Source organism: Carassius auratus, chromosome 31 (assembly GCF_003368295.1).
Source record: "Carassius auratus strain Wakin chromosome 31, ASM336829v1, whole genome shotgun sequence".
Lineage (NCBI taxonomy): Eukaryota > Metazoa > Chordata > Actinopteri > Cypriniformes > Cyprinidae > Carassius > Carassius auratus.
Window position 1 is genome coordinate 27,778,693 of NC_039273.1, and position 117,156 is coordinate 27,895,848.

Below are 117,156 nucleotides of genomic sequence, written 5' to 3' on the forward strand. Positions count from 1 at the left end.
AGAGAGCGCAATATAGATCTTTTGGTTGTATATTTTGTTAAAACCTGCTAATCATATATTATTATATGATTAATTTATTTTTATATTAATATTAAATATTGAAAGTGGGAATGTAAGTTCATATAACCACTTTTAAATATTTTATATTAACATAAAAATATATACACATGTATTTCTATAAATGTAAATACATAAATAAAGAAAACATAAAAGTACATTCATATAATTATAATAAAATAATCATGTAAAACATTATTTTGAATTATTTTCACATGAATATATATATATATATATATATATATATATATATATATATATATATATATATATATGTGTGTGTGTGTGTGTGTGTGTGTGTGTGTGTGTGTGTGTATATATGTGTGTGTGTATATATATATATATATATATATATATATATATATGTGTGTGTGTGTGTGTGTGTGTATATATATATATATATATATATATATATATATATATATATGTATATTAATAAAATATAAAAATACATACATAAAAATACATTAGTGTAATAATAATACTACAATAACCAAATATTAATTACATTTATATTTGCATTAGCCTATATATGTTCCTTGAATATATATATATACGAAGTTTTAGACATCAAGCCTCGTTCTTCCCCTTGTGCTCAATGCGCGAAAGAGCTCAGGGAGGCTCTGCCTGTTCCGTTGATTTCAGACTCACTGTCATTTTAACTTCCTTCCTGCCTTTTGTACATTAAACAAACATACGGCTCTGACGCGGGGTGTCGAACAGCTCGTGATACACAGAAACACAGTTACATTGCTTTAAATCGGCGAAAGAACTCTTGGAATGTAACAGCAGCGGAGCAGCTCAAGTTATTCTGCTCCGGGTCTCTCCTTCACGAATCCGCGCCTCAGAGACAATTTAAACAACAGCGTCTGCAACAAGGAGACTTGTTGGTAAGCATCCGACTTCAGTGACTTCAGTGTGCATGCTGTAAAAGTTCACTTTTTAGAAACATCTGCATGAAGACAGTCAGACTCAATTATTTGACTTAACGAAGTGTATTGAAAGTGTATTAGAGATCTGTTTAGTGTATGGCACTGTAATAATGCAAGCGTTTTCTATTCGGGGTTTATTTTTAAGGGGTTGTTGAGACATCTTAAGTAGTGATGACAATAGAAAGTGTATGTTTTATGTACCGCTGTTCTAAAAACTGATTAAAATACTATGAAAATATAGAAAAACTGCATAATATTCACTAAGTTTTAGGTGTGATTTTATACGAATGTGTTCTGCCTCTGCAAGAACTGTGATTAAGATTGAGTGTATCCCTGAAAAAAAAATTTCAGCACTATCTATTTGTGTTTTTATTATTTATGTGTTTCTTATACATAATAATCCCAATTGAATATAATTATTCTTGGAATGAGAATGTGGAAAATGCCTTTACTGAGTTCACAAGAGAGTCAGCACGTGTTTTTCAGCTCATTCAAATTCAGTGAATGCCAAAGAGTGGGCAGCTTGGTGAAGGGCTTTTATTGAGATGCTTTAAAGCCTCTTGAGAGTCATTTATTTGCATCATATTAGTTCATATTAGCCCTCTGTTGCTTTATGATCCTCTGTGATGATGAACGGCTTTTAGACATCACACATGTTGTGAAACACAAACAGTGTGGCACACCAGTGACGTGGGATGCCTGAAGATGCATTTGAATTGTCAGTGCAATAATGGACCGTTAAAATCACTTAAAAGGGTGGTGGTTGGGTTAAGAGAGAGGAGGTGCTTTCCAACTTTGACCTCCCCTCTTCAAGTTAAAATGCAGGGCACAGTGTGTTCGTCCCACCTGACTTCTTAGTCAAAGCATGTGATGTTTATCTTGGCTCTACGAAAGGCATCGCTATTTCATCGAACAACCAAATTCATCTTGAAGAGGTGGATGTTTTAATTCGCATGTGGTTGCTGGAAGGTGAGCATCTTGACAGAGTGTTTAGGAAAATTATATATTTGCAACTAAACAGTTTCTATACAGATATATTTTGCTGCTTTCTTTGGGTGTGTTGATCCGCGGATCATTTGCCTCAACTGCAAAAAATAATTAGTACCACTTGGAAAACTTGCAGGAAATTGTTCTGGTTCATTATGAAATCATTTGCCTCAGTCTTTGAGTTAATCAAATTTCAATGCACCAGTTAAACTAAACTTTTTCCCATGTCGTAGCTTTTGCTATAAATAAGGCAGCTAACAGATACCTCACTGACCGATTTTCCTTAACATCAGCAGGGTTGAGGTCTCAAAAAACATCGCTGTTAGTAAAAAGACACAGGCACTTTTTTTGGTATGTGAGAATTAATGTACATCGTAACCTTTTAGTGTACAGACTTGCTAGACAAATTAAATGTGATATAAGCGTTATGGTTTGGAATTTATTATTTATTTAATTTGTATGAAGTTGTATTGTTCTATTACACCTTCAGTCATTCTCTTTTCCAGGTGAAGATATAAAAGTTTATATTACTGTATGTATGTTGAAAAGTTATCTCTGATCAGCTCTGTGCATGTTTCTGCAAAATGGAAAAAGGTATTTTGTCTGACACACTTCAAACTGTGGGTTCATAATATGTAGACTCCCCTAACTGTGTGATTTAGTAAAGATTATTCAGAAAAACAAATGAGTAAGTATTAGTCAGAAGGACAAGCAAAACTTGCAGTGTCTCACTAAAGAAACCAACGGAAATATCTTGATAGCAATCAAAACCAACACAATTATAAAAATCTTTGCTGATCAGCATAAGGGATTTACATGAGACAAATTTATTGTTTGTAATTCAGTAGAAGTGGTTAATGCAAATGAATATAATTACAGTGACCACAATAAGGCACTTTTGCCTTCTGAAATGCCCTCACGTTTACTGAATTTATTCAGGCAGTCTTGTTATCATAGCCATCAACATTCAGTGTTTTGCACAACCATTACAACTTGATATTCTCTTTTTACACCATCTCTTGTGCTTTGTTTCAGCACTCTGCTAAAGTATAAACCAGTAGTGGATATAATTTGTGAATGAGGAAAGGAGTCTGGGATTGTAGTTTATTCTACGTGTCAGCTTTCCTTGGTTACTATTAACAATGGTTGGCTCAAAAGGCCAATGGACTTTGGATGAGTAGACCTAAATGGGAGCAAAAACGGACAGAGTCAGTCTGCCACTATGGCAGCTTGTGCTCTGAACAGCCTGATAATGATGAACCCCAACAACCTGACCAATAAGGGCAGCCCTCGGACAGCAAGGCCTGTGCTCCCAGTGCCCAGTCATTCTACATTTAGCCCGGTGCTGGGGGGCAATGGAGGTCCCTTTAGCCCTGGCAACCTGAGCCCTGGGTCAACAGGAAAATGCTTTGGTTTCCCAACAGGTAGCGGTTCCAGTTGCCAAAGGACACATTCACCATGTCGACGGCCAGAATTGCTGGGCGTGCATGTGGGAAGTCGTGTACGAAGACTGAGTGGGTCCGGCCTGGAGGACGAGCAGGAGAATGAAGAACGGCGTGCCGCTCATCAACTTGAGCGTCACATAGAACTGCAGGACGTGGAGGTGAACAAGAAGGTGGACCTGTTTGAGGCCCAAATATCGGCTCATAGAAGCCCACAGATTTCTAGGAAAACTCCCCTGAATTCTGTCCCTGTCCAACGTGCCAATCTCTCCTTAAACCCAGAGGAAACACTTGTGACGCAGTACAAGGATCACTCAACAGGGATCCCCAAAGAAGTGCAAAATGGAAAGCGCTTCTCCGGCATGGAGGAGGGGCTGCAGGTCAGCGGTGAAGAGAAGGACAGGGCTGACCCAAATACAGAAGAGGGTGGCTCACTTGAGAGCACATCAGCAGGAACTAAGAGCATAGCTGACAGACCTACTTCCAATCACTCAAGGACTTCATCAGAGGCCAATAAGTGCTCAGCATTTTGGACTGAGACATGTTTGACAAAGGTGGTAGTTGAGCCAAAAGAAACCCAGGCAGAGCCTGACAGGGTCAGTCCTGAGGTGGGCTGCATCCCTGCTGTCATTATTACGGACCACGGCATGGAGGTCAGCGGGGAGGGCAAGGAGCCCCAGGTTAGTCCTCAACCTTACAGAGCCTTGAGGAAGCTCTCCTCTTCTTCAGCCTCGTCAACGGGATTCTCCTCTTCCTGGGAGGAATCAGAGGATGACATTTCCAGCGACACAGAGCGGTCCCCAGCCTTCCTGCAGACACAACAGAAAGCGGTAAGACCACCTGTTACACTCTGTTCTCTTTTATACGTAATATGTTGGCTTTTGTAGACAGGACAGTGGATAATTGACAGGAAAATACAGTGTCAGAAAATAAATGTGCAAATATTGCACCTTTATTGGCACAACAGCTTATCTTTGGGACAGTACCTTTAAGGGACAACTTTATATATTTTTTACTCCTTAATGGTGCATCTTAGTACCTTAAATTAGTAATAAGTACCCTAAAAGAGCTAATAAGCTCCTTTAAAGGAGGAAAGAAAAATAAAAGTTGTCCTTTTAAAGGGTGCTTCCCCAAGGTACAATTTTTTCTGGGAGTGTACAGGAAGCCAGACAGGATTGGGACTTGAACCAGGTTCCTCATGATCACATATATCTGTTGCAACGCCATACCTTCCATTTCCTGGGAACTGAACCGTTGACCTGGGTGTTGGTAGAGCCATGCTTCACTGTTTGAGCTACAGGAATGCTTACGAAATGTGATGTTGTTGCTATCAAACACAAATGCTTTTTAGATGTCTACAGTTTCTCTGTTTGGCCGAACTACTTTCAGGGCTGTAGGTTTTATCTTAGAAGTGTCAGTCCCACAAGTTATGTATTCTCAACTTCCTCCATTGCATTCACACTGTCCTTACGCTCTCTAGCTCAGGGCTCGTCTGTATTCACCCTGAGTAACTGTTGACATTCTCACATACAAAGGTACTTCTGTGTCCTGCTGTCAGATGGTCTTTTTTCTCTGACTTTACTTGGCCGCCTTTTAAACAAAGTACAAAAGCAGAGTGAGGAACAAACAGCAGTGTATAAAGTTAGCGACAGCAACTTTTGCATGGGCTCATACTCTAAATTTTATTCATGATTTGTCATGAAGTGGTTCCATGGAAATAAATTCTTTAGTTATAAGTTATGTGTTTTATGTGTTATGTGTTACGTGTGACGCACTTTCTAGGGGATTGCGCTTGTATCTGCGACATGTTTGCCCTGGTAAGAATGTGTGGGCCCGCCTATTTAGGCATGTCATGCTTGCAGGCGCATCAAGAGACCCTGCAGCTAGCGTGCTGTTACAGAGAAACTCATTGTTTAGACATGGATGTCACACAGTCCTCCAGCCTCACACTAAGTTGTAGAATAATGTGGCTCTGCTTGCCACACAGGCTCTACACCGCAGGTCCCTTTGTGTGACGTCTATTTCTTATAAATACAGTGGAGGATTGTATGTGTACCATCTGGAGGAATGATAGCACTCATGAAAGATTGTTTAACTATTCAAGTGATCACAAGGGCAAGATTACTTGATAGCCTTGAACTTCTGAGATGTAATCTTTGCTGTTCCCGGACATGTGCATTTACAGTGGAATGGCTTTGGTTTTGGAGGGCAGAACGTAATGTTACTATCAGAGCCACATGTTGTTGGGATTCAGGAACAGTCAATTAAAGGTTACTGGTCTGAATAATGTACTACAGTAGTTAATGACCTTTAATTAAAAAGATGCATGACAAGTATTTGTGAAAAACTTTATTTTAATTAGCTTTGCCAAAAGTGACTGGTCGATTAGCATGCCATTAATGCGGCTAAAAATAACTCTAGTTTTTAGTTTGTTGGTTGTGACATTTTAGTGGCACGGCCGCTTTAATTTGCATGGTGGGAACAAGACCAAGAAAATCCAAGACTAGCGATTTGTGTTGCCCAAGATATATGTAATAAATGTCGAAGTGTTGCCCAGAAGGTCAATTTTTCAGTTTTATGGCAGTCTGTAAAGTTAAAAATTGTTTTATTTTTTTTTTAAACACAAGTCTTGAGAACGTTACACTCTATTCTATTCTGTTTTGCTCTATGTAGCCGCTTTTGAACACAATAACACTGTATGTGAAATGTGCCTGATTGGTGACAGTTAAACTTGAAACAAAGATAATAAAGATGATAAAACAAGGGGGTTTTCTTACAAAGGATTAGTCGATTGTGCCGTGACAGAGAGACTCAGGATCAAGTCAGTCCAAGGTCATATACTAGTACTATTCTCCCTCTGTATCTCTCCTTTTACTTTCCAGTTGCTTCTAAATTGGACTGTGTAATATAAAAATAAGTAGTTCTGCAAATCTCTAGATTATGTTCACACACAAATATATTCTATTTATACATTTATATTTTTGTGCATAATATATATTCAAGAAATATAAGTGGCTGGGTTTTCTTTTCTTAATCTAGCACTGTAGGACAGCCTTTTGACTCACATTGTGTACTTACCGTCAATTCGGTTTATATTCGCTTGGTTGTTTCCAGGTTCTGACGGATCACGAGAGTATCACAAGGACACGTTTCAACTAAAAATCATTAAACAGATGCTTTCAGTGATCTAGTTTTCCCCCTCTAAAACAGGTTACTATAACATTTTGTGGTTCTGCTTAGCCTCTCACCACACACGGTAACATGGTTTGGGATGAAATTCATGAGCAGTAAACATATCTGTGTTCATTTTACTCTACAAACACTTGCAGCATGGTTTCTGTTTTGTGAGCGGCACCAGCCCTTCGGAAAATTTAATGGTGATAAAAACCACAAACTTGTTATCAGTGCTTTCGGTCGAACATGTGACCCAGAAAAGTTTCCAGTGGGCTTGCCTTTTTAGTGCTAATGGCGGTGTGTTGCGGTTTAGTACTGCTAATTACGTCCCATGTGCTCAGCAGAGGGGATCCCTCAAACACGGTTCCTTTGACAGCTGTTGCACATTTCACTTCATTGAGACTGCAAACTCATACTTTTTTGGATCTCCAAATGTTTCAGAATAGCACAGAAAGTGAAACTATACCGCGGATGAGTTTCTCAAGATTAAATTTTCCCTGCTCTACCAGTTTAAAGGTGTGTCGCCAGGATGTGTTTAGGGAATGCACCTGGACTGGTTAAGTGTGTAAAATGCACCAGTTGTTCTGCTTTGCTCTACTATTAAGAATAATTATCGTTGTGTATCTGTAAAAATGTTCTTCCTGCTGCTTTGACACGCTTGCAATACACTGTTGTTGTTAATGTGACAAGTTTTTATTTTTATAAAGATAATCATATATGCAGGATAACACTGTCCCAGTCTAAGTCAGAGGTGTAGTTCAATTTTCTGCATGCTCAGTAACTCCCCTGATCTGGTGTCTCCTTTTCCTGTGTCAATCAGATGAGGGAAGAACCCTTTTCTCTGTGTTTATCTGTCTCTGCACAGAGGCTTGTGGTTACTTGCTTTAGCAAACCCAACAGCAAGTGTAGCCTAACCAAGCCTGCTGTGAGCAAAGCAGTGAGCATTTATATTACAAGTCTTTGTCACATGCATTTTATTGCATGATTCATACAAGCTGTGTTACAATCAGTGGTTCAAATCTGGTATGTTGCGGGTCTGTTCTAATGGAAACAGAAGATAAAAAAACAATGTTAAATGCAAATAACTAACCAAATAAGAATGTATAGCAAAATAAATAGGAATAATGAACTTCTATTAACATTATTTCACTCCACACAATATAATACAAAAACCTAATTCCCCATATAATAACAATAAAATAATGTAAATATAATATGCAAACAATTATATAATCATATGATTGAGTAGCAAAATAAATTTGATTAATTAATTCTTAGAGGAAAAAGAATTCCCCCTACACAATATAATATAAAAATAGAAATAAAACAAACATGATGTTGACTGTATTAGGTCAATATTGAAATTATTTGTGCATTACATGTGCATTATTACATGTATTATGCATTACATTAAAATGATTGGCAGTTTAAATGGCTCTGGTATGTTGATGATTTGTGAATGTTTTAACTCTAATATAATCCCAGCAGGTTTTAAAGTTTATGAGATAATTTGAATAAGGTACGATGAAACACGTTTAGGCCTGTAGGCTGCAGGCTACAGCAAGTGGGCGGACAGCTTTCTAGAGATAGTGTGTGTGGCACACATGTTCATGTAGAAAAAAAAAAAAGATTTTTTGCGAACTTAAACAGACTCATATGCTGTATATAATTGGCAAATGTTGTCGTTCTTAAAGCAATATCATGAACAGCATTCAGTTATTTAATTACAGCAAATAAATCACCACTTTAGAGATCATGAATTGACTGGATAGTAAAAAGTGAGTGTTATAAACTAAAAGGGAGTGTTTGCAGTGAATGGGAGCTATCAGAATGAGAGTTCAAACAGCTTATAAGACATCAGAATAATCCAAAAGTAATCCACATGGACTTCAGTCCATTAATAAATATCTTGTGAAGTAAAAAAAAAAGCTGCATTTCTGTAAGATACAAAACCATCAACATGTTTTAAATTCAAAATATTGCTTCCAGATAAAATACTGTCCTCCATCCATAACATGGCTTTCTCCAGTGAAAAAGTCATCTAAATCAGGAGAGAAATATACACAGATCAAAAACAATTTACGTGTGAAAACAATCCAAAACATTTATAAACAATACTTTACATTGGTGGACTTTGATGTGAGAGGAAAACAATCAGCTGTTTGAAATCTCATTCTGATGGCACCCATTCATTACAGAGGATCCATTGGTGAGCAAGTGAAGTAATGCTAAATTTCTCCAAAATAAACAACCTAAATAAATAAACCTAAACAAACTACAGGAGTGGGTATGTGCACTAAAAAATAAACAGGTCGGCTTCATATTATAGATGTAATTTACATATAACTACCTGTAATTTATTTTTAAATCTACTAGTGGCACCAAACGGAACTGCAAAATAGTCATAGTTTAAAATATGTTTAGCAAATACTGTACTTTCATCCCGCTCCCCATCATCCGTTAGTCTAACAGTCCTGCCCCAAACACCAATGGTTGAACCAGAAAGTCCAAAAAGTATTTTTAAGCCAAAAACGAAATGTACTAAAAGTGTGCATTGTTCAAATAAAGTATAAATGTTCAGCAACCAGATAAAGACTTACAAAACAAGCCCTGTGTATTTGTTCAATCTTAGCATAGCTTACACTCCTGCAGCGGCGTGCGAGCCAACCCAGCACAAACAGTTTTTGTGTGAGGTTGATTCTATCACCCCAACTGTGAGCATACAAGTGCTGTAGCATGATACACTGGAGGATCTGAAGGCTACGAGCAGTGGAAAATGTAACACCCCTGTGGTTGACGGTTGCCTGGAGACCAGCTGACGTCAAGACATGCCTGGTTCAAACAGCTGGGGTTCTTTGCTGCAGCAGTGCTGCTGGAGGGAGCCGTTTCATATGCAACAGACAGGAAGTGCACCGGCCCCTTTTCTTGTTGTGCCGGCCACTTTTTTTAAAAACAGGATCCACTTGTACGCATCGTAGAACACTTCAGTGAGGGGAAACCACCCTAATACTACTTGTGTGTGGTTGTTTACACTTAAAATGGGAGGGAATAGCTCTAGCTTTTTTTTCTAGTTTTGCATGTTTTTCCATTTACCCCCTACTAATTCTGCAAAAAGAAGAAGAAGAGCCACAGAATGACACGAGCCATTCTTAGCTGGCTGCGATAAGGAATGTTATTGTGATGGTCTTTCTGAGAAACAGATGAGTGTAATGGTTTACTTCTGGAAATGAGCAGTGAGCTACTTCTTTGATGCGCCCTGCACTTCGCTACACTTTCTTGTAGTGGTGACTTTGATGTACAGGCGTAACCCACGGCTTGCATGCCTATCCTTATAACATAGCTTGCTGCTGGAATACATGATTCCGATTGGTCAGTTGTGGCATTTTGCACCACTAAACTTTTTAACTGACCACTGATTCATCGAACTGATTTGATGTTCTTTTTCTTCTCTATAAAATAACCTTGAATCAAGTCAATATTTCATGCAGTTGTATAATTCATAAAATAATGTATAGTCAGTAGGCATTTGCTCTGATTCAAAACCATGTGAGCTGCCTAAAACAACTTAAAATAAAACCCATATCAGGGGTTTATTAGTACTTATAAAACACATATATTGCATGACCATTTTCTACATACTTAATCCTACCCAATACCTAAACTTAACAAAATGTTCTGTGAACCTAATCAATTTGAGAAATAAACAAAATGAATATATAAGAATGCATGCATTAGGGAAGGCAACAAACGTCCTGAAAAATGAATTCGAGTTGAGAGATTTGTTTTTATTATACTGTACTCAAAAATATTTAATTTAATAAAAAGTATAAAAACATTAATGTATTATGTAAAAAATATAACACTGTATAATAAAATATAGATTGTATATTATGTTAAAACAGCAGAATTGAATTTAGTTTTCATTATTGAAAAACTATTTTCCTGTTTAACACTGTACAGTTTCTTTGACAAGCTGTATTGTATGAAGCTCTGTATAAGTAAAGGTAAAAAAACATTAATGGTTTTAATCAAAATATGTTTGCTTTTATGCTTATTGGAGAATCATAGCATTAGCTTAGCAACCTTCTAATGTGTTGATTCTCTTGTATTGCTATTTGAGTAGTTGCTGCATTTGTAGTGTTTCAAATCATTCACGTGAGGTTTGGATGACAGTTAGAACTCTGTCTATGTAAACAGCTCCCTATGTAGGCAGTAGACAGCTCACTATGTTTTGAAGCAGAGCTATTATGTTGAGCACATTATCCCTTACACAGATCAAACCCACCCCTTCACAACTCCATCATACAGTACGTCATCTTCAAACTAGGAACTATAGAACTATATATTTGTATACCTACAAATCCCATAAGGAGTATGAGATACAGCTTTCTGCTTAGCGTCTTATAGCAGCTTTACTCCTTTGTGTACATTTAGGTGCAGTAAAGCAGCAGTTTAATGGGAGGTCTTGCTTCTGGGAAAGAGCTTTCCTGTCACCGATGGGAATAGACCAGTTTCAGGACAAGCAGGAACAGCTATGACATGCTTTAAAAGGGCAGGAGTGTCAAGAAATGTGACAATTTAGTTCTCAACTGTCAAAGGGGAATTCATGCTAAATAATACTGTTCTGATTTCTGACATGTGTTGAGTTGTATATCCTCCTACTGTGAATACTCTAGCTGAACCTGATTTCACCTTTTTGCATACAATTTTTTTTCTCTTTTCTAAACAGACATGGTCTGATGCGATTTAGACATGTACCTGCCTTGCTGATGCATTGAAACTTGTACCTCAGGATTTTCAAGAGACAGATTCTGATCTGAAATGCCTTACCTTTTCCTGTGAAAATGCCCGAGCATATCACATCATGTAAAGTGTCATTTAGTCAAAAAGAATGAACAGTATGTACAAATACACACCTGAAGATCATCTTTGTAACCTAAAGCAAAACAACAAACCCCGACCTCATGCCTTCGACAGGCTCAGGCCACAATGCTATTTGTTTCCTGATAAAATCTCTCTGATATATATTTTTTTAAATTGAGTAATTAAAATAAAAAAATGGAATAATACAATTTGCAATGTAACTGTACTTAATTTGCATTGTATAAAGATTTGCATCTTTATATTCAGACTTAAAACTATATATTCTGATTTACATTTATATATTCAGACCTATAAATATATATTCAGAGTTATTAATATTCACAATTTATATTTATATATTCCAATTTTATATAATTACTACCTCTTTGGCGCTTCATAATATATATATATATATATATATATATATATATATATATATATATATATATATATATATATATATATATATATATATATATATATATATATATATATATATATATATATATATATATATATTATTGCCTAATTAAATGACAATTTTTCATTTATGCCTCATTATTATCTAACTGAAATGAAACTGTTTTTTATTCTTGATCCATTTTACCAAACAGAGCAAAGGTCACAGCTTTGGGTCTTTGATAACTCATTGATAATTTGCTATGTTTTGGTCTTTTCTAGTGAAAACATGTCCGTGTTGTTGGTAAGAACGGCTGCACTGACTGCGGGTGCGTTTTGGTTCTTGAGGGGCTTATGGTGGCTGTCTAGCCTCCAGAAAATAACACCCAGTCTTTGGCCATGTTGCTGAGTAGTGCTTGCAGATGTGGAAAATACTGTCTCAGAGCCCTCTGTGCTTTCCTGTCTCACGGAGTGGTTCCTCTCGAGGGGTTAAAAGCCACTTCCTCCCTCAGTGCTCAGTGGAAACTTTAACAACACCCGTGAGGTCAAGGAGATGCTGTAAAGAGCGGCATCCCTTTCCTTGTGCTGCATATATCTCACACTGCCCTTATCAGAACAATGGCACGACCCAGCGACACGGAGTGCTCCCCTTGTGATAAAGCACTGCCTCTTCCGCTCCCCAATTTAACAAAACCCTGAGCTATTGATAGCTGCTTTATACAATAGCAAAGAGAGAGGAGTTTAAGAAGGGAAGGTGGCCTAAATGAGTAATGGAGAGATCTGGTTGCTTTTACGTCCTTTACGGGACAGTTTATTTTTCTGGCATTCCAAAGGGATGGCAGCTCAAATCCAAGACTGCCAGTGTCTCGTTATTAGACTCTTTTGTGTGACTCAGGCAGGATTACATCTTCTTTGAACCGAGGCTTTGCTTTGATTGTTATTGCGGGCTGATGCTTACAGAGGTACACTCTGTGGTCTTCAGCAAAATAAGCACCACTTGATAGTCTTAGTCTTCGGGCCTTGCTGCAAACATCAACTCGAACTCATAGGTGCCTGGTGTTTGCCAGGGTGCACTGCCGTCGGAAACTTTTGTGGTTTTGATATGATGTTGCACTTATCATAAGAGGGGAGGTCGCTCACCTTTAGTTCTCCTTTTGACCCTGTTGGGTGTGCCATCAAAAACTATGAAAGATGTCAGTTCTAACCATACAAACTTAAAATAGTTTTTTGTTCATTTTATGTTTTAAATATCTAGGGTTTGCACGCTTATGATTAAATCAGCAAAGCCAATCCAGGAAATGATCAGCAGTACATTCAGAATGCAATATAAAATAGAGTTGCATTTGCAAAAGAGTTGCAATTTACTTGTGCAACTGGGAAAATTGATATAGATTGCAAACACAGTACTGTGCAAAAGCAGTTTGTATACTAAAATACTTTCCATTTGAAAAACATAAGCTCCAAAAAAAAAAAGTAATTTTTAACCTCTCTCCTCGTGTCATTAATTTCCCATCTGTTTCACAAACTGGATTGGATTTTAATGTTCTTATTGGAACAACAACAGAACAGTTGACCCAGAAAATTGTAGGCCTAATTTATGTCATCATTTACTCACTCTCATGTCATCCCCGAATTGTATGGCTTTCTTTCTTCTGTGGAATAGAAAAGGAAATCTGTATGTAGTAAGTTGCACTTACATGTACAGTAAATGTAAATGTTTTTATGCAAATACAAAAAAGGAGGAGATATTATTCTTCAAAACACTGCAAAAGCAGCATAAATGTATCATAAAAATAATCTTTTAAACTATATGATAGCGTTGTACGACAGCTTTGTGTGAAATTTAAATAAATATTCACAGAAAATCACAGTGCATCTCATTCTCTGCACTCATAAAAATGTATGTGATGTAGTAGTAATGTCAAATTTATGAATGATTCGTTCTTTTAAATTGGATCATTTCAATAAATCAGTTCATATGGTTAAAAAAAACTAGTCTGAAAATTTCATTCAGGAATCAGACTGATCCAGTTCTGATGATTCAGAGATTAAAAGGAACTGCTATCATGTCTCAAAAAAGAATAGAATGTATGTAACACATACGTCAATGTGCTTCCTGTGCTTCTGCATTCTTTCCATGCTTGAAAGTTCTGGTCTTCATTTATTGTTATTGCACAGAAAAAGGTGACCAAAGAGGAACCAAAAATGACAGATTGTAATTTTTGGGGTGAACTAACCTTTTAAGTATTGGTCCAACCACAAACCAAGTCATGCAAATGTGTTTCTACATGTAAATATGGTCCCCTGAGTAATCTGAATGCAAGCTACCCTGGTAGAGAGGCTTGTTTAATGTCAGTGTTTTTATAATTTGCATGGAACTTTAGCATAATTAATAAAACCACTTAGCAGTAAAATGATACATAATGATTGATGAAATTCTGAAGTTATGAAATAAGTTATACATTTTTACACTTAAACTTATGTCTTAGGAACACTCAAAAAAAAAAAAAAAAAGTCTGTCATAATTTTCATTGTTCCAAACCTGAAGAATGTTATTTGTTCTGTGGAAAATGAAAATATATTTTTTTCAATTATTATTATTATCATAATTTTAATTATTTTTAAATGATGACAGAATGCTTATTCACATGTTTTATTAATATTTTGAACTAGTTTTTTATTTTTATTTACTTGTTTTCATTTTAGTTTAAGTAATTTTGTTGTTTGTGTTCTTAGTCATTTTATTATTAGAAAAAAAAATTGTCTATATAATTTTATGGTTTTAGTCTAAATTACTAATCCCGGTTTGGCTAACTATTCCTTTAAAATTATGAATAGATTTCTGTTGTTTCCAGCAAAAACTCAAATACAATGAAAGACGAACTTTGAAAATCTTTCTCATCTTCGGTCTGCAACAGTCATAGAAATATTCCATTCATCATCACGTTTCGGGAAAGGAAGTCAGTTTCTTACAAATCATCTCGGTGATGTCAAAAAAAAGGTGCTGACCTCATCTTAGTCTGAAAACCATGGTGAGACTGCCCTTTAGTTATTTAAACATTCAGATGGCTGATCCTCTTGACTAACAGACTGCAGACACCTACGCACGAAACACATTTAGTCACACAGACAAAGAGAAGAGCAGTTACTGCATCAAGAATGAATTTTACTCAAAACATTTATTTAAAAATAAAGGCGGCAACTTTATTATATTAAGTGCTATTTTTTTTACAATGCAGATGTGACTTTGAGGTTTTCAGATATAATCTTTAGACCAAAATCATGAGCAGGTGTTATATAAGCTGTTCGTTTTGCTATTTCAAACTCTCAGAATTACAGGTGAGTTTGAAGAACACTGAACATTTGCATTGCTCGTGGCCCTCGCAGGCATGCAATAGAGTTTCACTGTGGTGTCTGCACATTGAGCTTGGCCTACCAGCATATTTGCATTGGCCAATTGTGCTTTTGAATGCTTTGTATGGAAACAAATGAGAAATTCACATTGCCCTGCACTCTCCTTCACTCAAATCCCTGCTTACGATGTGATTGCACGCAGCACACTAGAGCACGATCTTACAGATTTTTACCATGTCATTTTTCATCACGCACATGTGGAATTTCATCGCCCCCGTGTTGGGTTTTTTCGCCAAGTCAATCATCCTGATGGTCAAAGATTTACAGGTAACAGATTTTGGTTTGCTTCAATTTCTCCATAGTTGGGTTGTAACATTGTATCCCCACTTTTTGCGTGTTCATTTATTAAATATTTTTGCCTAATTTGATTTAGCTTCCAGGTGCAGTACACTTAGCTCAGTTTATCACCTTTTTAGCATGTTCTCTCCAAGAATCAGAGCAGAAAATTTATAAATAAATAAATAAATAAAAAAGAGCTGTTTTTTTACACAATGGGCAACAGTCATTTTGACCTGACCTTGGCTTTCTGAAAGAGTCTACAACTTCCATCTCTTCCTGCGAGTTTTCCATTCGTTTTGTTTTCCCACATCCTGAACATTTCCTGAACACTATAGAAATCTCTCTCAGATCCACTTTGTCTTTCCACTGAACTATAATATGTGAAGTCATCGGGAGGTGGGATCCTGCGGTCTTCAGATCGTAATATCCATCCTAAAGTGGCCCAAACCACAGCACACTGACAACAAACACCTGTTTCACGTCAAATGCTTGAATATTAATAATACCTCTGCGTACTGTGGGTATTTGTTTAATTTAACCAATCAGACCTTAATCTTAATCTGTAATCTTAGCTAACCTGCTGAAACAAGTGCTTTAAATAAGTTATGTAAGTGTATCACTTGTGTTATCTGTATTATTATTACTATTTTAAATGTATCTAAAATACAAAAGCAAAAAAGTAGAGGGAGGATAAGGGGACATTGAGGGGGCACGCCACTGCTCCCAGCCCCTCTTTAACTGCATCTTAAGGGGGGAGAGGAACTGTTTTCCTCCACTGGAGCAGAACAGGACAACCTTCATGTGACAGATACAACTCATGCTGCTCTCAGATGATGGTTCATACCTTTTATGGGCCTCTTTCCAGACTAAATCAGACCAAAATCAGACATTTCGGCAGAGACGTTTCTGGGAGTAATGTCCAGCTTACAGAAATAGTTCATCCAAAAATGAAAATCCTGCCATCATTTATTCACCGTCAAGTCGTCCAAAACCTGTATGGGTGTTAAAAAAGTGACATGATCATTCACCATTCATTTAGTCAAATCTTTTCAATGAATCATTTGATCGACTTCACAAAACTGGTATGAATGATTTGTTCAAAGGTTCAACTCACTGATTTAGTCTCAGCAGTTATAGGTTTACTCGAGAGATGGATTTTCAGTGAATAATGACTATTTAGACACAAAGCAATCATATGGCCTCGGATGACTTTAAATATAATGCACAAGTCATATGGACAAGTGCCATTATTGTCATTTTTGAAGCCTGTCAACAGCAGTTTTTTTCACTTTTATATGAAAAAAATGGCAAGACATTCTTCAAAAGTTCTGTTCTGTGTTCTGTGAAAGAAAAAAAAGTCAGGATTCTATTTTTGCCAATTATTCTATTAACAACAAAAAAAATGTGCCATTTAATCAAAATGCATGACAAAGCGTCTCTGACCAGAGTTTGAATGCTCTTTGTTGCTTGTGTTTGTCGGCCAGACGGGTTCTTCAGATTTGGAAAGGGGCTGATTTGTGGTCATAGTGTTGTCCGGGGATCAACTGCTTTTTCTTGGACAGCTGGCTCAAACTGTGCTGGGGGTGAAGGGGGGGGGGGGGGGGGTATTCCCATGTCACCCGAGGAAACCCCCCATCTAACACTGAGAGCAGACTAAAGATTGTTCACCATGCCAACATGGAGAGCTAAAGAGATCACACTCAAGGACATTTAGTGAAGTGGAAGAACAGCGTAATGGCTCAGTAGAGCAGCTCCTCTCAAACAGGAAAACAGCCTGTTTTCTGTATTCTGTCAGTATGTCCAAATAGAGCAAGAGGTGAAATGGTTCACCTTGGCAAGAAAACATGCTTAAACATGCCCAGATTCCCTATTCATGTGCAGGGTTTATGTGCTATAGTGAATCTTGATGTATGTTTGTAAATAAATCCTTCACATAAAGTGCTTTACTGTGCTGTCTGTGTAAACAATGATATCAGCACTGACTGCTGTAGGAGCGCCAGCAAATGTATGTAAACACATGCAAAAGACTGGCCTTTTTTTTTTGTTTTTTGTTTTTGTAGGACAATGAACCTGCCAAATCTCATTATATTAGTAATTAGTCATCCTCCACCAGGGAAGTTTTTTTTCTTTCTTTTTTTTTCAAAGTAACATGTACAAGAAGTAGAAAACTTAAGATTATTAATGATCAATTTAATGCATCCTTGCTGAATAAGTATTACTTTTCATTTATTTTTGTTTAAATATATATATATTATAAAAACTGCATGCATGATATTTTGAAACTTGAAAATGCTGAGTGCTGTTTAAAATTTACTGCTTAAAATTCACTGTTGTAGCACTTGTATTTAAATGGGGACTCATCTTGCTCACTTTTTGTCATTGAACAGCATAAATCATGGAAGAAGATCAAGAATATGGTGCATTGGTCACCATTTGTGATGTCCTTCAAGAAGAAGTACCCTTGGATCCAGCTGGCAGGCCATGCAGGTAGGCATTAAAAGGGAGGTGTAGATGCTACTTTTCATGAATCACAGACAGTTAATAAACTCATTAATCATTTGAGTATTGTGAATTTATTTGAATCCAAATGAGAAAAAAAAAACTATAGTAAGTTAGTTTATGCTAATGCTCACTATAGCACCCCTTGTGGTAATGCTGAGAATGCAATTCTGCCATTTGTCTTTGCTCTATACAGGCAATTTCAAGGCAGGGGCCAATGGTCGCATCCTGAAGAAACACTGTGAGTGTGAGCAGCAATGTCTCGATAGGCTTATGAAAGATGTGCTAAAGCCCTACGTTCCTGCTTACCACGGAGATGTAGAAAAGGATGGAGAGCGTTACAATCAGATGGAGGACTTACTGGCAGACTTTGACCTACCCTGTGTCATGGACTGCAAGATGGGCGTCAGGTCGGTTGCTGAGATTGTGAGGCTACACTGCCTCAACTGATCCTTTACTATAGAAGAATCTGAACAGTATACCACTAAGAATACCCTAGAAAGATCCAAAAAACCCTTTATACAACCCACAGCTCACATAAAACACCCTAGAAATGACACAGACCAGCCTAAAAAACAGAGCAAGACTCTACAAACCCAGATCACCACTGTAAGACCCTAGAAACCTCCCATAACACTCCAAGCACCACCCAGAATACACCTTAGTAACCACTTATTAATGCTTTAGACTGCACATTCTTGTAACTTTGGAGTTTCAACTTTAACCTCTAGCTTAGCTTTAATGTAAACCTATACAATTATAACTATACCTTTTTTCCATTAACTGAAATAGGATGACAAAAATATATATATTACATGAAAAAAACGAACCTAAATCTAACTTAAATTAAAACATGAAATACATTTAAATACTAAAATTAACACTGAAGCTTAGAATTCAATCTATTATGTTTTATAAATTTTATATCCAGTTTAAAAAGTTCAAACTGAAAACAGTTTCTTTCTCTTGTGTATAATGAAAGAAATAGAAAGAAGGGAAATTAATAAATCACTAATAAAAGAGATAGAAAATAAAAGTACCCCAGAAAGAATCCCTGCTAAGAATGTTCATCTTTTCTTATCTTACACTTATGCAACAGCCTGTCCACTGCTGAAAATCAAGTATGCTTTTTTAAAACGAATAGATCCATTTACCCATTATTTGTACAGATGTTATACATTCCAAGCACACAGAACATGTTGGAGAACATCCCTCCCCAGAGGCTCTGTGCCCTTTAATCTGCTGAAAGATAGTTGTGTTTGTGTGTGGCTGCTGCAGGGAGACCTTGCTACACATCGGCCCTCGCTCATCCCTTTTTTTCTCCTCTCTCATGGCTCTGTTATTCCTGAGACTACTCTGTTTGCTGTTGCGGACCTGACTGAATCCCAGCAGCAGCCATGGACAAATATAGAGATAACCAGATGGTCAGGATATTAACAGAACCTCTGCTGGCCTGTCCAAACAAAACAATGTGACACTTTCAAATTCACGCACATTCAGTGCACTTTTCAGTTTCTGCGGCAGCGTTTTCCTAAACAACTCAAGTTGGACAATAAAAGGATAATAAATATTTAGTTATAATGCCTTTAGCTAAAAAAAAAAAAAAACAGAATTTTATTGCGCATTTCGAATTTCAACAGAATTTGGCTGATGATGCAACACGTGCAACAAGTTAAGTGAAAGAAACTGAGCCATTGGGTCATTTTTCTCCTCTCTTGCAGGACATATTTGGAAGAAGAACTGACGAAAGCCAGGAAGAAGCCCAGCTTGAGAGCTGACATGTACCAAAAGATGATCGAGGTGGACCCCGATGCACCCACGGCACTGGAGCATGACCAGAAAGCAGTCACTAAGCCACGCTACATGCAGTGGAGGGAAACCATCAGCTCCACCGCCACGCTAGGCTTCCGGATCGAGGGCATCAAGGTGAGACGTTCAATCATAAAACTTTTTCACAATTTCTCTTGAAACCTGTGGAGACAAATGAGGTGAAATTGCAACATCCCGAATGGTGTTACTTCAAACTAATTTCTCAACTACATTGTATTTTACAACTAAAAGGTTGAAATAAAATAGTGAGATTTCCTGATGTTCAGGGTTTACATATTATTAAGTATTTGGCTTTTAAGGAATATTTTCGATTTAAAACAAGCTGAATATCGATGGCCACAAAAATTACTTTCAACCTCAATTTCCTAAAAATAAAATCTGGGGTTATAGTGAGGCAACGGCAATGGACGTGAATTGGGCCCATTTGTAAATGTTAAAATACCAACTGTTTTAAAAATCCATCCACGAGACAAAAAATATTTTAACATTACTTTGGTGATTAAAAAATGCTTACTAACCTTTTCTGTGTAACGTTATATTCAATTTTACCTAAATGCTATGACAACGAAACACCATAAACCCTAAAATAAAATGTCTGAAAATTTTTAATTAAATAATAATAATAAAAAAAGAATACCAAAGCTTCACACAATACTTAGTTTTGCTTATTAACCATTTCTCTGTATATTTTATTCAGTTTTACTTCATTGCCATGGCATCGAAACACCATAAACCCTAAAACATCTGTAAAAATGATGAAACGTATAAATTTGAATACTCTACAGGTCAAATAATAGCCAAGCCTTCAAAAAAAGAGTTCAAATGGTTTACTAAACTTTTCTGTGTAATAACTTTTCTGTCATATTCGTTTTACTTCATTGCCATGGCAATAAAATATCATAATCCCTAAAACATAAAAATGATTTACATGACGTATGATGTAGCTGAAGTTGAACACGCATGTGTCATGTTACCAGATGGTAACTCAAGGAGAATCATTTTTAAATAAAGTCATTATTTTTGTTTTTTTTGTGAACAAAAAGTATTATCATGGCTTCATAAAATCACAGTTGAAACCACTTTTGTCACGTGTTCCATTTTGTCAATGTTCTTAGTACCTTTATGTGCCTTGAACGTTGTAATTCCCTTGCTGTCTATGGAGGGTTAGAAAGCTCTCGGATTTCATCAAAAATATCTTAAATTGTGTTCCCAAGTTGAACAAAGGTCTTATAGGTTTGAAACGACATGTGGGTGAGTAATTAATGACAGAATTTTCTTTTTTGGGTGAACTATCCCTTTAAACAACTTTACAGCTCAAATAACAGACAAGCTTTTACACATGAATTAATATAAGAATTAACATAAAAAGAATACCAAAGCTTCACACAATACTTAGTTTTGCTTATTAACCATTTCTCTGTATATTTTATTCAGTTTTACTTCATTGCCATGGCATCGAAACACCATAAACCCTAAAACATCTGTAAAAATGATGAAACGTATAAATTTGAATACTCTACAGGTCAAATAATAGCCAAGCCTTCAAAAAAAGAGTTCAAATGGTTTACTAAACTTTTCTGTGTAATAACTTTTCTGTCATATTCGTTTTACTTCATTGCCATGGCAATAAAATATCATAATCCCTAAAACATAAAAATGATTTACATGACGTATGATGTAGCTGAAGTTGAACACGCATGTGTCATGTTACCAGATGGTAACTCAAGGAGAATCATTTTTAAATAAAGTCATTATTTTTGTTTTTTTTGTGAACAAAAAGTATTATCATGGCTTCATAAAATCACAGTTGAAACCACTTTTGTCACGTGTTCCATTTTGTCAATGTTCTTAGTACCTTTATGTGCCTTGAACGTTGTAATTCCCTTGCTGTCTATGGAGGGTTAGAAAGCTCTCGGATTTCATCAAAAATATCTTAAATTGTGTTCCCAAGTTGAACAAAGGTCTTATAGGTTTGAAACGACATGTGGGTGAGTAATTAATGACAGAATTTTCTTTTTTGGGTGAACTATCCCTTTAAACAACTTTACAGCTCAAATAACAGACAAGCTTTTACACATGAATTAATATAAGAATTAACATAAGTCCTTTTTTATAAAATCGCAAGCTTCACATTTCTGCTTTTAAAACTTTCAAAAATTGTCCCCATTCACCAGCATTATAAGTGCCTCAATGTAACCTTAATTTATATTTAAGGCAATATATATATTTTTTTTTCTGAGCGTAAACATTTTGGCAAAAACAAATGCTGTTCTTTGAGCCTAACTTGAATCATGAGTTGATGAAAGGGATCTTTTTTTATCTGGGGAATCAAGACATTCTTGAACCCACGTGTCTTTTAATTAGATCCCGGATTTCAGACTGAGGTGAAGGGGCAGGATTGGCCTTTTTCAAGAGGTTGATTGTGTCTGAATGTTCCTGTCATACACACGGCCTGTTTGTGGCACGTCCTTTGAGCTCAACATCAGTCAGTGACAGGCCATGGCTCTCACAACATGATTTCAGTTCTGTAATTCCGGCCTACCGCACACGGCCCTAATAACGTAAATACACCCTCATGGAAAAGGTCAAAAAGACATAAGAGAAGCTCGACAAACGTTCAGCTAATTAATTCAAACCAGGCAGCCACAATTCCATTGACATGTGGGAGAGGAGATTGGAAAGCTTATGTTTGGTCTCTGTCATGATTTTCCAAAATACATTTTGTTAACAAGAGATCTGTAGATGTCTTGCATGAATAGGGAAAGACTGGTTCCCCTTTTGCTCTTCCATTAGCACAAAGGCCAGGTTCTCCCCATCTTTCTCTTTTTTTTGCAGAAGGGGGATGCCCTGCGTGGCTCTTAATAAAGTCTTTACTGAATAATAGGCAGACTTCTGTTATGTCTGTGGCTGAGCTGCCTGTTGTTTATTATGTCTGTGTCTGTTGTGACTACTGTCTTAACTTAAAAAGTACACTTCTTTTTATTACTTATTTAGAATTGATTGTGCATTTTTTCCTATGCAAGCCCGAGTAAAGTCTGAATTGATGGATACAAACTCCCAATTGTGAGAAAAAAAAAAGAAATTGAGATAAGAACTCAAAATTGCAAGAAAAAAGTCAGAATTGCGAGCTTTTATCCCTTCTTTTCTCAAAATTGTGTGATATAATCTTGCGATTAAAAGTGGTAGAGTCCAATTCTGAGAAAGAAGACTTGCAAGAATTGCAAGTTTATATCTTGACAATTCTGAGTTTTGCAAGAGGTAAACGTGCAATTGCAAGAAAACTTTTTTATTTTTTATTCAGTGGAAGAATCAGGCATCCATATGGTTTCCATAACGTACTCATTTTTCATATGAAAACATGACTGTTTTTTGACCGGCACAATTAATTCTTCTTCCCTTTCCCTTCTACAGAATGAGGATGGAACAGTAAACAGGGACTTTAAAAAGACTAAGACCCGAGAACAAGTGACTGAGGCCTTCCAAGACTTCGTCAAAGGAAACAAAAACATTCTGGTAAGTGTGTGCTCAAGTGTTTATGTGCGTTAGGGCCTCGTGCCAATTATTAAGTCCCCCGTGGCACACTCTCATTTACCCCCCAGGGTGGTTTGTGAAACTAAGGGATTTCCTTTGTTTGGTGCAGCCCCTTCAGCTCGGCCCCTTCGAGTTGCACACAAACCTGATTATATTACAGAGAAATACACACATGCAAACACAAAGTGCTTTGCATAATGCTGTAGTTGACACATGACTGTCATGTGTATTCTTGTGACATCAAAGTACTGTTAATGTAATCTTAATTGGTTTAAATATTAAAAAGCTGTTTACACCTAGCACAAATACATTTTATTGCATGGCCGGATTCCCATGTTGTAACAGGGGTGTTTCCTTAAAGTTCAGCCTTGTAGACAAACAGTTCCAAAGAACCTGTCCTTGGCTTCTTATGGAGCATTTATTTAACCCTATGTATGTCCACAGCAGGGGCGTAAAATTAGGGGTGGACACAAGAGACATGACCCTACCAATATCCAGCGAGTGCCAAACTGTCCCTAGCAATAGTTTTGATCAAACATATATTTATATGTTTTTGTCATTTTGGACTCATCTGAAATATCATGCTATTGATATTAACTAAGAAGTTAAATTAAAGTTTTATTTAGAAAACAGTGTGCTTTCAAGGATGCACATTCAATTAATGCAGCGCTGCGATCAGAACAACTCTCAGAATTTTACCCAATTCAAGACAGAAGTCCAAAAATGTTAATATAGAAGTTCACTTCAGGAATTAACAAAGCTGCAATGAATCTATGGCTATTATAAGCTCACTATATAAATCATACAGACATAAAAAGGTAAATAAAAAGGAAATCGGTGATACACCAAAAATTGCCTTAAATATTTTTTTCATTTATTGCATATATAAACACATTTTTTTTTTGTATAATGTATAAATCTATGTTCATTTTAATGAATAAAAACTGTTCATGCTACATACTTTGAATAATGTTAGTTGAGAAATTGAAAATGTTAAAAATGTATTAGAATGTGTAGAAATTAACATTAATCAAGATAAATAAATGCTGAATGTAATATTTCATTTTAGCAATTAACTAATGTTAACATATGGAACATTACTGTAAATTGATAACGCATTTTTAAATGTATTTTAAATGGGATGTCTCCTCTTTGACCCGTTAATAGATTTAATGGGGAAAAAAAAGTATTTTTGTAATTACATACAGACAATATAATTCTGATTTAATACTTGTCACACTAATTTGTATTTTTATAGTTTTATAGTCACTTACACTTTGTCTCTTTTCCCTCAGCATTCCTATCTGAACCGACTAAAAGAGATCAGGGACACTTTGGAAATTTCACGGTTTTTCAAAACGCACGAGGTAAACGTTCACTCTTTTGTTTATCATCTTAAGACACATTAGCTACACTTACAAATGCAACCTTTTACCCACCCAAGTGATAAACCCATGTGAAAATGTAGAAAAATAATAATAGAAAACAGCATTCACAGTATGCAAAGACCAGCTCTGAAATAATTATCTGATTACACTGGATGCTGAAAGCCAGAATAGCAACTTAGTTGCATGCAAAGCATTACACAACCTCTTTTTATGAGGTTTAAAGACAAATATGTTAGATACACTAAATATATCGTCAGTGTCAGAACTTTGTTTTAAAACAAGGAGGTAGAACAGGCAATGCAAACACAGATTGTTTATTCTCATTAAGAGATAACAAAAACAAACTGAATGGGGGAAAAACTGGGAACAGTTATAGCCATTTAATAAGTGAGCGTATGTTTGCTGCACAAATATAATGGAAACATTTGTGCATATTGTGTCACGTTTCCACATGTATTTGTGATGAACCATTTAAAGTCTTGTAACGATGCGACACACAAGGAACAGACTCTGACATTTAATGCATTTCCAATACATTTAAACTTTTCCATCTCTCATGTTCAGGTGATTGGCAGTTCTCTGCTTTTCGTCCATGACCAACGGGAGCAGGCAAAAGTGTGGATGATAGACTTTGGGAAGACTACTCCATTGCCAGAGGGGGAGGAGCTGAGCCACAGTGCCACCTGGGTGGAGGGTAACAGAGAAGATGGCTACCTCTACGGCCTAGACCACCTCATAGACATTATTTCTAATATGCTAGCTCCTAAATCTCCACTAGAGTAAAAGGATTCCATCTTCTACACTACAGTTCAAGACCCAATCCTAACTGATCGCCCTGTCTCGCCAAAAAAGAAAACTGTTCAAACAAAGTTAAAACAAAAATGCCAGCCGCGATGGCCTTTAAAACGAGTGTGCACGTTTGTAAACTTGTAGATGCTGTATATATAGTGTAAATGCCAGTGTTTTAGTTCAGAACATGTGTGAATAGGATTTTTGCAGCTGGCGCTTTAACAGACATGTGAATCTTAAAGCCACACTCTCTTAACGTGCGTTCTTTTCAACATGCTAGTGTTACGGAAACTGTAACTTACAGCTATGTTTTACTCAATGTGTTTGGTTTAATATTTAGGTTTCTTTTTATTTTAGTCTACACAAATACCATTTTTATTTGAAACAAAAATTTAATTAAAAATTACAAACGTTAAAAACTATAACAATCCAATTGACCTCTAGATATTCATATTTGCAGGATTAACAATATCTGTTTTTTTTTACCCTGTTAAGATATAATGTAAGTAGTGTTCAAATACATAATTTATACTGAGTGCCTTTAGTAGAACAAATGATCCCATTTGGTGATTGGTCTTATGTTGTGCTTTATACTTACATTCTTCATTTTGACATTCCTTGAATTCAGTAGCAATTTTTTTGCCTAGGGCTGGGTATCGACACAGATTTTCCAAATAAGATTCAGATTGATTTGGGTATACATAATTTCGGTTTTATTGTCTATTCTCTCTGTTAAAGCTGTAAAACATTCAGGGGAGCATTTTAGACTAATTTAAACTAGTGACTCACCTTTTGAGCTATTAATTAAAACAAGTCATTTGTTTCAGGAATCTCTCTACACTAGGTGCGCCACAAGTTTTTTGATTTGCTAGAAGGAAGTGACTCATTAGCGTCATTCATTTTGGGAGTCAAGCTAGAAGTTTGCGATTCATTTTTTCATTTACTCCCACAGGATTCTGTGTCACTCCTGTTAAAAGTAAGAATTAGCCCTACCAGTCACGCTATGTGTTTCTGTTAAGTCGCTAAGATTCACTAATAAGACTTCGATTCATGGATAAGATTCTGATTCGCGGCTCATAAGAACCATTTCTTTGTGAATCTCACTACACTGGTAAAATGAGAAATTGAGAAAAACTCAATAGAAAGACGTTTCCCGACATCATTTCATAATACAAAGTCATTTTTATTGCATCATTCTCAAAACAGACTGCAAACTCACTTTATCAACTATGACACACTGGAAAATATGATTACTTTTGCCATGTCCCTGCTGTTGAATCTGTAATGAGTAAAATCGAAAAGTAAAGGCCTGTTCACACCAGAAACAATAACTATAACGATCTGTTTATTGTTAGCATGCACTGCAGGTTTGCCATCTGCTGTTTTAAATGATTGAGCTCTTTAGAGCATGATGGATTCTGATTGGCTCTCAATTGTTTTTATCATTCATCAGCTGGAAAAATGATTTCTGAAAGAGATTCCAATGCTATTGTTCCTCTGTGTCATTATCATTTTAGTTTTGCTGTCGACTCTGCTATTCTTAAATTTACAACGATTTAAAAATATATATCTATATTTCTTATAGTCCTTGGTATGACTTCATCATCACTTCAGCAGAACAATGTCACATCTTTAGGATGGGAAGTGTGGTGCAATTTGAATAACTGAAATCTGAATTGTTCAAATCAACATTAATTGGAGAATGTGTATTTTTACCCAGCCCTATGCCCAAAATAATCAACTGAGCGCCAAGGTTTTTCTCAGGAAGTGGCTCCCATTCAAGAAGACTATTAATCTGTCATCTCTGGTATGTTTTCAAGTTCTCTTTCAAAACAAAGACTCAACGAACTTTTGTCTTTGAAATTACTGTAAGGGCTGTAAGCTCCAACTAACCCTGGAGTCACTATGGTGACCTTGTCTATTCGGTTAAAATAAGAACTTTTTTATGAAGTAAAAAAAAAATATATATATTTATATATATATATATATATATATATATATATATATAAATTTTTTTTTTTTTTTTCTACACTGACTGTCACCTTAACTCGCACATCTGTTGACCAAAAATTTCAACCATTCCATGCATGTTCAAACATTGCGAATGCTCACAAGAGCCTTAAGGAACGTTGTTCTTCCTTTGAAAAGTGCTCGATGCAATGCCTCAGAATGCTGAGTCGCCACTCTTCAGAGCGTATCATGTTTGAGAGAGATGATTGTTGTTTGCATGAGTATTTGCCATGCAAATTAACTATCCCTGCATAGCCCCAAACAATGAGATAATACTCCAAGCAAAACATGGCTGGAGATAAAATCTAATTTGTTGGTCAGTATGGAAACCATGTGCTGACACCAGCATAAACGCAATCAGTGATTAGTGGTTGTTGATTTAGCCCGAGGCGAGGAACACCTAGGGCAGACCCACACGTCGGGACGTCAACACGACGCACTCCAGTCACAGTAAAGGCAGAGGGGTTATCGAGAGGCCTCCAACCAAATGTCACCACGTGTTTTTACCCATCATTTATTTATGACGAGATTTTGCTGTTGTTATAAATGACCTTTTACGAATGCAAAAGGAATAGAGAGGACAGAAGGTTAATGGAGGGGGTGGTGTGGAAACATTTCTCAGATCCCTGTCCCATAGCCACAGTTCCCTAAACATGCTTAAAATGGGTAGGCAAAATGAAATAGATCAAATCATAGCTGCTGTTAGTGTTTTTTTATTAGGCTTACCGTACATTAACTGTCCTCACAACCTGACCATGGGAGAAATAATACTTCTCTTCTGGTTCTGTAATCAGCAACAAATATTGCTGTTAGTTAGCCAAGAGAGAAAAAAAAACTAATAATAAGATCCCTTAAGAAATGTGACTCACTTAAAACATAAATAATTGTACAATTAAACACTTGTGAGGAGAAATAACGCTTCTCTCTTCTGGCAGCCAAAACAGCCAAAAAACTGCAGTTAGCCAAGAGAGAGAAACATATTGGAGATGGCTAAACATGGCTACTTTAAAGAAACATACTTCTTGCCATAATAATAGTGTAGGAATGACATCTATTACAAGATGTGTATCACAAACCTGAAAATGAAAGAAAAAGGTGACTAGTTTGGAAACCAACAATATTTTAGCTTTTAGAGGTGTAATTAAAAATGCTTACAGCAGCTTTAATCAGGTCTAAGAGGTTTCAGATTTGATAATGCTCCCCAAATTACTTTTATTTTAATTTTTATTTACTAAATCTTAAAGTAAGATGTACTTTCTCCCTACAGAAGTTGAAAAAATGGAAGTAGGGCTTCCCCTGCTGTTTATGGTGCTGTATTACAGAGAACAAAACAAAACTGACCAAGTCCTTCATCTTGCCCTTGATGTTTTACATGTCATGCCATATTTGTGAGATGTCAAAAACGGTGGGAATTTCTAGTGGTGTCATACGCATACTTTTATTTATATTTTGCACAAGAACACTAAATGTAGCTGCATTGTTTTACTCTTCTTGTTTGTTTGGCTTGGTGATATAGCAGTTCACACTAATGTAAGCTAAGCTCATTGCTGTGTAAATATGCAAATGTCTTCAGAGTGTGCTCTGTCTCTTTAAGGAAATAAATCTCTGAAACCAGTGACATTTGACCCTGTTGCATTATGTTGGTCAAGGCCTTGCTGCACAAGAAACATGTACACAACAGATATGTCTACTATCCATCAGCCACCCTGCTGTATGTTTGCCGTATCAATGTGGCAATTAATTATTTTTAGGATTGGTTGTACAGTTTTACAGGAAAAATGATCAATTTGTCATAAATATGCATGGTTTGGCTTTTTCTTAGGGATGTCTATAGGGATTTCTGGTGATATTACAGATTAAAAAAACTTTTATAATTAATGTCATTTTTTACAAATCTTAAAATGAATACATTTTTTATTTAATTTAAATCGTAACACTGATTCACTGTGAATTTTAGTTGTTAATGTTTTCTTTTTAGACAATATAGTATGCAATTATAATATTGACCATTTTCTGGTTGTCAGTCATAAAATAATAATATTATAATAAATATAATTTTCTCTGATTATTTGTGTAAAAACAGGCTGCCAAAGGGACTCCCGGATGTCATCAACTCTGTTTTAAAGTAAATATGAGTTCTGTACAGAGTTTGTCATCTTCCTTTTTATTTTACTTTTTACATGGACCTGAACAATGCACCAATTTCTTCTAATTGAACATTTAATTTCAAAACCATAAGAATTAAAGGCATAGTTCAGACTGGAGTAAGAAATGTTATGGATAGAGGACTTGTACTGTATTAGCCAGAAGCAAAACATTTGAAGTTAAAAACTTCATTAAACTTACATTTATTAAATTTTAATTTAGAAGTTTTTTTATTTTTATTAAAGATCATCTTTTCACTTCTTTCACATCTTTTCACTTCCCAAGATGTAACCTGATGGACTGGAGTCATGTGGATTACTTGTAGATGATTGTGTTGTTTTTATGAGCTGTTTGAACCCTTATTCTGATGGCACCCATTCACTGAAGAGGATCCACTGATGAGCAAGTCATGTAATGCTGAATTTCTCTAAGAACTACCCTCATAAGATACATTTTGGGAAATAAATGCTTTCTATGCTGTGCAGGAAATAAATAAATGGTCAATGAATGCATGTTCAAACAGACATCTGAATTATTAATGCCAACATTGGTGTAAATAAAAAAAGATAAACGCCAAAAAGTAACTTACATGATGACATACGAACACCTCAAAGGTTTTAATCAAACTGAAATGCTGGAAAATGATAAAAGCAAGTTCTGTTCCTTTAAAGTGAATAGCTGCCACCTAGTGTCTCTCTTGTTAATAATAATAATAAAAAAACAATTTCAAATTATTTCCTCTTTACATTAATGATGTTTAATGTAGATAAAGGTTTAGTCAGTAATCCAGACCAGTAGTCTGTGCAGTGATTACATATTTTTGGCATCCATCTATCCTGACCAGATCAGATGTACTGTAGGCTATTAGCTTATGGTGCAGCAGAGGGTGAGCAAATAAAACTATTTTTATCTGATGGCCAAAATAGTGGAGGTTAAGCTGCTTATTTTTCATTTTCTGCTCTTGAATAAGCTGGACTTCCTTATTTAGTCAAACTTGGACTCAGTCACACCGCTGGCAATGAGCCTCAGAAATATTAGCCTGGGGAGCAGGGAGCTTGGAGGGAGGCCATTTACAAGAGTCAAGAAACCAACCGCCCACCAACCTCACACACACAACTATACTAATAAAAATGGACCATACAGTAAAAAACATTCAAAATGTATGAAGCCCTTGACCCACAGCAATATTCTACCCACAAAGAACTGGCATCAGAAAGCACAGTGCTAAAATACACGTTCAGTCATGAGACAAACTTACGGCAGAGCTCAGGAGAGACAAAGATAATAAGACACTAGAATTTTGCCAACTCTTTAGTCAAAATTCACAAAGAATATTGCCTATTCTCTAGAAGAAAGAAGAGAATACTGTCTTACTGTTAGGCCTTTAGGTAAATCATTAATGAAATAAATACAGCTTTTAATCTATAGGTAAAAATTGCATTCATCTCACATTTAATCATGACTGATACACTGAAAATGAGGCAAATCAATAAAAGAGCTTTCATTAATTCTACTCCTTGGACTTATCAATAGAATGTGACAAACACACACAAACACACATAGAGAGAGAGAGAGAGAGAGAGAGAGAGAGAGAGACGGGCCGTACAGAAAATAATTATAAACATATGTAAACACCGTCTACATCTGAAATATAACTATGATATCGCCACAAGACATAAACGGAGCAATATCACATATATTATATGATTAATATGCAATCCAAATGACGTCATCCTCTGTTAACTTCTCTCATATCGAGCTGTTTGTTTGTCTTACCTGTCCTTTTTTATTTGATGTTTTCGTTGCCTTGAGAACGACTTTAGAAATGTCTATGGTGGAAAACTATCCAATGCTATGTATAATGTATATTTATTTTGGTTTAGTTCCCTTTGGACCCGTGGAATGCTCTGAAGAGAAGCAAATGGTACCGCTTGTTTACGTTTGTGATCTCATATACAGACAGCATGGGAAATGGCATCTCCTGCATTCATCGGCAGCCAAGACAGTCTGGGAATGGAAGAGATATTTCAGTAGTTTCTGCAAACATACATCCAGACCGTGACGTCCCTATGACGTCATACGTTTTTTGTTTTCTTTTTCTTTTCTTTTTCCCGTCTTGAGCAAATAACAAAAAATAGATGGGACAATATGAAATACATAAACAGCATATTTTATAAAATGTGGCATTCAAATTTTTATTTGGCTGACTTGTGCGGTAGGCTACTCAGTTGATGATTGAACGTATTTTTGGCATATGTGCAGGTGCATTCTGTGGATAGGAAGAAACTGGAAGACATGATCAATGTTATACTTTAATATAAAATATAACGTTAATTATTATACATATTATGTAACTAAAGCTGTTATGAGACTTTACTTTTTGTTTTTATGTAGTGAGCGACTCATATAGTTTATGTAAGCGACTATAGAATGAGCGCTAATCTAAGTGCGCCATCTGCTGGCTGTTCAAGGGAAGATATATATTGCATTATAACACATTAGGTCAATTAAACGTGCAACACTTCATAATTTTGTGAAAGTATGAATTGAAATCTGCAAACAGTGTTTTTCAGACTGGTGGCAACAAGTGGAATGAAAACTGCTCACTTTAGCAAGTTGCACTGTAAAGTTGCACTTCTGACAGGTGGAAACCAGTTTATGCTATTGTCATGACATTTTCTGGCAATGAGAGATGTTAAAATGTTAAAACTTGTTTTCTGGCAGTGAGAAATGTTGAGAAAGGGTAATAGAGCAGTGAGGTATTCAGCCCCATATGTTTGGGTGATGCAGGAAGTATTCCTCCCCCGACTGCAACCACCCACTCTTGGTCTAATACGTGAGGAGCTTGACATCTAAAATGAGCCTAGTCTTAGTGCAGCTGGTTGCTTCTTCAGGCTTGACACATTGTTTTTTTGGGAGGGATGGTGGATGTGGACAGGGAGTGATTAAAGATGTCTTATAGATAGGGGCCACATTAGTCTAAACCTCAGAATCTTTTCATTTTACCCATCTCTCTTCAGCTGTAAACCAGTTCAGTATGGTTCATAAGAGTCTTCACGGTAGAGAACAGTTTGTCTGGCATGTAGATCATGAAAGTGTTTGGTTTTACAAGCACGGCTATACACACGACATTCAATTGTTAACTGAAACTATTCGTAGTGCTTTTGGTTGGTTTTATCACGAGAGGCGAGAAAAACCAGCGAGACTAGAGGAATGCAGGGAAAAAGCATATGAAGACAGAATACATGCCCAACTGCATGAGGAACAGCTTTATTTGGAGGCAAATGATTATGCTTTTGGAAACAGAGTCTGAGATAACTCTAGAGCCAGAAACACTATAAGAGGGAGAAAAACAGCAGAAAAATATGATAGTAGGTTTTATCTATGTTATGTAGACAAATAACATATGTGCACAAAGATAAATCTACACATTTTTCTAAAACCAAATTGGGATTACAAACAAATTTCTTATAAAATTTCAAATAAATAATTCACAATATGACTGTTTTTTTATCCAATACATAAAGCTTGTTTCAAAATAATTTGAAAATGATTACAGATAAATATAGATGATAGACTATGCCATGTTGCTTTTAATTGTTTTTACAGTATTTTTCATTGGAAATGAATGCAAAAATAATTAAGTATTTTACGAATTCTAAGATGCATTCTCAGATGATTTTGTCTGAACTACACTCAGATTTAGAGAAACTGTTATGAAAACTGAATCAGTCAAAACAATCGCAATTCTTTTGAAAATTTTAAAAAAGCAATTTTTTGTTTATTTTGCCAGTAGTCAATAGTATTGGCATATGTATGTAGATAGTACAATAGATAAGAATCATTAATCTACTACTGTTCATCATTGGCATGATAAGCATCAAACATTTAGCATTTAAAGCAGGTTCAATGAAGAGCAGCTTTTATGACAAGACAACCTGGCATTTGGAAAGTCAGGATTCTTTCCCATTGTTTTCTTTTTTCTGAGAGGTTCATCAATTTCTGAGCAGCTTGTAGACAACTTAAAATGCAGCTCACTTGATGCAATTTAAAGTATTGTGGACAGAAGTACTAAACCCCAGTCTTTCACAGCTATCATTAAAACCATCCCTCAAGCCAGGAAGTAATAGTGCACTCAGTCATATGCAGCCAATGCAAAGCATGAAATGAAGCCAGGCAAACAAATATTGGGTTACAACTAGTTGGTTCTGATGCTCTGTGGTAATTAAAAGATGACTATATGATGAGATAAATAAAACACAATTTCACAATACATATCTCTTAGATTATAATTAGGAAACAAAACAAGACACCAAAATGACACTTATTAAAAGCAGAATTTATTAGATATGGTACTTCTGACACTTATCATTGTGTTAAGTGTGTTTAACATATGTTTGGCTGTACTATATATATGCTTTTGGACTTGGATTATGTTGTTTGTATTTGAAAGGCAGCACGAACCATAACAGCACACAACTTTACACAGCTAATTCACTTTCTGTCCATATTTACAACAAATCCTCAAACACATTCACAGCATACATTCACACCAGAGACCAGCTAATATCTATTAATAACATCCAAAAAAGAGACTCAATGAAATATGATACTCTTCAGTGCGAGTATTAGATTACACACCAGTTCAGAGTACCTCATTTTTGGGGCTTACATTTTTTTCCGAATATATCACACACTTAGCAAGAGCACAAATTCTGCTTGCTCACTTGCTGCAGTCATTTTAAATTGTTGTTTAATTTGTCAATGTCAGACTTAAATCACAATGGTTTGACTATTTCAATTTGTGCCGTGCCTTTCTCTTAGGTTGGTCACATAAAAATAACTTGCACTAAATTACATTATTTTATACACTACGCATGGGTTGATTACAGTGGCCGGTCACTATGACAACAGGCCTACCATGATTCACCAATACTTGGCTGTTTTACTCAACAACAGATAATTACTGGACAAAAAGGTTATGTTTTTGGCTGATGGTCTCTGGGTATTTAAGACTAATAGACTGACAATAACAAGTGATGTATTTGTGCAGAATATAATACACACTTTCTGATTTATAAGGCTTAATTTGAGTAATAAAAACACAGCACACTATAAAGAAATACTGGAGACACTGTAATGCACATGACATATAAATATTCAGTGTAATTTGTTTTCATAGTGCTCTGTAGGAAGCAAAATATTAAAAGGATAGTTCACCCAAAAATGTTTTCATTTTTATTTTATATGAACAGTAATAACAGTTTTTCATTTTTGGGTGAACTGTTCCTTTAAGATTCTTTCAGCTACTTCATTAGATACCTCAAAGCATTTTAACAAATATTTAGTTTACAAACTGCAAATGTCCATAGTGTATATTGGTCAATTTAATACATACATTAAGACTAAAGAGTACGATTAAGATCGGTTTTCCCTGACAGGTAACGGATGTGTTCGGCACATAGATGTTTTTTTTAGAGATATTCACAAATGGTCATGCTCTTCTGCTGTCCCTCAGCAGTCAGGTGCCCTTAACGCAGTACCTGACAGGAAGTAGCAGGAGTTGGGGTGAGAATCTGCATGTGATCAACCCCTGGATCTCCCAGGCCATGTGGGGGCTGTCTCAAAGCTCCCATTCGTGTTGGCCGGACAGCACAGGAGAATGGTGCACATTCAAGATTAGGTTTGGAGGACAGCAATCAGAGCTGCTGAGGGGTGGCCTGCTCCCTGTAGCCTGAAAGTACAAGGGCATCAGAGTTCACAAGACAGCTAGTACTGTATATATACACTACTTGGGTCGGCAATATGTTTGAATGTTTTTGAAAGTCTCTTATGCTTACCAAGGCTGCATTAATTTGATAAAAACACAGTATAAACAGTAATATTGTGAAATAGTATTACAGTTCAAAATATATTTAATATATTTAAAAATGTAACTTATTCCTGTGAGTGCAAAGCTGAATTTTCAGTATAATTACTCTAGTTTCTGTGTCACACAATCCTTCAGAAATCATTCTAATATGATTTGGTGCTCAAACATTTCTTATTATTATCCAGTACTGAAATCAGTTGCGCTGCTAAATCTTTTTGTGCAAACCATAATTTATTTGAAACTTTTGAAACATTTTAAATGTCTTTACTGTCACTTTTGTGTCAATTTAATGCATACTATCTGAATAAAAGTAAATTGAAAAAGAAAAAGAAAAGAATTGTGTTCCAAACTTTTGAATGGTATTGTGTACAAGGGCAACTTGAATAGTTGAAATGAATAAATATGGATTGCTTGGCCTAATGGTTAAATATCTGCCATTGTAACTGATCGCTTTTAGGTACTGTAGTTGTATAATATAAATTATACAATATAAATTATACAATACATATTAGATGAAAAAAAAAATAGATATGTTACTTTGGCAACTAACTAAAATAAAATAAGTTCAAGAAAAAAATACTAAAACTTAAATAAATATAAATATGAATGATAAATAGAAATATTTACAAAATCTCAAAATCAACATCATGAAATTACTGAAACTTATATAAAAAAATATGTAAAAATAAAGGTTCATTCAAAATAATAAATAGTATATAGATAATACTAAAATAAATATTCTTTATTTTATTAATGTTCTTTATTATATATATATATATATATATATATATATATATATATATATATATATATATATATATATAAACTGTTTTATTTCTTACAGAAAGCCTAAAGAAAATTTGAAAGCATACTGTACCTAGCATCTGGAGGGGTGACTCAGTTCGGTTTTCATATATATATCGCCTTGAAAACGCCTAGTGGTGTTGACAAAGCAGTCTTATCTGTGCACTAAAATATCACCCTTTACTTTATCTTCCAGTATTTATAATGAGATATAGAATGGGAATAGATTAATGAGTCATGACCTTCTTAAAGCATTGCATTATAACGCAGATGACTCAATGCATTAAAGCTTTGAAATGATCCAGACCCACGCTTCAAATAACAAGCCAATTCTTTTTCGCATGCAAGCCATTTAGTAAACTGTACTGCACACTTTAAGTTAAATATAATTAAAGGGATGAACAACTTTGTTATTTGTTAATATTCATTCCAAACCCAAATGACTTTCTTTCTTAAAGAAAATTATTTTCAGTACAATGAAAAATTTATTCAAATCTCTTCATTTAATCAGACTCTCACTAACTCAATTATTCAGGTTATTAACAGTCCATAATGCTACTGTATGACTTAAAATGATTGTATACTTTTTTATATTTCCACTGTTCCTTATTTAATCTTATTATATTAGCCTCATTGTTCATTTCTCAGATCCTTTCATCCCAACATTGTTCAAAATACACCTTTTGTGTTTCATGAAAAGAAAGAAAATCATACAGGTTTGGATTATGCTTTCTGAGGTGAACTATTACTTTAAAAGCTGCTGTGCCACAAAGCCAAGGCTGCTGAAAGATCCGGTCAGAGGTCTCGTGCGACTGAAGGAGTCTCTGTATGAAGTCGCACTTTTGCAAAGCTTCTTTTTTAATGAGCACTATGGTTCTACTGGCATTTAATGGACAAAAAGTGGATCAAACAGACTGAGAGGAGACTGGCAGATGGCAAGTGGTGGGAGGCACATTATCCGAGATGGATCAGAATAAACAGAATGAGAGAAGCCGAGCTTGCAGCAATGGTAGTGATAAAGGGCTGAGACGAGTGACCAAACTGTGAGGACAGCAGACCTGTGTCAAATATATTATTGTGTTATGCTATTTTAGGATTTTACCATGTTTTTATTGCATTTAGATTGGTTGTCCTTAGTAACATTCATTACTTTCACTAGTAATATTTTTAAGGGTTAGATACACCCTGCAGATTTGACTATTATTAGATATTTAAATGCAAGAATGAATCCCCTTAATGATCATTCTGTAAAAAAATCAGCATAGTTTGGCATAATGATAACTATAGAGATGTTTTGGCATCTCATTTCTATGAATAGTTATATATTTATATATCATTAAATGTGTATAAAAGTATGAAACTTAATTATGCTTAATTACTTTGCTTTAGCGATATTGCATATTGCATATTGGCAAACTCATAATGCACTGCAACAAGTTCAGTAAAATAAATAAAAACAGTTTGTAAGAGATTTTTTACAGATTTATTTAATTCAAAAGAACTAATGTAACACAACTCTTGAACCTTTTGTCACAATTCATTTTCTGTGGCCATAACCAGATATATAGAAATTTAGATCCAGAATAAGAAGCTAATTCAGATGAATTTATGTTAGCACAAAAAATAAAATAAACCTCTCGCGGCTGGAGACGGTAATGTTTTCTATTGGTTAATTTCTCTTAGTTCATTTCTCTCGGGTTCATGTCAAATAAATTTTATAAATAAGTCGCACCTGACTATAAGTCGCAGGACCAGCCAAACTATGAAAAAAAGTGTGACCTATAGTCCGGAAAATACAGTATATTATATCTAACATTTGCTGCCTCCAAACATTTACATTTGTAATATTTAATGATAATTAATGATAAAGGCCTTACATTCCTAGACAATATTGAGGTTGCAAACGTTGCAAACAAAGAAACATTGCGTTTATAACAAAACAATTTTTTTTTTGCAGTGTATCTGCAGTATGTATGTGGCCAATGCTATGTTTTATAATATTTGAGACAGGTCTGACTATAAGTTGCGACAAGACAAAAGTCAAATATTAGGTTCACCTACCTTCAGAGACTTCCAATCCAAAAGGTTGCAGCAAAATAATTGAATAATAGATTAGAATTTTGAATCATATGTGTTTAAACATTTAATGATGCTACAAACGTTCCACAGGAAAAACACGACAAAGTTCTGTGAGTTGCTTCGTCCGCCTCCACAGAACAATTACTGCAGAGCTTTCAATCCACTCCTACCAGCAGACCGCTCTAATAGTCATTGTTCAAAGGATTCTGGCACCTTCTACAGCCCTGGAAGGCGGAGGTGATATTATATTAGAAGGAGTGAGAAAGATGTGAGGTTGAACATGAACGGAGCTCACTATGGCCCACAGCAGGGTGTCTACTGAAATCCTGTCATTTTTTTTACACTTACTACACATGTGAAAGGGAAAGTTCACCCAAAAAGGAAATTTCTGTCATCATTCATTCACCCTCATGTCGTTCCAAAGCTCCGCACATGGCATACAGGAAACAAGTACGCTAAATCATGTGCACGATTTACTAATTCGTTCTCTCGATTTATAAATTTTCCGCATGTTTACTAATTCGTTCTCTCAATTTTCCTAAATTTGGGGAAGTCATGGCTTAGCGGTTAGAGAGTATAACTCCTAACCCTAAGGTTTTGGGTTCGAGTCTCGGGCCTGCAATACCATGACTGAGGTGCCCTTTAGCAAGGCACCGAACCCCCAACTGCTTTTTGGAACAACGAGGGTAAGTAATGACAGAATATAAATTTTTGGGTGAATTATCCTTTTCTTTAAAATTTACTATGTTCTAGTTTTGCTGGAGATCATTAAAAAGAGGTCTGTGAAATCATGAGCGTTGATTTCCTAAAGTGCATATAGTGTGATTTAAATTCATATTTATTAATTATTTTTAGACATTATTATTATTATTATTTTTATTGGAACACGAAAGGAGAATTATTTTAAGAATTGAATTTATTAAATGTATTTATTTGGTTTAACAACAGTTTATAATTGCTAAAAACGTCCAGCAAAGGCCTATAAAATAATAAATAAACACTATAAAAGTATTAAAGTGGTTAATACTCTTGGGTTCCACAAGAAAACATATGTATGTGATAATATATATTATCTTCCATGACAACCAAAAAATAAATAAATAAATAAATAAATAAATGAATATATATATATATATATATATATTAGTGCTGTCAAAATTAGCGCGTTAACGCATTCGATTAATTTGAAATATTTAACGCGTTAAAAAAAAATAACGCAATTAACGCGGTTGCAGTTTTTTTTTATTTCCAGTTGTGGCCTATGTGTGTTCAACGTGCAAAGAAATATGGATAAGACCCAGGAAGGACTTTTAGACGGAAAGTTTCAGTATAAAACTCTGCCGGATTACTCTTCAGTCTGCCATCAGACCTTTCTGTAACGCTAATAAGTATTTTTTGTACACAGTGCCGCGAACTGTCAATCACTCCTGTACGCGTGCATCACTCGCAGCTGCAGCAACTTGCGCTCTCTCTCTTCATCACGCTTTAAAACAAAAAGGGGACAAAAAGATCATATTGTCTTTGTGCATAGGCTATAGATTAATTAGATAAATGAATATCTAAATTTGCACCTTGCCGTCTACGGTATTTTTTTAGAATTTAGAAAAAAGATGCTGCAGCCAATGAGCAGCCAGCGGGGGCTGCAGGACGACTCAACCTCCGCAGACAGTTTTTAATGTTTATCAGACAATAAATACTCGAGATTTTGCTTTAGTATAACTCACAACGAGTTTCACACACCTTCTCCGGCCACGTTGAGTTGTTGACACTTAACAGTGGGAAAAGCGACACATGCGCTATTCACTTGTATAACTTAAGGGTGAATGGGTAATGTAGTTTCTGCTCTGGGTGGGATGAATTAGGAAGCTTGCATTGTGAAGGGCGCTCTGAAAATCGGCAGTGCAGGTAAAAGATTAAAACCTCTATTAAAACAGATGTCCAAATGAGCGAACCGGTACGCTACAAGCACGTTCTGGGCGCACGGAGAGGTGGCGGTACGCTCAAGAGCTATATTTGGAAGTGGCTGTACTGAGTACCAGTGCGTACCGGCCCACTTAAAGCACTGGCAATGACTATACTTTGGAATTTTTTTGCAGTCCACTTAGAATTCAACATGGAAATCATTTTTGTTTTTTATTGGCATCGATTGTTTTGAAATTCAAATTGTACTTACATGCCTGTGTTTTTATTTCTGTAATAAATATGGCTTTCAAGCCAACAGTTAATTTGGAGGATATTGATGATTTATTGCAGGTATGTTGTTTACATGAGAAAATCTGTGTTACAAGTTAAACAAAAATTCCAATAAACAATCATATTTTGAATTTAAATAGTTTCTTTGTCTTGAGTTTACATGAATTATTGACATTTTACATTTACATATCCCAAAAGTTTCAGTCTTTTAATTGCGATTAATCGCGATTAATCGCGATTAATTTTAAAAAATTGTGCGATTAATTAGTTAATTTTTTTTAATCGATTGACAGCACTAATATATATATATATATATATATATATATATATATATATATATATATATATATATATATATATATATATATACACACAGTATATAAAAAAGTGCTTGTAGTGGTATTATTGAGGAATACTCACTTGCCAGAATGACCATGTCCATTCCCCAAAATATGCTCATGATCCAGCCCACCATGACAATGGCTGTGATGATCTGGATGAAGGCGGCTGCGATGTTCAGCCAGAAAACACAGCACATGTGCCTGTCAGGAAGATCTGTCCTCGCTCCGCACAGAACCGTGAAGGCTGAGACGAATGTACCTGTCACAAAAATACAGTGAAATTCTGTGAGCATGGGACGATACAGTATGATCCTCTTCTGTGGTTAAAATGGTTAACACATGCAATATGACCTCAGTCTTGATCTCAGCTTAAAACCACCTGCTGTAATGATATCATTCATCATGGTGTGAATTATATAGTACATTACAGAAAGATCAAGACATAAATATGGCATAAAATATTAACAGAGGAGCTTGAAAATAAATTAACGTGATGATTTTAATAACAGTCAATGTCAGATATGCCTGTAGCTTTTCTTACATCTGTGGTCTGGATGAAATCAATGTTTGTACTGTGTTTAAAATATTGTACATTTTGGTCTATCATCACACTTCTGATAACTTACAATACTGCACAAGTCATATGGAATACAAGTATGTTTCTTTTTTGTTGCTGTGTGAACAATATCTCAAAAATATCATTAATCTTTAAAATTTCTAGAACAATATGAATGTGAATAATAACATGATTTTCATTTTTGCTTGATTAAGGTGAACTTAAAGTTTATTATTATTTTTGTATTATTTAAATGTATTTACAAGTAAAAAAAGGAAATTTAACAATAATAAATGAAGGGCAGGGACTGGTTTTAACTTTTAATTGACTGGAAGATTAAAATTGGTTTGTTATGAATGACATCAAAAAAAAAATTTAATATGCTTTTCTGATCTTCCACAGATCTGTCTGAAGAAGAGTCTTTGGGAACTCTTGGGAACTTTAACCAACATGGTACTGTAACCTACCAAGACAATTTTTGTCAGATACATTTTTCATTCCTTTTAGCAATTAGGTTATGAATAGCTTTCCATATTTGTAAGTCCGATGAGCATAATTCACACTGAAGGAGTCTGAGCGAGCAAGCACTAGTGTTATCACAATACTAGATTCTAATGGCGAGGACAGCGGCTGAATATAAGCATATCCCACAAAACTGATGAGTCTCCTTAAATGTTCTTTATTCAGCCCGGATACAGCCTGTTCTTTAGTTAACGGTCTGCTGCTATGAAATGTTTAGCTGTTATTGAGAAGAACTGGGACAGAACCTCTTTTGGAAGGGGCTTTCCAAGTAGAGAAGTGTAAAAAAATAATAATTTTTTTACAGTGTTTTATTCCCACGGCTGACATACAAACAATACATTTACAGAACTGCGCCCAAAAGCAGACAGCTAACAATAAACACCAAGGAATTAAAGAACAAATGTAGGAAGTGGAAAAAGGCATAATTTTCTAAGTCCCTTGACTTGAGGAGGAGATATGTGTAAGCGTTCTCATTCTTCTCCAAGGCAGTTGCTTGACTGGTGAATGCAGCCCTTGAAGTAAGTCTAGATTAAATAATACATCTAAAAATGTAATTTATTCCTGTTCATTTTAAGCTTTTCAATTTTCAAAAGCCACAAACAAATGAATGAATGCTCCAGTCTTTAGTCTTACATGGCCCTTCAGAAATCATTGTAATATACTGATTAGGTGCTCAAGAAACATTTATTATCATCATCATGTTGTGCTCCTTAATACTTTTGTGGAAACTGATATTTTTTTCAGGCTTTGATTAACAGAATGTTCAAAAGAGCAGCAATTATTTGAAATGGTAATCTTTTATAACATTATAAATGTCTTTTTTGTCATTGTTGAATATAAGTATAAATTGTTTCAGCAAACTTTACTGACACCAAACTTTTTAATGGTAGTGAATACAGTATATAAACTGAAATCAAATTGAAATATGTTGAATATAAATTGATAAATGTACAGACGGATGGACAGGCAGACAAACAGATGACCAGAAAAACAGACGGTCAGACAGATCAACTTTGGACCAGGATGAAAGAACATCATTTACCAGAATGCACCACATGTGTTATTTTCATTACTCTTTGAAATATATATATTTTTAATTCATCTTCCTATCATTTAAATTTCAATTCAGCTTACTCTAGGGTTCATAAATTCACAATGAATCGAAAGGGAGCCAGTTCTTCTGTCCCGAATCTTGCTCTGCCACCCATCCGTTGCTATTTCCGTCAGCATGGTTGAGTGAACACTGCTCAGGTCAAGCCAAACAGATCCTTGGGTGTTTGTAGCAGCCTAATTAAAGTGAATGAGGCAAGGACCCCAACTCCACCATATTATCTCACACACACACACACACACACGTGCACGACAAATCAACTGCACGATCACATCAGGGTGTCAACTATGCTTTCTTCCTGTCAAACTGCTTAAAGCACTGGAAACCAAGGCCAATGTCTGCTTGCATATGCCACACATATAATTTAGAGGCCACATCACATGAACACACTCACACTTTTTTTTTCTCTATGAAGAAGGGATGCTTGAAGATAAGATACAGTAGGGTGGTGAGGGGTCCTAGTCCCTGCACATTAGGCTCACAATCACTATAATTTTCCTCAGCCTTCCTTATATGCGCCCCATTGCCAGTGTGGGAGGTTAATTATCCCATTCAGTTCCTTTTCTTCTGAAAGAGACAAATGTTGCTAGGAGAGTGTGTGTGGAGGTTCTTGGGTGCCAATGTATTTTTTAGCACTCTAGGGTGTTTTAAACCTATGCACTGTAGGCACATAATTGTGTAGACCCTTGAGGCTGCAAGGAATGGAATTCAGTTTTCTTCTCTCCCATTGTTCACCGTCTTCAGACTGGATACTAGTGGATGCACCATTCAGTATTTTTCAGGAAGTCATTCACAAGACTCCTCACTTGTTGATTGCACATTACTAATAATAAAAAAAAATTCTTTAAGCAACAAATCAGCATTTTAGAATGATTTCTGAAGGATCCCGTGACACTGAAGACTGGAGTAATGATGCTGAAAATTCAGCTTTGCTACCACAGGAATAAATTACATGTATTTAATATTTTATAATATTACTGTTTTGGTGTATTTTGATTAAATAAGCAAGTAGCATATGATTGTGTGTATTTTTTGAGGGAATCCATGGCTCGAAAATGTTAATGGAAACAGGAATCAAGGAAATGTGAGTTTTTGTAAGCTAGTGGAACTGTATGTCTTATTTTTTGAAATGCATATGGAGAAAATCAAACACTGTGTACACAGCACCTCTCTAACATTAACCATGCACGCCGTGTTTGGACCACAGGTGGCAACTTAAGGCCCGAGAGCTTCATGTATAACAGAGTCATTTCGAAAGCTAGGTGAAGGATTGGCCTCAAGGTAGGCCTAGAGAATATGCACAGCGACCATTTCGGAAATTGAAAATTCCACAACAGCTCTGCAGCCTCTATTTAAAACAGCTCAAGGATCAGAGCCAAGACAGCTTGCGAGGAGACGCAAAAAAAGTCAGTCTGACTGCCTGCAGCCATCGCAGTTTTCAGCCTTTCTGCGAGGAGCTGATTACTCATCAGTCATTTACTGGCTGTTCAATCCATTCCGCAGAGAGAGTCATTTGGGTAAACACTGTCTTTTATCAGGCTCACAGCCTTTAAAGGGACAATTTCACGTGGAGTGACTGAGCCTTGAGAAGATCAAAATGATTAAAAAGCATGCTAGAACATTTTGTTACATGAAAAACCCCATAAGGGGAACAACTTGAGTCATTTTCATTTCCCCAAAAGTTACAATTTGAAATGAACTTGTGCCTTATTGCCAAACCTTACAATCAAATTTTTCTGTTTACTGTTTATTGCTAATGTAGACTTGGTCATTAATCACACTGCAAATCTTATGTAATCTGAAGCAAGAGCATTAGTGTAATTCGTTATCGGGTGTCTCTGCTGATTGCCACAGTGCAGCTGTATTAAAAATGAGACCAATAACAGTCTCTGAATGATGTCATCTCGTTTTAAAGAGACCGTCTGTATAAAACTAGAGGTAACAGTGCTCAGTGGTCTTCTATCTGTTGCCACAAACATAAATACATTCGCACGGAACATCATCAAAAGCTGAGAGGAAAGTTCTTCATTGAACTTCGTACATACTTGAAAGCATTTGATTTCAGACTCCTCTTAAATTTGCATTGCAAAGCTTTGAATATGTTAACACAATGAAAAGAGTAAAGTAAAGACACCAAATTAGAGCACCACTACACTGTTAACCACTGTAGTCCATTTTTAGCTTGAATCCACAAGAGAGTTAAGGTCCCATTCAATAGTCCTCTGCCTGACAGTCACAGGCTCCTCTGAGCGTCTGTTTTTTTCTCTGGAATTCCGTTTGAATATTATTCAATATGACCATACTTAATTGTTTTGCCTGTTTATGTGCACTTTGAAGGACACTCGTGGAATGAATTCATTTGCATTACAGTGTCTACCTCTTTCAATCTTAGCGGAGAGAGGCAGGCAGGCTTCTGCTAGTATCTGCTGTCATGGAAACTAGAAGAGCACCAGGGCTAAAGCGATAGGTTTAGTTCAAAGAGTGATGGGATAGCATCGGCATGAGCAACACAAATAGTTTAAACCATCCTGATCTGCACCTAAGCCAGCTGGCCGACCAGCTAAACCAGTAGAAGACCATGAACCAACTGTTTTTATCACCAGGGTTATCAGTAAAAAGACTTCTGTCAAAACTCTGGTTATTGTGATTTACTGTACATTCCTGGCTGGGTAAAAATATCTTGTGGAAATGTTTCTGTAAAACTGTTTCTGAATGCATAAATGCATCTGAAGTGGTCGACTTTTGTCTTTTCTTTGCACTTCAAACACTCACATTTCAAATGATACTCCATTTCAAACAAGGGTTTTGTATGATGTTCACTACATATTTCCCTCTATTTTTGAACTTAAAATGGAAAGCTTAGAAGAATATTTTATTACTTTATTAATCTTCCTTTGTATGTATTAAATGCCAGAAATCTGCATGCTCACCACAAAATGTTCCCCTTGTGAAAAAACCTTCTATTCATACCAGGGCAAGATGGAAAATCATCAGTTTTCCACTTTTAGACCTTGAGAAACAAATTTCTTCGGATTAAATATAAAAAAATCTATATCCGATTACATCTAAACCAAATATGTTTTTGAAAAGGTTACATTTTGTTCCACACAAAGCCTGAAATAAAAAAGATTTTTCTAGTATGCCTGAACAAATGAGCATACAAGCCTAATGCAATGCAATCTGGGATATGAAGTTCTTCCACCCTGGTCCACAAAAGATAATTTATTAAATATAATATGATATTTAGCCATCCATCCATCCAACAGCAAAATTCAAAGTTTGCCCTGATAAACTTTGCTGTTTTAGATCAAATTTATAGTTACAAATTTATTTTTTGCTTCATTCAAATTCCAAATTGTCCGAAGAAAACATTTTAAGGTTTGTTTAGTTGCAGCATCTGAAGCAACTTATTTAAAAGTATGCTTATTGCATTATTAGTGTAAAGCACCCAGATGCCCAGCTCCGTCATTGTTTGGACATGAAATCTATTAATAACACCCTCACTGTTTGCACATGCAAATTAGCATGGTTTGATGATTTTAATCTAAATTCATCTGGCACCCAACACATGCCCTGCAAAGTATCTGCAATTAAAGTTGAGGAGAGCATGTTGTCAAGCATGACTCACTAACTAGAGTGGTAATGGTCTCTGACAACACAAGTGCAGACAGTGTGCTCAAGAGAGCCCCATTTGGCTACTGGCATTTTCCCTTCATCATCGTCATCCAAACATGGGCTCTCTTGTCATAATATTCCACTTTAGTTTAAGTATGAGCAACTGCACAGCAGACAGGAGCTCAGTAAACCATACCACTGCGCAGAGATGATACGAGACAGGCACATAACTGCCTGCAGAATGCATGTTCATTTTATAAGTATTTATGCAGCATATGCACTGTTTCATTCTGAACGCTTGCGTCCTCCAAAAGCACTCCGTGTCCTCCAGACTCCAGAGGGACTGGTCGAAACTTGAGGAGGAAAGGCTATGCTAAAGTGGACTGCAAGATGAGATGACTTGAGGCACAGGTCCAATAGGGGTATCCTGATGGATGAAACCAATATTGACACAAATACTAGAGGGCCACAAGTGACTGAGTGATGCAGTCACCAGGTTGAATACTGTATGTTCAGTCTAACTGCAACTGTCAGAGATTGATCTAAGCTCTGCAAATGTCCCGGATGCATAAGTCTGGGCAAAGATCCCATAAAGGAGCCAGATATTTCCCATGCCCTGGTATCAACACACAAAAAGTAGGGCTGGGTTGACAATATTGACTACCAGATCTTAAAAGTGCAGTAAGTAATTTCTAAGAAAACGCTGTTGTTATATGAAATCACCAGTACAAGCACGCCCCACCAAAGGATCATACCCCTTGATAGGTCTTGATAGGTCCGCCCCAAAATGTACAAACATGCTATGTACTTACTGGTGATTACAAGTGTGTTTTGGTGCTTTGTCCAATTCACTTTCAAGAGTGTTTTTCTCAGAAATCAATGCACCTTTAATTGATTCACATTTTCACGAACCAATATCAAATCAATGTGACATGACAGATTGCAGTAGCTCCGCAGTTCAAATCGCACTGTAGAGACGAACAAATCATTTCTTTCTTTTTCTACTAGTTATAGTACAAAATAAACATGAATGATCATCAGAATGCCTGTAAAAAACTGTTTTATGTATGTTTTAAACTATTTAAATGTATCACGTCTCATTTAATCCGTCAATGTGTTACGTAACATTATATTTACCTCAGAAAAGACACTCAATACACAAACCTGTTATTCATGTCTCATTTATTGGATGTTTGAATATTTTTTTTCATGAAAATAAATTATGACAACCACAGTGTAAATGTTTATTTTTTAACAATGAATTGGAGTACTAAATATCATTTAAAAATTTAATTAAAAAAAAACTGTCTTAGTTATATGTCAAATATTTGTACACATCTAAATAAACCGAATAAATACATCTAAAATATCTAAATATGTCTCCAAAAAATTGTAATCTGAATCAAATAGATAATCTGTGTCTGTGTAAGTATCCATAACTGTGGGGTTAAAAGGAAGAGATATCTGATGTACTGCATGATCCATAAAAGACGAGGGAGCCTATCACCTATCAAGACGATACACTTGGCACAGATTAAAAGTGTTCAGAGTAAGGTTTCAGCAAAATGCTTTTGAATTGAAAGACTTTGGTGCAAAATAACAAGGAGTATTCTTTTGTTACTATTTCTAGCATATTTCAAAGACATTCCCTGAGGTCATGCTTCCCAGCCTAACTAGACATAAGGGAGATCAATATTCTTCTGCCATGTGTGCTTTTATGCTTTGAAAATTGCAAGCTACAAAGTGATGCTTTAAATGTGTAGTGGTACTAGAATTCTTAAAGAGAACTATTCCAAACGATCAATTTGGTCTTTGAAGATTGACATCATTGCATAATCTATTGGCAATTAAGAAGAGAGGCATGTTAGATGAAAGAAGAAAGTCACACAAGTTGATCACATACATGACCAAATACCAGAGATGAACAGTTACTTAGACACTGAACTAACATGATCGAGAATCAAGTTGGAAATGACAATATCAAGTTGGACAAATGGACGGGCTAGGAAGGAGAAAAGGTCAAGTTATTAATCAGGGTAATGGAGTATGAGTGGATGCAATTTATTTATGATCTTCTTGATTAACTGTTCTGGTATGAATCTGGTGATGGATCTGTTACTTCACTTCAAAAACTGGACATGAGCTGAAAAAAAAAATTGTATTGAATCTTGACCTAATCTGTTCCTGTTAACGTCCAGATAATCCAAGTGTGTTTTTGTGCTTTGTGGCTCAATAAGAAATAAGGTCGTTTATGATCATAAAAAAATTATCATGTTTAAAACACATATGTCAGGGTGTTGGAATTAGAAATATAATACTTTAATTAACATTGATTTTATTAATTTTTGAAAAGCAATTTAACATAAATTAGGTAATAACATATATTTCTTACACTTTGACTACAGTGTAAGCATATTAATCATTATATCATGCATTTTTAAATCACCAGCCGAAATATTATAGCATTTTCTTTGGGTTTTACCATTTGACAACTTGAACTAACCATGATATAATTTCCTGTTTATGATATAATTTCCCGATTCATTATATAATTTCACATGACAAAAATGGCTTTCTGCATGTTGCTTCATGTCACTTTTATCCATTTTCCTAAACAATAATAACACCATTAGCCAACCTACTCAAAGGTCATCCTGTTGAGGTTTTCAGCCTTTTGATGAGTCTTTTTCATCATTATACCACCCACATGTTTGACTTCATGCCCCACAAACACATAAAAATAGATTGTAATTCGGAAATTGAAAACATTTTCAATGAAGGTGAATCCATTTGTTTGTATGAACTGCATTTTTTGTTTTGTTGTGGAAAGTAATAGACACTGAAATTAAGTCATGTCACTGACCCATATACAAAAATATCACCCAAAAAATAGAAACACATGAAGGAATGCATGAATGAAACAAATAAAATAAGCCTTGCTCAAAGTAGTATTTAGACATTCCAATCGCAAATGGAAAGCATAAACAAAAAGTATAAGTAATATATTATATCTATGTATTACTTAAACTGTATAAGAATGCAATATTTTAAGGAAATTTAAATGACTTAAGCGCGCACCCAAAGAACTTGTTGATGGAATGCAGTTCGTTTCGGGTGTAGTGTTATATCTCGCAGGTGGTTGTGTGTATATCAGCGAATCTCCTCCTCGTACTCACCCAGTCCGGGCACAAATGTGTTGAGGAAAAGGCAGATGACAGCTACAGGGAAAGGCATATAGGGGATGGCAGCCCGTAAAGCTCCTTTCTTCTCCCTGACTTGAACAACAACTCCGCTGGTAGAAGAAGAAACTCCTTTTTCGTTCATTTCTGTGTCTTTCTGGTCCATTTCCCGATTTTCTAAACTACTTACAAAGCTTGAAATCCTTGTTTTGGTTTGTACTGGACACTATCAGGCGCAGCTCCAGCGCGAGCGCAAGCTTTGTGTTGATATGAGTGCGCGCAGTGAACGGTAGGCGTCACACTTACTACTGTCTTTGCAACTGTGTCAGTGAGCGATAGTAGATCGTTACACAATAGATTTAAAGGCACAGTGGTGAATTTGACAGATTTGATCGACAGATTATAACTGGATTATACCGATTGCTCGAAATATTACTGGTATCCAGTAAATGTTTATGCTTCACTGTCAGAATTTTACATCACCTACTTCTTCTGAAACTGCTGGTAGTGCTCTTGGACAATTATTAGCCTACTAAAAAAATGAAGCAATTATTAGATCATTAAAAAAATATAAATTGTTAATTTTTTTGTCCTGTTGATATTATTTTCCCCTTTTAAACCACATTTTCCCTTTGCCTCCTCTGGGAAAATTAACTTGCTGTTTATACAGAAGAATAGTCTTTGGTGAGCCATGGCCTGTCACTGACAGTTTCTGAAAATGGCGATGTGTTGCACCTTGACTAAAAAGGCCATCAGAAGCCAGAGCCATCACAATGAACCAAACGACAAATCAAAACCATCTGGACCTGTTGTGTCAGCAGCTGTGGGTCTGAAGCTGTGGCACGTATTAAGGAACATTTGTCACGTCCCAGCCTGCAGACCGGCAGCAGTCTGCATAATACGCTATTACAGTGGATTTTTCTTCTTGTGCCATTATTTGAACATGCACATACTTAATGGTTTAGCATGGAAATAGTGAGAAAATTATCAAGCAATATAATTGATATAATAAGGATATTTTGATCATTGTAACCCTCTGGTGCTCCACATGATGGTCAAAATGACCCTTCTTGTTTCACAGAAATGAATGTACAGTACTATGTTTTAGATTTATGTTTTTCTATGCTTTGAAGCACATATTTTTTTGGTTTCTTTTAAAAAAATAGGTCACACGTGGAAGTGAAAAAAGTGAAATTTTGAAAAAGTAAAGAAGTTTAAGTTTATTGATATGTAAAATGCATAAACATAGTATTTCCACATTTTATGTGAAATATATTTTCCATAACATGATTTGGTCTATAACTGTGAGAAAAATCTAAGCCCTAAATATAAACAAGTTGTGTTCCAAATTTGAAGTTGATATTTTAAAATAATACGGTTTCAGTACGATTTTATTTAGATGTACAGTAGTACCAAATGTTTTCACTAGATTAAATTTGTTTCCTATTTGTTTCCAGTGCTGTTAATTTTTGACCATGAGGAATGTAACTATATTTTTTAAACTGTGTTTTTATATATATATTTTTTTAACTATTAAACCTTTTCAATTTATGTACCGTATTTTTCGGACCTGAGTATAATTCACATCAGTCCAAAAATACGTCATGATGAGGAAAAAAAACATATAAGTCGCGCTGGACTATAAGTCGCATTTATTTAGAACCAAGAACCAAGACAAAACATTACCGTCTCCAGCCGCGAGAGGGCGCTCTATGTCTTCAGTGTAGACTACAGCAGCACTGAGCAGCATAGAGCGCCCTCTGGCGGCTGTAGACTGTAATGTTTTCTCTTAGTTTATTTCTCTCGGTTCATGTCAAATTAATTTTGATAAATAAGTCGCACCTGACTATAAGTCGCTGGACCAGCCAAACTAAGAAAATAAGTGTGACTTATAGTCCGGAAAATATGGTACATGATTTTTAGTAGTGTGTGTTCACACAGCAAGTGCAAAAACCTTTATAAAGTTTCATACCATTCCGATGAAGTAAAACATTCTAAAAACAAAACAAAACGTAAAAATTGCCAATCATAAAATGATGAAAGAGCACCAGAGGGTAAAATTTTACTTCATGCAGTATTGATGTTATCATTGGTACAGTCTTAAACAGGTTCCAAAAGGGAACCTGCTGTGATTCCATAAAGAACTATTTTGGGTTCCACAAAGAACCTTTCAGTGGACAGCTGTTATGTTCTAAAGAAAATTTTGTTCAAAAGCAATGTTCCATGGATCCTAACGGTTCTTCATGGAACCATAGATGACAATAAATAACCTTTTTAAGAGTTTAAGTCATTGCATATACTTATTAAATCTTCATATTCTCCAGATTTCATCTCCAAATCACTCCATATATAGAGGAATTAAGCTACTCCAAAGTGAAAGGACTTTGTTGTTATTTTTACCCTGAAGGAATCCATCTAAAAGTGCTGCTAAGACTCTTTTATTTGCAGTATAATTATATCAGAATTTTCATGACAGCTCAACTGTTGAAGTATAATGAAGTCTGAAGGGTTGTGAAGTGCACAAGCTAATGTTTAGCCTACACTGTGGATATTTGTTTCTGCTTTATTTCCCTGCCCTTGGGAAAAACAGCCATATGAAAACAAACAATCGATTTCAGTTCAGGCTGTTTTGACATTTTAAGTACATGCATGCACTCTTTGTGTAATGAAGTCAGTCTATGGAGGCTGAAGCAATTCCACTAGTGAGATTTAGATGCTCCATTCTTAAGCTTAACAAACAGGAACCAGTCATCAGACAATTCGCTATAAATATTCATGAAGGTGACCCGCCCCCACCCCACACACCATCCCAAAATCAGTCATTTTATTGTCAGGTCACCTAGCAACAGGGTATTCTAGGCAGACGTGGTTAATATACAATCTTTCTTGTATGACCTCAGCTGAAAGAGTGTAATATGAAATGCCAAAAAGTCATTCTAGCCTTTCTTCATGCTGCATGCAATTTTTTATTCTGCATGGTTTTAAAAACTAGGACACCAAAGAAATATCAAATGCAATGTAATAATACAACAACATGTTACAGTCTTCCATCTGGAGGGACAGGAGTAGTTATTGGCTTAATATGAATCATTACCTAATATCTCGATTTTAATATTTCTTTGGCCCTTCAGGCAAGAGGAGGGGGGAGTGGAGATGCATGCACAAAATATATTGTGGCTAGCTTTCATCCACCAAAGGATGTAGAATAAACAACTGCTTATGTATTTAGAATGTGATAGGCGGTCATTTTGTCATAATGTCTGTTTTAAAGCCAGCTGATCCACTATCCACTCACTGCTTTTCTTTTAACTGATTTTCAATTTTATCGCCATAGTGCAAATATATATCCTGGATGAATAAAAGGTCATCTTTGCATTTTGATTGTCAGGTCTGAATACAAGATATTGAATTCTGAATTCAAATCATTTGTCCACAATCTGTGATTAAAAAACAAACAAACACACACACACACACACACACACACTAGCTGGCATCAGTACTTGCGACCACCTGTCTAGTCTCATATCTAATCTGCTACATCAAAATTGTCTGGTTCAGTTGGACACTTGCTTGCAGTATTCTGCTCTGCTCTGCTCAGCTCTTGGCTGCTGATCATTTTGGAATGAAATATTCAATTTGCAGCCCCATGTCAGACAAATAAAAAGCACATGTCTCATTTCAGTTGCTCTTTATGTAAAAAATATTGATATATATACACACACACACACATACACACAAAATTCTTAAACAATTATTAAACATGTTAAAGCATGAACTTATAAATTAACATACAAATAAGTGCACATATGTTTATAACCATGATATATATTAAGAGGCTGATAATAATGCTAGTTAAAACTTGACACTGCATTAGACTAGTAATGGCGGCCACTAGTGGTCAGAGAGGTAACTGACAGGCTCCAATGAAATTTATTATTTCAAATTTATGTATGAAATTTTGCATTAAAAGGCTGTCAAGAGAAAAAGATGTATGTATGTATGAATTTATTTATTATTATTATTGTGAGGTTATAGCTTCTAACAACAGGGTCAAACGGGACCATGCTAACCAACATTATTTAACATTATTTATTATTATTATTGTGAGGTTATAGCTTCTAACAACAGGGTCAAACGGGACCATGCTAACCAACATTAAATTATAGTAGTCCATGTGGCTATAAAGATTGAGGAATAAAGAAATTTATTGAATAGAAAGAGAGTTTCATGAAAAAGAAAATCAGATTTTTTCTTGAACAGCAACTCCTGAAGGAAAGACAAAATAAAATGGGAGGGTTAACGTGCCAAACTCCCACAGATTCACACAGTGACAATCAACCTCACAAATGTTGCTGACAGCCTCAGCGTGCTACTGAATTAGCTATCATTAGTCAATCAAAAGAGCCATTTAGTAATGTTTCTTTGTGTGATGCATAGTGCTGGATTTAGTAAAGAAAAAAAGAAAAAGGACAAAGTTTTCAGAAATAAAGATGCAAAATAAGGAAGGAAAAAGAACAGCTGTCAGCAGTGTAATAAACCAAACATTACACACACACACACACACATATATATATATATATTATACATTATTACACAGCAAAATATTACACATACCTTTATTTATTTCTGCTACATTTTCTTTCCTATACTCACCCTGTTTGTACTGTATGTTTAAAAAAGCAAGTGGCATTGTACTGTAAATTGTAATGTATTTCGTTTTGCACTGTGCTGAACATTAACATATAGTAGACTGAACTGTATGGGGGGGGGGGGCGAACAGGCAAGTATCATGTAACAAAAAAATAAACTTTGTATTTTTGAAAGTTTAAAGAAGTTAGATAAGCCATCTTGTAGACGTTATTTTTTTATTTTTTTATTTCACGTTAGTTACGTTTAAAATGATTGGGATAAACAAGTGCTAGATGCTGAATTTGGAATAGCATATTACTGTTACTAGTCCTTTTTATATTTTATATATAAAGCATGGAGGGTAATGCGCATCTGGAAGCTCTGTCACAGTGCCATCTTGTGGTTGGTGGTATTTACAGCAGCCATAAAGACATAGGCTACCACACTTTATTGAAAGACATCAGCTGACAATGGAACTTCTTGCCATATATATTTTTAAATATATAATGTTTTGTAAAAATAACAACCTGATAAGCAAATATTTTTTAAACCATTCATTATTGCTCCTTATTGATTATTGAAAACATTCACTGCTCAGAATTGAAACAACCTGATTGTGCCAGCTAAAGTCTAGACTATTGATCATGTGATTCTGTAAAAACTGCTAGACCCAGGGCTTCATTGAAAGCATGATATCACCACTATCATGATATTCCTAATTCAGCCTGTAAACAAACTTGAGTGTAGTCTCTGCAGGTCGGAGTAGTGGGTGTCTCGACAGGCAGAGATTGGCATAAAGAGATTTTGGTTACACAAAAATTGTTATAAAATTGCTATATTTGTGCATGAATTCATAAGAGGGAAGTGACAAAAGCATAAATGATGCCTTTGCATGGCACTTTGTAGGGAGAGAAATAATGTTTGCTGGAGTGGTGCTGTTTGTGCTACGCAGATGGACTTTTGATGGTTTTCTTTCAGAAGATAAGAGAGATGTCATGTTTACAACACTCGCTAATGTTCTGGATAATTTAAGGTGCTCAAATAACATTTGCAACAAACCTTCTTTCCTCCCCTCCCCTGTACCGCTGCTGACATCAGACATGCTAACTTTCCACAGGGATTAAAACATCAAGTCCTATTAGCTCTACTACACCATTTATGACCACATAATTCAGTCAGTCAATTAAAAGCATTCACAAGGTACTATCAGTTTTAGGGAGAAAATTAAAGGCTGAGATGGAATCCTTTAATAGCGAAGAGGCATATGCTTTAAAATACAGTGTGTGATCATATTAATTGCTCAATCAATTAAAATTTGGATTGCAAATGGCCAAAACTTGTATTTTGTTTACATACGCCGACCTTTGTTTTATTCTTTTGAGAGGTGATCTAAATATGTGCAACTGTGAAACAGATGGAAAATTGATAGTGCTGCAGTTTTATGGATGTTTTGCCCGCCCAGGTCTTCGAGCTGGTCATGTGACTGAAAGCTATCAATAGCTGCAGTCCGATGAGAAACAGGTGTAAGGATGAAAGAACCTCAGATACTTTGATCTCCTGAGAAACAGACAATACAAACATATACGAGCATCATCGAGACACCCCACAGAGTAAAGGTGCAGGAAACACCTCTCTCATGTATGTTATCAATTTCTTCTCATCCCCTTCCTTAACCATTGGTATCATTCGAATAGTCTCAGGGCGAGTAGTACAATGGTCTCAATCTTACAAAAGTAAATTAAAAGACAGTACAGATCGTAAGAGTTAAGATATTTTTTGCTTACTGTAATGAGAGTGCCCTTTCCCAGGGTCTTCCATGTAAATTATCTTCTGTTCTGGGACCTGGCTTAATGCAAATTCTAATTGTTTGTACGTGCCTCCATTTGGGGGATGTTTTATCTTGGTGCTGTATATAAAAGATTGCAGCAAAAGTGTCGGGGCACTTCTGCAACCAGATGAACCCATAGTATGGAGTATGTCCACACTCTCTATATTGTATATTTTTTCTAAAAGTCAGGTATGCATGTTACTCCTAGATCCATCTTTGAAAATTTTATGTCTTGTATTGATAACTTTGAGTTGGCTATGTAATTGGCATTATACATATTTACCTGTTAATAAATTGTTTCATTTGATTCTATTCTGTTTTACTCTGTAATGAATGACTCCGTAGATTACGCATCCTTGTTACCGCATTTCCTGCATCAGGTTAGTAATGGAATAAAATTCAGTTGAGATGGAGCATAGGGCACATCAACTGTATCTTTAGAGATTCAGCTGACGCTTGGTATTAGTTCAAGTGTACTTAGATCAGGGTTATCCAAATCTTGCCCTGGAGGGCCAGTGCACTGCAGAGTTTAGCTCCAACCCTGATCAAACACATCTACCTGTGATTTTCTAATGATCCCAAAGACATTGATTAACAGGCTCAGGTGTGTTTGATCAGGATTGGAGCTAAACTCTGCAGTGCACTGGCCTTCCAGGGCAAGATTTGGATAACCCTGACTTAGATTGTAATGGCTTATAGGGAATTTCCATTTAGGTCAACTGGATGTTGTTCGACCAACCTAAATAGGGTGAGCCTAACCTCAGTTTATTGTTATATTACTCTAGCTAAGTGTACAGTGGAAACCATGGCATGACCATACCAAAACTACTATAAGGGAAAGTAATGTTGGTCAGCTTATAGTAGTTGTCCCTGACCTCTGACTAGAAAAATGTTTACTTTATTCAAGTGTGTACAAATCTATGGGGTTAATTAAAAGTAATTTTAGAATAAGCAATCGTAGGAGCGTCCGTCTAAAGTATTAGCCAATTACCTCTGTCTAATAATCAAGACTGACAAGAATGTGACCTTAAGATACAGTAAGGCCAAAGTGATTTTTTTGAGCGACATGAGCACCCGAATGAACGAGTGCAATAATATAAAAAAATAAATAGAATAATCAAATGTCAGAATAATAATAATTAGAAATTGTCCAGCAACCAATTAATATGATTTAAATTTCAGGTCATATTAAAATAGAGTCCGATTAGAATTAAACTTCAATTGAATAACTTTGCGTGCTGAAAAGACCGAACATACAAGAAACTTTCAGCCACCACTGGATACTTACCTTGGGCCAAGTGTGTGGACCTTACACAGGTGATACCACAAAGAAGAGAAAAACTTAATGTGGTCTACAATGGTAGAAGTACTTCCTCTTGTACCGTTTCCTAATTCTGTGAACCTAGCCCTAATTGCTGACAAGTGTAACCTGATAAATGAAGACAATTTGATATTTTCCTGTTTCCCAATTTTCTCCTTCTTTATTTTTCACCCATATTCCATTTCCATACATCTTTCAATAAAAAAGGAAGGAGAAGGACACTTACATTTGTCTTACATTTGTCAGATGCGTTTATACACTGTGACTTAAATTACAATCAAGGCCCCCATGTTATGAGTTTTTGCCACAGGAAGCTTCTTTGCAGTAACCAATATGAGACATATGAGATATACCATCATGAACAGAAATCAAATGCAAAAAAACTTTATAAAGAAAAAGACTAACTGAAACAGAAACCATAACACATGAAACTAGAAAAGAAAAATCAAAGAAACAATAAGATGAGAGAAATGAAGAGAAAGAGACAGAAGAAAACAAAGAACAGAAGAGTAACACAGCCTCAGCTTGGGAAAATAATGCATGATGGAGAAGGTACCAAAACAGAAAAAAGGATATGATTTCAAAAACCTGCCAGTGAGTAAGAAATTATAATAGAGTAAGATTTAAAAACCTTGGTCATTTTATATGGATATAAAGGACAACAATATGATTGATAATAAGTGAATCAGTAAAATAAGGAAAATAGTTGATGCTCGAGCAACAATGTCAAATGCCTGAATATAAAAAGAACACAAAAAAGTCCCACCCACAGTTTCACACAGTGGTAACAACCAACCACACAAATTCTTCTGACAGCCTCAGTAACAGTGTGCCCAAGAATTAGTATTCGACTGAAAGATTCATGATTGGATGATGGCAGGTGTCATCATTCTCAAGTGTCGTGATCAGCACTGCTGCTGTTGTATCAGTCAGTGGCTGGATCAGTGTGGCATTCAGTAAACAGGACAAGGGAGGTCTCGTACTGGACAAATCAATTAGGCCCAATATACGGAAAGTCCTGGCTAATACAGGACAGTTTGCAAGCCTAGATAATAGACTACCTTCACACTTACACATATTGTGTGTCTATTATATATCTTACATATTACATATCGCCCATATACTGCAACTTACTGATGCATTTGTATAAGATATAGTTAATAATAATAATAATAATAATAGGCATCAGATAATTTTAGCATCCTAGATTTGCCTGTAAAAGATACTGTAATTGTACAATAACATGAAGCCTGTGAAATCTGACAGCGACGTTGTCCTGTGCAAGTTTAACAGTTAAACAGGGGAATAATCTACCCTCATAATTCTTTTGTCTTTCCATTTACAACAGTAAAGCTTCATTTAAGTAATATTTAAGGATTAGATAAGGGAGAATTAGGGTCTGCATGTTACCACATTTTCCCCAAGTAAATGTAATATAATAAAGTCAGCTATTGTTATTATTATTAGTAGTATTATATTGCGGTTATTATTAAATTAAGATGTTTTTATTGCATTTTATTTTCAAATAATGTTCAAAATCCACTTTTGGTTCACCATATTTTATTGTATGGATTTGTTAAAATTTAAACAGGTTTTCATTAAACTCAACAATGTTAGTTTAGATATACTTTGAATACATATATATAACATAAATAATTGATTAACAGCATTGTGCAGGTGCATATGTTTTTATTTATTTTTCACAATGAAAGCTTAAAATCAGTTTGAAAACTTTAATCAATAGTCTGAAAAGAGAAGAGCTGTTCATATCTTATTCGCTGTCCTCAGAGCTGCTGAGTGACATCTCCTTCATGTTTTGATTATCCACGAAGTTGATCAGTCTCTGAACCCATCTCTCTGTCGGGTCAACACAGATCTCTCTTTGGGCTTTTGTGATGACACTGAAAATTCAAAAGAGAAGAGGGTTCATGATTTCACATAATTAATCAACAATTCATTTTAATTAAGACATTACAAAAAAACTTACATGACACCATTCCTGTTGCACTCAAGATGTGTAGTATGATGACTCTCAACCTGCTTTACTGGGATTCTTACATTGGAAAAAGAAAAGCAGCACTTATCGGGACCTTGGCTGACTGCAAGAAGAAAAAAAAAGGGTTAAAAACACTAAATATAAATCAATATTTGAATAGGATGCATTTAGAAATCAAGAAAGCGCCTAACAAATATAGATTCAATTATTAATGGTCTAATGTTTAACTAAAAATAAAGAAATAAAGTAAAAGACGCACATTCACTGCGTGCCAGTGAGCAGAAAGCGAAGAGCACAAGGCAGGTGATGAAGATGCAGTAGGGCTTCATGTTTGGGTCTGCAGTTGCTCGTAGATCAGATCTTGATGTGTTGGTTGCTTTATCGAAGGCTGATCGTCTCGAAGATGATCGTCTCGAAGGTGATCGCCTCACTGATGCGGTCCGCTTTATAAAGGGGTGAGGCTGTACTTTCCACAATACAGACCTATAGGGGTTCAGTCCGACAAGAAACAAGTGACATCACACGCATGGGGAAAACCGTGATGTGGCCTGCAGAGGTAGTACTTCCTGTTGTACCCTTCCCCAATTCTTTGAATCTCGACTAAATTGCTGACACAGGTAACCAGAGACACGTGGTCGATTTGAGTTTGCCATATTTTGTTTCTTACTTCTTTTTCTTTCATATTCCATAGAAAACATCTTTGCATTTATGATGGACCCTCCTTAGGACCCCCATTTACCAATTACCTGTCTAAAATCTACACTTTCAGGTTTCATCTTCTCAAGAAGGTACCCAAAGCTCAAAGGTGCTGTGCACTGCAAGAAAAGTCCCTTTCTGCAAATGCATGGTGGAAAATGAGTCTGGGGCTCAATGCAGGAAATGGTGAGCTCTACTTTTCGGTGAAGGTGGAAAAGTGGTTGGACTGAAAGTGTTTTGTGTGGTTAACAGATTTGCACACAGTGTGATCCGAATGCAGATAATATCAGCAGTTACTCAAAGAGTTTATACCACATAAATAATGCTTTATCACGATTCTTTATCATGTTTAAAATCAATTCAACCACAGAGATATGAAAACAACAATTTACTGAGTAACTCTTATGATTTTTCTTTCCTTTGATTCCTTGGTACTTATTAAATAGCTCATTTCACACCTTTTGTTTTACCACATATCCTACTTTGGGCTGCACATGTCAGGACATTGATCAGGCCGAATATTACAGAACCTCCTCGAAAACCATTGTGCTTGTTCTTTATGTAGACCTGTTTCTAACACACATGACTATGAAGTCAGAAAATTCCATCTAAGAATGATATAGACATCAGTATTTCCATTCTTAGGCTCAAACATACCTCTATAACAACAGTTGCTCTATGAGAAATCAAAGATCTAAAAAGTAGAAATAAATACCATGGAGCGTGTTTCAAACATGACTGCCATCACAACAACAACAACATAAACGCCATTCAGTCAGTTTTCAGGTTTAAGGACTCATACGTAGTGATATGATTAATGTGACTTGGCTCTAGCAAAATGTCAGCATTATATTCAGAGTCTTATAACATCCTGTTCCGAGTGTTCTTGAGGCTTAGTGCATAAACTTTGGACTTCATTTGTACTCTCGATTTCCTGTGTAGGTTTACTCAAAGATGCATGCTTTTTTTTAAGTGATAGTGAAAATTGTTCTAAATATAATATAAAATATCAACACACCAAAACAGAAACACAAGTACAAAAGCAAAAGCAAAAGCCCGGTTGGATTTTCTGTAGTATTTAAAACTGACTTTAAAATGTAGTTTACAATATTAATCTGCTTGTCTGATAAAATGTACATGCAGAAAGATGAAGAATCTATCAATGATAGATAGATAGATAGATAGATGATAGATAGATAGATAGATAGATAGATAGATAGATAGATAGATAGATAGATAGATAGATAGATAGATAGATAGATAGATAGATAGATAGATAGATAGATAGATAGATAGATAGATAGATATGATTAAAGTTGAGGCTTCAGCCGTCTTTGACTCATGCATAAGCAGGTGTGGGTTTTTGCAAAAGTAAGATATGAAACCACAGAGCTCCAAATAGAACCACAGAGGGAGGTCAGGTTGATGAGAACATTATATTTTTTCCTTTTCAACCCCACATTTACTGAGTACTCAAATACCAATTATTTTTCTTCCATATAAAAATAAAATATACTGTATATAAGTACTAGAATGTAAATGTATTCACATAAATACTAATATCACTTCTAATACTAATAATAGTTGTGATTATTTTATATACACATTGTAAGTGATAACATGTATATTAATGTTCTTTTATCTCACCCTTAAAAATTAATTTCAGTAACATTGAATAATACTAAATACATTTTTTTTTACAAATTAATAAAAATATTTTTACATAAAATAAAACTTCTGAATATTATTTAGAAACTTTAGAAACTACTATAGAAAGTTAATTTTAAATTAGATGACAAAATATTTTACTGCAAGGATGATCTATTTGACTGCTGAAAGTGTGTAAAAGTTGTATATGTGTGTGCGTTTGTGTATATATAATATAATATAATATAATATAATATAATATAATATAATATAATATAATATAATATAATATAATATAATATAATATAATATAATACTGCTTTCTGTCCTGGTCCTATACAGCTTAGAGTTCACATTTTGTATGTCTCTTTGGATGCATGATTAGCTTTGATCTTTGGAGAGCTGGTGTACATTATTCTGCCAGAAATCTTAGACTTTTTTTTGTCAAAACCTTTCCAATATTACTGGTTTAAAGATCTTGTAAAAAAAAAAAAAACACCTGAACCTTTTGATCTTACTCACAAATGAGCAGCCTGTATCATTAAAACCAGATGTCAGGATGTCTTACAGCAGTAAAATAAGTAGCTTCATGACTTCAGTCATGGAACCACGTAAGAGGCAGTTCAGGAGACGAGCCACTAAGCAGTACTATTACACGTGAAATCATTTGCCATCGCAAAACATCTTGTTATGAGAGCAGTTGATATCTACCTTAAAAAAACTAAACAAAACAAAAAAGAGATATAGTACATTCCAATGGGTCTTAACTTTCCCATTTAGATTCATGAATATGGTGTACTGCTTGGTTAGACTAAATTTCATAAATTTCATAATTACATAAAAACTGATCGTGATTTTTCTGACAAATAATTAAAAAAATAATACTAATAATTCTGAACTTAAGCCAAACATAAGCATAACCACTGAATAAATCACATTGGATATATAAAAAAAAACTGCATATCCTGTCATGCTCACAGGCTATTTTTCTCTTCACACAGGATACAGGAAGCTGACAAAAGGCCCATGCAAACAGGAATGTGTACCTTTCTAAATAGTACTGTCTGTATTTTTGACTTTCCTCAACCCCTTTCTTATCTACTTGCATTACTGTCTGTTTTCAGAAACCCTGTGCTGTTTTAAGATTGTCATTTGTCATTAATTGGATGCAGTACATCATTGTTATCAATTGTGCAGGAACCTTCACAGCTATGAGAAACAGACCTTTCAGTCTCATTCTTATCAAAACCCTGTGAACCGTGACTTATCATCCAGTGTAAGAAGGCAACCCAATATAGATGGCATTCCAGAAAAGACAACAATATTTACATTGCTGCAATTGCAGTTGTAAATAGGTTTTCTCAACGTTTCTCACTTTAATTTTTTTTATTAAAATCTAATATTTCAATTTTATTTCAGTTTTATTTTAAATACTGAAAACAAATTTGAACAGTTTTAGTTTTAGTTGATTAACAAAAACACTGCTGGCAAGTCAGAATTTAGAATAATATGGCACGTTTGCTGATCAAGGCATAATATGTGGTTGTGGTTTTGACTGTATTTATGAAACCTCCTCATTTTCGAACACAAATTAAGTTACAAAAGGTTACCCTGCAAAAAAAAAAAAAATAACCACACACAAAAATCCCTTCTGCATCCATTTTGTTTCATCATTTCTCATGAGTGTGAGAAATCGGCAAACAAAGACAACTGTACTAGAAAAATGCCATGTGATGGGATGAATTCAAGAGGAGAACAACTCCATAAGAGGTGTTTTGTTTGCAAATGCCAATGTCGACTGCGTACTGGCCAACGGTGAACTGAATTTCTTGGACTATCAAACTGATAAACCACAGACAAATATCTGTTTGGTTTGGTTAACCAACTACAGTTACCATTGTCTAATAGTCTTCACAGAGAATCAGCATCGGCCTTTTTATGCTAATACTTAGGTATAAATACTTAGGGATAATACTTAGGTATTTTGTATTCAGTTTCACATACTAAAAAAAAAACCCCACCTAAATCATATGATAATCATTGCTTTGCTCGAGGACTTGATGTGGTAGGAAAGACCAAGAATTCGAAGCTATTCATTCTTCACAACAATATTTGAAGGCTCCACTACTTTTCCAGTTATTTGTGATTTACTGGATATTAAAAAATATTATTTTTCCCTCCAATTTCTACAGCATAATTTATTTTTTAAGAAAAACATTTATATTCATTATAAAAGACATCCTATGATGTTTTTACAATTTTATGAATATGAATTTCCAGTTCAAGAAATTGCACTTACAGGCTTCCTCAGGTTTTTCAAGACAGTTTCGGCAGGGTGAATTAAAAGAAGAGTTATCTTATTTTAAAGCTTGTTTTGTCATCTTGAGGTCCCCTCGTTGAGAGCCTTAGTCTTTGGGTCTTCATGTTTGCTGAGAACATGGGACAGATACAGATACAGTCATTACTCACTCCATGTGATGTAAAATAGGTCCAGTGTGTGTAAAGCTCACCATGCTTTCCAAAAAATACAAAAAAGAAAAATAATAATACTTATAACAAACGTATTTCATAACAAGGACAAGCACAATATTATCAACCGCCAAAAGGAACTGTTCACCTAAAAAAAAAATACTGTCATTATTTACAAATCATTTGTGTTCCACAGATAAATTAACAGCATGCTTGTTTTGAATAAAATGAGGGTGACTAAATAATCAAACAATTGACATTTTTGAGACAACTATTGCTTTAAAGTTCACATTTAGCTTTTTAAAACATGTCCAAACACACAAATCAGTGTCTTGAAACTCTCCTGGTATGGGACAGGGCCTCTGACCCAGGACAGCACAGCTAGCAGTTCTTTCAGATGAGTTTGGGAAAATTCCTCATGAGAAGAGACTTTCAAGAGATCTAAACTAACTCGACAAGAGCACCAGAAGACTTTTGAACCTCGTTCTGGAACAAGATGTTATCCAATGCAACCCAGTTGTATTCATTGCTTTAAATAAAGTAGATAAAGGAATTTCAATGTGTTTTTCTAACTACACAACACTACGACAGTAATGTCTAATTATTGTCTTTTAGAGGTTACATGCTGTTACGGTGATAATTCTTTACATCTCTCTCAGATATATCAGACTTATTTTTCTTGCTTTATCCCTCGTGTGTTTATCACCTCATCGGTTTTCTCAAACTGTAAATCTGCCAAACGAAAAATCACATGTTGAACTTTGGGACTTTTGCGAACATCTTTGTTCCATCCTCCGCACATGCTCTCACCTCAAAGGTCAAAAATCAGCCTTTCAGCGCATTACATCTGTGTGTGAGCGCAGCTGTAAAATAGCACTTCTAGTAGACATTCCACTGTGACATTTCATGGAAGAAGGGCTTTGGTGCGTCACCAGTGTTTTGGTTGGCTGTAGAAGGAAGAAGACATCTCCTAAAACATATATTCAGTCAAACTGACTTGCAAAGCAGTAACTGGGAATCTGACTAGCAATCTGAGTCATGGGAAGACACCTATTCAATATATTTTCATTGTAAATTTCAGAAATGTGTGTGTGAAATGATAATAATTAATAATAATAATACAAATATAATATTAATAAGGCATAATGTCTTTTAAAAAAAGAGAGAAATGTCCAGGGTAGAGTTAAAACACTTCTTTTTAGGCTTTATAACAACAGAGTCAAGTGATTCCTGTGAATCTTCTGTGATAATGACCACTACAGGAAGTGAAATGCATCAAAACAAACTGAACCTCTATTATAAATATGAATGGGTCATTGTGACTATCTAGGCACGAGTGGGTTGGGTTGTACATTTGGATAAGACAAACAGGGCAGTGCCCTTGTGTTTCCTTCACCCATGCCGAGGAGAGAAGTTCAAGACTCGGCCACGGCTGAACAAGATTCTCCCATTCTGCCCACAGAGATATTGCTCCCGGCCCACTCACAGTGACAGATTTCCAATGCATCCTGTTTTCCCTTCTAAATACATGGAAAAGAGAGCAGCTACATATGTGACCACATATATCATAATGTCAGACTGCACATACTTTACACAAATAACTTTATGTGGAAAGAAGCTATTTTGGGTTACTTATAACTGTGTGTTCTGGAATTACAAGCAGATTGATAACATGCTATTATTTCTTACTCTCAGATCAGCTTCACGAGAAAGCTCAGTGCGTATAAATTGTCTGCAAAAAGTTTAACTGCCTGTTATAATATACAAAAGGATAAGTATTATCTTTACAGTATCTTGCCATTTCATATGGGGTTTGACAGTAAAGAGCTGACATGTGCACCAAAAGACAGTAACAAGCTAACATGTGCAGGGTTGCCAACTCTCACGCATCTGGTGTGACACTCACGCTTTTAGCATCAATCTCACGCTGAAGTCAAAGCGTGAGTGTCACGGCAGATGCATGAGAGTTGGCAACCCTGCATGTGGCAAAAACTGGAGTTTAGCTAAACTGTCGAGAAGAAACTCCACTATTTCAGTGTCTTGATTGAAATTCAAACATTCCATCAAAGTCTTGTAAATTACCGCCAGCATTTACCCTTGTTTTACTCCATTCTCCATCTCTGTGGATTTTGGTAAGTCTTCAGATTTTGGCTTGTAGGCGAATTTGGATTACTATTCCCATGTCAGCCCGGGTCCCACACTTGGTAAACACCCTCTGGCTCAGCCTACTTCAGTAACTAGACCCAAACTCTCTTCATTGGCATATCTGATCTGACCGCACATGTTTTGATCAGGGGTCTCCGCACTTGGTCCTGTAGGGCCAGTGTCTTGCAAAGTTTAGCTCCAGTTTGCCTCAACACACCTGCCCAGAAGTTTCTAGTATGCCTAGTGAGCCCTTAATAGCCTGGTTCAGGTTTGTTTAATTAGAGTTGGAGATAAACTCTGCAGGACAATCACAGGACCGAGTTTGCTGACCCCTGGTTTAGATGGTATCTGGGTGTCTCAATGTGTTGTTTACACTTTTGGGGGAGACAGACCCATGAATGGAATATTTTTAGAATTGAATGAACAATAAACTGGGTTAAGTTAAGAGAATGTATTTTGAAAAAAGTCTTTCAGACTTCACTTTTAAACTTTGGTAATCAAAACTTTACATGTGCTACTTATTGTCATGCATTAGGGGGAGACAAATACTCACAAAATCTATTCTGCGTACTATATATTTGCAGCTGTGTGCACAGACTTTTGAATGTTTATGGAGATTATCTATTTGTTGATGATGGTCAGTATTTCTTTGATATATATATATATATAATATATATATATATGACATATGAAATGTATTACCTCAGTTCCAAAAAGAGAGTGGATGTCTGTTAAGCATCCTCAAACAAAACAAATCAACACAATCACAAAATACCACACATGCAAAATAAATAAAACCATGACGTCACATTGTCTCTCAAAAAGACTCTAATGAGAAGGTCCAGGTGTCACATAGATAGATGCTTTTTGTGTTTCTAATCTAAGACATTAAATACTACAAAATTTCCAGAGACTTATTGTTCAACTCAGAATGGAGAGATGCTAATCATATTTGCTGCATACTTGGAGGCATTCTCCTCACATACTTGAGAATGTCTTCAGGACTGTGTGCTGAGTAACACTCTCATGAGTCCTCGTGACCCGGGTTCATTGATGTCAGCCAGCTCATCTTCAGCTCTGTCAAGCAAGGGCTCTCTACGTCTGAAACAATTAGCAACTTGATGTGAGCTTTCATGAGTATAACAGTCTAACCCTGACACAGTCTTGCAGTCCGGCAAAAGGGAAATGTGAACAGCACTTTCTTAGAATATCATATTCTTTGATGTCACTACTTGCGTGAAAATTATTAGATAAGTTAAACTATTAATAAACTATTTCAGTTCCTCATAAGCAAAAAAGTTAAAATGGTTACTTTAAACAAAACAAAAAACAAACTAAAACATTTTCATTCATCAAGCATTTTGACTGTATTCATGCATGTACAGACAGCTCAACCACTCAGCTATTCATTTTTGATTTTATTTAATAAAAAATAGGTTTATCAACATCTATAAACCAACATTTGGTCCCAAACTAGCTAGAACACTTGCAGTTGACTAGCTAGTCAGTCTGTAAATTTGTCATTCACAACACTGTTACCCATTCTGGAATGGTTTGTATTTTATTTTGTAAATCTTATTTAATATAGATGTTTAAATCTTACTGCTAGAAAAAAACAAAAAAATTATTCCGTCTAGATTTAATTTGTTCAATAATATTGTTCATATTTACCAATAGAAAAACAGCCCTGATCTGCAACACACAGACATTGTCTTTAGTAACTGAGTTTGTTCATATTTTTACAAACTCATAAGCGGATTCTAGTTTTACATCCAAAGACCCTCCATGCACAAAAACATTCTCCCTTGCTCCACTTATTTTTCTCTCTAATGAAAACACTTTAGAAAATGATTGATTTCCTGCTGCCATATTCATTGCCCTGTATCTGCCTGAAAACACTGAATATTTCATATCCCCCCCCCCCCATTTAAATGATACATTTCAATCTTCAAATCTTTATTAAAAGCTTTTGAATCATGAAAATCTTCCTCTTCCTCTAATGGTTCTTCATGGGAAAGACTCAAGGTTAGGGAATGTTCTCTTGCACAACCCTAAAAAGTATGTACAGTATTTATTTATGAAATATTTTATTTTATTTATTTTTATTTTCTGAGAATCTATGTTTTATGAAATAAGGGCTTTTATTTTATTTTTAATGTCGACTCATAAACAAAGATTTCAGTGAGATGTATTATTTTCTTCCTTTTTTAACCACATTGCATGCATATCAGCAGTACAATAAACTTCCTGCTGATTTGATTTGATATAGATTTCCATTTTAGGTTGTTTAGCACATATCCGTATAGGGCAAAAAGTCTTTCAAGTATTTATTCAACAAAAGTCTTAGTGTAAGAATTTCTGCTGTGGAAAGATGTAGGTCTTGACTTGGTAATTCCGTAAACCCTTCATTTTGACCTATTCATTTGTGGTATTTCTTGAGTGTTTCAGGTCATTGTTTTGCTATCGCTATGTCCACTTGTGGTTCAGCCTAAGCCTTTAGACAGATGGTCTCACATTCCCCTCAACTACTTTACGGTTTTGTGGGTTTTGTGTAATTCATGGTTGACTCAGTGATGGCAGTCTGGCCGGACCCTGAGGCACAACAGCAACCCGAAACCAAGCTTTACAGATGGTCTGAGGTGCTGCTGGCCAAAGGCAATCCTTGTTTTTTGCCAAACATGTCAGGCTTTGGTGCCAGTCAGTCTCATCTGTCCACAACACACTGTTCCAACACTACTAAGATATAGTTTGGCAAACATGTCTGATGAATCTGTAGTATAAATCCTATAGTCTCATAGGTTTTTCTGATCACTTCCAGCTAATGTTATTGATCAGTTTGTGTGGTGAAATCATTTAACCTGATAGATAGCCATTGGTTTGAAATGTTCCCAAATATTTCAATCAATCAGTAATAACAAATTTACAATGTTGAAAACGTTTATATGTGTGAGTGTGTGTGAAATTATACAGAATTATTTATATTGTAAAATGTTACAGAGGTTTAACCTTTCTTCTGAACTTTTGTTCATTAAATAACTAAAAAACACTTTAAACAACAACAAAAAAGGATAATAATAAGAAATGTGTCTGGAGCATCAAATTTGCATATCAGAATGATTCCTGAAGGATCATGTAAGACTAAAGTAAGAATTCAGCTTTGCCATCATAGGAATAACATTTAAAACAGTTATTTTAAATTGAAATAATATTACATAATATAACTGTTTTTTGTTGTTGTTGTATTTTTAATCAATTCAAGACTTTTCATTAACATTAAAACAGTTTTAACTGAAGTATATGTAATTTTCAGTATTGCAATTGGAACAATACATAAAAAAAAAAAAGTAACTTTTTATGTCTTACACATACTTTTTCCACATCCCTGCAGCTTAAGTAAGCACGTTCCATCAGCTGGACAGAATAACCCATGACCGGTAGTGAGGAAAAGTCAGGTGTTCCCTGCTTATCGTATCCTGCTGTCAAGAAACTGACCAGATGAGAATCCACCTCGTGCTTGTGTTTCCTAGGACATACAGTACATGATGTAACAAACAGGAAGACATCACTCATCCTGACCGCCGTTAATGAAGGACAGAGACTGGCTGAAAACATTATGTACGATCTCCTTTGGGACTGCAAGTTTTTAATATGATTACCAATGTTATTTTCATTCTATACATCACTCTTTCCCATTTCTAGACAATGATAGACTTGGAATGGGAAAATTGAAGGAACATTATTACTTGTATTATGTCATTTTGTTTTCTGAATCAACTGCCATAATGAATAATTGCAAGAGATTTGCAAGAAGCCAGAATCTTTTTTTTTTTAGTGTTTTTTTTGTGAAGTAAAAAGAGCAGAGTAAAAAGAGTATTTTTATCTGCAATAAATTAAGTCAAGATGTAACAACAAGACAAGAAAACCTGAACCTGTAACAACAAGAAAACCTGAATACAAAGGACTTGAGTTAGATCTTTATTAAGTTGTTTAATCTTTAATGTCCACGTCTTTGAACAGTAGTGTCTCACATAGTTTGTCCACAACAAGCACACATACACAGACGACTTCACAATACATTTTGCGAACAATATTGCACTCATATACATGTACATACTTGGTCAAACACATGAATGTACAACCCTACATTATGCCCCCCGCCCAAAAAAAAAAAAAAAAAAAAATGTTGATGTGCAAACATTATGAGCAAATCTGGATTTGTTTTCATTTGAGACTAACATCAAACTGCGTCTTTGAAGAATGTCAGTTTATTTTATGAGCATGTAATGGTATTATAGAATATGACATCTCTAGTGTCACAAATCTGATTGAGGCGGGTGTCTCAAGGCACAGAGGCAGCTTATAGTATTGATTGATTGACTAAACAGGCTTAGATAGATAGGTTTAGTTAGATATCAGTGGAGATATTTTATCTACGTAAATGGGCATCCAGATCAAAGCAAATCAGATTTAAAGGAACAGTACACAAAACAAAGTTAAAATCCTGTCGTCCATTCGTTAAAAAAAGGGATAGTACACCCACAAATGTCACCTCACTCTCATGTCGTTCCATTTCTTTTTCTTTTTTTTCTGCTGAACACAGAAGAATATTTCTGAAGAAAGTTGATAACTAAACCCTTTCGCTTTCCAACGATTGACATTGCATTTTTTTTTGTCCATACAATGGAACCCGAAACAGTTTAGTTCCCAACATGCTTCAAAACATCTTCTCTTGTGTTCTGCAGAAAGTCAGGTTTGAAAAAACATGAGGGTGAGTAAATGATGAGATTTTTTATTTTGGGGTGAACTGTCCCTTTAATGTCAATGACACCAAATGTCAGTATATCTTGTAACTATATCTTGAAAGCCAAATTTCAATATGTACAAATATGGCAATTTTCAGCATATAATAGTTTAAATTTGAGCCTTTTCTTTCCACAATGCTATCACATGGCTTCAGAAGACTTGGAATATAGTATATCAGTCATATCTAACTACTTTTATGGTAATTTTTTGAGCTTGTATAGAAATGAGCAGTGTGACTATTTTGCTAAAAATCTCCTTTTTTTTAAACAACCATTTGAAATGACACAAGGGTGAGAAAACAGTGACAGAAGTATAATTTTCTGAGTAAATTACCCCTATAAAGACCATTTAGTTCAGTGCATAAAATTTTATCAATTCACGTTTAGATCCTAAAAATCTGCATGAGAAAATGCGACAGCTCTAGATAACTGCTTGGCAAGGGGTGGAAATGGAAACAGAGGTATAGAGTTCATTAAATGTTGATATAATAAAGTAATATGACTAAATACCCATTTAAATCCAAAGCCACTGCTCTTTCTATGAGCATGTAAATGCAAAAACGCTCAGAAAGAGATCACTTGAATAAAGCCATTTTGCAGCAACATTCTTTTTGATTCTTTGGAAATCAGACAGGAATTATTTAAACACTATTACCCTAGTTAGTTTAGACATTTTAGGCTTTAACGAGTAGACTACTGACAAGGATACTAGCTCTACGGGTCCATCAAGAACACTAAACATTGAATCTTCTGACGTGACGGCCTATACAGTTTTAACAGTCTCTTGGTCAGGCTAGAAAGGACTCGCATTCATTAAAGATGCTGCCTTAACGAGAAGAGAATACAGTTACACCTACTTCTAAAAGGAATTTTGCTTTTCTTGCTCCATTTTAACAATAGAATACTGATACAAAGATTAAGAATATAGATTCATGTTTTCTGCATTGATGTCTCGCCTCTCCTCAGACACAGGTCACTACTGTTCAAAAGTTCGGGTTCAGTGATATTGGGATTTCTGAAGGATCATGTGACATGGAAGACGGCTGGCAACTGAAGTAACGGCTTCTGAAAATTCAGATTTTCCATCATAATCATAAATTACATTTCACAATAGATTCAGTTGGAAAATAGTTGTCTTGAATTGTAATATTATTTCACAATATTACTGTTTTCACTATAGCTTTGATCAAAATAAATGCAGTCTTTGTAAGCGTAAGAGACATTCAAAAGCAATGTATTGACTCTTGACATTTGAACAGTAGTGTAAAGTGAGTGTGAAAGTGAAATACATTTGTGAAAGAATGTTAGTGTGTCCTAACCAGACACAATGACAACCGATCAGAAGATAATGTTTAATATACATACATACAGTAGATTTTTTTTTAACCAATGAGATTTCACTGTAGGAAAGGCTAGCAAGCAATTTGTCACAGAAACTGAAATCAAGCGATCGGAAAAACAAACTTTTTTACATTTAATATCTTTTATCGCAACATGTCTGGTTAGGACACAGTGCTATAGTCATGACAGCTGAACAGATGATATTCAAAGACTTAAAATCTGAAAGCACACATAAAACATTTTTAAAAACTGTAGACAGCACAATTTGTTCATGAAAAATAAAAGAAAACTAAACAAAAAATTACAAACACAAGTCAAAAGAGTTGAGGTGGGTCATATTTTTAAATCCATTCTTGCTAGTGAAGCTTATACCGCACATATCAAAGAATAATAATAATCATAACAGCTGTCCAGCAATCAATAATTCAGCTGCAACCTAAATTCAAACTATATGCTTTCCCAAAATCCATCCCAACTCCAAACCAATCTTACTCTGGGACCTTTCTTTTGGAGGGTGGCACAAGATGAGCGGGCAGTTCGCTCGGAAGCTCGTGACCTTCTAGTTTGACCTTGATCAGATGATTGGCCAGGGCGAACTCCTCGTCATCGAGCATCCCATCGTTATCAATGTCAGCCAGTTTCCAGATCTTACCCAGCACAGTGTTGGGCAGTTTGGACTTCACCATCTCCCTCTTGGCATTGGCTCCAGTCACTTTTCCATTGACGGGTGAGAGAGTGTAGAAGATTTCATCATACATAGGTTTGTCACGAGCCACCACCCATTCGACTTCATCAATGCCCTCGCCGGCTCCCTCGCCATAACCGTGTCCGAACGGCCCATTCATGGTTCCCTCGAAGGCACCGCCCTTCACCCCCTGGTTAGGGTGCTGCGTCTCCTCCTGGCGCACCAGAACCATAAGCTGGGCGATGTCGTGGGCCAGCATGTCATCCACGGTGTCCAACAGCTTCATTTTCAGAGGATGGAACTTGTTCAGATCATGTGCTTGAAGCTGCTCCTATTCAGTGGGAAAGAAAGCAAGAAAGAACACTGTAGGATGTAACAAAAGATCCTGTAAACATCTGTTGATATTTCCAGGGTAAACTAGCTCCACTCCCTTCAAATACTCTGTTCCAGAACGGCTGTGTCAGGCTGTCGATGATTGGGCTTCTTTTGGAAATAGTTTCATTGGCAGAGAAAAAAACATTCAAACTAGCCAAATTTTCTCAATATTCATTTGTTTATAGAACTGTTTATAAAAGCAACAGTAATCCAAACAGTATTTTTACTCCTGTGCTTTTTTTTACTATAGAAAAGGCACATCAAAGCAGATATTTCTATAGCTGTTTGTTGATGTGGGACAAATCATGCTGGTTTGGAATGTGCACTGAAAGACCCTTTAGTAGCATTGTTGAGTCAGCCTCAATCTTTGTTGGCTAAATTGACCTTACCTGCATTTTCTTAAGATTAGGGAAGTCTCCCGGGGAAATCTGGTGCTCCTTCTCAATGCGGCTGTAGATCTCGCCCAAGCTGTTAATCAGCTCCTTCTTTTTGTTGTCCTTCCCAAAGACTGTGGGCATCTCTTTTTTCAAGGAGCTAATGATGTATGCATGGACCTGTGGGAGCACAGAAGCAAAGCCCCTTTAAGTTTATAGAGCAAAAGTACTAATTTCATAAATGAATAAAATGTTATTGTAAAATATAAATATAAATATATAAGCGATGCAGATTTTGACCACTGTATTTAACTCAAATTTGTTATAGCATTCATTATGAAGCTGGAAAGTAGCAAGAATACACAAGCTACTAAATAAATGATTGTCTGCTTGGCCCCTGGGCGGAAGGAAGGTGACTGCATAAATGATGACAGGAGGGGAAGCACATCTGTATGATCAGGGTGAGGGACAGGGATAGAACTAAAATGTTCTTCTTTAATGCATCCAGCTGGATATGGAGATCAGCACTGAAAGTCCCCAACACTTCCTCTGCCAGAGGGGATCGTTATGGCCCTGCCCATGTGTTTTGAGCAAAGTTTGTACTGATGGGATAATAAAGGGTTTCAGAAGTAAATGAAATGACATCAGAGTGTTTCAGTTTCCTTTTAAATGACAGCTTTATGTTTGACTACCTATGTTATTGTTCTTTAATACAGAGGGTATAGAAAATACCCCTCTTTAAAATAATCAATATAAATAATCAAATTGTGTCGTTTTGCAGCCTGAAATGAAGAAAATGAAAAATGAAGTTTTTATTTTATCCAGCTGTATTTCCTCACTGAAACTTATAACATCCAAGCACCTGTTACTCTGTCCCACTATTACCCCCTGTCCGCCGCCCCTGCATGACAACAACATGTTTGAGTGAACTTCCTTTAGACGTGAAATTTTATTATAAGCAATCAGAGTAAGACTGTAATATCACTCAATGTTATTTATAACCATGTCTTTATGAGTCATGATCGCTCAGTATTTTTCAGCACATTTAACAATCCCCACTAATCATCTGAACTCTGAGTCAAAGGCAAGGGCTTTCTTTGCATTTTTTTGGTGTATTTTTTTTTCCAGATGTAGCTGATTACCTGCACAACCAGTATCTTGTATGACTTGCATGTTTAATATATGCATTCACATATATTCACATTTATTGTATATAAAAAGAAAGGGACAGACAGAGAGATATATGATACTTCATACTGTTCTGTGGATCTTTTATACAGAACATATATATACAAAAACATCCCTTAAATATAGCTGAATCAAGCTTGGATTCAAAATTACTGTAGAGGCAAATATTATGTGAGAAAAAAAATCATGACTAAAGAGTTCAATCTTGATCAATAATGCAGGTGAACATCAGGGCCATTGACAGAGCCACAACAGCAGACTATACAGTTTTGTTAAATAGCCTCATTACTTGGGCAAAGTCTGCAAGACCAGACAGACAAAAGGCCTGTCACTTCTATTACTTTTATACTAGAGCTATATGCTGGACCACATCAAAAACATGTTGGAACGACAACAGCATTCACAGCATCTCAACTAAATAAATGGAGAAAAAGAGACCTTTTATTCTGAATCACACACTAAATATTTTCCCTTGAAAATCAACAAAAAATTCATTAAGCGCTTGTTTTGCTTTGAACAAAATTGCTTGCCAAAATCTGAGCAATTTGTTAGTTGTTTCCTGCTTTTGGTTTCAGGGGTGGTTTGGTACAGAACTTTCCCAGACTTTGGAGTTTGGAACATAAACGATTAGTTCACCCGAAAATGAACATTCTGTCATTATTGTCTGATGTTTCAAAGGCTGTTATTTTTTTCTGTGGAACATACTCTTTTCCATATTCAAAAGGAGTTTGCAGTGCTGACTGCTTTTTATTTTTTTATATAGCCAAGGTAACTATGAAATATTTTTTGAAAAAGAGCTGCATAAAAAGATTCTTCAGATTTATGGTTTTGTATTGTGAGGAAAGAATAACAGTGACTTGAAGAATAACAATGAAGAATAATGAAGAACAGTGAAGAATAACAATGACTCCCTTTATTTATATGCCAATTCCAGAGTCTTAAAGGGATAATTCATCCAAAAATGAAAATTTTACCCCCAGGGCATCCAAGACGTAGGTGACTTTGCTTTCCATTAGAACACACACTAAAAAAAGCTTTTTAACTCAAACCATTGCAGTCTGTCAGTCATATAAAGGAAGTAAATGGGAATCATGGCGTTGAGAGTCAAAAGAACATGCACAAACAAAACCAAATTAATCCCTGCGGCTCATGACGATACATTGATGTGTGAAGATACAAAATTATCTGATTCACGACAATGCCTGAACTGTCCTGAACGCGTTCTCAACAGTCTGTGCATCTTTTTCTTGCTTTCTCTCAAATAGACCATTGACACTCCATCTACAAACTCAATAAGGAGTGTCAGTGGTCTATTTGAGAAACAGGTAGCGGTAATGCACTTCTAAGTCTGTGATCTAACGTAAAGAAAGAAGAAGAAGATCATGTGCCGGCTGTTAAGAATGTGCTCAGGACAGTTTGGACATTGCCGTGAATCAGAGGTAAAAAAAAATGAAATACTGAGGTGAAGTACTGTTCAGTTTCTTGCACAGACCGATCGTTTTGTGTCTTTATACATCAATGTATCATCACAGGCCGCAGAGTTTAATTTGGTTTTATGTTTATTTATTTTTTATTCTCAAAGCTGTGATTCCCATTCACTTTCATTATATGACTGACAGACTCCAACAGTTTGAGTTAAAAATCTTTGTTTGTGTTCTACTGAAGAAACAAAGTCACCTACATCTTGGATGTCCTGGGGCTAAGCAGATAAACATACAATTTTCGGGTGAACTATCCCTTTAACTCATTCCTTTAGATATAACATTATTAACGGTCTAGGTGGGACATTTTTTGGCAGGCTTCATGTCAAATCTCAAAGGCTAACGTAATAGAATTTTACCTTAGCAAGACGAGCTCTTTTGATCAGATCGTTGAGTTTGCGAAGGGCGGCGTTACGGGGCAGCGACTGGATATCCTTGAACAGGTCTTTCTCTTCCACCTCAAACAGTTTGCGATTGTCTGGAATCAGTAATGGATGTGACCAAAAAGAGCCGATGTAGACACGAATCACCTCAGGTGTGTTGACAATCTTCCCCAGCGACCACATGAGGGCGCCATAGACGCGCATTAACTGCTGCGTCTCGATCTGATCGGCCTTGTTGAGCACAACGCGGATCTTGTCCTCGTGGTTCTTGAGGGCCTTGATGACCTCTGAGAACTCGTCTGAGATGTCCAGCTTGTGGGCGTCAAACAGCAGAATGATGCGGTCCACGCGTTCCGCGAACCACTCCAACACAGCAGCGAAGTCGTAGCCTGAAGGAGAGATTGGAAAAGAGAGTGATATCCTGTCCCATATTTACGGTTCACAAAGCTTTTGCACCGGATGAATGCTTGCACGAGAGCAAAGAGGCAGCCAGCCAATCAGAACGGGCAAAATGACCTTGTCAGACCTGGCAGTCAACAGTACTGAAGCTGCTGACTCTCTTCCAAGTATCATTAAAATACTCTGGCTTGTTATGGTTTTTATGATCTAACGTCTGCCAGTAAATGGCTTCTGCAGCTCAACTTCACTCCCTCTCCAGGGATACAGAGTTAAAACAGCAGGTCAACCATTCAAGAGGATTCATTTTAAACCAATGCTGCATTACTTTGAATTATGGAATTATTTTAACTACATGACATATTTAGATGCATGAACTAATATTAGCAAATGTCTTCTATATTAAAAGTCAGTCTAAACAATAATTATATCTACATCAATATATACAGTATTTTTCACATGAGAATTAAAAATGCTGTACTTACAAGTATTTAGGTTAATTGTGTATAAAGAATTTACATTTTTTCCAATGTATGATGCAGGCATGCAATGTCTGTATGATTTAGAATGGCTGTTTTTAAGTATGACTCTTATTTTAAAGAGCAACAGACTCTTGTGAAGGAGCGTAAAACTAGCTTTTACATTATCTGGGTGACTGCACATTCAACTCTCTAGCTGCTGAGATTTGGGAAGGAGTAGACTGCTAAATCAGCCAAGATAGCCAGAATCCTGCAAATAAAAACCTAATGCTGTGGTCTAATTAATTTTGTAATGCAAGTTATGATATCTCCAAATCTATTTGTGTTGCTGCTATGCCTCAGAGTACAGAAAAAGGTTATGACAAAGCAATACTGCTAAAATGAATCAAAAGCCACACTGTTGTGTCCGAACCAGCTTAAACAGGAGATTGTTATTGTGCAGAATTTTTGCTTTTAGTGGGAACAGACAAAATACTATCCCATAGCAACCGGATAGGACAACATGTGCTCCTCACAAGAAAATCATAACCTTGCCAGAGAAAACAAGGTTCACACAGACCCTTGAAAACTATCAGTTCTCATAAACTGCAAATGATTATGACCACTTTTAAACTAAATTATACGTATTACCGTGATATAAGCAACAGCAATTTATCGCAACAGGAAAATTTGATAATGGCATATCCCTAATTGGGAATCATATTTTTCAAATAAAGCAAGGGTAACACTAATTTCACATACAGCACACAGTGGAAATGACATGAATATGACAGTGGGCAAGTACATAAAGCACAGCATAATTTGAAATCACAAGTTTAAAGTTTAAAGCATTCAATTCACATGGATTGACCATCACACAGAGAACACGTGATCATGCTGGATAAAAATGCAAACTTCACAAGATCTCTCTGATGGATTTGACTAAGTTTGCAAGGATTGTGAAATTAAATGTTAATTAGCTATTTGAAGATTTGTTTAAAATTATATACATGCAAGTGAAAGTATTGTAAATGAAAGTATTGTAATGTTTGCCTTTCTATTACTAATAATATATAAGCAATCTTTATAATACTAAAGTCTGACACACCATCAAAATAAAGTCCCGACTTGAATACATCGGCCAAACAGAAAAACTTATCGTCCAATGCTGATAGTTGAAAAATGCCAAATATCGGCTGATATATCGCCTTGGCTACATATCGGTCGACCACTAACTTAAAAAGCCAAAAAAAATTACAACACTGAAGCTTAATAAAATAAAATAAATGAAAACCTAAAATGTACAAATAAAAGTGTATTAAAATTATTGATAAATGCAATACCAGTATATCAATTGTAGTATTATTTACTATATACACTATTATTTATTACTATATATACACTATATTTATTATGATTTTTAATTGGAATTTTATTAGAATCTACTTTTTTCAACAAGTTTGGACACACCTGCTGGAAAAAACAGTATATAAATGAACTTAATATGTGTAATATGTTGTTAAGTTGAAAGACATCTGAAAGGAGGAAAGGTAATGATTGAGGATTCTGACCAGGCTCTGCTGTTGAGTCTAGCTGTCTTTTTTTATTATTATTATTTGTTCTGACGTACATCTTCTGTAACAACATCCAGCTTATCATCAGTTACACAGTCAGTGTGCTTCCTTCATACCCAAGCATTTTTTGGCATGAGCCTGACTAAAAAGGAGTACATATCCAAAGTTGGCAATTCTGCTGGGAAGAATTAGTCTGTTAACATTTCAAATCAGCGACATGGAATATGGCAGACAGCCATTTCTTCCACAGGAAGATCCCATGCCTACAGGGATGGGGTGGACCATCCCTTACGATTTGGCAGTTTCACATGGGAAAGCTTTATTGTCACCTGTAATAGTTTGGTTTGTCTTTTCAGTAACTTATAGATCTCGATCCAGAATTATTGTAACTTCAGACTGGGACTAGATTACTCAATAAAGGTCTAAGAAAGATAACATCTACAGTAACAGACACATGAGACAGTGTCATTGAGAGCAGGACAATAACAGCGGTGAAACTGAGCTCGGTATTACAGTTGTGATTATATTGTTGCAGAGGGACAGATCTGAGGGTTAATATCAGGAGGCCTTATGATTTCACAGCACGTTTGGGGTCGAGCGGTGCTGGAACTTCATTCGTGTAATAAGCTGCAGGTGTTAACAGTAGTTAGGCATTATCTACAATACCTCCATATGGACATTTATGCAGGAAGCTATAACCAAAGCCATCTTCTTTAGCAACTGTTCATAGGGAGAGAAAGATACAAAGATGTAAAATACAGTAACACAGGAAAAAAGAATATACTTTTAATTTGAAATGTCTCTGATTCTTTCCTGGATGGCAGAAGTGAAAGTTTAGGTAGTTCATGGCACTATAAAGTGAAACAGTCTGGTATGAACTGATGAAAAAACAAACAAAAAGGGACATATAAAAGAACATGAAAAAAAAAAGGAAATGGTTTTGGTTGACATTGTGCTGCGTTTGCACTCTGCAACATCCTGAACTGATGAAGATGCTAAAAAAAGATGTTAATGAAAGAACATGCACAATCAAAAACATAATCACAAAATGCATCATTCTGATGGATAAAAAAAAAAAAATGTCTTGCAATTTAGATAATTAAGTTTAGTAAATAATTTGCCAGACTGATTCAAACTGGTAACTCAAAATTTTAACTAAAAACTCATTTGTCTGGGAATGGGGACTCTTCTGGTCATGCTGTGTTTCTGATTCACCAAAAAGGGATTTGTAAGAAGAAGAAGAAAAAAAACGCTAAAGAGAATCCTTTATGTATGAATCATACTACACTGGTTGTGCTGAGTTTTATTTGTTCACAGAAAATAAATAGCTCATAATAGTAATTTGTGAATCAGACTACACTAGTTTTAACGTATGTGTTGTCTTGCACACAATGCAAATAAATACATATTAACAGATCCTAAAATGTCTATTTACACCAACTCTGATTTGAATAAATAAGAAATACAAAATATTCACACCAATATTAATACAGAATTCAATAAGTCAATAGCCTTGTCAGTAGGTTTTCTTGTCAAAAGCACTAACAGTTAAGAGTTTTCATTTTAGTTAAATATAGCTAAGGTGTTTCGACATAATGTTGCAATCTGAGCCTAACCTTTTTCCAATTAATAACAAACAGCAGCAGGTATGTGGTTTTGAACTTTATGTGGTTCAGAGCCGAGGCATTATTTAACACCACATGCTACTACAACAAATCTCTGATCAAAGCAAATTGAGTGACTACTGCTTATCTGCAAACCTACGATCATCTGTTACACAGTTAGGTGAACATATAATACAACAGAACCACTCCAGTGATAGTTTTTCCTGAAGGAAATGAGGTCTATTTCACTGCACCTGCCTGTGGTGGAGGTAGAGGAGAGCTGGCTGGGAATAATAAAGCTACTCTTGGGAGAGGGCTGGCATGCAGTCAACAGAGCCTTACAGCTGCACGCTCACAAACATGCTACACTGCCAAACACTTGATAACAGAGTAGACAAGAGAGAAAGGGATAATGGGTCCTGCAGAATAACAGCGATGAAAAGTTGAATTATAAAGCTAATGGCAATTCTCTACTAATTACTCTCTAAAAAACGATCATATGGTCCCATTACACACACACACACACACACACACACACACACACATATATATATATAAATATATATATATATATATATATATATAGAGAGAGAGAGAGAGAGAGAGAGAGAGAGAGAGAGAGAGCGAGAGATGTGTTGATGTTTGTCAGACAAAGCCATTTGTAAGCATGCTTTCTGTGAGATGGAGGTGGAAATGGGCTTCCCCACACAGCTCGCGCTGAAAAGCGACGTGATGCGGGAGTTAAGACCGCAGTTTGAGCCAGTTGGTCGAATTGATATGAACAGACACCTCGACATCCTCCACTCCAGGTGAAGGTGGGGGAGAAAAGTCCTCTACTTCAAATGATCGCTTTGTTGCAAAGCTACTTGCGTCATTACAGTCACTCTCCATTTTAGCATCTCTGACAGCAGCTGTCAATCAATCCGTCACTGCGGGTCTCAGGTACACGCCGCTCTCGCTCAGCCCCGCCCTCGATTCCTCCCCTCTATCGCCGCTGTGATCTGCCCACTTTTCAGCATTTTTCAAATATTGTCAGTGGGCGGAGTCAGGCTCTGACCAGGGGTTTAGTTACCCTTTAAAGCAATTTGTCTGCCCGTCAGTGTCTGAATCGGTGTATAACAAATCATTACTTCTTAGAAGAACATACACATCTGAAATGCGAAATTGTGCTTACATCATTTATATAGCTGTTGCTAGCTAGCTGCTAATTTTATATGGTAAAAATAACACTATTACACCTTTTAATTCTACGTTTTAATTTATATGATTATACTAAAATAATTATCAGGTTTTTATCTTTCTAAATCACAGCTCTTTTTTGCAAAGAGGTCAAGAAAGGATGACAGTGATCATTTTTTTCATGAATAAATAGGATTAGAAAAATCACAAACTGTTTCTTTGTATTTATTTTAAATTTAACATTTGATGATGATGCGCTGTTTTGTATTTATTTTGAGAATGAAAGTTTCTGTTTGATTGTCCGCCGGTTCCCGCCTCCTTCTTCCCGTAGTTTTATTATTACATTCACAATATTACTGTATTTATTGTATTTTTGTTCAAATAAATGTAGCATTGGTGAGCATTAAAACATAAAAAAGTGTAATGTGTAAATGTTTTTTTTACATGTACAATAAGGCCTAAAAGTCTAAAAGAAGTGAAAATGCTTTGATTGTGCACTTTTGACACATTATCCCATTACAAATTATATTACTGACTATTAAGAATAACTGCCCAGCTATAGAATTGTGTACAACAGGCCAATCAGACTGGACTGTTTCAGCCAGCTCTTGGTTTTTGTGTACAATATGAATCAAACAGTGATCATGAATGTTCTGTGGGTGTGCCGTCTGGGACTAAGGATGAGTAGAAACACAACAAGAACATCTAATTAGACACACAGTGAGTATAAACATAAACACATGCACTGAGCTGGCCAAGTGCTCCTCAGAAAGAGAACTCACAGAGCAATGCAGGAACAATAGATCTGATCTTACTAACAGGGACAATCTCTTATCTTATCTTACTGATCAGATTCAGTGCATTAAAAATAGTCTACAGGGAAAAAAACTGCCTATAGCTCTAATAGCCATGCATATGAGTGAGAAAGTTCCTCCCTATAATCTCATGTGACTGCTGAAGAAATTCCACAGAGCTGCTTGACATATTCAAAAAACAGAAGACACATGACAGACATTTTCTCATTATGTCTTGCTAAATACAACCATCTCACTGATGTGTAAATGAGAATTTTGGAAAGGAGAAAGGGAGGAGAAACAAAGACGAATGGAATTTAGCTAATCTGGTTCTGACTTTGATTCTTTAAGATCTGCGTGAAACTAAATTTTTGACTAGTTCATAAATTTTTTTATGAATTAGTCATGTTTAACCATTATTCAGCATAACAAAAACAAAAAAAAGTTTTCATTGACTAAAACTAGACTTAAATGCTCAGACATTTAGTCGACTAAAGCTTGACTAAACAAAAATGATAATAACTAAAAAGTACATTTGACAGAGGACTAAGACTGAGACTGGTTTAAAAGACTTTCTGTTCCATTCATAGTCGCATACTGCGAAAGCAACCAACGAGATTTTTAAGGGAAAGAAGTGGAATGTTATGCAATGGCGAAGTCAATCACCTGACCTAAATCCGATTGAGCATGCATTTCACTTGCTGAAGACAAAACTGAAGGGAAAATGCCCCAAGAACAAGCAGGAACTGAAGACAGTTGCAGTATAGGCCTGGCAGAGCATCACCAGGGATGAAACCCAGCGTACGCTGATGTCTAATTGATCTCCAGACTTCAGGCTGTAATTGACTGCAAAGGATTTGCAACCAAGTATTAAAAAATGAAAGTTTGATTTATGATTGTTAATCTGTCCCATTACTTTTGGTCCCTTAAAAAGTGGGATGTACATATACAAACTGTTGTAATTCCTACACCGTTCACCTGATTTGGATGTAAATACCCTCAAATTAAAGCTGAAAGTCTGCAGTTAAAGCACATCTTGTTCGTTTCATTTCAAATCCATTTTGGTGGTGTATAGAGCCAAAAAGATTAGAATTGTGTCGATGTCCCAATATTTATGGACCTGACTGTATATATATATATATATATATATATATATATATATATATATATATTAGGGCTGTCAAATGATTAACATTTTTAATCAAATTAATCATAATTTTCAGTGGATTAATCAGGATTAATCACTATTTGCAATTACACCTGAATCCTAACCATTTTTTTTTTCTGAAATGCATACCAAAAGATAAATAACAGGACACAGATACATAAGAAGTTTCACAAAAGTTTAACATTTACTTAGATCAAATTTTCCAGACCACTATATCAAACCATGCCATTTAACTACAGATAGTGTAAGAGTTTTAGGTAAACCAGTGGTTAAATATAGCCACATATATGAAATTATGCATAGAGAAACTCGAAAGAATTAACTCAGAAACACAAACATGCGCCACCATCACATAAGCAGCACTCTTGTTTTTGGGAGGTGTTCATTTGCTCTGCCACAATACTTTAGGATCGATATTTTCATGTTCTGAAGGCTTCAAGTGCCAGTAAAACCAAGTAAAAATGCATATTCTTTTCCAAACAGCTGTAATTTTCGCTGCATTGCATGTAGGCGTTCTGAGCATGCGCAGTGTGAAACACACGCTACAACAGGAAGAAGCTCCAGCGTATCAACTATCAAAGTTGTCCCTGTTATTGAGCTTGGCATGAATGTATTTGAGAGTAACTGGGGTAAAGCCTTAAGCTTCTTCTGTGTTTTTGTCGCGGCGCTCGCCGCTGTTTATTACTATCTTGAGAATTCAGAGATCGCCGAAACTTTCCTGACCTGAATAATTTGTCACACTGCGCATGTGTGAAATGCGTAAAAAAATTTGACGTAATTAACAACAAACAACTAATTAACGTCGTTAACGCGCTATTTTTGACAGTTTTCATTTCCCAACCCTAAAAGAGAGACAGACGGTGAGAGAATGAGATAACCATGGTAGAAGCACATGCTTAGATCCAGTATTCAAACAGGAAGAGAGAATGCTACTGTAAATACTACAAGATTATTGTTATGAGCGTAGCAGAATGCAGTTTGATGTGAAGGTGCCATTAGTTGTCATGAAACTGCTTGCTCTGCACTCATGTGTGAGAACACCCCAAATGACTAAATCCACAATTCAATGGAAACTTTGAAAGCTCACAAACAACATGTTCACTGCGATCAATGGCTCATTAAAGCCAAAACTACACAGCCATAGACTATCATACACCAATATCACTTGGTCACTATAACATTCTAGTTTTTGACATGAGTACAATTACATAATGCATACTGTTGCACATAATACAATACAATTATAGGCAGTATTGATTTGAATGTATATACTAGTACTGCAGTGTGTATCTATTTGATGCACTGAAATAAATTACACACTTACACTTTGTTTTCTACAGAGGCTCTAGTATCAGATGACGACTAATTTTACTGCCAAATTAAAGTGCTTACCTTTAAACCTACATTTACTGCTTTCAGCACAAACAAGAGCTACTAAATATTTGTCCTCTGAAATCACAGAGGACCTTGGAGAGGCTAGCTCTTGGCTCTGGCCTCAGAAACATGAGTGTCTAATCCTCGGGCCATATCAATCTGTGAGGTTGAGTGCTCGGGTAAAATGAAAAGCGCTGATGCCAGGAAGCCCAGCGGTAATACTATGGGCCGCTCAGCTGCAATGGACTTTTCTGAATGAGTGATGAAGTAACCATGAGCTAAACAAGCTTAGTGTTACAAGCGCATCAGTACAGTAATTCAACCAGAATTGACTTTGTACAGTAACTTTTATATCATTCATTTTTTAAATGAAAGTCTAAAATGCTCAGTCATGCATGAAATGTAATGGCAGGTGGAAAAAGTATGCATACACTAGGTTTAAGAGGCAAAGCTTATTAAAAAAAGTCTACTTGAACCAAACAAGTTACAAAATATCTGCCATGAATATCCATTACTAAGCATTAAGTAGCAAACCAGAGAACAAAAAGAAGCACACACCCACCATTCTTTGATACAAATACAGTTATAGCTGAAAAAACTCACTATATAAATATAATTGAATGCATTGTATATGTTCTTAAGGTTTTCGAGCCAAAACAACATCTTTCTTATTAAAGCCTCGTCCCTCTTCATACTCAACACAGACTTTCAACACATCACAATTAAAAACATATTTAAGCTCCAGTTACACAACACACCAACAGTGTTGCTTTCCATGATAAAATTACGAAAACATCATGAAAAAATTATAATTGCTTTTTTTCAACATAGCGATCAAGGGAACTAGTTTCCACATGCCACAAGGAACAAGAACTAGTATTCAAATTTGAAATTTGAGATCACATGATCTTGCTATGCTGTTGTACTTGGAAAACATTCTGTGACTTTGGGGTCAGCAAGTTATTATACTTTTATTCAGTCAGGATACACTGGCTTATGAAATGTCTGAAAATATTATGTTTCAAATGAATGATGTTCTTTTGAACAATCTATTTATCAAAGTATCCTAAAAAAAATGTACAGTACTTTTTATGTTTTAATATGTCCAGGGTGTCCACAAACATATTAAACGACAACTATTTCAACATTGATAATACATTTCTTGAGCATAAATTTTGCATATTAGAATGATTTCTGAATGATCATGTAACACTGAAGTAATTAATGCAGATTCAGAAGTAATTCAGCATTGCCATCTCACATAGTATTCCTTTTTACTGTATTTATGTAGCCTTGATGTGCATACAAGACTTTTATAAACAGTACAATCTTTTGAATGGTATTGTATAAATATCAATAGCTCCTGATTCAGTTGATATTCTTCATCATTGCAAATGCATGTTGAGGCATTTTGGAAGTCCGTTACCTCTGCTGATCCTCTGTTTCTCTCCGCTCAGGATTCCTGGGGTGTCAATCACACTGATGCTCTCCAGAACAGGGTTGGGCAGCTGGGCACACACAAACCTGAGGGCCAACCCAAACAAACCTGAGTCACACTCAAGGACACTGCAGAAATCTTCCAAGAACATGACTGACACATTAACTAGCAGTTTCCACATGCTTATGCTTTAATCTTGATTTGAGCTTGTCGTCTTTTTGCTCTCTCTTCAAAATGAAAATACACATTTGTCATGGAGTAAAGAAATGCTCTCCGATTTCACACTGCTATAAAGTCCCAAATTTCCAAAACCATCAAGTCGTAGTACTTTAATTTAGCATGAAGACATGGAGCGGAGTGTCATAAATCATTCTTTTGTTACCATTTACATTACAGTAGTTTGACCAAGCTGCACATATTAAAACATAGAAAGCAAGAAAGACTTCACATTTTTATAGCCTTAGAAAACAATTTCCTCTGAGATGCTTTAATAACAGGCCAAAAACTAGTACCCATGGCTTCTGTGGCTTATTGTGTGAACTAGGCCCAGAAAATGTGTGTCATGTTTTTGGAGTGAATCACTAAGGACCTGAGGCTATAGGGAAACATTATCCTAATATTATTCATTCTCCTTTTGACAGTCCCTACTTTAACACATTGGACACAAACAACTCGAAACCACTCAAGAGCACATTCTAGCAATTACAATTACAGAACATCTGACATCAGACCACATGCTAGTACAAGCAGGAACGTTTTATGTTCTATGGGAAACTACTCAAAAATGAAAAATCCTGTAGCATTATGCTCACAATCATGTCATTATTTTCTTTGTGTGGAAAACAAAGGATAATATTTAACACAAAGTGTCCATTTTTTGTCCATAAAATGGAGGTCAATATTGTTGTGGCCCCCATTTAAATTAATATGGACATTCTTCAAAATATTGTCATACAGGTTTGGAACAACATGAGGATGAATAATGACAGTACTTGTGGTTCTGGGTGCACTTTTCCTTTAAAGTGTGTGTTGCTGCTCTTCTGACAGAATTAAATGAGAATATGAAAAAAAATAAGCAGGCTTTGAGATTGCAAAAGGCAAAGAGACAATTTTTTTAAGTGTTTCTGCTGATTTGCACAAGTTTGCCAAACCATCAGACTACATAGTACAGCAAAGACCACCTGCAAAGATACTCACATGTGATTGCATCACTTGGAGGTTTTAAAAAGGAATGTTACTCTGTCATTGTGTCATTTTTAGACTGTGTATTACAGCAGGTTTCATAATATTCTGGTGAGCTTGATGGTATGATGTGCTCTTATCTAATTCACATGACAGGAGGTCAGTGGATCAGACAGCACGAGGAAACTCAATCAAGGGAAGGAATGTTGCCTAGCACCAGCCCCACTCTGTGACATCATTATAAGATAAGAAGACCATGTTACAGATGCAAACCTCTGCCCAGACTAACGCATTAAACATGCCCATTTCAATAAACACGAGAACTAAAACAAAACAAAACATGTTTTATCATTGTTTTGATCCCACCTGTTAAGGAAGGCATTGCCAAAGGCATTGAGTTTCCGAAAGGGTTTTTTGGGATCCACTACCAGAGCGTTTCCTGGTATTAGTCCCTCCATGGTGCCGTGCATCACTGCTATGAAGGAGTCAGTTGTTGGTTCTGGACCGATCCGCATGCCAGGGAAGTCCTGCTCCAGAAGATATCTATAAAAAATAAATGCACGCACATATGCATTTAGATGCCTGCAAACACTTGTAATGGCGATTATCATGTGCAAAATATAACAACTATGTTGATGATTTGAGAAAGTTTGGTTATTAAACAGTTTCAGTTAAAAAAATACTGTGTATTCAATATATATGTAGCATTTTTACATACAGAGTCCAAGAACATGTAAAAAAAGCTCCTTTTCTGCACTTTTTCTAATTGAATTAACTTTTTACATTTTCAACATAATTTTGTTAGTTATAAGTTAGTTGTTTGAAAATAAAGAATCTTAAATATGTCTTTAGAATTTTATGTAATCATTTTTAGATTTGTCAAATTTGTTAAATTTTTGGTTATTTAAAAAAGTATAAAATTAATATAAATAAAAAAAAATCCTAAATCTTCAGATGTTTGGAACATGTTTATCCACTCCTTGGTGTCCATCCCTGTAATGGATGCCTCATGTATTGAATTCTTTTTTTTTTTTTTTTTTATTAATACTGTTATGATTGATCAAAAGTGAAAGTAAAGACATCTATAAAGCAACAAAAATGTGCATTTCAAATGTTTTGAACTTTCTATTTGTCAACAAATTCTGGAAAAAAATTGTATTGCAGTCAGTTTCCACAAAAATCTTAAGCACAAAATCAATATATCAGAATGATTTCTGAATTTAGCTTGTAAGACTATGTTCACACCATGATTCAGATGAGTTCTACTGCTGTTTAAAGGAACAGTGCTAGGATCACACTCTAATGGAGAATGTGAGTTTGCTAGGATAATGTTTACTGTTCTCAGCACAGAGCCGTTCAAACAGACCCTGCTGTGGACATGTGATTGCTGGGAATACAGTGCAGGTCAAAATGACAGTCTGAGCATCTTCGGGACACTTTTCTTCAACTGAGAACTTATTAGCTGCAGTTTATGTCAGTAACACAAAAGTGTAAACAGGACACTGGTGTAATGTACAATAGGATGTTTTGCCATGGCCAATATATCTAACACAGAGGAAGTTGTCAGTTGCTTTATCTAACCCACTTTTACAATCATTCCAGTGATTTCCATTCCATTTCAGTGACAGTGAGTAATGGCTGCTCACAAAACAGTTACAAAACCCCAGGACCTACAGTGGTGGATGTAGGAATGAAATATTATGTGACAAGTTCATTTGTGCATATGAATTGGTCAGCTAGAATGATTTCTCTCACATCTCACTGTTAAAAGTGCACTTCATTTTCCATTGACAAAATTACTGGACATGAGTGTCTTCAGCTCTTTTTTAAAAAAGTGAAAAGCAGTCATGAGCCAAGCTTTTGTATTACAGTATGTGACAATGTTGAAAAAATTCCATGTTAAGTTTGAAATTGCCCCGACATTATAATGAAGTGTTTCATGGGCTCTCACATTCAGGAAGCACACATAGAAAGCTGAGCTTATTTACTTTCGGAGTTATGTGTTCCATCAGCAGAATAGCCGCTGTGTCCACTGAGGCTCTCATGACTCTGATGAATAATGCACAGGAGGAAAGAGAGCCAGAGCGAAAATGAGAAGGCACATTTGTTATTGCTAGGACAACACCTCACTCTCACATTTAACACTCACCTCAGGCAAAAACACAGCTCAGTTACTCAAAAGTCCCAAAATAATATGATTGTGAAGTAACTACAGCCAAATGGCATGACATTTAATGACATTAAAGAATTACAAATACATAGACTGTTGTTCAGATGTTTGGGGATGGTAAAGTTTTTTACCTTTTTTTTTTTACACCATTTACTTCATGACAAATACAGTAAAAACAGTAATATTGTGAAAGAGTAAATGTTTTCTATTTTAATATTTTAAATTGTAATTTATTCCTGTGATGACAAAGCTGAATTTTCAGCAGCCATAACTCCAGTCTTCAGTGTCACATGATCCTTCAGAAATCATTTTAATATGCTGATTTGATGCTCAAGAAATAATCATTGTTACTGTGCATCTTAATATTTGTGTGGAAATACACACACACACACACACACACATACATATATATATATATATATATATATATATATATATATATATATATATATATACATACATACATACATACATACATACATACATACATATATATATATATATATATATATATATATATATATATATATATATATATATATATATATGTATATATATATAAATGTAAAGATATTTTCTGTCAATTTTTTAATACTTTTAATGCATCATTGCTGAATAAAAATATTAATTTCTTTGTAATAATAATAATAATAATAATAAACAAAAAAGTAGCTAGCTGCACATTGAATCCAATGCAGACTGGAAAAATCTAGAAACACATATTTTCAGTGCTCCAGTGCTTTTTTAATAAACAATAATATTAATAAAAACCTCGTAATTAGTGTAATTACAGAGTTAGAGTAAATTAGTCTCAAATAAAAAAAAGCTTGCTTAATGAAATTGCTAATATGTCAACAACTTGGCAACAATTTCAGAATAAAGTTCAGGTTAGTCTTTTTTTTTTTTTAAATGACCACATGAGTCCTTCTAAAAAGGATATCTGGTATGTCTCCATCTCCATTTACATCTCTTAACTTTTCTACATTCTGGACCCTATTAGTGACAAGTTACTATGGCAATTCTGAAGTAGTTGGAAGTGTCTCTGGTTGCCTGGTGATTTTACGCAGTCTGTTGCCTTTAATCTTGATCCACTGTAGACGCGTAAGCCTTAAATCACCCCGCAGACAACCATCACACCACAGCATTGTGTCATTGTGTCATATAGATACATCTTAGAGCTGGAGCCAGGCCTAGTCTGTTCACAAGGTAACCATCTCTGTCAAAGCTAAAATTATAGTTCTATGTTAAGAACTTTGTTTAGCACGTAACATCAAGATCTGTATTCAATGAACACACAAATTAGGTTCTCATGTAAACAGATTATTGATATCTGAAGCACAGAAGTCATGAATTAGTTTAGCTTAAAACTTCCTGTCAATTACTTTTTAATGTATTTACACGTTCTCCAACAGATGAATCAGTCTTGCATTGATAACGTTTACACGTGTTCTCTCAATATAAAGAAGTCCTCCAGGTGAACTGACAAGGAGCCATTAACAATCCTGTAGGATTGTGAGGAATCTCACATGGAACTTCCAAAACTGTTTTTTTAGGTGTTACAAATGTGATTGTTTTTCAGATATACAACATACTAAAGAGATTGTTTTGGATATGACTATTTTAATAAATCATAAAATGGAGAATATTGTGAGAATTTATTGAAATGCTCTATTGTAGAGAGCTTCTCACTGTCTTATTATTATTATATTATAACATATTATCATAAATAACATTAATATTACATTAAATACTAATCAAAACATACTTACTTAATGCAAATTAAAATAGTTAGAAATTTCCAAAAGTATTACATAAGGTGAATATACACTCCTGAACAAAATCTTAAGACCATGGGATGCATCGCAAGTTTTACACATTTTGCACTAGTGGATCATAACCGGGTTGTAAGTGCTGCTTCAAAATGCCAAAAGAAGAAACAGGATCAAGAGACAAAAAATAGAGAGTAGGCAATTTATTGAAAACTGCATTTAAAGTCAAACAGGCTGTTCATCAGCTGATCAAAAATTTAAGACCATTGCCCAAAAATAAACTCACAACAGAACTAAAAGTGACAAAAAAGGACTCAGTAGTGAGTAGCCCCACCGTTCTTGTTGATTACTTCAAACACTCGTTTCGGCATGCTTGATGCGACTGTTTCCAGGAGGCTGTTGGGAACGTTGGTCCATGTGGTGAAGATGGCTTCACGAAGGGCATCCACGGTCTGGAACTGAGATCCGTTTTCGTAAACTTCCCTTGCCATCCATCCCCAAATGTTCTCAATGGGATTTAGATCAGGGGAACACGCAGGATGGTCCAAAAGAGCAACGTTATTCTCCTGGAAGAAGTCCTTTGTCAGGCGGGCGTTGTGAATTGCAGTGTTGTCCTGTTGAAAGACCCAGTCATTACCACACAGACGGGGCCCCTCGGTCAAGAGGGATGCCCGCTGCAACAGATCCACATAGCCAGTCGCCGTTTGACGCCCCTGCACAACCTGAAGCTCCATTTTCCCATTGAAGGAAAAAGCACCCCAGATCATGATGGAGCCTCCTCCACTGTGCCGCGTAGAAAACATCTCAGGTGGGATCTCCTTGTCATGCCAGTAACGTTGGAAGCCATCAGGACCATCCAGGTTGAATTTTTTCTCGTCAGAGAATAAAACTTTCTTCCACCTTTCAATGTCCCATGTTTGGGTCTCCGTTGCAAATTCCAAACGGGCAAGTTTGTGTCGTGGGAGGAGACATGGCCTTTGAAGACGTTTTTTGTTCTTGAAGCCCTTCTCTAGCAGATGACGTCTTATGGTTATTGGGCTGCAGTCAGCATCAGTAAGGGCCTTAATTTGGGTCGAGGATCGACCTGTGTCTTCACGGACAACACGTCGGATCCTGCGGCTCAGTGCAGGTGAAATCTTTTTGGGTCTACCACTTGACTTTTTTGTCCCATAACTCTCAGGATTTTTTAAGAAATGTAAAATGACTGTCTTACTGTGTCCAACCTCGGCAGCGATGGCACGTTGTGTGAGACCCTTCTTGTGCAGCTCAACAATCCTGCCACGTTCAAAAAGAGAAAGCCTTTTTGCCTTTGCCATCAGGAGATCTTGATAGTATGACTGCTTGAAAAACAATGACATGAAAGCCATATTTTTGTGCAGATTTGACCTTTTTATGGCTATGGTCTTAAACTTTTGATCAGCTGATGAACAGCCTGTTTGACTTTAAATGCAGTTTTCAATAAATTGCCTACTCTCTATTTTTTTATCTCTTGCTCCTGTTTCTTCTTTTGGCATTTTGAAGCAGCACTTACAACCCGGTTATGATCCACTAGTGCGAAATGTGTAAAATTTGCAAGCATCCCCTGGTCTTAAGATTTTGTTCAGGAGTGTATATTTATATGTGTGTTTGTGTATATATATATATATATATATATATATATATATATATATATATATATATATATATATATATATATATATACACATACACACACACACACACACACATCACACACACATCACACAATAAGTATGGCGCATTATATAATGTTTCTGCATGTAATGTATAAATTATTTAAATTATAATAAATTGCTTAGTTATAAAGTTTCCTGATTGGTGTCTCTAAAGGGCTCAGGACACCAGAAATTGTTTTACAGGAGCCAAAACTCCATCTTACCTTATGAAGCTGGTTTTGCCAGTGGAATACTGTCCCACCAGGAGTACCATTGGCTTATTGTCAAAATCTGCATCCTCCAAAGCGGGTGAGTGAAACTCGTGGAATTTGTAGTGTTCCTCCAGTGGGAGCAGTTTGGTTTTGTAAAGCTTCTTGAGTCCTTCACTGACAGTCTGGAAGACCTCTGGATCTCTCTTCCTCCTGTCATCGGTACCCAACCAGCTGAACATGATGCAACTCGAGTATAGGCAACCGTAGACGATATATCTGTTTTTTTCCCCTTGTATTATTATTTCACAATATGCACAAACGAGCTGAAGACCTATTCAAATGAATGCATTTGAACTGACGTCGATGTTTTTTAAGAGTCCATTGAAACTGTCCCCTTGTCTCTATAGGCCACTCACGACACAAAACGCACAAATGACTAGACCATAATTACAAAATGATAATGATGCATTATATAATATTCTGCTTATATGTCACGGTTGAAAACATGGCCAAGCACGCAGCATTTCATTCAGGATTGTTGGAATAAAAGCGCGCGCCGCTAGAAGATACAATGTATTACTGAGCAAATGCAAGAGATACAATTTCTATTATGAAAGAAACGAGTGCCAAATCCTCCAGTAGAGCAGATTCACTCACGATGACAGGCGTCCACAGGCTTCCCAGTGCATCAGATTTAAATACCAGTGCGCTGGAGAAACCCGACGCTAGAGGAAATGCCCCACCCCAGACCACAAGAGCTCCAGTCAGGGATGCAGCGCCACTGTAGCGGATGGTGATGGTTGGTACTGCTGCTGCTGCTTTCCTCCAGAGAGATTCTCATTTACGTCAGTCAAATGAATGGTGCATAAAAAACATACTTCAAGAAATTTTAATAATATAATATAATATAATATAATATAATATAATATAATATAATATAATATAATATAATATAATATAATATAATATAATAAGGGCTGGTAATTTAATTATGGAGAAAGATAACATTAAATTATTAATGCATTTGACGCACTTGCCCCGCCCCAGATCATCTGCCATTTCATACAGTCAATGGATGACTAATATGAGGCAGAGCAATTGTCCCTAAAGTTCAAGATTTGGGGCAAAACGCCTGTTTGAGATTGCGTCTCATATTTACCACCACCTACTGGCTGTTTTAGTTTATTATTTAGAGTATCATTTCATTAAATAAAAAATTTCATATTTTCATAGTAATAATAATACAATTAAGAAAATAAATTATTAAAGTTATAGTTCACCCAACCAAAAATGACAATACTTTCGTCATTTACTCACATGGTTCAAAAGTGTAGGCTATATGTAATTAATTTTATCAAACAAAATATTTTTTTGCTGAAGCTACTTTTTGTAATATCTGTTTGATGCTTTACGGAACAATGAATTTTAAATAATAATAATTTAAAGTAATTTCTACAAATTTGTTGTGTGATTAATTCGATTAATTAATCACCACATCATGTAATTAATTAGATAAAACATTTTAATCGCTTACCAGCCCTAAGTATAGGCCTAATATAATTTAATGCCCCAGCATCCCCATGACCCTATAGGATGCGATTTAGAAAATGTTTGGATAATAATTTAATACAATAAATATAATATATTATAATATAACAAATATATTACAATATAAAAATTTTATATAACGATAATATTAGTTCACACTAAATGCATGCATCTCTTATTATTAAAAAAAATTATGTCTAGCCTACATACCGTATGTAAAGGTAGCCTATATTCAGTTAAGTGCTGATTGTTATAACTTACTTCGTAAAGAAAGTCTGCACACTTCAGAGCAGTCGAAGAAGATTCAGTAAATACTTTTTAGATTTAAAATTTATTTTTGGTGCGGCATTTTTGGTCGCTTTAAAAACGTAAATGGATTAAATCAACAGAAATAGAAAGCAATACATTTTGATCAATTCATGTTTAATTTCCAACAAATATTAACCGAATACGAGTGTATTAGAACAAACCACTAGATGGTGCAAAAAGACAACGAAACACTAACCTGGCAAAACAATTAAAGATGACTGCTGTAAATATTTTTTTTATATATATATTTTTCCTATTGTTTATTCTTAAATGTTGTCCTTTTAAACTATAAAGTTTTGTGTTTCATAAAGCTGTGGATGAATGTATATAGGAAAGCGAAGATACATTTCCTGTCAAACCTCACACAAACACACCACAGAGTGGAAACTGTGAATATACGTTTTCACCACCAGATGTCTCCCTCACTCACACAATATATGTTGATCTTTCATTTCAAAGTAATTGAAGTCGAGAAAAAAAAGGATTGCTGCAGAAACAAATGAAAACAAACTGCTCCTGTAATTAGATCATATTATTATTCCATTCTTGTGAGAGATAATAATTCTTGTGCCAGAAAATAGATGTAATATACTGTAAAGCAGTTTCGTCATGTATGCTAATGGAGAGCAGAAACAAATTTATCTCCTTTGTGTTTTTGATGAAAGAAAAATAGAAGCAAACAACCATGACACGTTTTCTTAGATGAGGGACATATTTTTTATAATTGGAAGAGGAAGATAATTGAAACCTGGCTATTTAATATTCAGTATCAGTATAGTCCTTGTTAGAGGCTGATGAAGCACAACAGATATGAAGACACAATTCTGCTAAGCTCTGTTTCATGTGCATGAAGGCCTGAGGCTGTTCGTTTTGCTCTCTGAATCCCCATTACAAGAGCCAACTGTTGTTCAGTTCTACTGGGACACAACAGCAGTTCACCTAATGGACAATCAAAGCAAAATAAGCAACCTGTTACACACGATAAGAAGACTTTTGCCCTTGTAGCATTGTGGAAATGCCTTAATTTAACAGGAAACTGCACTGTATCAAATCTAAACAAGTATCAAGTACTATTAAAGGGAGAATTCACCAAAAACAGAAGTTCTTCATTTAGTCACCTTTTTGCATTATCTTTTTTTTTGGTTACCATTTGTTCACCATTGATATGCATTGTATAGTAAGGTAGTTTTCCTTTAAGAACTGGTTTAGCCATTATTAGAAGGATAGTTTATCCAAAAATGATTCATTATCATGTTGTTTACAAACCTTTGAGACATTTTTCTTCTGTAAAAAGTTAATTTTTAAAAATGATGTTCACACAGCATCATACAGTTATTTTGAAATACTGAACTCTGTACATTATTCATCTTATTACATGACTACACACACAATAATTACCATTGAAAAATAGCGTTGAAATTATTTAATATACTTATTGTCCTATATTGTCCTATAATTTACCATTAGGTCTATTGTCCAAAAAAACAAAAACAAACAAAAACAATTTCAGTGTACAAATCAATCAGGCTAGCATGAATAAATACATATTAATATAGTATCATGAAATTTCAGGAAACGGAATGCTGCAATTGACCAATCAGAATCATGTATTGTAGAGAGCTGCGTCTTAAATAAACTATTCCTTTAACTCAGCCATAAACATTACGGAATTATGGATCTTAACTGAGGCTCCGGGAGGTGTTGGAGTATATTTTCGGGGGACAATGAAAGGAGAGCAGCGTGGTGTGGATACCTGGGGAGCACGATGCTCCATCTGTCTTATCATATTTAAGGAATAAATCTCTGGAGCTCACGCACACTTGATATATAATGTGTCATACATCCTGACAAGGTCGCCAGGCATAGCATCTATGAGCAGCAGCGTGTTTGTGTGTTTCTGTCACTTTGATGGAGTTCATGAGGCTATCCAAACCTGCTGCTTGTTTGTGCCATTTCACAAGTGAATTCTGAATCAGGGCAAATCTCTGTATAGTGATATCACAAATGGAGGTAACTTAAAGGAAGCTGTCACTCTGCATTTATCTTCTTGTGATTCTGTCAAGTCCATTTTCCTACATTCATGGCTGTGTAGCATTACATAGACTTAATGTATAGATAGGAAAAACATAATTTTCTCTTCCTCACTCCTCTTGAGCTGTGATGTGGGCTGGCGGTTTGAGTGGCTCCACAAGGATCTAATTATACACACATATTAAACCATACAGTGGAGTATTTAATGGCATAAATGCAGAGGTGTTTTTTTCAATTCTGTTAAAATTATTACTATGTCAGGTGTTGGGTGTTTTGCAACTACCTCTGGACAATCCAGTCTCAAAAAAATATCACAAATTATATCGCTTTACAGTAATTTTTCAGTTGTTCCTTCTAGACAGCAATGACATTAAAGGAATAGTTCATTCAAAAGTGAAAATCTGTGGAAAATGTTCTCACCAATGGATCTTCTGCAGTGAATGGGTGAGCTCAGAATGAGAGTTCAAACAGCTGATAAAAACATCACAAGAATTCATAACTAATCGACACAACTCTTTTATTATATTCCGTTTCCTATGAATATATTATGGAAATAAAATGGTTGTTAATGCTGTTTCATGATGAATTTGAATAAAACAACTTTTCAGCATTGGAATAAACAACATTTGAGCAATAACATATCCTCTGAGAGGACTGATGGTTTTTCAGTCACACTTTTAAGTGAAGTGAAAAAGTGACATGACATACAGCCAAGTATGGTGACCCATACTCAGAATTCATGCCTTGATCAGGGGCACCTCAGTCGTGGTATTGCCTGCCCAAGACTTACCTTAGGACTCAAACTATCTAAGCACTAGGCCATGACATCTACACGTTTTAAGCTGACGTTACACAAAAATCTAAATTAATGCATAGTGAACAGAGTTCAAAGGGGATAAAATAAGATTAAAATGCATAATATGCATGCAAATAAATGAGTGTATGGTGGTGGGAGTGATGGAAGATTTTAAAGAAGGACAGAGTGAGATGTGAAAATCAACTGGCCTGATCACTAATGGTGAGGAAGCTAATGGACTGCACTGTAAATGTGTGGCCTGTATTAAATATTACTGCCTGAACATTATTATGGCCATTACAGCAATTCAGTGTTCCCACAATGTCCAGAATCACTTCCTATGGACGCCTGCTGCAGCTTGATTTATGCCTCTGATTTCCTGTGACTTTTAGAAAAATATCAACGTTAGAAATAATGCTGATTTTATTACGCTAACTTCTCTATTCTGTTTTAGATTCTTACATTATGATCTTATTGCGCTTCTTTAGTAGTTGATGAGATTTCCCTTTTTATTTTCAGTTTAATAACTGCAGAAATTATTTATTCTGGTTCTAGTGTAGATTCCCATCCTGTGCAAGACGCAAGTTATTTTGGAATGCATCCAAGCCTTTAGGATTGTAAGGGTCACCACTCATGGCTATTTAAAGTATGATATCTTTGGTCATTTTCTGTTAACAAAAATAGGTACTAAGAACATTTTGCTTATTAAGTTAATTAAATGAAAACATTATTTCAGAATGTTCTGTAAATGTTCAAAGCATCCACTGAATGCCACTTTTTTTGGTTATGCAAACAGAAGACTCCATTCCATTTTACATTTCATTCCATTCTGCAAACATTATGGTAATGCTACTTTTGAATGCTTTAACAATTTCGAACATTATTAAAGATCCAATAACACTGAACAAACATTCTATAAATATCACTGAAAAACATTTATTCATACCTTTGAGAGAACCTCGCCAGAAATGTAGCCGCAGTTCTGAGAATGTTCCCTGTTAGATGGATTGTTACTAATGTCTGCGATAGCATTGCTTTCAAGAACATGTGAAATGTGGGAATGAATGATGCTTGAATGGGACATTAATTCTTCTGACACAGAATAAGACAGCTTCAACTGAGAGAGATGAAACACCTATAAATAATAGAAGAGCTATAAATCAATCTCACGGAGCAATAGTAATTTCTATATAAACAGTTTTAACTCTTAAATATCAACACAGCTATTTTATGCACTCTGTAGGTGATGTAACATGATGCAAATGAGCTGTTGTTCAAGAACTCAAGGAGCTGTGTCAGTAAAGAGATTTAGGGTGACATTCTGTCAGTCCGGAGCACTCATGCAGAGTGATTCCCTCTGTCAGACACTCTTCCCAGAGTTCAGCTCTTTGTCACCGCTCTCACTGGAGTGGGAATTTGGTGCTACAGCCGTGATGGATGACATTCTAATTGAGGATAGAGAAGGTGATGTTCAAAATGATCAGTGGGCTTTATGAGGTTACCAGATAATCAAGATTAAAAATAATCAGTACAGGCTAGAAATGTGAATAATGTTGCAGTGGTAGAAATTAGGCCTGTGCTGGGGACCTGAGTTAGAATTTGGTCTGGGTGTTCTGAGTGAATGAAGATATTTTATTATTTATGATATTAATAATTGTTGATAATAATTCTCTCTGGAATACTTGATTCTCATTTCTCAAGTGCAGCATCCATCAATCCTATCTCAGGCACTATTTTAATTTGTAGTGAAAATGATCTCAGAGAATCTCAGTAGGTAGTATTATTGTAATGCTGTTGCATTGTTAATCTTACTACTAGGTTAGTTGGTTTGTACATTGTAATGGAATATTTTTTCTTAATTATGTAGTCTGCAGGTTTCATGATTACATCTGAAATTAAAAAAAAATTTGTCTCTTAAAAACTCCAGTCCATATTCATCATAATTGCATGCAAAAAAACAAACAAACAAACAAAAAAATCAAAAAGAGACCCACATTCAAAATTGGTCCCATAATCTAGTGTCACAGAATAAAGTTGTATGGGTTTGGAATGACATGAAGGTGAGTAGATGATGCCTGAATGTTCATTTTTTGGTTAACTATCCTATAAGCAAGAAAGATCTTAAATAACAATCTCAATAGGTTTAGAGTCTAGAAAAACATAATGTACCCTGTTTTAGCATATGTTTAACAATTATTGTTGCTTTATAAATAGTCTCTGATCTATAATTTTGCCTAACATATGTTACAGACAGAAGTTCAAAATAATAAAGCTGCACAGCACAGAAGGTCACAGGTCTCTTTCTTGCACACTTTTCTCTGTGCGTCTACAATAAAAGAGAGAGAGTTTCTTCTAAGCCAATTCAATATTGAAAGCATGAATGTGTCACTCCATGCTATTACTGCCTGCAGTAACTGCTTTTCCTCCATGATAGAATTGCAAATCAAAATTTAATACTGCAGTAGTGCTAGTATAGGATGTAATACAGGTCCTAATAACTCACTTTGACAGAGTTGCTATACAGTTGCTTTCTTTAGAAGTTCCTCAGTGTGGGCTGTATAGGATAATGGTTCAGAATTCATGCATAGATTTATCAAGTACAGCTAAAGAATGTCTATTGTGCCCATTGTGAGCTCAGGAGAATACATGCATGTGTTTGAGGCTATTTCTAACAGCATAATAAAGGCAATCAAAGCCAATAATTTGGCCTGCATTAGGAGAACAATGAAAATCCACGTCCAAAAAGGAGAAATCATTTGCACATGTTTCCATCTGTATCGCTCCAGTCCCAAAACACATTAAAAAGTCAGATGAAGTGTATGAATTCATACCGATCCATTAAAGCACAGTCAAAATGTAAAAATAGGTACAATGCACCAGCCTTGCACAATAATGTTTCTGCTGCAGTCAGCAGCTAAGAAGCTCAGCGGATCAATGAAGCTCTATTAAAACCACATCTTTTTCATGTCATGAGCTATAGCTGCATGTATAATTAATCTGATCAATCTAAGCTGGGAAAGAGCTATTATCCCTATTGACTCTGACATTTCTTTATGAGCACTGTTGTGCCTCTCAAAAGATGGGGAGATCGTCTCTTTCAGACAGTGTGAAGAGCAGGAGTTTTGAGACATGAGTTTATATTGACAGGGGCCAGAAGAATATATGAATATATCAATAAAATCAAAGGTATCATATGATTTGTTGCAAAATAAAATAACATAAAATACATGCTATTAGTGCAATTTTTTAATCGTTATGTTACACTGTAATCCCTGAAATTAACAATTAAATATTAAAAACACAACCAAGTGGAATAATAACTCTGGTGTAAAATATCTTTTTGAATTCTGTTTTGGAATCATAACTCAAATATCTGCATTGCTTAAACAGTTCGGCTTCAAAATATTTAAAATGTTAAATATTAATAATTTAAAAAATGATAAGGAACAAAACTGAGGCTGTAGGGAAATCTCATAAGTCCTTGCACTTGAATAATTTAACTAAGCATGAGAACTCATGGGGACATGATATAGTTATTATGAAATATTCATTGGCTTGAGCTATTTAGGCTAGTGTTGTTGTAACTGGTTCAAGCTACAAATTGAACAAAAACAGTTCCTTTATTTTACATTGATTGTGCAAGTATTGTATTGTATTGTAGTTGTTGCTGTAACCTTAAATTGTGCAGCTCAATACAAGCGCATCAGATAGTTGCTGTATTTAATTGTACCTAATTAAGATGACCTGATATGGTTCATTGCATCAAATCTGTCTCACAGTGTCTCTGAAGTGACTCAGAGACAATCATTTACTTAATCAATTCTTTCAGACATTAAGAAATTAAAAAATAGTATACTAGAAACAGCGTATCCAAAATGTTGGTTATTCTATTGTATCTTCTTGTTTATTTAGCTGTGGAATAAAAGCACAACATTTGTAGCCTATCACATTTCTAGTCCTTTTCGAAATATAATTTTTTTTGCACATGTGATATTGCTCCAGCAGCAGTTTGTGGTTTAATCGCTAAAACATCACTAATAAATTCTTGTCTGTTAATACCTATAATGATCCATGAATAATTTTCCTGACAGCAAGGGTATAGGTTTGATTTTGGCATTACTTGGGACATAATGGAAGACAGCAGTCATTGTTTGATCAAAATTACTGCTATAGGGACAATTTAGTAGTCATGTTACACTAACTTTTTGTGTCTATATCCATGTAGACAATTCTTACATGTCACTTTGGTTGAAAATGTCAACTAAATAACAAATTATCCATTAGTAAAATTTGAAATTTAGGGAAGCATCATCTTGATAACTGCAATATAGGGATTTTAACCTATTAAACATTTAATGGGTGAACCACAATCGCTAATTTGCTTCATAGTGCCAGACACACATTGAAGCATCCAGCATAATTTTTTTCTTCTTCAAAATTTTGTATTTAATTCTATGTGTTACTTGCAAAACAAAGTTTAGTTGGAGTAAGTTTTTTTTACTTCAAAGTTTCATGTTTAATTCAATGTGTTATTTAAAAATGATTAGTGGAACTTATTAGCAATTTCTGAATGATTCTAGATTTTTTTCCGTGCACTTTGTTAACAACAGTAACAACCTTTATTTTATACCTTATTTGTGGTAGAATCACCATGATGCTCATAGTAACATTGCTCTACATTTATGCAGAGCGATTCCTGCTAGCTATAAATTATTACATATTTTGAATGTCTCAAATAGCTTGAATACTGAGAAGCTCATGAATACATTCATAACAAACAAATAAAACTAGACTGTTCTTGTGTCTGATGAAAGTATGTTCTGCTAAAACTGTTAGGGCACAATGCAATGTTATTTTTCTCATCCTTCAGCAATGCAGAAGGTTGCGTGCAGTGGCGTAGCCACGGGTGTGCCTGTGCCACCCACAGTGGCAGCTGGCACACCTAAAAATAGATGCAGAATTATTTTTTATAGTCTCAATAAAAAAAATGTTTACTAAACTTGGGCTATTGTTGTTTACTTAGAATATATATATATATATATATATATATATATATATATATATATATATATATATATATATATATATGTATATTTGTTTGCGACTTGGTTGATTCAGATCGGCACTTCGGAGCCTGTTCGCGACTCGGTTGATTCAGATCGGGACTTCGGAGCCTGTTCGCGACTCGGTTGATTCAGATCGGCACTTCGGAGCCTGTTCGCGACTCGGTTGATTCAGATCGGCACTTCGGAGCCTGTTCGCGACTCGGTTGATTCAGATCGGCACTTCGGAGCATGTTCGCGACTCGGTTGATTCAGATCGGCACTTCGGAGCCTGTTCGCGACTCGGTTGATTCAGATCGGCACTTCGGAGCATGTTCGCGACTCCGTTGATTCAGATCGGCACTTCGGAGCATGTTCGCGATTCGGTTGATTCAGATCGCAACTTCGGAGCATGTTCGCGACTCCGTTGATTCAGATCGGCACTTCGGGGCCTGTTCGCGACTCGGTTGATTCAGATCGGCACTTCGGAGCATGTTCGCGACTCGGTTGATTCAGATCGGCACTTCGGAGCCTGTTCGCGACTCGGTTGATTCAGATCGGCACTTCGGAGCATGTTCGCGACTCGGTTGATTCAGATCGGGACTTCGGAGCATGTTTGAGATTTTTTTAAATTCAGATCTGGACATTGAAGTAGGAAGTGTTTGTCAACAAGTTAATTGGTGATAAAATGAATATTTGGACTTGAGGCTTTTTTTTTTACCTGTGGATTCAGCATGTACATGGACCCACACACAAAGGTGGACACACTCTAGACGGGTGTGCCAGGTAGGGTGACCACCCGTCCCTCATAGCGCGTGCGCGCACAGCGTTTAAAGCCCAATACATGCGTCCCACAAATTGAGACTGTGTCACGCATAATCAATGCTTGCTCAAAAAAGGTTGGTCGCTATATCTGGAGTCAGTAGTGTAGCCAGAAAACAGACTCTGGGTGTGCATATGAAAATCTGGGTGTACCACATTTATTGTCAGTTTACTGTGCAAAATTATGGGATAGTATTTTTGTCACACTGCTTCCGTCCAACCATACTCCTTTTGTCACACTGCTTCCGTCCAACCATACTCCTAGTGTTAATTTGCAGGTCGTGTCAAAATGTAGTTAATTTTTAAATGTAATAATTTTCTTCTAAATACGATAATTTTGAACTTTAGCCATTTTATTTTGTTTATTTTCATTACAATTTATTCACTTTAAATAAAATATAATATATAATTAGGATTAAAATGAATTGTAGTTGCTCAATATAGATCTTTTTTTTTCATGTTTTTGTAATGTCTGGGAAGCCAGAATGTGCATGCATCAACAGAAACCTTTATTAGCTGAACCCTGTTTTTTTTTTACGTGCCATTTATAGCAAGCCATATTACAGATGATATTACAGACGCTTTGTCAGATTTAAGTTGAAGCGCGTGCCGAACCGCGTGTGGTGAACCGAACGGTTTTGTTTTTTTATTTCAGCAAACCGTGCCATCCCTATTACCTCAATAATCAATCAATTACAGGCCTAAAACAATCATGCCCGAGCAGACGGATATTAGTACATCTCATCACACCGGCACCCGCGTCTAAATCAGTTGTATGGTCTGGTTTTCAGTCTAAAACAGTTGTGTCAAGTATAAATGTCTCGTCTGTTTCGGGAGGTGCGCGCGCAGTCAGCGGAGGCTCGCATCTCCCAACTCGCACCGGAGGCTCGCACCTTTTTTTCTCAGATTTTGAAAAATCTTCGCGATCGACTTAAAATTTTTCCAAGATCGACTTGTCGACCGCGATCGACGGGTTGGTGACTTCAGATATAGCGACCAACCTTTTTTGAGCAAGCATTGATTATGCGTGACACAGTCTCAATTTGTGGGACGCATGTATTGGGCTTTAAACGCTGTGCGCGCACGCGCTACGAAGGAACGGGTGGTCACCCTACCTGGCACACCCGTCTAGAGTGTGTCCACCTTTGTGTGTGGGTCCATGTACATGCTGAATCGACAGGTAAAAAAAAAAGCCTCAAGTCCAAATATTCATTTTATCACCAATTAACTTGTTGACAAGTTCAATGTCCAGATGTGAATTTAGAAAAATCTCAAACATGCTCCGAAGTCCCGATCTGAATCAACCGAGTCGCGAACATGTTACGAAGTCCCGATCTGAATCAACCGAGTCGCGAACATGCTCCGAAGTGCCGATCTGAATCAACCGAGTCGCGAACAGGCTCCGAAGTGCCGATCTGAATCAACCGAGTCGCAAACATGCTCCGAACTGCCGATCTGAATCAACCGAGTCGCGAACAGGCTCCGAAGTGCCGATCTGAATCAACCGAGTCGCGAACATGCTCCGAAGTGCCGATCTGAATCAACCGAGTCGCTAACAGGCCCCGAAGTGCCGATCTGAATCAACGGAGTCGCGAACAGGCTCCGAAGTGCCGATCTGAATCAACCGAGTCGCGAACATGCTCCGAAGTGCCGATCTCCGAGTGCCGAACAAATATAAATATATATATATTCTAAGTAAACAACAATAGCCCAAGTTTAGTAAACATTTTTTATTGAGACTATAAAAAATAATTCTGCATCTATTTTTAGGTGTGCCAGCTGCCACTGTGGGTGGCACAGGCACACCCTGGCACACCTGTGGCTACGCCACTGTCTGGAGTCACCAACCCGTCGATCGCGGTCGACAAGTCGATCTTGGAAGCATTTTAAGTCGATCGCGAAGATTTTTCAAAATCTGAGAAAAAAAGGTGCGAGCCTCCGCTGACTGCGCGCGCACCTCCCGAAACAGACGAGACATTTATACTTGACACAACTGTTTTAGACTGAAAACCAGACCATACAACTGATTTAGACGCGGGTGCCGGTGTGATGAGATGTACTAATATCCGTCTGCTCGGGCATGATTGTTTTAGGCCTGTAATTGATTGATTATTGAGGTAATAGGGATGGCACGGTTTGCTGAAATAAAAAAAACAAAACCGTTCGGTTCACCACACGCGGTTCGGCACGCGCTTCAACTTAAATCTGACAAAGCGTCTGTAATATCATCTGTAATATGGCTTGCTATAAATGGCACGTAAAAAAAAAACAGGGTTCAGCTAATAAATGTTTCTGTTGATGCATGCGCATTCTGGCTTCCCAGACATTACAAAAACATGAAATAAAAGATCTATATTGAGCAACTACAATTCATTTTAATCCTATAATTATATATTATATTTTATTTAAAGTGCATAAATTGTAATGAAAAATAAACAAAATGAAATAGCTAAAGTTCAAAATTATCGTATTTAGAAGAAAATTATTACATTTAACAATTAACTACATTTTGACACGACCTGCAAATTAACACTAGGAGTATGGTTGGACGGAAGCAGTGTGACAAAAATACTATCCCATAATTTTGCACAGTAATCTGACAATAAATGTGGCACACCCAGATTTTCATATGCACACCCAGAGTCTCTTTTCTGGCTACACTACTGATACAAGAGTCAGACAAAATCATCAGAGACAGCTAGCTCCACGTTTAATGAGATCTTCTCAATCTTTTACTGATCATTTATTATGAACTGTTTTTATGAAAGTCTTCTGAGCATTACTGGATAAATATTTGTTACAGACAACCATCACAACACAACAGAGTAAACAACCACTTCCACATAGCAAATTTCCTCTGAAACACTTCGGTCATTTTACGTTTACATTTAGTCATTTAGCAGACGCTTTTATCCAAAGCGATTTACAAATAAGGACAATTGAAGCAATTAAAAACAACAAAAGAGCAATGATATACAAGTGCTATAACAGGTTCAATTAACTTAAACGCAGTACGTAGCAAGGGCTTTTAAAACAGTAACTGAGATGAAAGATGTCACCTGTTTCATTTGTATGAAACAAGAGAGCGAGTCTGCAGTTGTGATACGAGAGACATGAAAGTAACATATAAAATGTGAGTATATATATATATATATATCCGCTAAACAGATCGACCAGTTAGAATTCAGTATTCCAGAGAGCCACATAATAAGCCTTAGCTAGTCAAGCCTAATAGGCAGACAGCTTGTGAGTGCAACACAACTGGAGTGGGTGGAAACATAATGTCTCTGAACCCCTCAACTGAAGAATATCTTCTTTTTTTTTTTTTTTTGCAGCTCAGTTTGCCAACTGGATGTCATTTTAGCCCATCCATTAGTATTCACACACAGCAGAAAACAAGAAAAATGATCATAGCCTTAAAGATGATAAAGATAGCAACAGAGGAAACAATTAGTCTTTTTGTTTACATCATGTCTTCTTTAAAATGTGGGTGTAAACAGTTTGACTCACAGCACTTTTTACATTTTCATTAAACAAGGAAAGATAAATCAGGATTTGATTTTTGACGACTCAGCTCTTTGAGGTCTCATTCTGACGGCACCCATTCACTGAAGAGGATCCACTGGTGAGCAAGTGATGTAATAATACATTTCTCCAAATCTGGTCAGTCGATGAAGAAACGATCACATCTACATCTAGGATGGCCTGAGTGAGTAAATTGTTAGGAAATGTAAAAAAAAATTTGGTGAAATATTCCTTTAAGGAATCAAACTGTTGTAGGCTCCCCTGTGCAAGTTAATATTATGCACATTTTCTCTTCATTAGCATGCAAAAGCCATTTTTCATTCTGATTTTGCTGTTTTCAGCCTGAATAGACTTAAATGACCGAAGATTTCTTATTTTTATGATACCCTTCAAAGTCCAGTTCGCAACTGTTTATTGAAATCACCAGTTTTGTTTTTCAAACCAGAAATAAATTGGCCTTTTAATTTATACTTTCAATTAAATTCACCATCCCATACCTCTCTTTGTCCTCTGCCATGATCTTTAGCCATCAGCAGTTTGAAACGGACAGAAAGTGTGAACTGACACCAAGAGTGTGTTCTCTTGCACCTCTTAGCTGTTTAGTAAGTTACTGTCAAGACTTACACCCATCAAACAACACCCAAGGCTTCAAATCCACTCTCTATTTTTGAACGTGTTCACAGTTACTCCAGAACTCAAGTTGAGATCTGCTGTCATGGTGGGAAACATTTGGACCCTCAATGTTGAGATGGTGCCCAAAGACAGCCTTATTAATGTTCTAGTCCTCAGCAAGCTGCTGTCAACATGTTTTAGATGTTGTGTGTGCACATATTCTCAAAAACAACAGCTCTACTGGTGGCTGAGTCGAGGCAGTTTTTAATTAAATTCTAGTTTCATGCAGGCAGTCATGAATCACCTGCCAAAAGGTGCAAAACAGAGGGAAATTTGTCACATATATTGAAAAAAGATATTTTTTTTTTGGCAAGGAATGTCATAAAAAAAAAATGCAGCTATAGAATTACAAAATGTCAGTCATTTTGAATAGACAGCACAGATGAGAAGTGCAGATGTTCACGATCCAAGAAGAAGACTTTAATATGTTGGAGGGAGGTAAATGGCTTGCTACAATTTAGAGACTAAAATAGCTAATTCCTCACATAACCTGCAGAACCTTGTTCTATTCAATGGATGCCTTCAATGTGCTCATAAGAAGCAACCTTCAGCTGTCACTATGAGCTGCATTATTGCGAAGGAGCTTAAATTAGATTTTTTTCCTCTACAAAATCTCAGTACAGATAACATTTCTAGCATAGCAGCACAAAGGGAAGGAGTTTGATTTCCAGGAAACGCATATACAAATATGTAATGTAAACTTTCAATTTATTATAACTCACTTTTAATAAAGTTTCTGCCAAATAAATATATGTACATAAAGGTTCCAATGCTACACATTATTTCATTTTTTTAACATAAGATTGATCATGTTGAGATATTCTGTATCATTTTAGAACCATAGGAAAGACAAGAAAAAGGATCAAGTTTCAGTTTTATCAATAGTAAATTAGTCATAGCATACTTCTCTCACTTCCTCAATTTATGTTACATAAATTATCAGAATATCATGAATAATAAAGAGCTATAACAACCTAACCCTAACACACACACAGAGGGAGTGTTTCCCAATAATAAATACTACTATTTATAGAATAAACAACAATAGCCATCATAAAATTTGCTAAGCAATTCAGTCAAAAGTACAAAGGCAGCACTCTGAAATGCATTAATGATACATTAAATATAACGTAATGAGATTTTGCTTTCATCAAAAAAACTATTTGCTCTGGAACAAATAAAGATTCATGAGACCAAAGACCGCCCGTTAGATTTACCCAAAACAAATGATATCTATAACCACTATAGAGAAATTAGAGCCAATGGTGAATTCCAGAAGATCTGGCCGAGGTGAGGCTGCTCGCAAGCAAGGAAAAAGAGAGATTTTACTCTACATTTAAATACTTTATGCTATCATTATCTTATAATTACACACACACACACACACACACACACACACACAAATACACATTATTACAATTTAAAATATTGGTTTTCTATTTGAATATACTTTAAAAATAGGATTTATTGATGCAAAGTATTTAGTGTCACATGATCCTTCAGAAATCATTATACTATTTTCATTTATTATCACTGGTGGAAAACGACTAAGTTGCTTTAATTATTATTATTATTATAGTTTTCAGGATTCTTAGATGAATAACAGCATTTATTTGAAATATAATTCTTTTTAAACACTACCATGAAAATTCAGCTTTGCCACAACCATCCATCCATCCATCCATACAATCATGTTACTGGTTTATTTTTATTATTTTTTTACTATCATTATTTTTTTATTACTAATATTTATGACTATTATTTATTTAGTTATTTATTGCAGATGAAAATCTTTGTATTGGAGTGGAGCAGTGGCTGATGAGACGGACCTGACAGACTGGCGTAAATGAAAGTACAGTCCTCAATGTCAAGCAGACAGTGGTTAGACGGAAGGTATTTATTCACCCATTGTGTCTCCCGTGTGCAGTGAGAGGTGACAAATGTTATTAAGATGGCCAGATTCATTTGAACTGAGGTTTTATCGTTAGCAGGATCTTAAAAGAGCCTCTCGGCAGTGTATAGATTTCAAATATAAGATTTTACAGGGGCCATGAAGAGGATATTTGGATGCCATTAAATGGAAGAGTTATCATTTATAGCCTATTTAAAATCAAAGAACATTTTTGGCAACAACTCAACAGTAGAAGACAGAATCAGCATTCTTGAAGAAGGTGAAGACCTGCAGTTAATGATGCTTACAGTTTTAAATCACCATGTAATAATATTAAAAACTAATTTTGTAGTGTGCTCAAATTATAAAGCTAAATAGATCGATAGATTGATAATTTACCCACTCTAATGTTGTTTTAAAAGTGTATGATATAAATATTTTGATTTCTGCAGTAAAATAAGACCATATTTTTGAAAACCAACTGAGCATTAGACAATAAAAAACATAAATCCACATATTTTATTTGCATTCTATTAAAAGGCCTCTACTGAGCAAACTAAGTTTCCATGTGTAGGTGGGTAATAAATGAACTTATCATATAATGCAACTATGAAATTATTTATTTGTTCGACTTGGTTCCTAAGCAGTTAAACATCAGGCCGCATGAAAACCGCATTAGATGGAGGGACCCAGTAGGCATCAAAGTGCAATCAACTCATTTAGAGCCCCTGTGCTTGCTGTGTAATTACTAAACCACAGCAGCCAAATGGAGATCGATAGCTGACTGAGGGGCAGAGTGATGAAAACTGTGAGTGAGAGAGAAAAGGCTTATGCTCAGCTGCACATCTGAAATGCCATGTCTGCGCAATAAAATGTCACAACACACCGTGTCTGCCGCAAAACAAGATTACCTGATGTCAAAAGCGCAAGATACATATACAGCCAGTCATGCACAGGGAAAAGCTTTAAGCATGAAAGATTCACTGCGACTCAGATATCAAGCAAAGTCAAATTTGGTAGTTGGAGCTACAAAGGAGAGAAAAAGAGAGATAGGTAATGCAAGGGTGAATCAAGACAGCATTCATCTCACTCTAGAAGGAGCACTGATGGGGAATGAGGAGGGATTTTTTTTTAATCTCTCCAGAGTTTGGCAGTTAACTAATTTCATTTAGGAAGCTACAGGAAAAGAATCTGGTGCAAATCAGTAAAATGTACTTAACTTGAATGGACCAAATTTTGCATTGCTCAACACCCTTTATCCTCTCTAATTTTGTTAAAACACAGAATGGAACTAAAACTGCCATTTTATTTATCTATTTATTTTTTGCATTAAGCAGCATTCTCATCACTATGTATCAAGGCTACCTTCTATTACAGAGAATTTAAAGGAATTGTTTCTAAAGCTGAACACCAAATCAGCATGATTTCTGAAGGATCATGTAAGACTGAAGACTAGAGTAATTGCTGCTGAAAATTCAGCTTTTCTATCAAAAGAAATCAATCACATAAAATATATCAAAATAGAAAAACATTATCAAAAATGTCCCGAACACCATTAAATAACCACCAGCGGCCCCAAACCAGTGATACAAGACAGGATGGATCCACACTTTCATATTATTTATGCCACATTCTGACCCTTCCATCTGAATGTGGCAGCAGAAATTGAAACTCATCATACCAGGTGACTTTTTCCCAATCTTCTATTGTCCAATTTGGGTGAGCCCATGCGTATTCCAGCTTCAGTTTCCCGTTCTTAGCTGATGAGAGCGACACCCATGGTCTTCTGCTTCTCGGTTTGAACTTCAATAGATCATATTTACTATGTCTATATGCCTAAATGTATTGAGTTGCTTCCATGTGATCGGCGATAGGTCATACACTGAACAAAATTATAAAATGAAACACTTTTGTTTTCCCCCTTATTTTTCATGAGCTGAACTCAAAGATCTAAGACTTTTTCTATGTACACAAAAGGCCTGTTTCTCTTAAAATATTGTTATCAAATCTGTCACAATCTGTGTTAGTGAGCACTTCTCCTCTGCCGAAGTAATTCATCCACATTTGATAAGATGCTGATTAGACAGCATGATTATTGCACAGTTGTCTTTGAAGTGTGTGTGTGTGTGATAGATCAACTTGAAAACTGTGCAACAGAGCAACATTTATGTACAAGTTCTGAATAATAATTTGTAAAAAATAAAAAAATAAAAAAAAAATTATATGTATATATATACATATATATATAAAAAATTCTTCAAAAATAACTATTTTTGGATCTGCATGAGAAAAAGTTTTTTTTTGGTTTTCTTTGGTCTCTTTAAAGAAGATAACTGTCAACCTCTCCAGAGCGACTGACAGTTTGAGGAGAAATTAATGAGGGGAAATGGTACGCGCTTGAACACGAGTGGCATGATCAGCAAGAAGGGGTGAAGAACAAAGGCTGAGAAATTACTGCAAAATCCTCAATTCTTCATCTCCTGACAGCAATTCATCATCGCTCATTGTGGTCTTTTTGGCAGGATCTTACATTTTCTTCTAGCTGTAATTTTCTTGACCTTTGTCTCTGGCAGAGCAATTTTTATCGTTCTGCCTCCAATATCAGAAAGAAATATCAGCGGGGTTATGCAGTTGACAAAGGGGCCAGCACATAACAAGCACTGCCAAACTCCCTAGACATGAACTCAGAGAAAATCAATAATGGCCCCACTGGTCCTGATCTTTTAAAAGATGTGGATGCTGGCAGTGCAGAAGCAAAAGTGGAACTGTGGATCTTCCATTGTTGACCTCCTGAGTGACTATAGCATGGTGGAGTCAGTGGGGTTACACTAACACTCAAATCCAGTAGAGAATCTTTTGTGTCCTCCCCCTCAAGTGCACAGAACCCTCACTGACGGAGATGGCAGGGGAGGCTTCATAATAGAAACTGTTACTGGCTAAAACAGAGAACTCTGTGATCCTGCTGAGGATTTCGGAGGAACAAATCAAGCTTTTAACCCTACAAAACATATTGTATCATTTTATTTATTGAACTGCATTGCTTTATTATGAAGCCCCGCACATGACATGCAAGAAAAAAAAAAAAAAAATTACGAAATAGTAAATCATGCACATGATTTAGCCCTCCCATTTTTTTCCTGCATGCCATTTGTGGGGCTCCGTACTTTATATGTTTTGCCCACCACAATAAAATAACTAAAATATGATATATGATACAATATGACCTTTGATCATAAAACTAAACGTTTAAGTATCCTCTTATGACATATTATTGAGATCTAGAATGACAACTAATATTATATATATTATATATATTAAGTAGTCTCCTATTAAGATATTTTTAAATTACAGTACATGCTATCAGAAATCCATCTTACTTTTTGGCCATATAAATATCAGCAACTGCATCAAATTGCACATGGGCCTCTGAATAAAATTTAGGAGTCCCCCCCCCCGCCCCTCAAGTATGAGCTCAATATACTCCATCATCCTATATGATCCATAAAAGCCTGATGTATGAAATGTGATCTCAACAAAATCATATGCTAGTTACACAAACTAGTTATTTCATATATGTCAGCTTTGCTCTGACATTCAATAAATGGCCATCATCTGAAACTACAAATATTAGAATATTTCACTGATCTTCTGTAAATACAGTAACGATCGTTCAGCGGACTGATATTTATTACTGTCGCTCATGGGAATGCTGTAGATTTGAAATATTTTATTCTGATTGGTCAGTTGTGCCATCCAATCGTCCTAATATTCGCCGACATCCATAGCAAATGTTTCATATTATTGGAGGCACATATAAAGGTAAAATTATTCAATCTTCTCTCAAATCAGTATTTCATGTATGACTACACATTGCCTCTTACATATGTATACAAATAACCTATTTCAATTCATGTAAACGATTTTCAAACTGTATTTACTTAAGGAGCACAGTTGTGATGATTCTGCAAACAGCCAATAATTACTTTAGTGGGATTTAAAATGGCAATATGGCCAGAGGCTGTACGCTCTTCAGTGGAGTGTTTAAGTGCTCTTATGCTGGTGTTCCTTTCACGCTCTTTTTTTTCTCTGGAGGGCAAAAAGACTAAGGCCCTGCTTCCATTTGAGAATGACAATTTGACAACAAAAAGGGATCATCTTAGTGTTTACCTCGATCAAGCATCTGTTTGCCTCAGAACAGCTACATATGGCATACCTTTTTTGGTAGTCTGTTTTGATTTTGAATGTAGACATCGTGAAAAGCAAGCATTATCTGAAATGGACCTCTAAATGTGTTTTTCAAAGTGTTTCAGTATTGGGCTTGTAAAAGACACATCTGGAATTTTGCCAAATTAGACGTGATTCCCAACCCGTTTTACTTTAAGTATAACTGGATGTTCAATGCAAAATAAATCAATATGTATAAAAGGACTTGATTTTATCCATCACAAACTGATTGGGTAATTAAAATTGGGCATTATACAGTAGCAATACAGGTTAAGATGATTTAGTAATGGCAGCCAAAAAAAAAACAGAGGTGAAGCTATAGTTTCCTACGCTTTTATGAAATGTTACACATACAAATGCTCAAGATATTGTTTTGTGTTGACCCAGGAACTTTAAGAAGCACTAACTATATTATGCAGCCATTACAAGCCATTTTTTATAGCCTGCATTGCACATTGCAGGAATAACTAAGATAAGGAAAACCAAAAAAGACTAAACTAAAATGAATCTCTTTTCACAAACCCAGAACAGGATTGCATTCAAAATCTTGATGTTCTTCGTATTGTATGATGTGAAGCACGCAGTTGTGCAGTATAAGTGTTAGGTTTGAGTTATTTGGTCACTGGCTGTATTAACCCACAGTGGCAGCTTGCTAGTGACCCCTTGATAGCCATTCTTAAAGCTGGACCATGAGTCTTGAAGACAGGAAAATCTCTCTGAGACAGAGGGATGCACATTGAGACAAAGCCTTTCTGCCGATTAATGCGAACTTACAAGACGAATGAGACACCTGCTGCTGCTTTTCAGTGATTACGTTTCATTATCATGCGATGCCTAGGCTGGAGTAATTGTTGTCCACTGAGACATAATAAAGCAGGTTAATATGTTTCTCTATCTGTACTCCAGACCCGTTCGTTCAATACAGTGGAAGTTAATCCACCTTGGGTGAATGATGCTCAAGGTCATGGCAAGGGCTGCTCTGTTTATTTAGCATCAGTGAGACACTGAATTTGTCTTTATCAGGCTAACAGGGCTGCAGTTTCCAGCCCTCCAGTGATGCAGTGTTTCATGAAAAGTTTCAAGCACAACACACTGGACATTTTGAGAAATTAAGTGTGTTGTTATCTTAAAGCTTACGTTAAGAAAAATTGTCCACTACAATGTACAAAAGAATTGGCCCAGCAACATAATAGTCATATTAGCTAATACTCAAGTCTTTTTAGGTGACTTTCACTATATTCATTAACTAAGATGCAAAAAGTGATGACGGTTACATTTGTAAGAAATGAGTTCGAGCAAGTTCACAGTGTGATATAAATGACAAAGTAATGCCACATATTAATGTGCAATCACATTTACTATTTTCAGCAAAATCTTGCAGTAGAAATCCAGTGATTTCAACAGGAATCTTGGATTTCGCCTGATGATGAATGGGTTCATGTGGAATCAAGCATGCCATAAACCATTTCCCAAACACTCCTTCTGTCTCTCATTAACTGAAAAACAGATTGCCCCACCCCCAACCCACACCCTTAGAGTCTAACAGAGGCCTTGACATTTTTTTCCATAGGAGTTAAAAAAATTACTTAAAGAGTTAAGAACCAAAGACATTTACATTTAGCTGATGCTTTTATCCAAAGCGACTTACAATTGCTAATTATGTCAGAGGTTGCATACCTCTGGTGCAACTAGGGGTGAAGTGTCTTGCTCAGGTACACAATGGTGTCTCACAGCGGATTCGAACCCAGGTCTCACACACCGAAGGCATGTGTCTTATCCACTGCACCAACACCGCCCACCCAGACTCGTGTAGACTATTCAGAGCACACACTTTTAGAATGTCAGGAATCAAAGAACTCAATGGTTTGTTCTTCAAAGCTATAAGGTCCAAAACTCTGTAAAACGGAAACCAGGGAGTTTAAGAAGAAAAAACA

General features: G+C 35.8%; 4 protein-coding genes across 7 annotated transcripts; 1 reads left to right on the top strand and 3 right to left on the bottom strand.

Moving 5' to 3' along the window:
- Nucleotides 1-694: 694 nt before the first annotated feature.
- Nucleotides 695-25,976, top strand: LOC113051039 (inositol-trisphosphate 3-kinase B-like). 2 transcript variants are annotated; one of them, XM_026214650.1, is made up of 8 exons: nucleotides 695-947; nucleotides 3,012-4,248; nucleotides 17,935-18,034; nucleotides 18,243-18,456; nucleotides 19,768-19,972; nucleotides 23,288-23,389; nucleotides 24,703-24,774; nucleotides 25,360-25,976. In XM_026214650.1, exons 2-8 carry the CDS (start codon nucleotides 3,199-3,201, stop codon nucleotides 25,576-25,578), a joined length of 1,962 nt encoding a protein of 653 aa, XP_026070435.1. In that variant the 5' UTR covers nucleotides 695-947; nucleotides 3,012-3,198; the 3' UTR covers nucleotides 25,579-25,976. The 2 variants fall into 2 exon arrangements, with proteins under 2 accessions (XP_026070435.1, XP_026070436.1); XM_026214651.1 differs by lacking the exon at nucleotides 695-947 and adding an exon at nucleotides 1,821-1,958.
- An 8,081-nt stretch (nucleotides 25,977-34,057) lies between these two features.
- On the bottom strand, nucleotides 34,058-50,324 carry LOC113051040 (protein stum homolog). Of its 2 annotated transcripts, XM_026214652.1 has the most exons (4): nucleotides 50,009-50,324; nucleotides 41,108-41,287; nucleotides 38,477-38,485; nucleotides 34,058-35,473 (listed from the first exon to the last, which is right to left on the bottom strand). In XM_026214652.1, the coding sequence occupies exons 1-4, from the start codon at nucleotides 50,175-50,177 to the stop codon at nucleotides 35,439-35,441; spliced, it is 393 nt and encodes a 130-aa protein (XP_026070437.1). In that variant the 5' UTR covers nucleotides 50,178-50,324; the 3' UTR covers nucleotides 34,058-35,438. The 2 variants fall into 2 exon arrangements, with proteins under 2 accessions (XP_026070437.1, XP_026070438.1); XM_026214653.1 differs by lacking the exon at nucleotides 38,477-38,485.
- A 9,138-nt stretch (nucleotides 50,325-59,462) lies between these two features.
- LOC113051151 (C-C motif chemokine 3-like) lies at nucleotides 59,463-60,279 on the bottom strand. Its single transcript, XM_026214744.1, has 3 exons — nucleotides 60,045-60,279; nucleotides 59,777-59,888; nucleotides 59,463-59,690 (listed from the first exon to the last, which is right to left on the bottom strand). The coding sequence occupies exons 1-3, from the start codon at nucleotides 60,112-60,114 to the stop codon at nucleotides 59,561-59,563; spliced, it is 312 nt and encodes a 103-aa protein (XP_026070529.1). The 5' UTR covers nucleotides 60,115-60,279; the 3' UTR covers nucleotides 59,463-59,560.
- Nucleotides 60,280-70,704: 10,425 nt separating this feature from the next.
- Nucleotides 70,705-95,109, bottom strand: LOC113051043 (EH domain-containing protein 3-like). Of its 2 annotated transcripts, XM_026214654.1 has the most exons (7): nucleotides 94,375-95,109; nucleotides 88,905-89,081; nucleotides 87,345-87,442; nucleotides 80,466-80,519; nucleotides 77,348-77,760; nucleotides 74,335-74,499; nucleotides 70,705-73,901 (listed from the first exon to the last, which is right to left on the bottom strand). In XM_026214654.1, the coding sequence occupies exons 1-7, from the start codon at nucleotides 94,599-94,601 to the stop codon at nucleotides 73,374-73,376; spliced, it is 1,662 nt and encodes a 553-aa protein (XP_026070439.1). In that variant the 5' UTR covers nucleotides 94,602-95,109; the 3' UTR covers nucleotides 70,705-73,373. The 2 variants fall into 2 exon arrangements, with proteins under 2 accessions (XP_026070439.1, XP_026070440.1); XM_026214655.1 differs by lacking the exon at nucleotides 80,466-80,519 and having other exon boundaries at nucleotides 94,375-95,107.
- Nucleotides 95,110-117,156: the final 22,047 nt, after the last annotated feature.

Excerpts from the sequence above, each read along its gene's own strand:
- LOC113051039 (XM_026214650.1), top strand. The coding sequence starts at position 3,199 with ATGGCAGCTTGTGCTCTGAACAGCCTGATAATGATGAACCCCAACAAC. Across the intron at positions 18,457-19,767 it reads GACTGCAAGATGGGCGTCAG|GACATATTTGGAAGAAGAAC; the intron begins GTCGGTTGCTGA and ends CCTCTCTTGCAG. Across the intron at positions 19,973-23,287 it reads TCCGGATCGAGGGCATCAAG|AATGAGGATGGAACAGTAAA; the intron begins GTGAGACGTTCA and ends TCCCTTCTACAG.
- LOC113051040 (XM_026214652.1), bottom strand. The coding sequence starts at position 50,177 with ATGGACCAGAAAGACACAGAAATGAACGAAAAAGGAGTTTCTTCTTCT. Across the intron at positions 41,288-50,008 it reads CACATTTGTGCCCGGACTGG|GTACATTCGTCTCAGCCTTC; the intron begins GTGAGTACGAGG and ends TTTTTGTGACAG.
- LOC113051151 (XM_026214744.1), bottom strand. The coding sequence starts at position 60,114 with ATGAAGCCCTACTGCATCTTCATCACCTGCCTTGTGCTCTTCGCTTTC. Across the intron at positions 59,889-60,044 it reads CTCACTGGCACGCAGTGAAT|TCAGCCAAGGTCCCGATAAG; the intron begins GTGCGTCTTTTA and ends TTCTTCTTGCAG. Across the intron at positions 59,691-59,776 it reads TGCAACAGGAATGGTGTCAT|TGTCATCACAAAAGCCCAAA; the intron begins GTAAGTTTTTTT and ends TTGAATTTTCAG.
- LOC113051043 (XM_026214654.1), bottom strand. The coding sequence starts at position 94,601 with ATGTTCAGCTGGTTGGGTACCGATGACAGGAGGAAGAGAGATCCAGAG. Across the intron at positions 80,520-87,344 it reads GAAACAGAGGATCAGCAGAG|TTGCTAAAGAAGATGGCTTT; the intron begins GTAACGGACTTC and ends CCCTATGAACAG. Across the intron at positions 74,500-77,347 it reads AAAGAGCTCGTCTTGCTAAG|GTCCATGCATACATCATTAG; the intron begins GTAAAATTCTAT and ends GTGCTCCCACAG.